At 31.3% G+C, this 121,896-nt stretch overlaps 1 protein-coding gene across 2 annotated transcripts; it reads right to left on the bottom strand.

Moving 5' to 3' along the window:
• Positions 1–8,476: 8,476 nt before the first annotated feature.
• On the bottom strand, positions 8,477–111,357 carry LOC142328439 (charged multivesicular body protein 3-like). 2 transcript variants are annotated; one of them, XM_075372199.1, is made up of 5 exons: positions 111,211–111,357; positions 110,504–110,612; positions 67,289–67,348; positions 15,744–15,928; positions 8,477–10,473 (listed from the first exon to the last, which is right to left on the bottom strand). In XM_075372199.1, exons 3-4 carry the CDS (start codon positions 67,343–67,345, stop codon positions 15,764–15,766), a joined length of 222 nt encoding a protein of 73 aa, XP_075228314.1. In that variant the 5' UTR covers positions 67,346–67,348; positions 110,504–110,612; positions 111,211–111,357; the 3' UTR covers positions 8,477–10,473; positions 15,744–15,763. The 2 variants fall into 2 exon arrangements, with proteins under 2 accessions (XP_075228314.1, XP_075228315.1); XM_075372200.1 differs by lacking the exons at positions 110,504–110,612; positions 111,211–111,357 and adding an exon at positions 89,271–89,457.
• Between the last annotated feature and the right edge of the window lie 10,539 nt (positions 111,358–121,896).

Consider the following 121,896-nt stretch of genomic DNA (forward strand, 5'->3'; position numbering starts at 1 on the left):
ATTGCAAGTGAATAGAGGATAGGGGACTTCTGCTCCTTGATGTAGATAAAGTGATGTTCTCTTGCTCCTTGAGTTTCTCAACATCCAAATCTTCCACACTGAGTAGGTGATTTTAAATGTTTATTCATTTTATGTAAAAATTGGTGTTTTGCATCCACTGGCATTTTAAAACATTTTATCAAACGAGTGGCTTTTCGAAGCATTCTTCTGGAGGTACATCTACCCATTGCACCTTAAAAGATAACAAAATAATTTAGCATAAATATTGTTGATTATATAATTAATTAGTGAATGACATGTAGTGTTTGATAAATTTGTAATTTTGTTGGCAATGCCATATAACAGATAAAAAAGTGTATATGTATCTTTAGTCTTAGTCAAATGGTATACATCAATAACTGAATATTAGCTACTATAATTTATTTACTATTTTAATGTTAGTGATTATTTAAACTTTATACAATACAATTCTAACAGTTGTTTTAACAAACATAACATTTAAACCACATTCTTTAGGAATTAACCTTTATAGTGGTACACCAACCTTTATAGTGGTATACCAACTTCAACTAATAATTTATAATATGTCTGTGCTTTGTCCACATTGTTGTAAAATTAACCATTAATAATGATGTATGAAGTTCTTACCTGCTAACATGCACCTCCTGTTTGTCTTTATTATTATTGTGAAGTGTTCCCATGGGGAGTAATTTTTTCTTCCCATTTTTAAACAGCTTCAAAAAAGTGTAGAACAAAGAATTGTTGAGTGCAGATTTAGACACAATCACTTAGACGAAAATTTATTATACACAAAGTTAAATCCAAGTTATCATGATACGAGGCAGTGCTAACCGATGAAGAAACTTGACACAATGTTTTTATGATGATTGCGGTTCCTTTTTGAGAGCAGCACAATTTTTGACGAAACTGTATGAAATAATTAATGAAAGACTGAACTGATGTGGATGTGTGGTCATCACATTGGTTAATAGAAATATTTAACTAGCACAATGATGCAAGGGGTTGGGGTTAAGATCTATTTACTTGTATATATAACAGGATGGTATCTGGATTAGTTACTATTGTTTTATAAATGACTTAAAACAATAACCCTAACCTATTTTCAGTGTATTTCATTTTCACTCTTTGTCAATTCTTTTTCATTCATTTGTGTAGATGGTCCGGGTCGTATTATTAATCACAAAACTTAGCAAGATGATTAAGATCTTCTTCTGAATGTTTTGCCCAAGGTGTAGCTTATAAGGGTGAAAATTATTGTTATTAAGAATTTTATTAACTGAAAAATAACTAATATCTTGTTGGCAAAATATCATGTTGACAGTTTTCCAAATCATTGAATGAGTATCACTAACAAACATATGCAAAATATCTAATGATTTTACTTTATAAGTGGTAATTTTTGGTCTCCCAAAAATTCCCATAACAAAATGTGCGAGGATTATTTCTTACAGCACCGGTTTCTTCAAATCTTTGTACTGTCTTGGATTTAATTATTGGTTCTCTATTGCGAAATAAATCGCATACCTCCTGTAAAAGCCATACTCACCATACTCATAACACCATATCATCATACCCATAAATCTTGCAACAGTTATTTTTTCGGTTACAGTTAAAAGATGAATTATTATTTAATAAAACTAAATCAATGAATGAAAATAATAATAATAACATTTCTATTAGAGAACAAATATTTGAACTACTACAAGTAAGAAGCTAAAATAAGAATTTAATAACTTGCATTGTTGTAATACAACAGTTCATTTACTACACTAATTTTTTTTTTCATAATGTATATACTGCAATCTATTCAACTAGTGAACAATAAGCAATGTCATCCCCCCGATTAGACCATTAAGATGGGATGATATGTGTGACATGTAACGAGGTGTAGTCTTGTACAGACGCAGGCCAACCATTCCTGAGACATGCGGTTAATTCAATCCCAGCCACCAAAGTACACCAGTATCCACTGTATATTTATTATTCAAATACAAATAAAAGCAATTAACTTTTACTAGAATTTGAACTCTTAAATTTATAATACATTTTTAAATTACAAAAATTTTTTCCATAATGTATTACGTAAAATAGTACTAAAAATATTTTAAAATTAAATACTGTAATAAAGTAAATATCAATTAACTTAGCCATTTAATTTGTAGTGGTGTTGCAAATTATTAGTTATTGCATACTACTGTTATTTATTATTGTGAAGGCTGTTATTATTAGTCTGAATCATTATACCAAAATAAACTGTTTAAATTGTATCATTGGATGTAATTTCTGAAGGTAATACAAAATAAAAACATGAACAGTGATTATGGGAGTTTTACTTTTTTTATTACTACTGCGATTTTTCCATTTTTGCAACTTTGCTTATAACTTGAAAATGAAAGGATTTTTTTCTCTCATTTTTCTACTAAAAGTTTACATCAAAATCATATACCATATGCCCACCTACCTGCTTTCAAAAATTTAAGTCATCAGATTCAATGTATTTCGAAATGGTTTTCTAAAAGGTTTCAAAATTATGAATAAAGATTTTAAACACACAATACAGTAGTAATTTTGTAACTATGTAGATCTGTGATACTACGTAATACCTGTGATCCACACTTGTTGATACCTTGTAGTTAATCTCATTTTTAAATATGAAGCAATTTCCATACTTTAATATCACTGTGCATTTATAGTCTGAAATATATACGAGGTGCTACCCAAAAGTTCGGGGAATTTTACAATAAAAATAAAATACCTTACCATAACTTATAATTTCCACTGTCTCCTTCCAAATAATCCCCTTGGGCATTGATACAGTAATCCCAGCGTTTTTCCCATGATTCCATGCATCCGAAGTCTGCAGATGTAAGTGTTCGAAGCATGTTCTGCATTTCTTACTGAATCTCCTCAATTGTGTTAAAACTACGGCCTTTCAATTGAAATTTTATTTTCGGAAAGAGAAAAAAGTCGCACAGGGCAAGGTCAGGTGAATAGGGTGGGTGGGGAATCACTACCGTCTTTTTGGAAGCCAAGAAATTCCGAATAGCTAGCAATGTATGCGCGGGCGCGTTGTCACAGTGCAGAATCCAGATGTTGTTAACCCGTAGATCTAAACGTTTGCGCCTAATGCTTTTACGTAATCGCTTCAAAACTTCACAATAGGAAGTTGCTTGTTTCACCAACAGGAACAAATGCCTTATGGATAATGCCTTTGATGTCGAAAAAACAATGGACTTCATGTTGCTGCGAACTTGGCATGCATTTTTTGGCCGCAGTGAACTTGGCAACTTCCACTGCGACTACTGCTGCTTAGTTTCATTGTCATACACGTACACCCACGTCTCATCACTGGTTATGATGTTGGAGATGAAGTTAGGGTCATCTCTTGCTGAATTTTTCAATTCACTACAGACAGCTACGCGATTTTGTTTCCGGTCACTGTTCAAGTTTCGGTATGAATTTTGCAGCAATGCGTCTCATGTTCAAATTGTCCGACAATATGCGTTGTGCTCATCATCATCGACTGTCGTTCGTCCATCTTTGAATCATTTGTACCACAAAAAAGTTTTACTTTTACTCATAGCATTGTCACCAAATGCTTCCACAAGCATGCGATGGTACTTTGCACCTGTTTTTTAAGCATGAAGCAAAATTTGATGCAGGTTCTTTGCTCTTTAAAATCTGCTATTTAGAACTTCGCCGAAGCAGTAAAACATAACGTTACACAACCCCACGAAAGTCAAAAATGCAGCCTCTCAACGTCACAGCTGTTGGAACACTGATTCACAAAGAGTACAGCAATGGTTCGTGTGCGAAATTCAAATTCCTCGAACTTTTGGGTAGCACCTTGTGTATATATATATATATATATATATCTCACATTTCTATATATATATATATATGCACATAAAAACTTGGCTTATTTTTTACATGAATGACGCTTCATGTGTTCATATCGAGGCAATTTATGAATGAAGAGCTATTCTCTGACTGCAAATTCCCTAATCCTATATTTTTTGATTGCAATACATTGTAAATCAGGCTGGCTCATTTGGGTATACCAATGCAACATGGTTTTCTATTATTATTCTCTCTGGTCATTATTGTAACAAGATACATAAATGTAGTAGGTATCTAGTTTACAAGTATAATACTGTACAATGGTATAGATACCATTGTACAAAACAAAATTAATCAATAAAGTAAGTTTATACAATACCAATTCTAACAGTTGTTTTAGCAAACATAGCATTTAAACCACATTCTTTAGGAATTAACCTTTATAGTGGTCAACCAACTTCAACTAAAAATAATTCAACTAAATAACATAAATAGTTGTATGTGTAATGAAACTTTGTTTATGTACTAACTACCTTTGTAAAGTAACCACACACGTAATTCAGCTCTCCGATCTTCTAGCTAATTTTTGATTAATTTCTTTTTTTTCATTATGTGCATTCCAATTTCAAGGTTCTAGGTGGATTGGAAGTGGTCAGTAGTTTTTGATGATATGTCAGGAGTGATATTTAGGTAGTGTAACGAGGTAAATATTAGAAAAATCCCAAATTTAATGCATCTAGCTTCAATAATTTTGCAGATATGTTGACTTCATTAGTACAACAGAACTTTGCTCATTTTTTAAGAGTATATTTTTTGATGGTACATATTCATATGTCCCACCGATTGAGAAACATGGATAACAATTAAGAAACTATTACAATACAGACATAATCACTTAGTCTAAACTGTAACTTTTGACGAATAATAAAATGACGATAAATTGTTTTATTTACATAATTCAATTATGGTAGTTCATAATTTTAATCGTAATTATATTCCTCTTGAAGATGGTAGAATAGCCGAAAGTGTTCAAGAAAATTAAACTGGGATCTGGTAAGCTGTTTTTTTAAATTATAAATAATATTAATTTGTGCATGTATACAGGTGATTCAAAGCTATATGGTAATATCTCAGAAGGTAATTCTATAGCTAAAAATTGGAAAAAAGTTGATATAAACATAGGCCTGAAAACACTTCATTAGCGTGTTACGACTAGGAAAAGATTTCACCCAGATTTCAGTTTCCATGGGGAAATCAAAACCACCTGAAATTCTGGGAAGGTAAATTACGGGGCGAATTTAGTTGTTTCTTATGGTTTTTGACCTGAAAATATTTTTAAAATGGGTCCCAGAACTGTACGAAAAATACCTGACATAAACACAAAAATTGGGGGTAAAAGTAACACGTTTTGGGTTTAACATCAGAAAACTTTGTTAAATCGTTAATTAAGTTGTATTTTTTTTCAATTAGTAATGTAGAAAATTTAATTCTGAAAAAATTCATGTAAATTACTGAAGAAAAACTAAAATTTAACTTAATATCACACGACTTCCTTGTACGCCTATTAAATTAATATACACATTTTTTTTAAATGAAAAGTAAATTTTTTTTACAATCACAGGTTAATAATTATTAACAAATCAATATATTAAAATTTAAAAAAAACCAGATAAATTTAGTTACATTCAAACCGATGTGCCTTCCTCTTGTAAGATCCAAATATTTCTTTAATTAAAATTTTATTTGGCTTTAACTCTGGAACCAATGAAAATAAGTACCATTTACGATATATCACTGAAAAGTTCTCAATGAGGGCTTATTACTGCAGTTAAGAAAAGGGCTTATTATTGCAGTTAGTGGAAGCAAGCCTGACCCAGCTATGTTATCTATGCTGAGGGAGGATATCAGCAACCTCCTTCTTTTTCTGTTTAGCCTCCGGAATCACCATAGGGTATTAGTTCAGAGAATCAATAAGGGCGGTATGAATGTAAATGAAGTGTAGTCTTGTAGTCCAGGTCGACCATTCCTGAGATGCATGGTTAATTGGAACCTTGGAACCCAACCACTAAACAACACCAAGATGCTACCACTTCTGCCACGGAGGTCGACAAAACATCGAAGAACACAATCCATGATCTGGTATTCAAATCTGTATAAAAGTAACTGCCTTTACTAGGATTTAACCTTACAACTCTCGACTTTGATTTCACCACTAGACCACCCCAGTGGGTCAGGATGCCAGCACCTGAAGAGCCAGTGCATTTTTCAAGCTGACTGAAGGACTGTTCTTTGTTCAATGGCTGCAGAACAAGCTTGATGATGTATTAATAAATTTTGTTTCTGTTTGATAATTTTATTAGATTTGAATAGTTTCTGTTCATTTAATATTTCTATAAATTTGAAAACTTTATAATAACGTTCAGGTATGTTAGATGTAATAATTTTGCAAAAGTGTAAAATATCTAGTTTCTTGTAAATGTGGAAGTATTTCTATTTTATTCCAACGAAAAAGTAGACAGCTTTCTTACTAAGGGATATTTTCAAATGTAAATTTTATCTGATTGAAGCTCCATTCTTTTTGTTCAATATAGAACTTTATGGTGCCAGAACAAATAATAACTCCTGACTGTATAAAAATAAATATTTTATTCATATCAGAACTTATACAATGCATAAACCAAAGATTTTAAGTTTAGAGTAATTCCAAACCAGTTGAAATTTTGTGGTGCAGGTTGTTCTTATTCACAATAAAATTTGTTTCTTCAAGGAAACAAAAATGGTCACTGTTTTTCCTTTATTTTTTTGGTTTTTTATTTTTTCTTATAAAATCTCTAAAAAGATAGCAGTTTTGTAAATAGCTCCAGCCATCTATGCACACCTTTTTATATTAATATGTTGTACGGAATAACTATGAGGAAATAGATAATAGTGATATACTTGAAAAATAAAAAGATTGTGTTAATTGTGAAATATACATATTAAGTACAGAGAAAATTCAATTTTTTTCTAATTATTATTCAATAATTTGATTACCAGTATATTGCTTTCATAAAAGATTATCCTTTAGTTTAATTAAATAAATTGATCAAAAGATATATTTGCATCATTACTTAATTTATTAAAATTGAAGCTGAACTGTAAAATGGCCCTTTTCTTAAGCTAAGCTATATTATCTTCTATAATAAGAAAATAGTTTTGCTCTGATTTAGTATTTTGGTTTGATCCTTTACAACAGTACCATCTGCGAAGAAGGTAATAATATTTTTTGCTACAAAGAGGGAGTTCATTACTCTTTTAATTCTTTGATATTTTAAGAAAGGTTTAATTTGTAAATAATAACAGCTTAGGACTGAACATTTTTTTCTGGAGCACTTGTATTTTACATTTGACTGAGAATGTATTTTTTTATGGTTTTATTAAAATAAATTTGGTTTTAATCATTTGCTAATGGTCAGTATGTTATGACAAACAGCTGTAAGCCACCACTCAATAATTATAAACTTTTTCATCAATATAAATGTGGAACTAACAAAATTATTTGTTAACTGAGGTCATAAAAGACAGAAACTTAAAATAATTTCAAAAATTTGGAAGTACTGAAAAAAAATTTCTAGAATTATGCTGACTGTAATAAATAAATAGATATATTTTTCAAAAAAAATTTAAGTCTACTTTTTAATTAAAAAATCATAATTTATAAATATAAATAGATGGAAATATAGTAATTATTTAAAAGATGGGGGAATACTAGTGGAAGTGTTAAGGCAATTGAGAAATACTTTATTAAAAAATAAACTTGTTAAAGAGGAATGAATCAAACAAAAATACTGAATTTCCAAAACTATTGTCAAGTTTGAAATGGGTGCAAATTATTATGTATTAGAAATAACAGAAGATACATTGTGTCTTTAGTGAGGTTGTTTTATTAGTTTTGTTACAAATACAATTTTATTTGTACTGATTCACCTTTTAAATTCACAAACTTTATATTTAAGTTGATACTGTGTAGAAGTACACAGTGAATTTAATGAATCTTGTATTGGTACTACTTTTTTCAGCTGTTAAAAATGTAAGTAACGTTACAGGATAAAAGAGCATAGCGTTCATGATTCTTTATATTACTGTTAAATGATTATATGTATTATCTTTATGTACGTGATGAATTCTTTTATTTAACATGGTAGCAGAGAGTGGTAATTAGCAATTGATACTTTTTCAATTTTTCTAACAAGATTTTATGTTACCAATGTTTGATGGTGTGCATTATAATAAATGGAAATTCTGATTAAATTTATTCTTAGAAATGAAAAAGTGCAATGAAATTACTGTAAATGAAGAATGCCCAAAAAATATTAGGGAAGCTATTATTGGGATAAAAAAGAAAATTAATATATCATTAATAGCATCACGAATACTCAACTTGGATTATTTCAGAAACAATTGCTAAAAAAGTGCTTAATTTTTGCATTTAAAAAATCAAATAAATGTAAAAAGAAATTTTAAAGAAGGGTAAAGATGTCACTTATAATTAACAAAAAAAATTAATTATGATTGATTATTGGACACTAAAGAGTAAATTAGATAAGAAATAAAATAAAAAAATAGACTGTTATAATTATTATTATTAATTTACTATTATAATTTATTACTTACATATTTATTTAAAAATAAATAATTATTGTAAATATATTAGTATCTTTATAAATACAGATTTAGTTATATCATAAACATAATATTGTTTTTAAATATGAAATATACACTGTTGTAAGTACAAAAATAAATAAAGAAATAGAAATAGTGAAGTAAAAACACTGATGCTTTAAAAACAAAGTGAAGTAAAAACACTGATTTTATGACTATGAAATAAATTTCAAGCTGATCATAAATGTTGACAAGTAATATAATAGTAATAAAAAATAAGTAAACAAAAACAATAAATATTTAATCAGATTAACTGAGAGCAATCATTTTTGTGTGTAAGGATTTCTATGAATGATATAATTAATTTATGAACAAGATGAATTTCTATTAAAGCGTAACAATATGATGTTACATGTTATGTAATTTTCTTAATTAACATCCAATTACTTCATATAACAGCTATTTTGTGACATCAATGATAGAATTTATACATACTTAAAACATTCAGCAAATAAAACTTCTTTTAATTTCCTTTCTCTAAAATACAAAAATTCTGGTTTTAGAAAATTAAAGAGGGGAAAAGTGGATAAAATAATTGCTATATTGACAGAAAGAAATATTCTGCACGATATAACTACAATTTAAGACGAAAAACTACAAATTTTATAATGAGAGCTTAAATTTCAAATCAAGAAAGTTATATCATTCTCAAGAAAGTTATAAAACTACTGATTCTATTCTAAAATGAAATCATAACAAATGGTATTATTTGTCAAGTCTAAAAAGCATAAAAACAAAGATATACAACTAGTTCTGTTTGGAGAGTCTTAAGTAAAACTGAAACTGCTAATAGCACAACAGAAGGGATAGTGTACCACAACATGATAAATACATAGCAAGAAGCCAATCTCCAGTTGATACACAGTATGTGCAACCAACTGAGTTTTCTAAACTTGACAAGACTGGTTAATATAAAAATAGATTATTTCACGAATGAATAGTAAATATGAAGGATATATTCAATACTGTCAAAATAGGAAAATATTTTGTTAAAAGAGGTTATGTATGTTGATCTAACAAGTAAATAATTGGTAAAATTTCTGCTTTTCATTTTGAAGGTTCTTGGGTCAGATACCAGTCAAGCAAAATAGGAAAGGAAAAAAGTAATTGGACATCAGCCTACATTTACTTAAGTGAATAAATACTAAAATAATAAAATACTAACCAAAATGGGCACACAGAAAAAATAAAATTAAGAGTAATATAAAAATAACTCACAACATTACATTAGCATTAAGCTATTTTGTCAACAAAGTCATGACTGATTAAAAGTATTAGTCAGATGTTGACTAATAGTCATCTGACAAATAGTTTTAATCAGTCATGACTTGGGTGACGATGTAATTTAATGCTAATGATAATTGTGGTATTTTAATAACTGATGTTGTATCTGTAGGATTTGAAAAGCCTTATTAAATTGAAGGTAAGAGCATTCTTGCTTTAAATGTGTGTATCTGGTGGTTTATAAATACTAATTATAAGTCAACACACAGGACAACATGTTTAAAAATTTAATATATATATAAATATGAAACAGAATGAAATTATATACAGACATAGAAATCATTAAATACCATTAAAGAGTAATTAAATAAATACAATTGAATAAGTGAAATGAAGAACAGAAACACAATTAACTATTCACCATGTTAATAAATAAATATAATGCATAAAACAAAACTTATGAGTTTGTGTTAATTAATATATAGGTAACAAATCTGAATTAACAATTAATACTTAACAAAAATTATAAATAAATATTCTCACAACTCTAAAATATTAAGCGATAGACATTATTTCTACAAATAAAGATGGAATAAAATATGCTGAAACGGAATAAAATGTACTCTAATGTAGATCACAAGTTTGGCCATTAGCTGGTAAACTAAGGCACAGCAGGATGACAAAAATCTGAAAACAAAATATTAAATTGAAAACTATTCCTTAAACATTTATCATTACAGTTAGTAATGAACTGTACAATTTAATGCATGTTTAATGCTGTGCTATTTAATGCATGTTGTGTTTGACTTCATTACAGGCAAACACAATTCATAATCAATTATCATAATATAAAGATAAATGTATATTAAACATACCTACATTGTATATTTAAAAAGAGAGCCAAAAGTAACAAGCCATTTAAGAATTCTCTAACAATCTTCCGCATAATGAAATAGGTAGATTGTTATTGTTCTGGTTTTTCAAAACGTTTCCAAGGAAGTCTGGCAATGTAAAGAACAAACTTCTTTTTTTTTTGGGAAATCAGCTGCTAAAACTATTACTTTTAATGGGCGTGGCAGTGAATCAGCATTTGTAAAGAACAGATGCAGTCTACCATTGATGAAAGGAGAAAATGGAAGTATGTCTATCTTGCAATCCTTATTTTACCACATTCATGATAAAAGTGTGGAGCACTACACATTGTGCTTCTGCTTCAAAGTATATAATAAAATAATGAAAGTTAGGTGACCATGCAAGAAATGTTTAGGAATCATTGTAATAATCCTCATAACAATCCATAGCCTTCTGCCCACACAATAAAAACATGGATTAAAAGCTTAGAGGAAATAAGTTCTACATTGAAAAGAACTGGAAGCATTAAAAGCATGTGTATGGCAGGAAATTCTCTGAATGGAGCTGTCTATAACAAAGTTCACCTTGTGTGCATGATGGCATGCAGTATCACTAGGTGTTTCTGACCACAGTGTAAGGAGAATTTTACATCAAGATCTACAGTATCATTCGAATAAAATTAGGATTGTGTATGCACTGATGATGTCAATCATAACTTACAACCCTCAACTATTAAATTTAACAATTCGCAGAAGTGCATTCCCTGCATCTTCCTCTAACACCAAAGGTTTCAAACAAAAACCTTTCCTATATCTAACTTCACTTAGGATTATGCACCCCAATAATTACCTGACTGAGTCTTTGAACACCAAAAATACTATCCTTATACCAAAACAAGTGTTGATCATAATGACAATTTTGTCCTATAATTAAATTTACTTTAAGTCGAAAAATCAAGAAAGATTCTCAAATTTAATAAGCCTCTAATGAAAACATACCCTATCTCTCTCTCTCCTCTGGTCCGCCTCCAGGAACAAGGCCTATACCCTCCCACATCGCAGCTTCATCACAGAGTACTCCACACATCCATCTCATCCTAACAGCCAACAATTAAGCTAACTGAAGCTCAATGCTAAAACACTTATCTTGGTAAAGTAAGCACCACAAGGTTGGGCCCCTAGCCACCTGGGTAGCTATTCTATAACAGCATCAGTACCCCCTCAGCCATCTTCCACAAGGCTAAGAATCTAAGGAAGCCAGCAACTATGCTCTAATTCCTTTCATTTTTCCAATTAACTAGCACATCAAAACCACAACTGATCCTTGCAAGCTCTCTGGCAACTTTGGTACATTCAACTTTGTATCTGGGGTAAACATACAAGACATGGCGCACATCATCAGTGGCTCTACACTCTGGATGCAAGCATGAATTAATCAAACCAAATCTGGCCATCCTCTAAAAAAGCACCAAGTTCAGAAAGAAACTTTAATATGCCAACTGGGATGGAAGAAATCACCTAACTACCTGTATACTTCTCACATCAGGAAAAATTCTATGCATGTAACGGCCATTGGGCGATTCAGTTCACCTGACCTGCCATAAATGGAAACCCTGGTAATCATTTCTTTTGTGCACCCAGAGGTAAGTTGGCCCACCTTCTTAGCATCATAATGCAATTAACGCTCAGTCACAAGAATATCAAAGGGCTTAAGAGCAGAAATAACAAAGACCACCTCTTGAGAGACAGGACTGTCTCTCAAGGCTTATAAAAAACACGCATAGTTCTGAAATTATGCCCCCAAATGTGGTTAACTGCTTTCCCCAAACACAGAAGAAAGCAGAACAAGTCTTTTTGGCAGCAAACTGAAAGTACTCCTTGAATCAAAGAATCTCGTGAAGGATAACACCTAGATACTTCTGTAGCAGGACATACCTAATTTGATGACCCTGCCATTGATACATGAATGAGGTCATTGTCTAACAGCTAGTCTGCCTTTGAGCAACATCATCATTATTTTCTCTGGGCTAAACACCATCTTATGTTGCAAACTCCACAATTGGGATATCTTACAAGCCTGGGTTGCCCTGAATTCGATCTCATTCCTTGAATCTCTTTTAACCAGTAAAGGCCTGACATAAGCATACACGATGACACAGCATCTACTGGGTAATCTTGACCACATCAAAAAATCAAATTCAACAACCTAGAGCAGGTGTTTAAAACATTACCCTTGGACAACTTTTAGATAGTGTTTTCCTACTTCTCAAACACTATCTCGAAGAACAACGTTTTGATTGTTAAAATAACAATATAACACATTTAGCTCATTCCACGTCCAATACAATACCTTCTCAAAAACCTTTCTAATAACTGGTAGGAGCGTTAGAGGCCTATAAGAGGAACTCACGATGGGGGTCCTTGTCATTCCTTAAACAACAATTTTACAACTTTTTTCCAGCAAAGAGCATCGTATTAAAAATTCTAGTCGAAGTACCACAACAAATTCTGACAGAACGGACAAGGGGCTCCACCGTAAAACAGATAAAACACCAGAGCAAAAAACAGAGGATCTGCTTCCTCTTGGATTCACAGATGATATGAGGTTTCATTATTCACAACATCATCCAGCAATAAATCATTCAATAGAATATTTAAAAACTTAGCTTTATTAGACACAACATCCTATTGGGTTGAAAGAGCTGACAAAATAATATTTTTCTTACGTTTATGCCCTGGGACTCTATACACAACACCCCAAGGATCCTTATTTCCTTACTTGCTAACAAAAGTACGCAAAGAATAAACACCCATTTTCCAAACACCAAAAACATATGACAACCAGTATCTTAAAGAATGGGCAGATCCAAGAAGAGATGTCTGCAATTCATGTGCCATTGTGAAATATGTGATGGTAACCTATGCACAAAACTACTGGAATATGAAGCAAAATGGTGACCATCCTTGAGATGTTATTTTTAAATAATTGTAATCAATGTATTTTCATTTCATATAAAATAGAGTGGTGAAGTAATATTTTTTTTACCTACTTATGGTATCTATTTATTGGCCCACTTCACTGCTGCTCCTTGTGCTTCATGAATTGTCAAGCAAAAGAAAGTGTATACGTGATGCTCATATTATGAGCATGGTAAAATAGAGTATAAGTGAGCATGGTAAAATGTCACTTGTAAACCAATGTCCGGCCAACATTCAACAAAAATGACAACAATAATGAACAAGACTACCACTTTTGAGATTTATGAGATGTCTAGTTTGTTTTGGAATTCATGTCTGTTATTATTAACAGAAGGTTTGAAAATGAAATGTGTTCCTACAAAATCTGCTACTTATTTGTCGACAAAGGATTAAATTATTTGTAAACAAGCAATTATTTGTGCATTTATCACAATCAGAAGGAACAAGCTCAAATTAGCATTTCCAACAAAATTTGTTATCACATGAGAATTTGTGCTATCATTACAACCCCAAAAAAAGACATTAACATAACAGAAAATGTTGAATTTATCAAAATCCAAGAAGGCCCAACAAATCCAATGTTTGACTGGTTTTTTCATGATAGAATCATGCACCATCTAATGTTCTTCTAGGACAAATTGTGAATCAACAATTTTACCTAGAGAAGATGAAAGTTCTTATGAAGCGTTGAAAGAAATTACCAAACATGTGACAAAAAAGTGGAGTAGAGATGATTGAATCCTTCACCACCATAATATAATAATAGTAGCCTCAAGTTGACGCTTTTGTACACATTATAAAATCAATTTGATTTGATAACATGTAGGGCTGTTACCTATTAATGTCAACAAGTTTTGTAGGTTCTTCAAAGTTTTCATTTCAAATGCTTGTTGTTCTATCACATTAATCTGTTTTTAAATTTCTACCTGCATTAACAATATGGAGTACTTTACTTACCACTTGTATCTAATGCCAGACTTATGAAATATCTGGTCTGTGTTGCAAACATTCTGTTTTAGCTCACTAGCAATCCTACGTGCTTAATCAATTATCACCTAAAATTTAAAATAACATTCACCTTGTAAGAAAAAGAAGACATATAATTTAGTTAATTTGACTTTTATGATACATCCATTTGAGCAAACAGAGTAAATTTTGCTAGTTATAGAAGGATTTTACTTTGCTTGAAAGGCCGATGGTGATTTAATATTGTAGGTCCTATCTTACAACATCTGGTAATGCACTATGTTTTGTCAGAATTCGTCCCAACTGATCCCGTAATTATATATATATATATATATATATATATATTCTTATTAAAAATTACAGAAAAGGGTATAAATTTTATTAGTTTATAAATAATAATTTAATTTCTTACTTTGTTAAATTAGTTTGTTAATTTGTGAATTTTTTGGTTAATTTGTTGCTTTAAGATATTTATCTCAATATTTGGCTGAGCCTTTAATATATCAAGCACCTGAGGCACTACTCACAGTTGCTTTCTCTAGGATTATTGTTGTTTATACAGGCAGTTTCTGAGGATAATAGATTAACAATATTACTTGTTGGGCTGAATATAACTCGCACTTCAATGGGCTCTGCATGCTGATATGAAAGAGTATATCTGACTTAATAATGAAAGCAACAAACAACCACTTCAATCTTAATTTTCTCTTAAAGTCTTGCTGTTTGTAATTCTTAAAATTGACTGTCATTCTTTAGGACATTTCCCAAACATCAATTTAAAAAACTGATTTCAACCACAAAAATAATGGCTTCAGTCAACCATTAGAAAGTTCTGATGTTTTTATGTTTTAACAAACACTATAAAATAATTTATTGCTGTCAAAACAAATAAGTAATTTATTATCTACAAATGAATACCGTTTCCTTAATCCTGTTTGTTCAATGATGCCAAGTCTAATTCTAATATGTTTTACACAGTAGGAGATTTTTTCACAAAAAATCAAATCACCAATAAATTTATCAATCATTAATACCATGAAAACAGAATATAAGAGAGAAAATTTCATTCATGACATTCTCTAAACTAAAGATTAATTTCAAATCAGAAAAAATAAAAATAAAAATGGGAAAAAAGGTTCACTTAAATTTCAAATAACATACCTGAATATATTACAGCATTACTAGCTACGCAATGCTTGCAGACGACTTTGCATCTCTTCTAATTCTTTTTCATCTTCTATTTCTTCAACAGGGGCAGCCTCCTCTCTAGAAGCTCCAGGTGGAAGATTATCTGTAACTGCAGCTGGAGCTCGGCCAAGGGCACCTGATGTTAACTCCCATAATACCTATTAGAAAATAATCAAATACTCTGATAAGGACAATGTACAAAACAAATGGATTATTGCAACTAATGCAAAGGTGCATTAATCCCATTGCAGTTTTATGTATTGTATGGTTGATATCAGCCAATTATGGTGGATGACTTCTTTTTTTATAAACTGACTGGCTACTTTTTGATTATTACTTTTACTGTTTAATTACTTTAGGTATGTTACTTCTTAATTTCAATTTACTATATGTATATATATATTTTTTTTTAATTACAACATTCTGTTTAACTTTATCTTGTTTAAATTTTATTTCTGTTTAACTTTATAATTAATTAATTACTCTTGATTTTTTTTTTATAAAGAAAATCAAATTTTAATTGTATGTTTAATTGCTGTTAAACATTGGTGATTTATAAGTTTATAGATTTCATAACCCAATTTATGTTCCTGATTTGAGCCTGTTCTTTAAAATTTTCTTCAATATAATACAACAAATTTACTGGTCGCAGAAAAGGCCTAGTTTATTATAGGCATACTTATTATATCCTGTTTTCCAAAATTTAACTGAATTTAATCATCTAAAGAAAACGTTAAATTTCAAATTAGTTTGATATTTCAACAGGTAAAATGTAAGTGGAAATTTCAACTTACTATTTAACTATTTCACTCTATGCTGCATCTTACCAGGATAAGGTATAACACAAGTTGCATACAGTTAAGACATAATCCTATTCAACATCAAACAATTGCATGTCCTTGCTTACTTGCATCACAATGTAACAATATCTTTAGGAAGGGAAACGCTTATTCATTCTTTGTAACTAATATACACATATAATACTTATAATAGGTACTTCAAAATTTACACAACCCCTTTATTTGACAATGTGAATTTTGTTACAAAGATATTAATGTTAATAAAATACTTAAACAAAAATATTCAAATTACCTTTAATAACTACAATAAATGTTCAAAATGATTTTCTGTGATCCCAATGCAGGTTTGTACATGTCTCATAACATTTGCAGTCACTTTTCATAATGTTTGCTCGTTAATGCCGGAAATCTCACTTTCAATGTCAGCCTTCAATTTAAGTGTATGATGATTGTTTTTAAAAACTACACTTTTTAAATAACACCAGAAGAAAAAGTCTTGGTTTAAGATCTGGATCTTGGAGGCCACAACCCTTCTGATATCTAACAATGGCTAATAAATTCCCGTAACATATCCAGTGTTTCATTAGTAGTATGACACGTTGCGTTCTCCTGCTGGAACCAACATTCTCGTTTGTGTAAATCTAGCATGGCAATATACTGTTAGATTAAGTTACAATAAACCACAGATCTACAAAAAATAAAGGCCCATTACATGACGCCGGGAGATCGTATAACAAACACCAATTTTAGGTGCATGTAATGATCGTTCATGAAACGTGTGAGAATTTTTAATGATCCATATTCAGCAGTTTTGGCTGTTGCCATCCAAGTGAAACCATGCCTCATCGCTGAAATAAACACAATCCAAAATTTCAATACTGTTGTCATCAACAAGAGAACAAAACCAATGACAATACGTTTACATTATTGTCTACTTCTTTCAGTTCTTGAATGACATTGATGCAATAAGCATGCAATTGTAAATTTTTAGTAGCTCTGAAATCCATAGATAGTGAAAGTCCAGCCTGTGAAGATAACTTTCTGAGCGACTTTCTGGGTAAGCGGGTCAAACGTTCTTTCACATCCCCCAGAACTTCTACTGTTAACAGTAATGGTCAATCTGTGCTTTTCCGATCACGTACACTCAAAGTCTCATGAAATTTATTAATCAAATGCGATGTTGTTGACGTATTAGGAACTGAAGAATTCAGGAAATTTTATCCGAAACTTGTTTTTCACTCATTCGTAAGATTTATACGCGCAGTAAATCTCAATATTAACACATATTCATCTTGGAAAATGACGTAGTTAACACAATGCAGACAAATTTATACTGATATAGCATAGGTGCATAAGAAGGACATTTCAATTGTTACAAGCTGCTAATCTTGAGTACAGGGTTGCCAACTGACACGTAGGGAGAAATAGAATTTATGTAAGCATGACTTCTACCTTCTTAATCTTAGGATTGCATCCTTTTTGAAACACCCATTATTTAAATTCTATTAAATAAACCACCGTCTACAAAATACTGTATTATATGTATATATATATATGTGCTGCTTAAACAGATCCACATGATAAGCAGCCATTGCTTTAGGTTCAAATAATGGGGCAGGTAAGTTGCTAGGTTCTTGTTTATTTTTCTAGGTTCTTATTTGACTACAGTTACGGTACAATGATAAATTTTTAATTTCTGCAGTTAATTAAATTAATTTAAAATACTTTCATCTTGTAAAAAATCCATCCTTTCTCTATTTTTTTATTATCCTATCCAATTTCTATAATTATTTCTGGAGTGATTTATATATTCTAGATTCATTACAGTGATTACTAACCATCTGTCAATAATTTAAAAAATTTATTTCCCAAAACCAATAATTATTATCATTTGGTTTTACTATTTTATATACAATCAAAAATAAAGTTTAATATGAATTTTTTGTACAAAGCTTTATTTTTTGTTTAACGTTGACAATCTTGAGATTTATAGCTAAAAAATGTATTATTATTATTTGTTTATAATATCAACATTTATTTAAATTCTATTGCAATCATTCCTATATAATTAAACATTCTTTGATGAGTAATATTTGTATACCTCTTGCCAAAAGAATTCTCTTTAGAAGCCTATATAATGCAGCTAGTCAATTATTGTTAATGCTTGATATTGATTTGGGAAATTTTGTTTCTATTAACTCCTTAAAAAGATATTTGAAGCATTTTTCTGTAAATGATGACTGTGATTTTAACCAAGTATATTAATTAATTTAATTTACGTATTTTTGTTTTTATTCATTGATGAGAGATATTTTATTATTATCATTTATTATACGGTATATGTATTGTATATGATACATTATATTGTGTGTGCATTTTATTTATTATATTTTGTTTCCTATAAATTATTTCCTTTTTAGTTTGAATGTTATTTAAAGGAATATTGTTTTAGATGTAAATTATGATTTTGAAAAGATTTTTTGTTTGTTCACTCTAAGTTTATTATTACTCTTGTTCTCAGCTCAAGTATTTACTTGAGAGCAGGGTTGATGTATTATTATTAGAAATTATTAATTGTGTCTCTTAAAGTGAGTTTTAAAAAATAAAAATTTATGAGATGATGTATATATGTAAAACTGACCAATATTTCTTTAATATACCCCACAAACATATCATATTATGATTTTTCAATAAGAAATTTTAATAAGTAATGATTTTTAAACACAAATATAGCCTCAAATGAAAATGAATTTATTTTAACTACAAATTCTAGAAACATTAATTTTTATATCAATTTACATTACATCATACTGAAAAATGTATTAAATTAAATAATTTTTAATATTTTCAAAAGTATATTATTCAGATATATCATTTTCCACCAAAAATAATTTGCACTGCTAATATATTATTTAACAATTAATTAATTTCAGTTCTTATAGATGTATTAAAACAAAAACAAGTTTTTCATGAAATGCTAATTTAGAAAAAAAACAATGAAAATACAGACAAAAATTACTAATACATGGAAAAATTACACAGAATAATTCATAAAACAATTTATATTGTTAATGAACATTATGGTATAGAATTTCAAACCTAAAAATCAACATTTATTAGTACACAGAAGACTCAATTACTTATCCCCTTTTCACTTATCTGTGAACAAAACTTCTATAAGAAAAAAAAAACACGAACAAATCATATCTTGTTTGATTTATATCAAGTAAGGTTTATTGTAGTAAGAATGCCATAAATTAGCAGTTTGTATTTTGAAATACCTTTCTGAAACAAAATGATAAAGATAATCCTGCTTAATAATAGTATTTGAGGGTTTTAAAAATTAATCTTCAGTTATTACAATATTACTGATGGTGCACAGTTTTACATATATAAAACCTTCTTCTGTCAAGCATATATGAATTTTATGTGATACAATAATGATGACAGGTATTTCACACTCAACAACATCAGTCATACTAACTTGCTAGTTTGAAATCCCTCACATGTATTTTGGTAATTCTATATTATTTTCTAAATTTGATGTTTTTTATGTTAATTTCAAAGTAAACGTTCTATATGTTTAATACTTGTTTTGTATATGTGGTGTCAAATGGTATCAATTTAAGATTACGTTTGCTTAAGTGTAACATTGTGTGCTTAACATCTGTGCTGTTCATTTTATTCTCTATCATTTTAATTGATTTATATTTCTGAATACTGAGTGACGAATATGCTGGTCCTTTCCGGCTGATACATGCTTGTTTAAAGATCTCAGTGTGAGTATGGAGTACTCTCATTCAAATGAATTAGACAGCATTCTATATGACTGATGAGAAGGATAAGCTACCAAAAAATAGCAAATAATGAGTGAAGGGTTTTATTTTAAATCAGATTCAAATAATGAAGTATGAAATAAAATTATTTTGGCTGATTTGTTAACATTTTTGTAAGTGATACTGTAGTGAAGTAAGTGGTGCAATTACGTAAGAGAATAGTATGAATTAAAATCACCTGAATGATAATAGATATTGATGAAGATGAAAGTGTTCCAGTTATTTAGTTACATGATTGCGAAAGTCAAAAAGCCTAGATTTCAAAAAAGGGCCCTATTATTTTAGAAACTTTTTTTATGATGGTTTTCATGAAAATATCTGTGAAATGATGGAAAAATATGCTCACCACGTTCTCGTTACTATTAAAAAACAAAGACATTCTGAAATAAATAAGTGGAAAGATCTTTCAATAAGTGAATTAAAGAGTAGTTTAGGCTTCATTTTGTATAAGGAGATTATAGTGTTGTCTCAGCTCCAAGATTACTGGAAAACAGATCCACTATTCAGGACAGAGTTTACAGACTATATGAGTAAAGACTGTTTTCTTTAAAGAAAACAAAACTTAACCAAATGGATGATTTTATAAAATACAGTAGACAATCTATTGTTGTTGGGATCAGAGCTAGGTCAGATAACAAAAAAGGTAGGATAATATGAGGAACAAAAAACTTTATTAAAACACAAAAAAAATTGTTTACACAATAACTAATATAAACTTTGAAAAATGTATTACATACAAAAACGTTTTTAAGAAAAGTAAAAAACTTTTTGTGCAAATAGATAAAAATTAAAAAGAAATACAGAACAACACTTGTCAATTGAATTATAAAAACATCTGTGATATTTCTTTGTTTCCATTTTGATGTGCTTTGGCCACTATGTCTCCATTTTTCTGTCTACAAAACATTCATTGGTGCTCATTCACGTTCATTCTGCTCCATTACAGATGCGATAATTTGATTGTCATTAAAGTATTAATTGATTCTGCATCATAGTCACCTCCAGCCAGCTTTTCTTCTGCATCTTTGATCTCTGTATCATATTCCAGTTTGTTTGGATTGTCTAAAATTGTAGCCAAGTCATTATTAGTGTCAGATGGGTTTTCGATAGATTCAGACAATGAATTGTTGTCTTCATTTGTATTTTCAGTCTTCATGCTTGGCCAAACTCTTTTCCATGATTTTTCAAGAGTTTCTCCTTTCATTACTTCCCATACTTAAGGAATTGTATAAATTGTATCTTTAATACTCAAAAGTTTTCATAGCCTGGAAATTATTGCTACTTTTTTCTGTTTTTCTAAAATTGCTCCAACATATTTACCTCATATATTATTTTCCTTAATCACTCAATGACACCTTGATCCATAGGTTGTATGAGTGATGTTATATGAGGAGGCAAAAACAGTGCTTTAATTTTCCTTTTTTCAGTTCCTTTTCTCCTGGATGGATACATGATTGTCTACAAGACGAGATGTATAGGAAGATTGTCTGATTTTAAAGTTTTTCAACTGCAGGGACGAAGCAGTCATGAAACTATGTCTAAAAAGATACTTTCCATCTATGCAAACTTCTGTTTATGGTAATAAACAAGTAAATAACAGGTAATAAAATGTTTAAATTTTTTAATGCTCTTGGCTTCTTATATTTGCCAGTTACAAATAGTGTTAATTTACGGGTTCCATTTACATAACTACAAGGTTCATCTTGTCTTTCGTCAACTTTTCTCTGGGTACATTAGCAGTCTTGAAAACTAGTCTTTTGCAGAAGCATTTTGAAATTTAAACCAGTCTCATCAATGTTATAGAATTCATCTGGTGTCAATTTATGTTCCTTTAACAAGTTCTCAAATTTCATACGAAACTGTTCATCAGCTTCCTCTACTAATTTTTTAAACATAACAATTGCTTTTTCTTTAACTATTGGGCCAGATAAAGGAGTCATTTTTTGCCTTAGTAAACAGACCTATACCCACAGAGCACTGTCTTAACAGTTCGGATTTTGGTTTAAATAGCATTTTTCGGTCTTTTAAAACCTTTCCCCTTCCACTGTCATTGTACTACAATTAATATTCTTCCTATTTCTGCTCCAGTCTTTAACTGTCGTAAAACCTACTCCTAATTCTGAAGATAATTTTTAAACAGACTCACTTTTATCAAATCTTTGGAGCATTACCGTTTTTGATATAATAAGCACAGAACATGTTTTTGCTTCCCTTTTGAGAATACGCTTTATTTTTAAAAAAACAAAAATAAACATATTAATTTAATATAATAATATTCTACATGTTTTTTAGAGAACTGAGTGGCCCACGACTGGTACGTTGCTATGGAACTCTGTATTCACAAGCACGAGTTGATGCATTAGATTCTCTGGATACATTGCCTCAACTTCACGATGCTGTAGAACTAAAATCTAAGATACTTTTTTCAGTGGTTGTTGTCAGTATACTTTTTATTTCATAAACTATCAGTTCTAATATTAAATTGTATTTCCAAAATAATCTATTTATTATTTTAAGATAAATTAATTGCTGAATCAGTTGGGTTTAATATGTAATACTTGTATAAACAAATCTCTGAACTTTTACAGTGAGATTGAACTCTTTTTTGAAATTTTTGTAACTTTAAAAGTCAAATGCAGCAAGCGCTGATTCAAAACAGAAGATCATACCACATAACAAGCAATAATTACAAATTTCTTTTTAAGAATAATTGATAATTTTTATTCAGTTCATACATTAATTTAAGAAGAGAAAGAACCTGACAGAGATGAGCAAAATGAGGTTACATTATCACAAATAAACATACTTTTTTCTTAAATGTATCTTTAAATGCACTTCTCTCATAAAAAAGCATTGTTGAACATCTTTACTGATTAGTAAAAATTTGGAAGTCAATCTGCACAGTTCACAGAATGTATTCTAAAAAATATAACCAAAAATGTATTTGAATTCTAATCTTTTTATTGACATGAGTATTTATTCATTTAAAAGAAAACAAGCTCACATCCCAATTACATCTAATGAAAAACAAATTTTTTGCATTTGAAAAATTCCACGACTAATTAGCATATCATTAAAAAATCTATCAAAATAAAAAAAAAGATACCACTCCACCACACAGGTTAGCTAATATTAAAACAAATATTTTCATAACAATAATCAAGGTTATATGAAAGATATACCTACATGAAATCAAATATTTACGTTATGGAAAATTAGGATTGTAATTATGAAATTTTACTCTCCTTTTTATTGATGTTTTTGCAGTATTGATGGTTAAATAGGATAGCATCAATTTTTTTAATTGATTTTTTGATAAATTTTTAATCATTTTTTAAAAATAAGTTTGCTCTCAAATTTTATTAGACAACATGGAAGCACAATTTTTTCTGTACAAGTAATATATATTCAGATAACTTATAAAAAGAAGTGTGATAGTATTAATACAAACCTGACTATTCCTCATTTTTTAAATATACAGAACTTTCTTACATATTTATCTATACATTATGTACATGTACTAGATGAATGTAACAATATACTTTTCTACGGAAGATATGTTATCTTTACTTAACAACTAGAGCAAGGATAAGCATACATTACCGTAACCAATAACTAGAATTAAAGTTTAAGGTGAAAATGTTCTGATCCTCTGCAAAAAGATTCTAATTCTCAGGGGATAAAAAGATGCCCCTGTTAGATCTTCCATAAACCAGTGATAGATTAATTTTGAAGCTAAAAAAAGAATAATATTGTATCGCCATGCTAAAAGAAATTGGTCTAGATATGAGGCTTTACTAAAAAAATAAATCATATTTAGTGTATTTTATTCATTAAATTTTACAAACGTCAATTTTTATTTTTGCCAATAGTTTTAAATTACATCATAATGTAGAGTTTTATTTTTTCTGCACATCAATGAAAAGTTACTTAACATATTTATTTTGATTTAGCTGGCTTTCCGATCAGCACAGGCTTTATTAAATAATAAAAGAGAGCAGGTATGTCGTTTACTGCTGTCAGCTACACCTCCTGGTCCAGCGCATGCTGAGTTAGTCAGCAATTGCAACATTTTTACACAGGACGTTGATACATTTGATCTTAGTCATACCATTGAGGTAACATATACATATTTTTATGTATGATTCTTGACATTTAATTAGCATTAAACTGAATATAATAATTAGTCAATAATTAGAAGAAAAGTGACAAGTTACCATGTAAAGAAGAATTAACACTCCTCTGGTAACAATTTATTTTGTAACTTACATTGTGTGAAAACTTAATTCATAAAAATAACTTGAAAATTAAACAAAGAGGAAGTGACTAGGTACAAAAATTAAAATAACAGGAACAAGTTATTTTTAACTTCTATAAGAAAAATAGCATCTACTCAATTCCAAAATGGTTATCTTATTAAACAACAGTCCAAAGAGAAAAGGGTGTAGGTGTTGCATATTATATTAAATAACTTAAAGAAGAAAAGTCAACAGTACTTGAAAACATTTGTTAAAAACACGATAAAGTATAAAGCCAATTATTTAAATAATAAAATACTAAATATGCAAACTAAGAAGCTCCTATTCAGTATTATATAATAAATTAAACATTTCATAACTCTACCTTTCTGGAAAGAATATTGCTCTATTTATAGTAAGAGATATGTTACTATGAAATAAGAATAAACTACTGAGTTTCTTCCATTGGCTAGAACTCAGTTTTTCAATCTAACACGATTATGTCTTGATCCAGACAAAGAGTACAAAAATGGTAGCTTCAATTATTTTATTACTGAAATATTCTCCATAATTTTATTGTGTATTATCTTTTACTAATTATTATTAATCCATGTTTGTTTTAGTTACTTATTTTACATACTGTATTTTTTTGTTTAATCTTTAGGCTTATCGATCGCTTACCACCATCATTTTGTCTAATCATTATGCTTGGTTAATTATGTGGATAAATATCTTGGTAATGGATAATTTTACTTACAGGCCTGTAACAATTTTTAGGATAGATCTTTTCTTATGAAGAACACAAAAGTGCTCTATTCCCATCAAACAACTTGAAACTACACAATTGATAAATGCTTATACAATTATAAATAAATGTTTTATAAAGAAACAATGAAATATTTTTTATTCTCTTTGCTATTAATGATAAAATATACATTAAAATAATGGATAGTTATTATGAATGTAACATTTCTTTTTATCTTCATTGTAAAAGATAAAGATCTTTTCAAAACTATACTATGCTTCCTTCCTTTGTTATTCAGATTTATTACCCATTTCTGAAATGGATAGCATTTATGTACGTATTTTTAATGTTTTGCAAATTGTATCTAAAATAAAATTTATTATTATTACATCCAACAAAAGATTGGTATATACATTTGACAACAAAAATACAATTTAATTTGTAGTTAAAGATTTTAATTTATTTGTAGCAGAAATTTTACAACTCCATAAAACTAGCATATTATTAATTGTGGATAAAATGTTACAGGAAGTAACATCTCAGTTGTGGGCAACATTATATGATTACCCTTGTTTAAAAACATGCAATGGTTTGATGCAATACATCAGAGACTCAGTGTGATTAGCTTGGGCACTTGTTAACCAGGTAAAGTATTAATGCTTTTTTTTTTAACAGTAAAAAGGGAATTATGTTTAATAGAGTCAATGGTAAGTAAGCACAGTGTTGTAACACTGAATTGTAATAAGAATCTATTATTCATGTCTGCAGATTAACATTACTTTCATGCTTATTCATTCATTTAATTAAAACTCCAGAAAGAGCATTTCACCAATCTTTATAATGACATTTAATATATAATGATTAAGTCAGTCTTAAGTCCCATCTCTGTAGATGATTGTCCCATCTCATGACAGGTGATTGTCAATTCGTAACACCAAGTTAATTCATAGTTCTAGATAAAAATAATAGTAATTTCTTTCAAGACAATTTATGCAGTGATCACTGTTCATCACTTACATTAGATGTTAGTGACAGATATTTACAAAATGAGATGAAAACAAGATGTTAGAGTGCAGTACTAAAAATATTTCTATTAAGGTAGATTTAAACATACAGTACTGTGTGCTTACTGTACTGCTATTGTAGCTAAAGTGCCTATGATAATTTCAATTTAAATATCAATATAATCACTAATCACTGTTATAATCACTAATATAATCACTGTTATAGACAGATTTGATTTTCTAATAGGGCACTAGGATCAAATAGCTTTCATTTGCAATTATGGATCAAGCAGAGACCTAATCATTACTTGCAGTTTATGTATACTTACAAAAGAAAAAGAAATTTGTTGGATCCTTAACTTATGCCGAGCTAATAAAGAAAGCCCAATGGGCTGGTCTAGTGGTAAACTCATCGTAAATCAGCTGATTTTGAAGTCGAGAGTTCTAAGGTTCAAATCCTAGTAAAGGCAGTTACTTTTATGTGGATTTGAATACTAGATCATGGATATCCCATGATCTAATATTATTTGATAGTTGGGTTTCAAGTAACCATACAGCTCAGGAATAGTCGACCTGATACGATACAAGACTACACTTCATTTACATTCATATACATATCATCTCACTCATCCTCTGAAGTAATACCTTACAGTGGTTCTGCAGGCTAAACAGAAAAAGAAAGAAAAGGCTAATAAAAAAGAAGGAGGATTTTGAACTATTTTTAATAAATTTAATGATTTTCCATCATACTTTAGCAAACTTAAATAGTAAAGAAGGAAAACTGAGTAATAGATATTTATTGGTATTCTTGAATAAAGAGTGAATCTGGAAACTAATTGCCATCAGCAGTTAACTTTCATTCTGAACCACCAGAATCTGAGCTAATCATAAGACTAACAAATGGTCTAGATTAGTTTTAAGGTATAGCGGTCTGTAGCAGTTAGATTACACCACTACTATGTGTGTACCATTCTAGTATATTCATTATGTCAACAAATATTAAAGGGGTAGACAAAGATGGCAGTCTGCATAGTCAAAGCACTACAGATTAAACAGAAAAGTGTATGCAATTCAAGTGAGGTAGACCATGTTGCTATCAAAATAATCATGACATGGTAGCAGTACAGTAGATGCACTAGTACCGTTAATGTAAATGCATTTTTATTAATTTGCTGAAAAAATAAGTAAAAATATATATAACTTCATTAAGCAAATAATACTTGATGTTTTGAATAATGATGATGAATGTTAGTAACCCTTATTTAGTTTAAATTATTAAATAGTAAAAACAAAAGAATGATACTTGAAAACAGTGTCACACTTGTGACTTAAGAATATCTGATCGCCTGGCCTTGAGAAGCACAAAACAGATGATGATCTTTAGTAAACTGGCTTATGATGATATTTTTGTGAATATGTTGATCGTACTACAAAGAATATTTTGAGGGGATGGGGAACCATTACAGGCTGATCTGTCATTATTTCATGAATACATAAAGCTTTTTTGTGGAGGTGTATTATACACACAGATTTTTTTCAAGAGTGTAATAAATCTTTCAAGAAATTTTGTGACAATAATTTAGGTGCATGTCATGCACCTTGTGCATGACATCATCAAATAGTTTCATAAAGCTGAACTGGAAAAGTTTTCAATAGGAAAATAAATCAATGACCAGATCAGTGTAACCAGTATTTCTGAAAGATATTACTGAACATCTACTAAGATTACTGCAAAATATAGCATTAAAATGAAATCACTTTAATGATTTATTAAAGTGATTTAATAAATCATTGTGTATAATATATTTTTAAGGAATGACCAAAATTTTGCATTTTTAATTTACAAAACAAGAGTTATACAAGAATTAAATTCATTACAAACTGCAAAAAATAAATATGCTATTGCAATTGGTTTATATGATTTATTCTGAATGTTTCCACTTTCATGATCTGTCTTTTATTAAAATTCATAATTTCCTTCCACATAATCTCTTAATAAATGCACCATGGTCTCAAGAAAACCCAGCTGAGCTGCCCCAACTTAAGGGAAAAATAGAAATGTAGTGTTTGATTTTATTATCAAAAACATCAGCCCTCTTTTCTTTGGCATTACTGTAACTTCTGCTAGTTATCATAATAGTTGTCATAATACATTACAACACTAGTTCACTTTTGAATGAATTAAAAAAATGAGGGTGTACTACCTCTCATGAAACAATGACATTGAGAATTTTTTGATCTCACAACACCTCAAAGAATTTTTCCTCACTTCTCACTTTCTGATATGGCTTCCACTAATTTTTATTTATCGAATTTCCTGAAAGAAAGACTCTTAAAAGCAATCCTTGTATTACTGATTATCTAAAGTATAGCATTGACAAAGCAATGAAGAAAATCATTCATAAAATACTTTCTTAGGCATCTTGAAACGTGAATCAATGATGGAATTAAGATATTCGTGTAAAATGTTGATACCTGCAGTAACTTGATAAGAAAAATTGTTTCAGAGATAAACTAAGTTAGAACTTGAAAAAATTTTGATTTCCTAGATGATTAATTTGATATGTAGATTTAACTTCATTTTGAATTTTGATAGTATATAACATTAATCAAATAAATGATTAATCCATAAATAATAGCACTTTACGTTTTTCCTACTATCTTAAAATTTTAAAAATAAATGGCCATGTTGCTCAAGAAAAGTAAATAAAAATATTATATTCCTACAATAAAAAAAACCTTGCGAGTTGCTTACTCATTAGATAATTACTAACATAGCTCTATTATCATAAAAATCATCAGCCTGATTTGATTTCCCTTAATTGAAAATTGTAGGACATAATTTTCAGTCACTGAACAAATAGATCAATATGTGATACAGCACAACTATTTTTATAGCTGCAATGGTTGTTAAAAACATTTATCATGAGTCACAAGTCATTCCTGAAAAAGAGTACAGCCATATTCAAAAACAACAAGCACCTTATGGCAGGCGTGCTAAATTAATTGTGGGTAGTGATTCCCGTTCTCCAGAAAAATATGCCATTTAACTTTACTGAACAGGTAAAATATCCATCAAACTTGCCATGCAGTTGTAATTTAATGAATTATTTACATACTTTTCATATTCCACCTAGTTTTCAAACTTATAAGTCAAAAGTATGATTAAACTTTGTTCTCTTTATCCTGATGGTTTGACAACATCTGGAACATTTCTGAGAATAATATCCTGGAAGTTGAAGAATGCGAATTAAGGATAAAATATGAATTACCAAAGCGACATTATATATGGTTAAATATTTATTAATAAGAGATGATGGTTGTAAAATAATTCACTTAACATTTGTTGAAAACAAAGGTAATATTTTATTTACCTCTTCATAACTTAACTTTCTATTACTTGGTCACTGGTCTCTTAATTGTTTAGATTACTTTCTTTTTAATGGCCATGTTCACTTTACTGTCTGTAGCAAAATAATGATGTAAAACAACACTGTAACTAAATCTATACTGCTAATATTAATTGCTGTGAACAGAGGCATTCTGCAAAACATTTTAATTTAGCTAGCTCTACATATGAACCATATATAACCATATAATCCAGCTCAATGTGTGCATCCAACCCATATATACTAAGCAGTGGTCAGAGAAATATTCAAATATAAATATTATAAACTATTTTCTATAATCTCTAATGTTAAACAACATTGAGTAAATATTTCCTATGTACTATTAGCAGATAATAAAGGCTAATGGTCATAGCAGTTGATCAACTAAAATGTAAAAAAGGTAAATCTAGACTTTTGAAATGTGTTGCTACTACACTGAAAATTTGAGATGATGAATGCTGGCTTGTTAACTAACAATTAAATTTTATAATTTGTGGATAATGTATAGTTCACATAATATTTAGTTGTTTTCCATAACTGTGGATTAAATAAAAAAACTGAGTCTTTGATTTTAGCGATACAATTCTTAAAAACTTTCTCTTGCTCTTTTTATTTCATGTAGCCAGAATGTACCATGAAGTTTCCCCAGGACTTTCATAACCTATTCTATTCATGAAAATAATGGAAAAAGTTTGTACAAACATATGTCCTAAAATGCTTCGTTTACAAGTTACAGCTAATGAAAAATTTCACTTGCCCTCATGAAATGAGGTCATGCTGCAATTTTTAGAACATTAATTAAGAGGCAGGATTAATGATTTCTTTTTTTTTTTGACTTTACGAACCGAATAAAATAAATCCCAGAACCGTACCTGTAGTAGTTTTTGAGAAATCTGGGGTCAAACTAATAAACTGGTCTAAAAAAACCCTGTTTTTTATGTTTGACATACAATAACTTGTTAAATTGGTAATAAACACATAAAACTTTTTAAAAAACCTTATTGAGAATTTAATTCTCAACAAAAGGGTTTAAGATAAGTTGAACAAAACAAAGAAAAGTAAGAAAAATTTGAATTTTATTTAGAAACTGTATATTAGACCAAAGTGCAATATATGTACCAGACTTTATAATAAATGTGTAATAAATGTGTAAAAGTGAGCCCGCCATTTTCAACATATTTCTTGGCACGCTTCTGTACTGCTTTTTTTTTTCTTCAGGACTATACTTCAGTTGCTCAGCCACATTCATAATGCGAACAAGAATGTATTTTTGTTTTATATACAATATTTATCATCCATCTTCAGACTTACAAACCTAAAGGTGTTAGATCAGGCGATCTTGGTGGACAGGAATGTGGTTTCCACGACCAATCCATTTCTCAGGGAAATGATGATTTAAGTGAGTGTAAACGGCACAAGAGAAGTGGGGAGGCGCACCATCATGCTAGAAGTATACTTTATGTTTCAGTGCTAGAGTTATATCTTCAAACACCTGTAGCAATTCTTCTTGAAGAAAGTACAAATAGACTTCAGCATTTAAGTGGCCAGATAATATGAACTGATTTCGTTACTAATTGTCAGCTAATTTTGAAGTCGACAGTTCTAAGGTTAAAATCTTAGTTAAGACTTACTAAAGCCTTTTAAGACTTTTACTAGGCTTTAGTAAAGCTTAGTAAAAACTTTTATATGCATTTGAATACTAGATAGTGAATACCGGTGTTCTTTGGTGGTTGGGTTTCAATTAACCACACATCTCATCTCAGGAATGGTCGACCTGGGACTGTACTAGACTACACTTCATTTACATTCATACATATCATCCTCTGAAGTAATACCTTACGTTGGTTCCGTATGCTAAACAGAAAAAAGAGAGATATTATGAACGGCCCAAACAGCTTATTGTGAATAAAGTCGCAACATATTGACGCAAAATCAGTGTTGAAAACTGACTTCCACTGTTTCATGAAGATTTACTTCTGCCCACGTATGCTCATTGCGTTAAGTTGTTGAGCCATCTCAAGTGAAATTTGCCTTGTTTTAAACAAAACATATTTGTAGAGTTGTCGATTGTATTTCACCATTCGTAGAACTCCAATCAAAGTGGACCGTCTTCGGGGTGTAGATGTTGGAACTGGTTGTTTACGGTAAGGATAAAACTTGTTTTGTTTAAGTATCCTTCAAACCATCAAATGTAAAACTCTGATCCGCTTAGAAAAACGGGTACTGCACTGAATAGCATCAATAATAATTTCATCATTAACAGTATCGTGTTGATCACATCTTTCAAAGCTGGTACGAATACTAGGTAGTGAACCTGATTCCCGAAGATTTTGAAAAGTCACACGAATTGTTTTGGGATCTGGAATCCTGCGAATCGGAAAATGTACTTCATATTCTACTGCAGTAGCTGTAGCAAAACCATTGCACACATCCGAAATGAATACCATATCAGCGTACTTATTTACCTTTGTTGTAAATAAGTACAGGGCATAACTTCAATAGCAAACCGATCACGTTCTAACTAAAATTCACTGATAAATTTCGCTAATAACAGCACAGTTATACACGATATATTTAATGATTTAAACACTAATACATACAGTGTTACATCAGCTGTTGTTATTTTATTACAAACTTTGAAATAATAATTTCTCAGATAATTTATTGTATTTTGTCATTAATAAAAAAAATGATTACCTAAATAATTTATTTTAATTTTATAATGGTGTAATTTCCAGTTTTTATTTCTATTTTTTAACAATAAATTTTGTTTTTACAATTTTTTTTCATATCACCAAAAAAGAACTTTGTTTTTGTTTACGTTATATAAATACTTTTCTGATAAATGTTGTAATGTGCTGTTTCTAAATAAAATTTGAATTTTTCTTATTTTTCCTTGTTTTATTCAACTTATACATTAGTTTATTCAGAATCAAATTCTCAACAAGTTTTTTAAAATTTTTATGTTTATTACCTATTTAACAAAGTTATTGTACGTCAAACATAAAAAACAGGGATTTTTACAATTTATCGGTTTCACTCTAAATTTCTCAAAAATTACTGCAGTTATGTTCTGGGACCTATTTTATTCGGTTCTTCGAGTAAAAAAAATAATAAATCGCCAATTCTGTCCCGTAATTAATGTACTAAAATTTTCAGCATGACCTCATTTCATCAGGGCAGCTGAAATCTGAGCGAAATTTTTCATTAGCCGTAACTTGCAAACGAAGCTTTTTAGGACATATGTTTATATGAAATTTTTCCATTATTTTCACGAGTAGAATAGTTTATGAAAATCTCAGGAGAACTTTGTGATTCACTTTGTAGAATAAAAACATATCTCACAATTTTATCTGCTATACAAAATATAGAACTTAAAATTAAATTTAAGAGAATCCTCTAACAATTTTACGTGTAATGTAGATCCTTGTATAAGCATTTTAAATGGAATTTTGACATAGCCACAATTTACGATTTACAATTTTGCATGTATAACCTTGAATATATTACTGATTTGTCTTCAACAAGCTAAACTATATAGCACTAATCTTTGCTCCAACAGCAAATCAAAATTCATAATACTTAGATACTGAGCCAACTCTTTTGAAATATTTCTGCAATTTTCCCAATCTTATTTAAATAATTTTCAGAATAATTTCCTTAGCACATTTCAAATACTTTCAGTTATTTAGAATGAAAACACCAGTAATCTATACTTGTTCTTAAAAGCATTAAAGAAATTTAACTAAACAAATACATTTATATAGGACAGTCCCAGAACAATACAAAAATTGAAAAATTCTGTGTACAATAAGAAGCACATGAAGCTTCTTTTATAACATTTTCATGAAAACTTATTTGAAATCCCATTCATGCAATAATAATTATTTACTGCATTTTTTTAAAAGTATACTTCTTGTTTAATCTATTACTAGATGGAATCAATAGAAATTACTCAAATGTATATGTAAAATAAACTTTTGCTGATTCAAGATATTTCAGTGTGGTAAATTTGGGTAGTACAAAACATGATACTCACCAGATTGGTCTAGTGGTGAATGCGTCTTCCCAAATCAGCTGATTTGGAAGTCGAGAGTTCCAGTGTTCAAGTACTAGTTAAGACAGTTACTTTCATACGAATTTGAATACTAGATCATGGATGCAAGTGTTCTTTGGTGGTTGAATTTCAATTAACCACACGTCTCATGAATGGTCGAACTGAGACTGTACAAGACTACACTCATACATATCATCCTCATTCATCCTCTGAAGTAATAGCTGAATGGTAATTCTCAGAGGCTAAACAGGAAAAAGAAAGTACAAAACATGATAATGATATTATATAAAGACCCTTGTTATATTGTACATTTTGTATTATGATGTTCTGCAGCTATCCTCAGGAAATAGTTTCAGAGAAGAAAGGTTAAGTAAATATTCAAGCAATAAGGTGAGATCAAGTGGGTAGGGATTATAAAATTATAAAGATTAACAGTGACTTCTATTTTTTGTTTCTAATTAATATTATAAAAGCTTAATTAATAAAAACACTTATTTTTGTATCACTACCTTTGTTGTTATGAACTGGTGCATTCTCAATGTTCCAGAACATTGTTCAACAACAGAGAAAAACATTCTCCATTCATCAAGAAAAAGGTAGTGTTATAACAATCAGTGTTTTTGTCCCTCTAAGATTTTTAATGTATAGTTCAAGAATGAATATAAATGCTACAGAATAAAGTAATTCACAAACATTTTCAAAGTTTTGATTAAAATTTTTAATTCGTAATTCAGAATAAAAAGAAGTAATTTATTATGGAAGTGAGCAGTTAGCTATATTCAGTGCAGGATTGTAACATCATTAACTGAATAACAACTAATACTTGTATCTGATAAAATGCTGTATTCTAGCATCTCAGATCTATATCTCTACTCTTAAAAAGTGTGCATCAGATACAAAAGATATAAATCTGAATATTCAGCAATTGTTTTTCCTACTTTATGCTCCTAAAATACAAGCAGAAAAGAAACAGATTTATTGGCTAATTTGCAAAGCATTTCATCCATGAGGCTATCTGAGGGCCCCTAAAGAAACTAACTTACTTGCCTAGCTTTGTACCTCTAGTGAGTGCCAGCATTTTCCACCAAAGCTAGAAACATCTACATGTCTGGAAATATTAACTTTGGAGAAATGAAAACATTTCCTCTCTAGGACCTTCCATTCAAAGAGGATTTAATAGCAATATAAATTATTATATTATCTTTGTTGACTTATATATATATATTTTAGATTCCTTCAGAGTAGTTTGTTTTCAGTAATAAGGAATTAGATTTTCCTCAAGCTACTCCTACTTTAAAATGAGAATTATTAAAATGAGTTTATTACAAATGTAAATTAGCTCATTCCAATTCTTTGAGTTGTTTACATCAATTATTAATACGCTCGTTATAGGCTCAATTGAGGAGTCTGGTAGTTGAATTTGAATTAATACCGCAAATAAGTTTGAGGCTTACAATTAAGCCAGTGAAGAATTAATTAATATGAGCTTGAGCATTCCAAATGATACTTGATTATCAGCAATCATTAGTGAATATCTGGTCTTTTTGAATTATTTTATCCAGGTGGGTTACAGGGGAATTTCCTATCCAAGTTAATCCCAAGATATGTAACTTTATTAAATGCTCTGGAGGTTTTCTCCAATCTGAAATTTGTTAGCTTCTTAACAGAAAAATATTTTTTCTGAGACAGTACAGACAAATTTTTACCAAAGTACAACAAGGATGTTTCCATAATTATGAGTGTTGAGCACTTTTGTTCAGATTATCTAGCAATCTGTACATAGAGAATCACAAAAGAGGAGAAAGAATACCTTTTTGCTGAAGAATTCCCTTGTTTGCAGATATCTGCTCTAGTTCTTCAAACAGTTCTGCTCTCACCCTCCTGCTGTAGAGTAAGGACTTGATCTAATGACATAAGTAAGCTCTACAACCCTCTTAATGAATCCCTTCTGTGATTGTTGCATAAGAGAAGTTATCAAAGGTTCATCAATATCCAGAATTATATTGTGCAATTCCTTATCATTCAGACAGTCATCGATCATCTCGTCATGCAAGTAGAGTACTGTATCACAGGATTTGCCCATCAGAGACTACAAAGAATTAACTGAGTGAATCTTATTTTAATAAATTACAGTCTCTTTAATTGCAATTCCATAATAAACTATTAGAGGCTGATTGATCTAAAAACCCTTATGGTCTGAATAACCAATTTTATTCTGTTTAGTAATAATAAGCAAAAACGTTTACAATAAGCAATAAAGTTATAAGGTGCCGTTATGGTCAGGTAGTTTAAATGGATCAGATTTTTCAAACTTCCATTAAACTGTAGAAATATGCAGGTTGCATACCAACTTCCAGCTCACTAGGAAGCATTTGGCCAGGAACCTGCCACCAACCCCATCAATAAGAAATACTGAATCAGGCATGTGAGTTCCAGAAAACCCTTCAGATTATTTCTCAGTAGAAAGTTTTTTTCGTGCAACCTGTCAGGTTACATATAACAATCTTCTTCCAGTTGTGATTTGAAAGACTTGATGCTAACCTCTCAGTCACCTTAATTATTTTTATTAAATAATTTTCTCACACTTGCTGCTATCCTTATGTTCTCTACTATATCATATGGAGGCAGAATGTTTTTAATTCTCAGTAGATGGCAGAATAGTAAGCATCAATTATGGTTTCCTGTGAAGAAATTAAAGCACCATCAGTGTCAGCAAGTTGCCAAATTCCTCTATCTACATAATCCAACACAATGATACGTCATTGTGGTGATCTATTACCACAGAACTTTGTCAGTTTTCCTTGGATTCCATTATGTAAGTTTCCCTAGGTCTTTTTCATTGTATAAGTGTGTGTATTTATGGTCAGATTCAGATTGTTCTTTTAAGACTTGCCATCCTGAAATATATCTACTGACCAGAATTGAGGAGAAAGTGATGTCTAGTTATGACCCTCTTCTCATAAGTTGGAAAGTAAATTTTATATGTGAATGTTATTAATGGCCAGGAAGTAGAATCAATTCACCTGTATAGTTAATGTCACTTGACACCCCCCCACAGTTTTTGATGGGCCTACGTCATAATAATAGAGCTAATATCTGTGAAGCAAAATTGTTGCAAAAATAAACATTTTAATTAAAATACAAGTCCGATAATAATGTGGTAGCTTATTTAATAAGCAAAGTTAATAGCATTTGATTCCTAATACAGAGCAAGTTCATGTCCACCTTGAATAAAGTAAGATAGAGCAATCGAAGTCATCCTTCTGGGAGATAAATTCATTTTAAGGGTTTTTAGCCTCTTCATCATGATCCAAAACTATTATTCTAGACCTTCCCAGGCTCAGATATCTTCAAATCATGAAGCATATAGCTAGAGACTTAATACAATCCTGCAGTTACCAACCCCTGAGTCTCGAATTTTTTCCTAATTTTCTCCATAAATTAAAAACCGTAAAGTGAACAGATTCCTCCAGATCAAAGGAAAGTAACTCCTTACCTGCAAGTTCATCTGTACAATAGTCGTCAGCAAAGAACAAGAAAACTAAGCTTTCTACAGTGCAAGCTGATTCCCAATCAAAATAGACCTCAGACAAAGATTGAGAGTTCTGGTTAACCATTATTTGCAGATGATGTCTTTCTGTAATAAGGTATAGTCATGCCCAACTACAATGACATACATCTAACTCTGGCCAGGAAATCTACCCACAAGAAACTTATCATAACCATTGTAAAAACCATGGCATAAAGTGGATGGCTAGGTAATAAACAGAATAAGGCTTCAGCAAAGCAGATTTGCAGCAACCTCATCCTCAGCCAACCTTCTAATCAAGAAGCAACTCAGAACTCCCACTGCAAATCTTGTTCTCCACCACAAGGATGAGGTAAAGGAAAAACAAAAGATTTAAGAAAAGGCATTGTGTAGAAATATTTTTTAGGATACCAGGTGACTAAGACAGTATGAGAGCAGGAAGGAACGAAACAGACAAAAATTAAGAATAAAGTAAAACAGAAAGAAGCCTACCAGTTCAGCTTTTACTAGGGATCACCAAAGAAGGAAAAGTGGAGTCAGTGAATCCCCAGGTGAACACACAAAATGCCAAAGGATAAGAAAGTGATATTGTGCAATGAGGACATACTGGTTCAGCACATGGGTAAATGCATAGAACTTGTACGTTCCACCTTCTATAACTTGAATTATGGTGTAGTTATTTGACAATTTATTCTATATATTGCTTTAAATTTTTTAATGCATTGGTATTTAGTTAGCTGTTTATGGTGTAGGTGGTCATTCATAAAAACATTATTGACATGTCTGGTCAATGATTTTAACCACTTTTAGTAGTTTTGAAATTATTAAAAGTTTCTCTTTGACCATTGATGGTTTATTTGCCTAACTTTTTCACTAAAGTTCCACAAATTTATTAGTTGTACTTTTTTTACTTGAATTTTTTTAGTGTTAAAAATATGTATGTATTTTAATTATTTGTTGATTTGCAACTGTTTTATGTAAGCATTTCTTACCTGCAATTTAAAGTATTAATAATATTTTCATTTTATGAACAGAAGATAAATAAAACCAATCCAGCAGTGCAATATAGTATTATAAAATCTGGATCAATATGTATGATAAAAAATTAATCACAAAAATATTCACTTTTGAATCAGTTTACATTTTCTTTTATATTGAAAAGATGCACATTTTAACATTAGTACTATATTAAAACTTAAATAAGGTATGTATTACAATGGATTATGATAACCATTCAAGATAAATGTTATTACTAAAGCACATTCATTTTCTCTTCAGTGTAAATACAAACAATTAAAAATGATAAATAAGTTCAGATGTTTACTTAGCAAGATCCCAAACACCACATTTAATGCTAGATAACAGTGCATGCAGTGCTAGATAGCAGTGCTATGCTAGATAACAGTGCAAGAACTAAAGAATTGAATGCAGTTTTTGTTGTTATTATACTACATAAGTAATTTATATTATCTGCAATAGATGAATAATCCTTATGGTCATAATATATAATCTTCTAAAAATAAGACAAGAATCAGTTCACTGATTAAGATATATTTCATTTAACAGCTATGATTATACTTTAAATGCAATAAAATAAATTTACTTATATATCCCAACGACCAATTTTTTTCTTTTTTAACAGTTTTCCCTCTGTAAATTTTCTTTTAATATTTTGAACAAATAATTTCATTCTTTTAATACTTAATCCTATAAACATTTTTTTAAACATCCTATTGCTTAACAGAATATTTAAGTTTATTAATCATTATGTACTGTTAACTTCTAAAGAAATGTTAATAAAAAGAGGAAAAACACTGGTAGACTTAGAAAAAGATATTTGTAAGGAAATACAGAAGTTTAGAAGATGGAGATCAGTGATCCATATTCTGAATAAAATTAACTCAAAAAGTAAATTGAAGAGTAAGAGTAAATATTGAATTATTTTTCTTATATTTTTTTATGTGTAATTTAAGAATTATTTTAAGAGTAGCTATGAACATGTTCAAAAGTAATGACAAACTCATTTTTTTTACTTTAAATCACAGAAATCTTTAAATTTGTAATGTCCTTTCAGCCCTCTGCGGTTGATATAACTGCTGGTACTCGGTCTTCTTCCTGCAGTCATGAGTTACCATGAACTAACAGGAGACAGTCATCTGCGAAAGCGTGGGCCATGACCCCTTTGGGAAATGTCGTCCCAAAAACCCGTCAAATACTAGGTTCCACAGCAAGGGACCGAGAACGGAGCCCTGATGGCTTCCCATGGTGACGGACTTTTCCACAAGTAGGTGAGAATCCTTCCACGTAGCCATGCGATCAGACAGGTAGTCACATACTATGGCCTGCAGCGCTAGGGGAATATTATGGCTTTCCAACTCATAGAGGACAGAACAACACAAAGAAGGAAATGCTGCCTCTATGTCAATAAAAATTCCCAAATCATATTTACAGTCAGCACTTTCCACCTCGGCAAGAGCATTTAAGATAATTCTTGGTGCCAACCCTTTAATGAAGTCATACTGGCCTTGATTTAAAAGTGAGTTCATATAGATGTTTTCCCAGAGTCTTTCCACAACCAGCCTTTCAAGCAACTTGCAGACGGCAAGAGGCTGATGGTTCGATAACTGCTGATCTCACTCATCCTTTCCTGATTTTAAGAGCACCCTCACAAAAGCCACCTTCTAACAAGTCAGAAAGCAACCCAGCTTAGGCATCCCAAGAACAGCCTGTCAAGCGACTCTCTTATGACAGGCAGTAGATGAAAATTGTTTGAATTTTTTTTATTAAGGAATATATATTTTTTTAAAGCATTTACTGAAATTGGAATTTTTACTTTTGTTAAGAAGTTACCATTACTGACTTGTATATGTTTTGCCTAGTATTTACAATTTTTTTTTTTTTCAGTATATAATATTACTAGAAGAAGTTAGTCAGATGTCAGTTATGGATGATATGGTCGTCATGAAAGTACTCTACGGTATACGATTCATCTGTGTTACGTGAAGTAAGGTGTATTGTGTAGCTCCAATATTATTGAATGTACTAAGAAGTAAGTAAGAATGTACATTGATGTAGGCAATTCATTTTTTTAATTCTGCTTTATTTGTCTTTTTTTAAAGTACTCTTTTGGGAACTGGAAGAATTTATTTTCAGAACTCATAGACTATAGTTTAAATCCTTTTTTTAATCATATTTTACATAATTTGTATGATTTTTATCTAAAAAATTTAGTTCTTCCAGCCAATGTGGAAAAAGAAGGACCATAGCTTACAGGTATGCAATGTACAATAATGGTTTAAAATATAAATTTTGTATTAAAAATGTATCAAAAAATTAAAAAGATATGGAGTTATTATGTTTTTCATCTCTGTCACTGTTGTAAAGTGAACTGTTATGAAGTAATAAATCTTCTATACATTTTAATTTTTCAAATATATTTTTTTATCTTTACATCATAGTTTTTTTATCTTAACATTTCTGTGCTGAATTGAACTCTATAAATCTAGTCTTTTGTCACAACAGTAATGTTAATCGTGGCCATACTGCTTTCCGTACCTAAAAATGAGCATCATTGGGTAATCTGTTTGTTATGGCCTGAAGAAGTATCAGGACTAAATTCTATTAAAGACTTGTAACACAGTATGGGGACAGTGTTCTACCATATTGGAGTGTCTAGATTGGATTAATTAAATTAAAAAATTTTCATGCAAATGAAGAAGGAATGGGAACAGTTGCATCTTTGGTTTCAACTGATGACAACACTGAGCATTTGTGTCATTATTTTGAAGGTCAGACATGTGATTATTGATGAAATGGTAAACAGTCTACAAGTTAGTTATGATTCTGCCTACAAAACCATACCCGATACTTAATTTTCAAGTATAAGCTGGGTCTCAAAACAGCTGATAATGGTGGGTAAACAAATGCACTTATGTTCTTGGACATCTGCAAATAAAGTTTAACTCTGTTAATGAAGATGATGCGTTTTAACAAAATTATCAGTGGTGATGAAACTTGGATTACCATTTCAAGGCTTAAAGTAAGCGGTAGTGTATGGAATGGAGATATCCACAATCGGGTATCTGAAAAAATTTGAAAGTTAACTATCAGAAGGAAAATTAATGTTAACAGTTTTTTGGGACTTAAAAGGTCCCAGTATTGGAATATTATCAGGAAATTGGTAAAAATAACCGTTACAGTGAAATGGTTTCTGAGAAGCTGAAGCCTGCAATTCAAAGAAAACACTGAGAAAAACTTTTGTTAAGCATTGTTTTGTTGCATTATAACACACCTGCCTGCATAATGCTGCCCACATGTTTGAAACTTCTCATAAAATCAAGTTTGAGATATTGGCTCATTCTGTGTATAGTCCTGATTTCACTTATTGAGACTGTCAATCATTATTCTACTCAAAGGGATATTAAGAAACTATCAATTCACCTTCAACCAAGAAGAAAACATTTTTTTCTGAGAATTTAAAAATGTGAATTCAGAGAAAATTCTCAGAATTCACAATTCTGAGAATTTCTCAGAAAGTGAATTGTGAATTCTCTCAATTCACAATTGAAATGCAAGGTGACTGTGAAAAACGATGTTTTATTGTTCATTTTTTATTTTCATTGGATTAAAGTTTATAGCTTTGTTCTGGATAATTATTGACTTATCCTCATGTGTTTATATAAATATTATGAATATTTAACCCTGGTGTTCTGTTCGAATTTACTATATTAAAATACTGGGTCAATATGACCTGTGTAATTGTGTATAAAAATAAATTTCTGATTAAAATTATTAGAGTTCAATAAATAATAATACTTATGTATTTATGTTTCAATAACATCAATAAATTGGATAATGAAATTAATAACAGTATAAATACATTTACTTGAATAGCCTACTATTCTAATTTTTACATATTTTGAAGCATAATGTTTATTAGAATTTGTAATGGATGAAAACATTCATTAAATGAAAATAGGCTGTAACTTCCCTGTCAGAAGTTCCTGGGAGAGGCAAAAGCTTATCTTGTCCTTATGTTACTTTCACAATATTTAGCAAATTCAGTGTTCAAGACATGTATTTGCTTGATTTCATCTATTTGGTGTCATAAGTGATTTCCCCAATTCTTGTAAATGAAATCTTTTAATTAGTGAATTTTTATTCCCGTTAGGATTGTCTGATGTCCAAAGAAATATGAATTTTGTAAAAAATATTATGAAAAAAATTATGACAAGCATATAAAAAATTATCATTGGCAACCATTTAGTTTTGTGTTAGCAAGTTAACAAGCTTATCTCTGCTCCAGTATGTAAAATACTTATAAGTTCACTTAGTGCTTTTTTGGAACATAGTTCACTATACTGTTGTGTTATTAGGAAAGAAGAAAGATGAGCTGTGATTGTTCTTATTTGTTACTTGCACCGGCAATACTTTCCCATTTTTTCTTATGGTCCAAGCATAGTTATTTTTCGTCTTATAGAAAGCTGCCCTAAGTTATAAAATGTAAAAAGGTTATAGTTTGTAACATTGTGATCTCTGAGTCACTAATCAAATTCCACAAAACTCTTGATTTGTGATTCGTCTCTGGCTGTCACCTGATTCTTTTCCAGTATAAACCTGCCATTTCATCAAATAAGTACTACTAATTTTCATCAACTGTTACAATCATCATGGTAATATAATTTTGATAGAACTTCTACCCGCTTTTCTCAGAGTTCACGTACAAGAGCTAATTTATCTGTATACCTTCGTTCGTGACATGTTGATCTATTATCAAACGTAAAACTCAAGATATCGAACAAAATCTTTCAAGAGACATAACTGCTCAGAATATGGAACATCCAGTGTCTGGATCCCATAAGCTTTTATTGATTCCCTCTGAGATTGTTTATAAACCCCTGCCAGTATCAAAAATCTACAGTATGCCTGAAATGAGATGTCTAAATTCCTCCATTGTTCTCTATAAACTAAGGAACCCACTAATGTAGCCACTTTTATTACATTTTCGATAAATTTGAAAATAAGATGAAATGAACTCACCAAACATGTTAACCAGGAAGATGCATATATCATGACACCAAATGCATTTTTGATAATGATTTGGGCAGCTTGCTGACGTGTTGTGGAGGCTTCACCTTCTACTGAATCTCTCCATTCGTAGAAAGTATACTTGTGTTTGTTGCAGAATTTCTTTGCCTTGCTCCTCTATCCTCATCAGAATCATCACTGTCGCTATCACTCTTGGCTCTTGTATGATTTTCATTCTCTGGCACTTCTTCACTGTCGGAAACTGCTGTTTCCTAGAACTTTGTTTTGTTCTATTATTTGCCATACTCATATTGCACCACACAGAACAATGAAATCAGACTAAATAACTGAAGTGACATTTCCAACTGTGACAAAAATTCATGTTTAGACTTGCAAAATTTCAAATCATGTAAAATTTGTAAATATTTCAGTTACATAATGTTTGTTTTCTTTTCTCATTAATCATTTGTTTCACTTGATTAGTGTTTCATAACTGATGATGCTGATGTAATACGTGCAAGTTCAGACATAAAACTTTCAATCAAACAAGGACACCATATTGTAGATAACAATCACATATCCCAACCCCCAGCCCATCCACAGCGGGTAGAACTACATGTATAATATAAAATTAGCATTGGATCATATTGACCCGAACAGTACATTAATACAAAATAAAAAATAATATTAAAAATTATCATAGGCTAAATTATTCAACAAAAAAAAAGTAATGTCCTAAAAACCATTTTTAATGCCCTAAACCATAGAAATTCAACTGAGTCAAATCGTTTTAATGAAAATTTCACTTTAGGAAACAGATAGAAGTTGGCAGGGGCTAAATCAGGGGAATAGGAGGGTTGAAGAAGCACAGGAATTTGGCCAAAAATTCTGCTATTGGAAAGTACAGTGAGCTAGTGCATTGTGGTGGTTGAAGATCTAATGCTTGTTTTGCCAGAGTGCAGGCATTTACTTTTCGCACAAATGCTGAACGACACTTTTATAGTATTTCTGGTAAACTGTCTGCTTCTTAGAAACAAATTTGTGATAAACATTGACTGCAGAATCGAAGAAGACCCCTAACATTATCTTCACATTTGAACAACTTTTTTATGCATTTTTTGGTCATAGCAAACTTGGATCCTTCGACTGCAGTGATTGTACCTTTGTTTCTGAGTTATATTGAGAAACTCATGACTTGTTGCCATGTAATTATCTTATTTAACAAATCTGGGTCAGTTTCGACCTGATTAATCAATTCTTAGGGCAGTTCAACTCTGTGTTGTTTCTGCTGGTCTGATAAAAATTCAAAATTAATTTTGTGGACAATTGATGCATGTTCAAATCTTCAGTTGAAATTGACTGAACTGCATAGACTTAAATTTAGTTTAAAAGCCATCTCCCTAATTCTAAGTCTATAGTCAGAGCACATTAAATTATGAACTTCCACAATGTTTTTGTTGGTTTTTGAAGTAAAAGGCCAACTGAACCGAGGGTCATCTTCAAATGGTTCATGGCCATCTCTGAATCTTTTGAACCAGATTAAAACATTTGGTCAGTTCAGAATTTATCCCCAAAAGCTGTTTTTAAGAGTTCATAAATCTCCAAAGCTGATTTCCCAATTTTCAAATAAAATTTGTTGCAAACTCATCGTTCTGTTTTTTTATTCAATTTGTGAAATCAATTCACTGAGAACTGGAAACATGTCTTCACTCAACTAGGATGCCAATCTCTATTGAACAGAGACATTGTGGTGATCTTTTCATGATGATTTAAAGACAAAACAATTTCGCTGATGATACCTGTCTTAAAACTTTCCATCACACCTCATACACTAGCACATGGAAAAAACAAGCTTTTCTGATAACAATGCATATCCATGAACTACTTGATCAATTTTCCATCATCACTTACAGATATGATATCACTTCCCCATACGATTTGTTCATTCTCTTATAATCAAATGACTTATTTTTAATGATTCCTTTAATCTGTTAGTTAATAATAACTGAATATTTTCCCACAAAAATGTAATCAAAATTTACATTTACATAATACTATGAACACAGAGGGATGATGGACAAAGGTAAAAAACTCTTTGACATATTAAGTCAATGTATATTATGACATATTAAGTGTGTATAAGATATGAAAATGTACAGGACAGACCAGAAGCAAGTATTGTGGAAACATGTGTAATTCAGTTTTACAGGCTTACATTTTAGGCTATATCCACAACTTTTCATTGTACTGCCAAAACAACATGCACCTTTTCTATAAACAATTTTACCTTGTGAAAATACAGTGTTACATAATTACCAGGAAAACAAATTATGACGTTAACTTTTGTAAAGGTGTTGGTGAACATTAATTTTTTATTCAATATAATTTTTTTTATAAAAGCAAAAAATGTTATCGACAATGTTGCAGATTTTACACAAATGAAATGTAAAGAAAGAACTAATAAATCAGTGAATTTATTTAAACCAATAACTAAGATATTTAATGAATATGAAAATAAAATTTGATTATACGTCTAAATTTTACTAATGACAAAAAAGCTTAACTCTTAAAGCTATATATATAGAACAACTGAATAAATGGAATTACTGTAACTGCATAGAAAAAAAATTAGTCACAGTTATGAAAAAAAATGAATATTAACCTCATACCTCATCATTTCAATCATAATGACAAATCAAGCTTTTGGAGTCAAAAATCAATTTAAAAAAGCTAGTTTATTACCTGATTGTAAACATTTGCATGCAAATTAATCCTAACATCAAAAACATAGGAAATGTTTTTGTTTCTCTATATATTGTAGCTACACCCACTGACCACACTATGTAGTCAGAGTAATGTGAAATTACAGTCCTTTGATTTAGTAATTAGTGAGTATTAAATAGTGTTTTGTCAAAATTTATTCAGGGCATTGTTATTAATCACAGTTTTAAATTTTCTATAGCTTGTGCATGTGCAAGGATGCAATTTTCAAAGTTTTGGGAAAAACGCAAAGTTTTGGTTTTCTTTAACAGTAAACCAGAATAATACATAAATAGTTTTTAATTGTGATTTTGGTACAGCAAATGCTATTTAAAAGCAATTTAATGAAGCTGATTCCTTTTTTCCTAAAAGAAAAGAGTGTGATCAAAGAAAAAAACTTCTTCATAGGTTATTAAAAAGAAAAAGTAAAATTGACTTTACTGTGAGGAAATAAATCAAGAATTAGTAGCCAATGGAGAAAAATGTACATGTGACAACTATTCACTGCAGACTGCATGAACAGATCACCAAGCACCTAGAACGTAGCTCTTATGCTGTAATGTACAAATAAGCTTATGTGATCCACACATCACTAATAACACGAAAGAAGGTACTGCAAAGATAATGTTTTCCAATGAGTGACTATCAACCCTTATCCAACAATCCAAGGAAATAAACATTTGAAGATATTTTACATTCTACAGGCCAATTCATTAGCACCAGAGGATGTTATATTGAAAAATGATGAATACATCATAATTCAGTGCACAAAGGTACAGAAACAAATCCAACAAGATTCAGCATTATGCCACTCACAAAAAATAAAAACATATTTTAAAAAACAAAAAATTTTATATGCAATTGCAATTTATTGACCTCACTAATTACATGATTAATCAAATATTTATTTTTAATAAAAGGATTCTGATCTAGCTCAGGTATTGTTTTGACGTTTTTTAATTTACCTTTAATGTTTTTTGATGACAAAGATGTAAACCGGATTCATTTCAATTTATTTATCACTTGAATATTTTACTTTACAAATAAAGCATACACTAATCACAACTATGCACTCACTCATAAAATTGTAAACAACTAACTTATTAAATTAAATATTATACTGACAAATTAATACAATTCAATTATAATTTTAATTAATTAATTTATAACTTTAATTAACTACCTATGATAAGTTAATTTTTCATACTATGAATTCATCACCATCTCATGTAGCAACTGTTAACTCTGGGCCTAAGCCTATAGTTGTGAGCATTGATATTATATTCATGATCACTCTAAATTAGCTGCCACTGTCGCAAAGAGTATAGTAAAAACAAAGAAAATATTATGCATAATAATATCATTACAAAGATTATACTTAAGCATACTATACTTAAGCATTTATTATACTTAAATTTAATATTGATTTAAATTAGACAATTTTCTTTACATATACAGTACAGTACAGTACAATACAATTATTAGCCTATAATTATTATTATTATTTATTATTATACATGCATTGTATTGTATTTGTCATGTAACTGTATGTTGTAAATATATATATGTAATTACCCGTTTTCATATTATTGGAAGAAACTTTTATTACATCTGAGCTTTATGTTGGGCACAGCACTGTAAATAAATCAAAATATCAAATTAATTTATATTCATGAAACATTTTTCATAAAAAAATTAATCTTTTATACACATAAAGCAATATTAAATTATACTTCCTAATTGTACATTACATTTTTAATTTTAAAAATGTAATTTAAATTTTAAAACGTGGATATCTTATTCAAATGTTAAGACAAAGCAGCAATCAATGCAATGGCGGCATTCATTATCCCTTGAAGTTCAATGAAAAAGCTTAAGGCTATGATTTTTGAGACGCCAAAGAGAAATTGCTGATTGAATTTCTTGAACGTGGAAGAAAAGTTAATACCGATATGTACTGTAAAACGCTTACAAAACTTACACATTCAATTCAAAACAAAAGGCATGGGGGAATATATATATATATATATATGTTATGTTCTACTTTGCCAATGGGTGCTGATACCTAGCGAGGGCTAGAGTCCCCACGGCAAGCTTGGTCAGGCGATCTGATCACGCCATATCCTATTTCATAATGCCGCAGGGAGTGGTCATTATGAGGTAGCGACTTATTTATTTCATTCAAGCTCAAATCTGATCCAAGGCATTCACGTCATACTCTTTAAGTCCGGATGAACTTCATTCTTTGTTCGGATGAACGTTAGCTTTAATGTCATTAGCTTTAATGGCTTTAATTAGCTTTAACGTTAGCTTTAATGGTCATTATGAGGTCATCGATGAAAAAAACTTACTTAAACGAAACTTACAACATAAATATCTGTTTCTTTCTAAACTTAATTTACGCCTAAGGAAAAAAAAAATTAAAAGAGACTTCCCTCTGAAAAGTTTGCCTCTAATATTCTTTTTAATTCGGTTTAAAAAATAAATGTTATTATACGTTAAAAAAAATATCTGGAGAAAAATTAAACCGCACAAAAAATTATTGCAAAAAATATTTACGTTAAACCGTTATTAAATAAACTTTAAAACAAGAAAATTAATAAAAACAGTTTACAAAAAGAAAAAAGCTGACGACACAGTTGTAGGATTTTTCCGTTACGCGATTTTTTCTGACGCACAGTTTAAGCACACATACACACACACAACTTAATTGAGACTATTTATAGTTTTATTTAAATACAGTATTATTTCTTTATTTAATTCAATTACTCCAATTAAAGCGCGCGCGCATACCGTATTTCATTCGCGCAGGTGTGACCGTACTAGCGGCCACTTTAAATAAATTTTTACTCCTTAAACGTTACTCGTTTATTTAATTCCACCACTCGCCTGTGAAGTCACAACACATTAACGACTACAGCAGTAGTCCGGCCGTAAGCGGGATGTAGTGTCTAAGGCTGGAAGTCGGCAGGGCAAGAACCGCACTTTGATGGGGAACAAATTTGTGGATCCGACGAGATTCAAACGGAAATAACTACGACGAAAAAGACCCGCTGCTTTGCCTTCTACAACGTTTCAAAATTATTAATATTTTTTGGAGTGAAGTGTGCAATTTGGAAAGATGTTTCTTTTATAATCGTTCACAAATTAACTTAAAAGAATGCAACGAAAATCACCCCTTATACTACCGTCTATAACTCTTCAAAATTAAAATCATTTTTACGGGTGGGGGTGAAATTTTGAAATTTTTTTACAAGAGTTATTTGTTTATTTATATTCACAAAATTATTGACAAAAACCTGCAACGAAAATCACCCCTGCACTGCTTTCAATAACTCTTCAAAATAAAAAAAAAAATCCGTTCTGGAGTTACGAGTATAAGGTGATTTATAGGCCGCACCGAAAACTATTTTTAGAGGTGGTGGTAATTTAGCAAAAACTTTTTTTACAAAATTGTTTATTGATATTCACAAAATTATAAAAAAAATATATATAACTTTAATTAAGCAAAATCGGAAGACGATTTCGTTTTTTCCCCTGTATCCCCCATCCGCTGACCTTCTTAATTGAAAATTTAATAGCACCGATGTCCCTTCTATAATAATATTATAGTCAAGTTTAGTGAAAATCGGTCAAGTATTTCTGGAGATATAAGGCGATTTACACACCAACATGCATACATATATGCGCACATTTTATCGCGGAAATTTCGGTTTTGCGGAAGTTTCGATGCCATCTTTCGGTTTTCTGGTATCCTTAGGGGTCAGTTCGTCAAGACTCGGTGAGAACCGGATATGCCCAGTGTTGACCGATTATTATACTTTCGCTTCTATATAGCTATAGCTGCTATACAGACGGGAAAGAAAAAATTAATTAAAATCTAAAACTACATTTTTTGGTTGCTTAACAGTAACCGTAAAAAAATTAAATAAGTACTATACAGTACTTATTTACCGATTTGACCCGGATATTTTTTACCATCTACTGCCTGTCATAAGAGAACCGCTTGGCAGACTGTTCACGGGATGCCTAAGCTGCTTGAAAGGTGGCCTTGGTAAGGGTACTCCTGAAACCTGGAAAGGATCCTGGTGAGGTCGGCAGTTATCAACCCATCAGCCTCTTGCCGGTTCTCGGCAAGTTGCTTGAAAGGCTGGTTGTGGAACGGCTCGAGGAAAGCATCGATATGAGCTGTTTTCTAAATCGAGGCCAATACGGTTTCATTAAAGGGGTTGGCACCGAGGATTGCATCTTAAATGCTCTTGCCGAGGTGGAAAGCGCCGACTGTAAATATGTTTTGGCTATTTTTATTGATATAGAGGCGGCATTTCCTTCCTTGTGTTGGCGTTCTGTCCTCTGTGCTTTGGAACGCCGCAATGTTCCCGAATCCCTGCAAGCCGTGGTAACAGACTATTTGTCTAACCGTACGGCTCTGTTTAAAGATGCGCACCTAGTTGTGGAAAAGTCCGTCACCAGGGGAAGCCCGAAGGGTTCCGTTCCGAGTCAATCTGGCGAGAGCCGCATTGTCGGACCGTGTGGGAGTTCCTCGATGAGGTTGCTATGTTCAACCGTCATCGTTAATTTTAAGGGTTGTGTAATGTAATAATGACTCCTAAGCTCTGTTGTAGGAATCCTTCCTTGAGATAATGGCTGGCCACCAGCCAAACAAGCTCCAAGCGCTGTTAAATGGTGGACAGGTACTAGCTGGCATACAGCGACCGAGGCGTGGCAGCCTAAATTGTTACCGTTTAGATATAAGAACTTCAATAGTTTTAATTGTAACAAGGGGTGCGCCTCCCCGATTTAGTTTTATTGTTGACAAGTGAGCGACAAGGTCACTTAAGCGGGTGCTGTACGGCACCCTTCTTAATTCGCTCACGCAAGTTAGGTAGCTCATTAGGAGCAGATAGGATCGAGGTCGCTATACCGTTTTTTAGAGGCACAGTAGTCGTTTTTTGGCACGAACATTTGGTCTATGCTCTAGGGCGACCGAATGGGGTGGTGGTGGGAGAAATGCCAGCTAACCAAAAGTACTATACAGGGTTATCATAAAAGAATGGTGCGGTTTTAGTAATTCATAGGAAGATTGTAGGGAAATTTCTAGATGTTATATTGATATCCCCGAAAGCCTCCAACCCAAAAGTTTGTTTATCAGCAATTGTAACCACAACATCAGTTCTTGTAGTGTTGTTCCGGTGAGTTTAGCGAGTTACTATGTTCTCGGATAAAGACAAAGCAAAGTGTGTTTTATTGAGGGCCGAATTAAAATCCGTAATTTTAGTTCAACATGCGTTTCGACGTGAATTCAGAAGAGATCCGCCACACAAAAATAACATAACACGTCTGTTCAAACGATTCGAAGAAACCGGATCGGTTAAGAAACAGAAATCAACCGGCAGACCAAGTGTACCAGACGAAACGGTTGAATTAGACAATCGGATATTAGAAGTCCTGGGAAGTCCATCCCCCTTCGAAGCGTCGAATTAGGTATTCCAAAATCAACAGTTCACATAAAAAACTGAAATTACACACTTATAAAATCCAGATACTACAGGAATTGAAACCCGATGATTGTGTAAAACGTTACGATTTCGCTGTTGAAATGTCGGACAGAATAAGTGAAAAAGAATCGTTTTTAGACGATATAATTTTTACACACGAAGCTACATTCCACGCGAATGGATGCGTTAACAGACACAATTCACGAATACGGGGCTCTGAAAACCCACACGCAATTATCGAGAAACAACGTGATTCGGCTAAAGTTAATGTTTAGTGTGGTGCGATGAAAAATCGTGTAATAGGGCCTTTCTTCTTCTTTGCTGAAAAAACAATTAATGGAGTCGCGTAGCCGGATGAACTCGAAAACATTCATAAACTTCATTTCCAACAAGATGGTGCTCCCCCGCACTTCAATGCATCGGTCACGGAGGCTTTGGACGAAAAATTTGGAGATCGATGGATAGGTCGGCAAGGACCCGTTACTTTGGCCTCCAAGGAGTCCAGACCTGACACCTTGCGATTTTTTTCTTGTGGACATCAAAAGCGATGTTTTACACAAAAAATTCGCGACTTAAACCGCTTAAAAAACAGGATTAATGAAGCGATGACAACCGTTAACGAAGAAATGTTAACTAATGTTTTGAGAGAAGTCGAGTATCATTTGGACATTTGTCGAGCGACTAAGGGCGCACATATTGAAATTTATTAATTATGTAAAAAAATGTTTGAGACGACAAATTTGAAAAATAAAAAACATAAATTGTAAGTAATTCTGTTTTAATTTAAACCAGGTTCAAAACCGCGCCGTTCTTTATGATAACCCTGTATAAAAAAATAAATCAATTTATGAAAAACGATAAAAGAAATAATAATAATAATAAATAGTTTTTAGTAAACAAGTAATACTTTCGAAACACTATAAAACGTGTTTATACGGTATAAAATGTTTAAAACAGCCAACAAAGAAATATGATTTTATGTAATTTCAATCGAAGGCGTAAATTTTGATCAAAAGCAGATCAGTCTAGTGGTGAACGCGTCTTCCCAAGTCAGCTGATTTGGAAGTCGAGAGTTCCAGCGTTCAAGTTCTAGTAAAGTCAGTTATTTTTACACGGATTTGAATACTAGATCGTGTATACCGGTGTTCTTTGGCGGTTGGGATTCAATTTACCACACATCTCAGGAACGGTCGAACTGAGAATGTACAAGACTACACTTCATTTAAACACGTACATATCATCCTCATTCATCCTCTGAAGTATTATCTAAACGGTAGTTACCGGTGGTTAAACAGGAAAAAGAAAGAAAAAGGTTAGTTCCATTATCGCTACCCTGCTCTTAACCATAGCTTTCTGTTTCTACCAAAGAAGAGCGACGTTCAGCGATCCGGTTTTTTGTGGTCGGAAGGCGTATCAGGAGCCGAAATTCATCGAAGACTTTCGGTACAGTACGGGAACAGTGTGTTGCCGCAACGCAGTGTCTACGAACGGATTGAAAAATTCAAAAACGGTCGCACAAGTGGTACGCACGACAAAGGAGCGGACGACCGTTTACCGCCACAAATAAGGAAAACATTGAGCGTGCACGCGACACGGTTTTCTTAGACGGACGAGTAACTATCGATGAAGTGACACGTCGTCTGCAAATCAGTCAAGGTTCTGCCTACGAAATCGTCCACAGCAGACTTGGGTTTCATGAAGTCTGTGCAAGACGGGCCCCAAAATAACTCGCACAGTCGCATAAACAAACGCGCTTGTACATCTGCCAAAAACATTTCGATCGGTAACGAACGGGATATCTTCTTAGACAGAATCGTCACCGGTGACGAAACGCGGAAACATCGTTACGAGGCGGAGAGTAAACGGCAGAGTATGGAATGGAAACATCCAAATTCGCCCCGCAAAAAAAAAGTTCAAGACCCAACCGCCCGCAGTAAAACTGATGCTTACGGTTTTTTGAGACTCACAAGACCCCAGTACTGGAACATTATGAGGAAAGGGGCACGACAATAAACAGTGCGCGTTACAGTGAGATGCTTACTGTCAAGCTGAAGCCTGCGATTCGAAGCAAACGCCGAGGACTGCTGTCGAAAGTTTTTGTGTTGTTACACGACAATGCCCGTCCACATACTGCTGCCCGCACTGATGAAACGCTCCAGAAACTCAACTTTGAAGTACCGGCTCATCTTACGTACAGTCCTGATCTTGCCCCTTCTGATTACCACTTGTTTCGTCCTCTCAAAGAGGCATTAATTTTTTTTTGTTTTTTGAGGGCAAAAAACGTCTGTGTTATCATTTTTTTATGAAAAAAATAAAATAAATTAAAAACTAATCTAACGGAGGTAGTAAAACTTAAAACTAATATCACGGGTAAACACAAAAGTAAATATAATTTAACAAGGTCCGAGATGGGTGCAAAACGCCCATTCTCGGATAACAAAAAGACAAAAATAAAAAAATATAAAACCGCTAACATAAAACTTAGAACTAGGTTAAAAACTAAAATAGTAAAATTAAATAAAACTTAAAACTAATATAAAATTATATAATAAAAAATTAAAACTGAGTTAAAAGCAAAAATTAAAACGGTGAAATAAAACTTAAAACTATTATATTTACAGAATTACTGACAACTAATATCACTAAAATCTTACAACTTAAAAAAAAAAACAAATAAAATTTGAGAAATTCCGATAGGGAGTGTAAAAGACTCCCTACTCGGATAACAAAATCAGAACACAGAACCAACACATATAAGTTCTTTCATTGACAACAAATGCACAATCAACTGTATCGTTTTGTTTCCATCCATCAATGTATACCACCGCGTCTGGGTTCATCTTGGAGAGAACACACTGAAATATTTGCTGGAAGACAATAAATAGTGTTGATTGTTTATTGTATGTCGTAAGGTCAAAAGTAAAATTTATAAGGTTTATTCCCCGCGGTGGATATGAGCAAGGATACGTTGGAAAGAATGACGGTGTGTCAACATTTATATGCTGCAGTAGACGTCGGGTACGAACACCTACTGATGCAGTACAATGTGGATGGTCCTCGTACTTTCTTAAATTAGGATTTCTAAAGAACGAGTCAAAAGCCGGGTGATTTGGCTGTCCTTTGAGACGAGCAAAATAAAATAATAAAAGCTGGTTTCGTCTATCCCGAAGTGATGGTTCACCACAGTCTACAAGATTTTGGGATTTCTGTGCCAAAAACTTCGTTTTGGGCACAGAAATCCCAAAATTCTACACACCCATCCAGCCCTAACCGGTCGTCAAAGCAGCCCGCTCCCTTTCCGCAAGCCGCGGCCACAAACCACCACGAACCAACAGGAGACAGTCATCGGCGAAAGCACGAGCCGCGAACCTTTTCGGGAATGTCAGCCAAAGAAATCAGTCAATACCAAACTACGGAGCAGAGAACCGAGAACGAAACCCTGCGGGATTCCCCCGATGAGGACCTTCCACAGAGAGCAGCGCATCTCCAAACAGAGCCGCACGGTTAAACAAATAGTCTCAAACTACGGCCTGCAGGGCACAGTACCATTGCGGTCCTCCTACCGATAGAGGATACAACTCCAATACAAAGAAGGAAATGACGCCTCAATGTCAAAAAAAATTTCCAAACACATCCACAGTCGGCGCCTTCCACTTCGGCATGTGTATTCAAGATGCAATCCTCGGTGAATCCACCTTCATGAAGTCATACTGGCTTCGACTAAAAAGACATCTCACATCGATGCATCCCCAGAGCCGCCCCACAACCAGCCCCCCGAAGCGACCCGCCGAAAACCATCAAGAAGCCGAACAGCGCCGACCGAACCAGAACCCCTTCCCGGCTCCAAAAGCACCCTCACCAAAGCCACTTCCCGACAAGCGGAAAGAAGCCCAAACCAAGGCACCCAGAGAACCGCCCGCCAAGAGCTCCCCATGACAAGCAAAAGGCGACAGAAGACATCCGGGTCAAGCCAGCCAACACCCGGCCACCCCCAGCGCCATTCGCGAAAACAGACGGTCCACAATCACGGGACCCACAACCCGCACGCCAGGGACGGCGTCCCACCCTCCCCGACGCCGACCACCACACCATCTTTCCGAGCATCCGGAAACAGAGCATCCAGGAACGCCCGGTAAGTTGCCTCAGACGTCAACGTATCGTCCCGACCACCAAACTCGAGCGAAAACCGGATTGCACGTGCAATGGCTTGGGCCCATAACATGATTTCGCGAGCTGCCAGGGGTTGCGCTGCAATTCGCGCATGGAATCTCTCCGAAACACGAGAGTGGTTTCCTTGATGGCTCGTAGGTCTTCACTGCGGACGCGCCGGTAGATACGTAGGACCTCAGCGCGCACGTCATCAACGATAATCCCCGTTAGGGGGCTACGCTTGGGCCTACCTACGATCTACCCTTGCACCCAGCACGCTACGTCTTCACTGCGGACGCGCCGATAGATACGTAGGACCTCAGCGCGCACGTCATCAACGATAATCCCCGTTAGGGGGCTACGCTTGGGCCTACCTACGATCTACCCTTGCGCCCAGCACGCTTAGATCAGAGGACCACCATCTTTTTCCGGGCCGCCGTCTGCGATCAACAGCCGGCCTCCCAAAAGCGAAGGTCATGACGGCTACAGACACTCTAATCAGCGGACTGACTACGATGATGGGACCGTCCATTAGCCTTGGCCGCCGTAGGACCCTATCGCAGCCAGTCTCGATGGCCCAGCTGAATTTTTCAGCCATCAATTCCACCTGCTCACTGTGTTCCATGCGACATTACAACCCCTGTAAGGCAGCCGCCAAGCCCATGCAATTGCGCGCACCGTCCAGCCCTCGGCGCGAGCCAGGCGGTCGTGACCACACGCCAACATCCGTGGCGACTCACCAGGAGAACCCGGACAATCTGCCTCCAGGCGCTCCGGAAGATGAAGCAGTAGTCGGGGCCAGGGCGGGCGAGACCCCATCACGAGCGAGCAAGCCGCAGATCTTGTGACCACAGACCGAATGCCCTCCCGAATGGCACCGAGAAAGGACCGGGCACTGACCAACGAGCCCCGGACACCCTCCACCACCCGCCGCCCGTCACAAGAGAGCCGCCCGGCAGGCAGCTCTCAAGGCGCCCCAGTCGGAGCGGCTATCCGACTTGCAGGAAGATGGCTTTGGTGACGGTGCTCCCAAAACCAGGAAACGACTCTAGTTAGGTCGACAGTCATCAGTCTCGAGATGGCCATCGGCAAGCCCCCCGAGAGGCTATCCGTGGAACGGCTCCGGGAATGCATCGATGTTAGATGTCTTTTTAGTTGAGGCCAGTATGGCTTCATGAAGGGGGATTCACTGAGGATTGCATCTTGAATGCACTTTCCGAAGTGGAAGGCGCCGACTGTGGATGTGTTTGGCAATTTTTTTTTTGGCATGTTGGGGTCATTTCTTTCTTTGTATTGGAGTTCTATCCTCTGTTGATTGGAGGACCGCAACGGTCCTGTGCCCTGCAGGCCGTAGTGCGAGACTATTTGTCTAACCGTGCGGCTCTGTTTGGAGATGCGCTGCTGTCTGTGAAAGGGTCCGGGTCGTACTGGCTTATCCGTACTATACGTAAAGTAATTTAGAATAGTCAGTTGTTTGTTCGCGTACAGTAACGACCCGGACAACAGTATCACGTCTATTAGTAGACACTCGGCCTGGCGGCAACGTTCTGCCGTCTTGCCTACTACTGAATTGGCGTTCGACTGTAGCAGTCTGAGAGTTTGCCTAACCATACCTAGATAGCATGTCACACTCTATGATGGAATGAATACCACGTCCTTCAGAGAATTTGCTTGGCACAGGCGGGGAATATTGCTAGAATTTCCAGTAGGACATCCTTAATTGTCACTTGTGACAAGAAATCCGTACCGGAACTCTCCTTCGGGAGTGCGGTTATATTTATTTTGCCGCTGGAGGGGCCGGGAGTCATTAACGCATTTTGGTGGGGCGTGGGGCTTCTCGGACCTCTTATTTGCTATAGTTTTTGTGTAACTTTACTAAATAGCTGAATAAGTGGGAAGCCACAATATACGCCTTTTGTTGTGGGTATGAAAAGATCGTTAAGGACCACTCGCACACTGTTTACTCTTGCATAATGCAAAGGCATTACAAGTAAATTTAAGAAATCTGTTTCATATTATACTCTTCCTTCAGTTATGAGAGCCTATTCCAAATGAAGAGGCGTTAACTTTTCCAATTCTACCAGAAACATGCAGTTTGGAAGAAAATGTTGGTGATGAAGACATAGTGACTTAGAAATTAACGAAAAAGAACAGGATCCAAATTCCCAAGATGAGAGCACTGAATCTCACAAATTACTGAACCAGAACCTTAATGATTTGTTTCGTCATGTTAATTTGTTTTAAATGTAATCTCAGAGTTCCTGACTTCAAAATTAGAAAGCTTTAACCTTTAATACAGTGGCACTCAAATATGTTTTCCTTTACTAAGCAGCAAGAATTTCGGCACCTGTTCTCCTTACACGATAAGTGTTCTCCAATGATTTAAATTCCTCACTGGATTTACTATAGCAGCGTCACAATCCTTCAGAATTCAGACTGCATATAGATCCCTCTGAAAATGTTTGAAAACCATCCTCCTTCACATTGGAAATAAGAAAACATCAATTCTCCTTTCCTCTTTAGCACAAATGAAGAAGACATATGACAGTATGAAATTTTTACTTGTGTTGATACAGATGAAAGTTATTCATGGGCGTATATGTAGAGACCTAAGGGTGATAGCAATTTTTTCTTAAGGCTGCATCTATCAGTTATACAAAGTACTTTGGTTTATTACACAAGCAGGACAATAGAAACAGAAAAACTATTACATTAAAACTAAAAAACCGGCCCAAGAGCTGGGCAGAAAAATATTATTTGTGAATTTTGTAAATCTAAAGAATGTCTACCTTCCACCATTACATATAAAACTTGCTTTGATGAAAAATTTTATAAAATAATAAAAAAATAAAGGTTTTACCACAATATATGGAAGGACACTTCCATTGTAGTTCTTCTTTTTTTTAATAATTAAATGAACGTTGTGTTACCTGCAACAAAAGAAAAAAACAGTACTATATGTGATGATGATAATAAATCCTTTTTTCAACTTACTATGTTTTGGTTATGCTAGCAATTAATACATTCGTAACGTAAATATTGTACTCATATTTTTATTATGAAATACGAGGTCTGATAGTACTCATTACCATTCTTCAGCTGTAGGTTAGCTTTTTATGCAGACACTTGGGAGAAAATCACTCAAATTCAAGGACATAATATTTCTAAACATTACCATAATCTTAAGCTGGACCTAGCAGGCATTCAGCCAAAACCTAGAGATCACTAGCAGGAAGAAAAGAATGAAGAATATAGGAAAAGAGTAGAAGTTAGAAAAGAATGATCTAAAGAGGACTGCAAACGATTCCACTCGAAAGAATGTATCTACATCTTTTCTACACAGTGCGTATCAATTTTACTAGTAATCCATTAGATTAGGGCTTCTTCATGTAGGATATAAGTAGATAATTACTGATACGAAATACCTGTAGAATTACTGCGCAGTGCAGGTGAAGAAGCGATTGATAGATTGTACAAACTGGTGTGTAATATTTATAAAAAAGGAAAGTTCCGTAAGACTTCAAAAAGACTTTGGTATCAAAGTTATGATACCAAAGAAAGCAGAGGCAGATAAATGTGAAGAATACAGAACAATTAGTTTAACTAGTCACGCATCAAAAATCTTAACTAGAATTCTATACAGAAGAATTGAGAGAAGAGTGGAGGAAGTGTTAGGAGAAAACCAATTTGGTTTCAGAAAAAGTATATGGACAAGAGAAGCAATTTTAGGCCTCAGATTAATAGTGGAAGGAAGATTAAAGTAAAACAAACCGACATACTTGGCGTTTATAGATCTAGAAAAGGCATTCGATAACGTAGACTGGAATAAAATGTTCGGCATTTTAAAAAAATTAGGGTTCAAATACAGAGATAGAAGAACAATTGCTAACATTTACAGGAACCAAACAACAACAGTAATAATTGAAGAACATAAGAAGCTGTAATAAGAAAGGGAGTCCGACAAGGATGTTTCTAATCCCCGTTACTTTTTAATCTTTACATGGAACTAGCAGTTAATGATGTAAAAGAACAATTTAGATTTGGAGTAACAGTACAAGGTGAAAAGATAAAGAAGCTACAATTTGCTGATGATATAGTAATTCTAGCCGAGAGTAAAAAGGATTTAGAAGAAACAATGAACGGCATAGATGAAGTCCTACGCAAGAACTATCACATGAAAATAAACAAGAACAAAACGAAAGTAATTAAATGTAGTAGAAATAACAAAGATGGACCCCTGAATGTGAAAATAGGAGGAGAAAGGATTATGAAGGTAGAAGAATTTTGTTATTTGGGAAGTAGAATTACTAAAGATGGATGAAGCAGGAGCGATATAAAATGCCGAATAGCACAAGCTAAACGAGCCTTCAGTAAGAAATATAATTTGTTTACATCAAGAATTAATTTAAATGTGAGGAAAAATTTTTGAAAGTCTATGTTTGGAGTGTCGCTTTATATGGAAGTGAAACTTGGACAATCGGAGTATCTGAGAAGAAAAGATTAGAAGCTTTTGAAATGCGGTGCTATAGGAGAATGTTAAAAATCAGATGGTTGGATAAAGTGACAAATGAAGACGTATTGCGGCAAATAGATGAAGAAACAAGCATTTGGAAAAATATAGCTAAAAGAAGAGACAGACTTTTATGGGCCACATACTAAGGCATCCTGGAATAGTCGCTTTAATATTGGAAGGACAGGTAGAAGGGGAAAATTGTGTAGGCAGGCCACGTTTGGAATATGTAAAACAAATTGTTAGGGATGCAAGATGTAGGGGGTATACTGAAATGAAACGACTAGCACTAGATAGGGAATCTTGGAGAGCTGCATCAAACCAGTCAAATGACTGAAGAAAAAAAAAATAAACAAAGCGAATCGGGCACGATTTTATACTTCCAAACAGATTACAAAAAGATAAGACTCGGAGCAAGCAAAGCAAGCAGAGGTATATGTAAGACTGTAATTTACATTAAAATAAAAAACATATTAGCATCAACATTAAATTACTAAAATTAAAAATTTTGTGTTAAAAGGAAAGATCCCGACTTATTATCTATTCCATTCATATTTTGTTGAGTTCAAGTGGCAAAATTTTGCAAAGGACCTGGATATAGCTATTCTTTGTACTTATCAATAAATTAATTACAACCAAATTTTTACCCCTGTTTCTTGGAATAACTGAGGTTTTTATATATATTTCATCTAGAAAAATATATATATATATATATATATAAATATGTATATTTATAAAACTTAAATGTAACTTATTTGCCTCTTGATTGGGTAGAATTAAATATAATATCAATACATATTTTACTTAATAATATTATCTTTATTAATCTCACGGGTTAACCAATCAACTATACATACCTATCAATTAAATTCACTATTTTTTACTTGTAATTATTTAATCTTCCTCTGGTGACAAATACACATTCATACAAAATTCTCTTACATAATAAAAAATTAAATTGTCTACCAATCCTAGATAACAATATTTTATCCCCACCTTTGTTGTAATAGATCCCCCTACATATATATATGATTCATCTTATCTTTAGATAATTATATCTATTTCTTTATATAACCTGATTGCTATTTCTTTATATAAAGGAAATACAAACTACTATATATATATATATATATATGGAGCTTTGCTGGTTGAAGCACAAACTTTCATGAATTGAATTAATGAACTGTGAGTCTTTATTACTGTGTGGGTTGATTTTGAACTAAATGATTTTATTCAGTCGAATGAATAATATTACAAAAATAATAAAATTAAATTTACATCATATAAAATAATATTAAATAAATTTAAGAAATTTTGTTTAACAATAATGGGCTTCCCGTAGAGATCGCCTGTGAGGTTGGAGTTGTAAGGTACCTCGTTGGAGGCTAGACTGATCATCACCATCAACTAATAATAAATGGGGTGCTCCTGTGGCGCTGTTTTGGGAGCACCTTCAATGTGCTCTCCACTGTCACGACATATTTAATTTCTAACTTGTTCAGTACAAACAAATAACATACCCTGTACTACATCAGAGCATATCATATTCCCTAAGCGCTCAGTAAAAATCTGAATAACACATCATTAACTATGTCATAGCATATTTTGTTTTCTAATTTTGCAGCAAAAATAAATAATACATCCTGAATATATTACTACTTAATCTATTTCTTGCCCAAATCCTACTTGCTCGACAAAAAATTAAATACAGCATGCAATACGATAGCTTACAAGATATGCTGCTAAATCAACAAGAAGCTTGATAATGCATCCGTAACTGTGTCAAAGTATATCGCATTTGCTGCCTCATCAATAAAAGTAGTTAGTACACCCTGTACTATGTGAGAGCAATATAACATTTTCTCTCGTTCAGTTAAATCATAAATAATATATAAATTATTTATATAACAGTTACCACTTACCGACAATCTTTAATAGTAATGTTCCAGCGCTTTCATATTATTAATCCATCCTCAGGAACAATGATGTGTTATACTTTATTTACGTCACATATCATTAATTATACTGAATTGAATTTTATAAAACTTTGAATATTTGTTTGATTAATATTATTCAAACATATATTAAACAATAATTTTAATTCTCAGGTCGGTAATACTGCTTCATACTAATAAACATAACAATTGAGACCTTCATACTGACATGATGCATAATGTTGACTTTATTTTACCTTTTAACGATCGATTGTTATAATTACATTTTTATAAAATTTAATTTAGTATAATTAATGACATGTAAAGTAAATAATTATAAAGCATAACACATCATTGTTCATGAGGATAGATTAATAATCTGAAAGCGCTGGAACATTACTATTAAAGATTGTCGGTAAGTGGTAACTGTTATATAAATAATTTATATATTAATACCAACGGGTCTTGCTTAATAAAATTCATATAAATAATATACTCTGTACTAAACCTAAGTGAGCTTATTACATTTCTAACTTTTTTTGTAAAAATATAAATAATATACTCTGCAATATGTCAGAGAATAAATAGGATGTACTAGCTGCTTGAACTGCAAGATTTGAAAGAATAAATCCTGTAATTTGCCAGAGCATACCGTACTTCCTACTTCTTCAAAAAAGTTAAAAGAAAAATTAAATACTATTTAATTTTTCTTTTCACTGTGTCAAAATATAAACCAAAAAATGGTTACCAAAAAATGTTAGTAATAAACTTCGTACGATATCTAACCGCAAGACATTTGTAACTCGTTTAATAAAACCCTACATAATAACCCTGCACTGTGAAAAACTAACTGATTTTCCAACGACAAAGAAAACAGAACTCAAACTCAAAGTAAGTAACTTTCAGAACCACTCAGGCTAAAATCAGAATTCAATTACTAAGCGAATTTGCAAGCAAATTGGTCTTCAAATTTCTTATGAAAAAAAAAACTAATTGATTTTCCAAAGAAAAAGAAAAAAGAACTAAATTCCTTAAAATTTCTGACATCAACAAAGTAAGTAGAGTACAAAATGTAAATATTTCGGAGAAATCATAACATCAAATATAATTGAAAAATGTGTGGGATGAGGAATACAGTACAAAAAAATAGAAACTGCCTATCATCTCATAAAGAAAGTTAATCATAAAAATTCCCTGTTATATAACTCCAAATTGAGGCACTAAAAAACTGCAGTTCTACCACAAGCACTGTATGGGGCAGAATGTATGCATTTTTTTTTAGAACAAAAAATAGCAAAAGTAGAAATAAAAATCTTAAGAAAACTCAGGGACAAAAATACGTAAATGAAATTTATAAATTGAAAAGTAATATAGAAATTTACAAATGTACAGTAAAATTTAAGGTTCTTAATCTGAGAAAGAAGATTTTAGTTTTATGGTCATTTATACAGAATGAAAACCAAAGATTAGACAAAAATGTATGTAAAAGTATGAAGTAATAAAATCATTTATAACTGAAATTATGGCAACTTTACCTGGCAACTTTCCATTGGTCTTTTTTTTTCATTTAAGTACCATTCTTCTTACGATAAAGAAATTAATTGTAAATTTTCAGAATAATTCTGATAAAATACTATGCGATGTAAATTTTAAACTAAATTCATATAAAAGTTATGAATGCAATCGTTTCCTAAAGTATATTTTATTTCAGCAGCCATAAAAATAAACAGATTCAAATGTTCAAGTATTTGTAATTTTCAAGTATAATCAAATTGAAGTATTTTTCAATATATTTTTGTGCCAGAAAATATTTTTGTATAATTATTAATATTTTCATTTACATTTATATGAAAATTCAATTTTAGTTCCTATAAAATAGTATAGTAGAGAAAAACAACTGCATTCTGTGCTTCATTAGAACAGCTTTTAAAAAGTAGGCTAAACATGCCTAGACAAATTTTTTCTTGTCAATTTAAAATACTCAAATTTGCTATTCAGTACCCCCTATATATGTATTGTTACAAAACTTAAAATCAAAACAATTCTCATAGGGTCATTTAAAAGAATAAAGTATTTTGTTTTTTAGTTCTCAAAGCTCATTGCAGTTCCTACATAAAATTTAATTTTATAAAAATAACGCCGCCATATTGGTTAATCAAGCTAATGTAAAATGCATTATTTTTTACTAAATAAAATGTATGTCTGAAAATTATTATTAAATAAAATTAAATGTTAGAATAGACCTTAATAAAATATAAAAATCATCCTACATATCAATAACTCTTACAAAATATAACAGTTTAAGAATCCTGATAATAAGCTTTCTAAAATTATCCGATTACATTTTCAACTCGTTTAACTAAAATTTAATAACTCCTCTTTAATTAAGTATTATTAGCTTAAAAAAAAAATTACCAAATCTATGTTTCATATATATATATATACTTACTTTATTACTTACTTTAAATAACGTCCTAAATTGTGTTCACAGTTATTTTTCTAGAATATTCTATAAAAAAAAGTTCATCATTATAAACCCACGTACATACACCAAAACGTTAACGACGAAAGTGAAATTGAGATCGGTAGATGGCATCATAAATACTTTAAAAGAAATTATTCATAATTTTACATATAAGAAATTAAATAATAATAAAAAAAATTATATAGCTTGAAACACACACTTTTTGCCACTGTTTGTTCAAAAAATATTTATGATAATTAATAAATAAACAGAATAAAATTGTTTCTAAATCTTATTAAGAGATTGAAAAATGTATATATATTTTTAATTATGATGCGTTTACAACAAATTATTCCTCGAATTAAGATTATTTTAAGTCAGCTAAAAATGTTTAATATCAAACAAAAACAAGATCGATAAGTAATAATGTATTAGTTGTCAGCTAATTAAAAATATCGTAGAATTCAGCTTGGGAATAATTATAACAATTATTTACTAGCACAGTAAAAGTAAGAACGTGTAAAAATTTTGATTTATTAATCATGAGGTTTAATAAATTTTTGAATTTCACTCGATTAAATTGCCGTTCAATAAGTCTTAATAAAAACAACTTGGTTTTGTTTTTCTAGGTTAAAAAATTTAATCACTATCTTCCGTACAACTTAATCTTGAATTCTTAATAATATTTAAAAATGCATTCACAAAATATACAAATTTTTATAGTTAATTTTTCTTAAAGAGAGAGAGAGAGAGAGAGAGAGAGAGAGAGAGAGAGAGAGAGAGTATGTGTGTGTATGTGTGTGTGTGTTAAACTTTTAAAACTGTGTAATAAAAAGTCCTATTCTATACCGTAGCAGAATTGAAACTGTAAAACAATTAAAAGTTAAACCTTCAACACGCAGCAAATCGTCTTGCCTTCCCTCTCCATGTCTAACCGCAGCATGCACGTATATCTTATATAACGTACTTTTTGCCCTTGAAAATTAACTAGAGCGCATTTTTTTGTTTCAGTCTGTTATGACTTACTTAATTCAACTACTTTTTAAAATGTGAAAACCGAAATTTTTTGCGATCACAATACTTTCTTTACTTCGTATAAGAAAGTAAAAATTCTCAGTATAAATATGACTAAAACAACAATACAAAATATTAGATACCGATATAATCAGTTTTGAAACTGTACAATTTTTTTTTATATTTCAAATTAGTTAGATAACCTTACTTGTCAATTTATCTTATCCACGAAACTGTACGACTCTGTGCATTTGTCATTCTTTAATATCAGACCAACTTTTAAAGCACAACTTGAAGTACAAGATTACAGTTCATCGTTAGCTTAAACGAATACCTTTATAAAATTAACAAAAAATTGTGAATATTTCTCTCAACTCAATGACAGAAATTTTTATCACAAATTCATTATGAAAATTTACCGATCAATTTTTTTTTTGCAATGCGTTCCAGTACATCGATCGGTCTAAAAATCTATTTTCTCCAATTACTAATAGGAAAGTAGTTAAAAAGAAAATGTTAACAAAAAAAAGGATTTTTATAATTACATGTTTAATGAATATGTTCAAAAGATCTTTCCCCCTTATGCAATCACGATGGCATTTACTACAAAATTACACATTTTTTCCCTAAAACATTTGTCCGATTTATGAAATCAAATAAATGAGTTTTCAATCGACTGTGAGTGGTAATTCAGGATGTTTGGATCTGAAGAAAATTCAAATTCGTCTCTGAAGATTACCTGACCAAAAATCATACGAATGCGGTTACCGTTCCAAGTTGTTTCTCGACATCCTAAACATTCAAAAAATTTTTGATCGATGTCGTCTGTAATTTTTAAGATCGTAGCGAGTAATATTTGAAAGACACACGACTATTTCTCATGAATTGTCATCGAAATGAATTGTCAAAAATATAAACCGAAATAAAAAATATGAAATTTGCGTGTACTTTTAAAAGAAAAAAAAATTATGGATAAAATACGAAACGTTTGAATAATTTAAATAAATTCTTGCACAACTGAAAGGACCTGTCACGTTACCCCAAGTGCCAGAAAATAATTAATTATAATGTATATTCATTATTTAACTATAATATTTTGATTTTTACGTGTCAATTTTAGGATGTACCGTTCTTATTTTACGAGTTTATTTCCTTCTATTTAAATTTTACACGTAAATAATGTTATTTATTTGTGTAAGCATCGTGACAATTCAGTTGTACACTAACGTCTACATTTACGACAAAGAAAGTCACTGGCAGATCTCTGTTCTTCCTTCTATCAGAAAAAACTAATCGTACAACATTCGTAAGGGTTTAAGCGAGTGCACGACAGGTTTCAGCGTTTGTCAACCGATGCTTTTTCGGCACCCTACAGAAGAACATGATGGCAGACGGGATTACAGACATTGCTGGCCGTTACCGTTTACTCTTTGTCGAATTAATCTGAAAAACATTTTCAACAGTTAGAAGGCAATTTTTAAACAGTCTAGTCTAGTGTGTTGTATTTTGTTAGTATTATCATAATAAACATAAAATCAATGCAAAATATAAATTAAAAACTTACTTGCAACGCGATCGAGTGAGGTACGTGCTGTGCTATTTCATTCTCTGCTCTGAGCATACTCTACGACAGAAAAAGAAAATTATAACAGATCTAATAGTAACATGTTTTTTTTTTTTATTTGTTCGTACAAGAGTTATGTATATAAGATATATGTACTGTAGAGTAAAACTCTTTTTATAATTACACTGCCGCTTGTGCTAAACAAAAAAGAAATTTAAGTTAAAAGTGACAGTAGTCAAAACAAAAAACAGACGCTATTATATGTAATGATTTCAACAGTGGCCACTTGTACGTGACCACTGTTCATACTTGTTTGATACTAGCAGACCCGGCAATGCTTATGTGTGTATATATATATATATATATATATATATATATATATATATATATATATATATATATATATAGAGAGAGAGAGAGAGAGAGAGAGAGAGAGAGAGAGATATTGGTAGAGAGAGAGTTTAAATGAACGCAATTGAAAATTTGATAAAAAAATTTAAAAAATGAACTTTATTTGTTAATAATTATTAGTCTCTGATTGTAAAAACATATTACGATAAATAATAACAATAAAAAAAATATGGGAAAAAATCAGAAGTTATTTGGGAAATAAAATTTTACGTATTAATTTAAAATGTGTATAAGTAATTTAATAGGCGTACAAGAAAGTCATGTGTTCACATTAGATTTTTTATGAGGGTTTCTCGTAATCTATTTATTTACCTACAATTTTTTTTTTTTTAATTTTTAGTTTCGTTTTGATCCCACCGAAGCTTATCTGTTTTTGTTGACCTATACCGGCTTAGGTCGGAATAAATAAATATATTCGATTTTTCAACGATATATTGGTACGTGTTGACATTTCCCGGAGAACGTCCACAATTTGCCAGATATCGGTCTTTAAAATAACTGGATTTACTAGGATTTGAACGCTGTAACTCTCGACTTCCAAATCAGCTGATTTGGGAAGACGCGTTAACCACTAGACCGATCCGGTGGGTTTAATTATCATCCTAAATAACGATACTATTTTTACACCAAACAATATAACTATACGGACATTTAAAAATTAAACTAGGAAATGCGAAATAATGTACCTACATTTTGAAGTAAATTATAAAGTTTCAAACTAATCTACAAAGATATAACATTGCTATTGTAATTATGTAATGTTAATGACGTAAAATAATTAAATATAAAATGAAATCTATTAATTTTCATTACGCGTTTTAATTTGACGATGAAAAAATATAATTGACAACATTTTGTCGTCGATGTCTATCTTTTTACTTGTTGGAGGGTTTTAAATAACATGTAAATCAATACCGGATAAAAAAACACAAATAAAAATGATTTGTTATTAAAATTTTAAATAATTTTTTTTCAATAGACTTTTCTGTTCCACACATATGTTAAAATTGTACAATTTGAACATTCCTCAAATAGCACATTTTAATAGTTTAATATTAAACCGGTGGGTAATATTTAGGAAAAAGGGTAAGTTATGTCAGACTTCAAAAAGAGTGTTGTAGTCACGATATCAGAGAAAGGAGGAGCAGATAAATGTGAAGAACACAGAACAATTAGCTTAACTAGCCGCGCGTCAAAAATCTTAACTAGAATTCTGTACAGAAGAATTCAGAAGAAAATGGAAGAAGTGTTAGGAGAAGATCAATTTGGTTTCAGGAAAAGTATAGGGACAAGGGAAGCGATTTTAGGCCTCAGATTAATAGTAGAAGGAAGATTAAAGAAAAAGAAACCGACATACTTGGAAAATATAGTTAAAAGAAGAGATAGACTTATAGGCCACATTAAGGCTTGCTGGAATAGTCGTTTTAAAATTGGAGGGAAAGGTAGATGGGAAAAATTATGCAGGCAGGCGACGTTTGGAATATGTAAAAGAAATCGTTACGACTGGCAATAAATAGAGAATCTTGGAGAGCTGCATCGAACCAGTCAAATGACTAAAGACAAAAAAAATATATTAAAAGTATTAAAATCGGTTTCATATATTAAATTGATGGATATTAGAGGGAATACAGAAGTGCGGATCCATATAAAATTTAAATTATACCACTTCTCCGGTCACATGTCGGAGTAATAGTGCGTCTCAGCCATTTATTCGGAGGTCCCGGGTTTGAATAGTTAGCCAGATAGTCTACAAAATTTCCGTTTTATATTCCCACGCAGAAGTTTCTTATATGGTGAATTAATCATAAAAAATCTGATGCGGACACTACATGACTTCCTTGTTCGCCTATTAAATTACATATACACAGTTTTTTAAATGAAAAGTACGTAAAATTTTATTTCATTTATAACTTTTGAAAGGTTTTCATTTTTTATTTTATTTTATTGTTATTACTGAATTATTATTTATCGTAATTTTTTTTTACAATCAGATGTTAATAATTATTAACAAATCAATTTTAAAAAAATGATAAAAAAAAGGAGACGAAGTCGGATTCGTACCGAATTTAATTATTTCATTAATTAAAATTTAATTTTTCTATAACTCTGGAACCGATGAAAATAAGTACCACTTATCATATATCATTGAAAAGCTATCGATGAGGGCTTTTTACTGCAGTTATGAAAAAGTCCAAAATCAAAATTTTATTGATCTTGCGTTTTTTTGAACGCTTTTGGACCAGTCGGTTGCAATCAAAAGAGGAGGTCGACAACTAGACGTTACAACAGTCTTAAATCCAAAACTTCAACATCCTACAGCTAATCGTTTTTGAGTTATTCGAGATTCATACGTACGTACAGACGTCACGCCGAAACTAGTCAAAATGAATATTTCCGTTGAAATATGAAAACCGAATTTTTTTCTGATCGTTATACTTCCTTTACTTCGTACAAGGAGTAAAAATTAAAAGGACACCTATGTGTCACGATAAAAAATGATTCTGATCAAACTTCTTTAATTTTGCAACCGACAGGTCTAAAAAGGCGAATAAATAAAAAATTAAAGCTTGAATAATCTACTTCTTGGCCGTATACTTCAGATTTCAAAAATCATCAAATTAAAAAAAAGATCGGCGAGAAAAAACATTTAAAAAAATTTTTAAGTATTTCTCCGTGTTTGATCGAGCCCATAGGGGAAATAAAGTTTTTCAGCGACTGCAATAACCCACCGGGTTGGTCTAGAGGTGAACGCGTCTTCCCAAATCAGCTGATTTGGAAATCGAGAGTTCTAGCGTTCAAATCCTACTAAAGTAAGTTATTTTTACACGGATTTGGATACCGGATCGTAGATACCGGTGTTCTTTGGTGGTCGGGTTTCAATTAACACATCTCAGGAACGGTCGAACTGAGAGACTGTAAAGACTAAATACACTTCATGTACACACTCATACATATCATCCTCATTCATCCTCTGAAGTATTATCTGAAAAGTAGTTACCGGAGGCTAAACAGGAAAAAGAAAGAAGTGAACTGCAATAAAATAGTTTAAATCTTAAAATTTTACATTTAATTTTTTTTTCCGATTTTGCTAAACGGAAATGTTCCATTTTAAAGGTAAAAGGCCACTTTTGTTTTAAACTCTAGTAACACGGGAACGCCCAGCAAAGCGGTTCCTGACCGTCTTGTTATATTTTTTTATGTGCGATAACACTTGCACCATAATTTTTCATCCTAGTAATATATTTATATAGCTTCGTTTCCTTCCCGTAAAGATTTTATTACAATCTATTTTTTTTTATTTTAATGGATTTATTTTTAATAATTATTTTTTTTATACCGGGTAAGAAAAATTGTTTTAGCATGTTAAGATATATGAAAACCTGAAAGCGATTCGAACTTAGAATCTTCTAGATTAAAAGTAGTGTTTGTACTCTACAAACAAAGGTAAATTTTTTAATATTTAAAAAAATGATTAAGTATTCCATTCTCTTCTCGACATTTTTTATTCAATTTTTCCAGTTAAATATCAAAGGAACAATCAAATATCTCCATTTAAATTACAAAGTTTTCAATATAGATTTTATTTTATCCTCAGAAAAAAAAATCAGGCTGAAATAATTCATAAATTATTACTCAAAAACGCAGTACTTCAAGATTCATATTTATGTATTTTTTTTATTTTAAATTTTAGAACACATTCCGTTTTTTTTTTGTTTTTTTGTAAAACTCTTTGTATATAACAAATAACCAAATTTATTCTACAGAAATCATAATTAAAAAAAAAAATTAAATCTAAACTACTGGAGAGTAATAAAATGTAAAAACATATGATAGTTTTTAATGTAGATTACTAATAAAGTAGATAACCAGAAAATAACGTAAATAATATTGTCAATCGTTTTTATAGATTTATTAAAAGTGAATTTTAATGTAGCCCTGTGATCAGCTTTGAACAAAGTGTATTATTAAGAATGGAGAAGAATTTACAGGATATGTTGTTCTACACGCGTTAATAAAGAAAAAAATTCATATCTCGTACAAATACTTATTTTTGCAATTATAGTTTCCGAAATCTTTTCCGCCTCAAAATTCATACTATTTTCGAAATTAACTAAATCAAATCGTAGTTTTATTTAGTTTTGATCTGAAAAAGAATCGATGTGTTCACGACATGACTTCCTTGTACGCCAATTAAATCTATATACATAAAAATGAATGTTTGTCTGTCTGTATGTCTCTTATGCCTTCCTATCCCGTTCATCGGATAGCGATGAAACTTTGGAGAAAGATTGGACGCACGCTCGCTAAGGTTTCTGAATTTGTTTGGACCTCCTAGGTGGTGCTGGTGTCGAGATATTTTGAAAAATTGTATTTACGGTCCGATTTGCCTCGTATTCAGAATACGTGTTACTTGCACGGAAAGAATTATCTCTGCAAAAAACGGAACCGTTAGCTGGCGCTGGGGTTGAGATATTAGAAAAATTATATTTACGGACCGATTTGGTTCGTATTCAGAATATGAATATTAGTTACGTGAAAAGAAATATTTTTGTAAAAATTATACCCGCTAGCTGGGGCTGGTGTCGAGATATTTACGAAACAAACAAAGAAATATACAAATAGACTTTTTTATTCTATATATATATATATATATATAATATAAAAGACAGTTCGTATGTGTGTCCGCTAAAGACCAAAAAACTAATGGACCGATTTACGCGCGGACAAAAGGGAAAAGGGGGAAAGAGAAAAGGGGAAAACAGGAAAGGGAAAAAAGGAAAATGGGAGAGGGGAAGGGTGAAAGGGAGAAGTTGGAAAGGGAAAAGGGGAAGGAGAATAAGTGAAAGGTAAAATTTGTCAAGTTTAGTTTTTTAATTTTTTTATCTATTTACAATTGTGTTCATTTAAACTCACTCTCTCTCTCTCTCTCTCTCTCTCTCTATATATATATATATATATATATATATATATATATACTCAAATCTAACATAGCGAAGCTTTTCCGGGTCTGCTAGTATATAAATAAAATTTAATATCATTTAGCAGAAATGAATGCAGACATTCTAAAATTATATTAAGTTTTCAAAAAAAAAAGTTCTACTACTACTTCTATTGAATTTTATATTAATTTAAATAATTTTTCTAAAGAACAAACTAAATACATAAATTTATATTTTTATTGCATACAAACTATAAATATATCGATATAATTTTTCTCGTAAATTAAATAAATCATAAATTACCCTTTTAAAATCTAAATGCTTTTCGATTTGCAGTTTCCAACTTTTACTTTATAACCACCTACGACGATATTATAAAATTAATATTTACAGAGGTCGAGAAAAGTTTTAAATAAATCGGTAATAAAAATTTAAACATTTATATTTCTCTAAAGTAAACCGTTTTAAACGGTTCATACAAAATAGAAAACAATCATTTTACCAGTTCATGGACATTTACTTTGTAAATCGCTGAATATTTTCAAATAAATTTACTTTTGTTAGTTATTTTAATTAAAGGATCCTTTATACTAGTATTATTGCAATAAAATTTTGTTCAAACAAAATAAAATGAATTATTTATTTTTTTTACATTACATTTATATTACATTTTATAGATTTTTTTATATTACAGCGTAGACAACAGATGCGTAGCTTATTAGCCCGTACGGGTCACCGCTCGATACAGTCGCATCATTCATTTATCCGTCTGGTTACAGGAGCGTTTCATTAAAGCCCTGTAAGTAAGTCTATTAGTTATTATTACCAGAATTGTAGGTAGTACTGGTAGACAGAAAGTTCTGGGTTCGAATTCCGGTCAGAATTGGCTTTTATATACGCTTTATTAAAATTAAAAATAAACGTAAGTGACGAACCGGATGTCGGTCTATTGCCGATACAAATAAATAAATATAAAAATGTATTAGGTACTAATATGTGTAAGGAATAGCATTAATAAAGATAATGTGGAGCGACTTATCAACCGTTGGTAGTCGTGATGCTGTCGAGGTAACACCGCCCTTCCTCTCCGACAAACTAAACGCTAAACGTTAAACGCTTCACTAAATACATGCTGCAACATAACTCATATTTTGATAAATAATTAAATCTATAACATACATTATATTAAATTAAGTTAAAAATTACAACGGCGACTGAGTTCGAACCCGGGACCTTCCGGAAGATTCCATTTAGGAAATCAGTCGGCAAACGGTTTAGTTGATGTTTGTTGAAGAATTAAATAACATTATATTTTCTGTTCTTATAAACATAAAAGGATTACATAAAGTAGGTCGCTTATAGCGTCTAACGCAACATTGTATTTATGTGGACGTCTCTTACTTTTATTATTAGAACCTTAAATATAATCGAGTTAATTACAAGTTTTACATATTCATTTTTTTACCCTTTAATGCTGTATTTCATTTTATAAATAAGTTTATAACGTTTTATCATATTAAAAATTGATCGATCAGTCGATATAGTTGTTAGCATGTTAGCTGCTAAATCTACCGGTCTCGTGTTTGATTCCTGGCAAAAATTTCACTTTTTTTTAATAACTCATTAATTTTATCGACCATATTCTTCGTTCGTTAAAATACACGTGTAGGGTATTACGAGGTCAAATTGTAAATAAATCTGGACAAATTTTATCTGTTATGTAATATTAGAATCTTTTTTTTTTTTTTTAAATTACTTTACAAAACAGATAAACTTTATCGTAATATTTAAAAAAAAAAAATTATAAATATTAAGGGAGATTAATTATTATTTTAAATAAAATGTAATAAATATAAAATAATCGACAAATCTTGATTTAATTTAATTATATCGAACGTCTATATAAGAAATGTCTTTATAAGAAAACGTCTATATTAACGTGTTACTCGCACAGCAATACTCATACGTACGCACACACACATGTACACATGTTTACGGTTGTATTTGAATTGTACAACGCCTGTTCAGTACTGTCTGACGGTAGCCAATCAGAGCGAAGAAAGCCACCTGCGTTTGTTAAACCCCCGTCCCTCCCACCCACCGTCGTCGTATTAGTTAGACTGACAGAAGTTTTTACTTATGCCTCATGCCAAAAAAATTAAATAAAAAAAGATTTACCTCTAAAATTCCTCTTAGCTAAAGTCCTCTGTCACCGTGTATATATATATATATATATATATATATATATATATATATATATATAGAGAGAGAGAGAGAGAGAGAGAGAGAGAGAGAGAGATTTACAAATATAAAACATATATTACAAAAATATAGTATATATCCCCAACAACAAATGTTTTCCAGCGATTCATCTCAACGCTACCACTAAAAATTTTAATAAATAATAATTACCTCTAATTTTTTTTTCTCTATTTTCTTTTTATATGATAGATTTTAATCATTATGTAATTATTTCAACGAATATTACGCTACTGGCCTTTTTCATCTATAATACTAACCGGTCACTACACCGAATACTTCCCGTCTAGCCCTACTGCGTTCATTATCCTTCTTGTGACAAATAACAATCAAAGTATCTTCAATTTTTAAAAACGTCACTGTATTGTCTCTGCAGAGCAACAGTTTGGTCAGTACAGGATTCGAAACTTTTAATAATTTGAAGTATAGGGGTTTCAAAAAAGTCGGTTTCCGTCTTAAAAATAGTAGTTATAGTCGGTTACCTGTCCTCCGTACGGGTAAAAAAATATTTCCTAATATTTGAGATATTTCCATGCGAGAAACTTGCAAACTTATGGACGGAAGGGCAAGAAACGAAAAGGACCTAATCCGGTTGTTACCGTAAGTTAGTTAATCCGCCACAATTTTGAAACGGTGAAACAATTCGTGATGGCATTAATCATATGGTCCTTCCAGGTTACGTAACATTTCAGAAAAGTCGGTTCAGAAGTTTTTTGCGTGAAAAACAGATTCTCAGAAACTACTACATTTTTATATACGGTATAATAGATTTTAAGTTAACTTTGTTTTGTTCTTTTAGAACGATCACTTTACACTTTTTTAAATTTTTAAACTTTTTAGAACTGCATTAATTTACAAAGAGAGCGATTCAATAAGGGGGGTGGGGGTGGAAGACGGGTTGGGAACCGATTCTAGATCTTGAAATAAAGAAAGTACTTCATATACCAACATATGTCCGAAAACGCTTGTTTGTCGAGTTACGGTTAGCGTGGGTTTCGTTCGGATTTCAGTTCCCCGGTGAGATGAGGTCATGTTGAAATTTTTAGGGGGTCATAGGAGGAGTAAACTTTATGGGTTCTTATGATTTTGACCTGAAAAATCTAATAAATAGGTCTCAAATTTGTATCTTCCATAGGTTTTATGAAAACCACAGTAAAACGGAAAAATTTCGTGACAAAAAAACTCGTTTTTTTAGGTTTGAAGTACAATAACTTAGTTAAATGACTGATAAATGCGTAAATTTTATTGATGTACCGTGTAGAGAACTTAATTTTGAGAAAATTGATGAAACGAAGTCTATGAAAAACAAAAAACAAAAATATCAACTTTTATTATTAAAAACAAAACAGAACAAAGTGAATGAATTTATGAAAATTAAAAACAACTTTTTAGTGTAATAAATTTAGACCGCAAACATCAAATTGATTTGTAGAATTTAATAATCTTCGTGAGAGTAGTACACTTCGCAGCACTCATGTTTCATCTGACGGACCGTTACAAGTTGATGAAAAAAAAAATTCTTCAAGTAGTACGGTTTAGTTCTAAAACGAGCACGCGAATAATTTTTACGCCACACGACATTCTACAAAGTACAGTACGGAGGACATTACACGCTCAAGACTGAATCCTTGTCGCGTCCAGAAAATACAACACCTCCAGCTTGGGTGACCGTGCCGGACGAGTCTTTTCAGCGGGTTAACATAATTACGTTTAAATCTCGTTTGTACTATTTTCGGACGAAGATACGTGTATCCGTAACGGCGTAAACAACACGTGAAATTCACGTCGGTGGTGTGAAGAAACCCACATGCTGTAGTCAGATCTAATTTTCGGTGATCGTTTGATGCGGCACGATCGACCAAAAATAATTAGGCCCTTTCTTACTAGAACGTGTCACGGGAAGAGATTATCTGAAATTGTTAAACGATGTATTTTTTTGCTTAAAAATTTGTCATCGGCGAAACAAATCTAAATGTACTATCGACTTGATGGAGTACCAACCAACCCGTTTCTCGAATAAAGTAAGACGGTTTTTAGATGAAAAATTTACCGGTAAATGGACTGGACGTAGAGGGTTGGTAAATTGTCCGACTAGATCGGTGAACCTTAAACCCCTTAGATTATTGTTTACGGGAACGGATGAAATGAGCGGTGTACGAGAAAAACGTAGACGAACGTGATGAACTGATCGCTTGCATTCTCAGTGCTGCTGCCCTCATCAAGGAACGTCAAGGAAACGAGTTGAAAAGTGCATCGATGTCAACGGTGGAATTTTCCAACATTTATTTTAAATTTAAAAAATATAAACCACAGCGAGTATTTTTTTTAAAAAGTAAATTAAAATTATTATTTTAATTTTTCAAAGGTTAAACGTATTTTACTAAAAAAAAAGAAAACGGTTGTTTTTATTTTTACTAATCCTTAAAGTTGTTTTCCATAAAGTATATTACAATGATTTTCTCAGAATTAAACACTACAAGTTTGTTTAACAGAGTTATTCTACATCAAACCTAAAAAAACGTGTTTTTCGTCACTGAACTTTTCTGTTCTACTCTGGATATCGTGAAAATAAGGGATGATAGTACTGTTTTTCTTTTATTCTATTTTTCAGGTCAAAAAACATAAGAAACGATCAATTTTACCCCTTATATAACGCCTTAAAAATTTCAGTATGACTTATTTCACAGGGGAACTGAAATCCGAGCGAAATCTACGCTAGCCGTAACTTTACAAAGAAGCGTTTTCGGACATATGTTTGTATGTGAACTTTTTCCTTTATTTCAAGATCTAGAATCGGTTCCCAAATTATTTCCCTTTCCCCCAAAATCACCCTGTATTTACGATAAATAAAATAGAACTGATAGTTACCGTTTATTTAATGTTCCATTTCGGACAAACCTCAAATCAGGTGACTTTTTATTAATACAAAAGTGCACATTAAAAGAATCGCACGCGCGCGCATAGAAATTTGATATCGCATATCACTAAATATTTAAAATTAAATAAGTAAAACGAATGAAAATTGCAACAACGGGAAAAGAACTGCTCCTCTGTTACTCTGAAAGTCGTGGGTTGAATTCCCGCCTAGTTATGGTAAACTTATAACAAAACAATCAAAACGTAATTAATAGCTGAACCGACTTAAAAGTGAAAAATAAAATTAATGACTCGATTTCCGTAGCTGAGCGGTACCGTCTCGGCCTTTCATTCAGAGTACCGGGTTCTAATCCCGGCCAGATACGGTATTTTTCATACGCTACAAATTTCCATTTTCACGTTCCCGCAATAGAGGTTTCTTTGTAAGATTATGCGGTGAATTATTTCATCGATCGAAAAAAATAAATAAATAAATGAACTATAAACATTGTATAGATAGATGGTAACAGTGGCGGATTGAGTCATCACGCACGGCTATCAGGAAATTGTTTGGCATAGTCTAATGTTTGACATAGCTGAACTGCGGTTCAAATTCAGTAAGTCTTTTAGTAAACAATAGTGAACCGTCTCTTTGTAATAGCGAAACCAAACGATCTGCTACTACGTACCTCATATTAAAGCGCAAACAAATCATCCAAATTTTGAACCGGCATGCTGATTCAAAACGTTTTTCTTTTTCTTTTTGTTTGAAAAGGAACTAACAATGGAATAATATGATTTTTTTCACACGTTCATAAGTACGAAATTTACTTCCCCCCCCCTCAAAACACTTTATCTTTTCTTTTTTGCGATTCCTCAGACATAAAACTTCGAGAAATTAAAAAAAAACAATACCCCATTTTTGACTGATTACCATACTTTTCCTTCTTGCCAGGAAAAACCTTTAGATTTATGCCAGGAAAATAGAATGAAAAATATTTTTGATCGGTTTATATGTATATTCTGTGTATTTTTACATTAAAAAAATTATAATAAAAAGTCATTTAATACAAATTTCCAAAAAAACTTATAAGATGATCATTAGAGAGAAATTATCTTAAAAAATCAAAAAAATCGTAAAAAGTGATCCATTTTATTAATAAATAAATAATTCAAAATGCATAAAAAAATAGTTTCTTAATACACGTTTTAATTTTAGTTAATTTTTACTTCCTTGTACGAAGTAAGAAAGTATTGTGATCGCGAAAAATTTCGATATTCAGATTTCAACTGAAATATCCATTTTGACCATCCCTGAATCCAATTTGACTACTTTGGGCGTGACGTCTGTACGTACGTATGTACTTAAGTATTTGGCATAAGTCAAAAAAGATTAGCCGTAGGACGTTAAAATTTTGTGTTTAGGACTGTTATAACATCTCGTTGTGCACCTCCCCTTTTGATTGCAATCCACTGAACCAAAAGTGTCCAAAAAAGACCAAAATCTTGTTTCTAACTACAGTAATAAGCCCACATTGAAAGGATTTCAACGATATATCGTAAATGGTATTTATTTTCATTTGTTCCAGTTATAGCCAAATAAAATTTTAATTAATGAAATATTTGAAAGGGGAAAGCACATCGGTTCAAATCCCCTTTTTCATCTACATTTTTTTAACTTTTTTTTTATTTAAATATATTGATTTATTAATAATTATTAACCTTTCATTATAAAAAAAAAATACGATGAATAATAATTCAATAACAAACAAAAAAAAAGAAAAAATATCTACAATTATTAATGAGATAAAATTTTACGTATTTACATTTTTAAAAAAAAGTGAGTGTAATTTAATAGACGTACAAAAAATCATGTGTTGTCAACATCAGATTCTATGTAGTTAAAAATTAGTAATATTTTTACATTAATCATAAATTAATTTTTTTTTTTTAATCATTTAATGGTATTAATTTGTAAATTTATTACAATTTTTATACTCATTCATTAAAACAAGATTAATTTTATCTTGTGGTTATGTTCAGCCCAAATAAAAAAATTGGTTATTTAATGTTTAAAGAGCATTATTGTTTAAAATTTCCTTTTAATTTCATGGAACAAGGATTATTTATTTGCACTGTGAGTATGAGTGTGTGTTTGTGTGTATGTAATATATATATATATGAAATAAGAGAAATACATTTATCTGACAAATATTCGCTCCAGTGAATTTTATACGTGTTTATTCTCTCAAAGAATCGGACTTATAAAACATAACAGTATCAACGCATCAGGAACAAATGGTAACATAACACACACACAAACATATATATATATATAAAAAACATTCCAATCGCATCTTCGTTCGCGTTGTTTGGTTTACTTGTGTTTCCCGTCACGATCTTCCAGTAGTTTTTAATGGGCGTTCATTATGAATGACTTACGTCATGTTTTTATATATGTGTATATATATATATATATAACAAGTATTATTGAAATCTGATACCGACTGACTGAAATGTGCTGGAGGTCCATCGTGGTGAAACCACATATTTCCTCTTAATTGGAGAGTTTCCAAAAAAATATGATAATTTTCTCCATTTAAACAATTTGGTAGAATGAAAGAAAGTTAGATCCAAAGTATATGCACATTGGAATATTTTACACGTGATTAAAAATCTGTTAAGAGAATTTGTAAACAAATTATTTTGAATACTGTGTACTTACAAGTATATAATTTGTGTAAACTTCTTTTTTAAATTACTGTATAAAAACTCATATTGGATAGCCCACAGAGCTGATTAACTCACCACAAATCAGTTGTTTACTAGCTGATTCTCAAAGTCAAAGGTTATGAGATTCAAAGCCTAGTAAAAGTTAGCTACTTTTATATGAAATTGAGTACTAGACAGTAAATGCCAGAATACTTGACGGTTGAAATTCAATTAACCACAGGTCTCGGGAATTGTCAGCCTAAGTCACCTCATTTACATGTCATTCATATCATTGGGTCATGGAGGGTTGCTTATTATTTACTCGTTGAACATATTGTAATGTACACTTTAGGAGAAAAGAGCAAATTATACATTAGAATATATTTAAGAATTACATTATAATAGGAAATGTACGTTACATAGACTATATTTATACTTAAGGTGTAAGTTAAGAAAATATTAAAAGCTTAGTAGAAGATTTTTTTAAAATGAGCAGTTACACTAAAATATTTTACAAATATTACAAATATAACTAAGATAAAATGTGGATGATAGTATAGAAAAAGTTATTTTATGTACCAATATTTAGTTGTATGAAACATTTCATCTAGTATTACTAATTGTAATCAACATGTGGATAAATAAAGGTTATTTATATATAAAACACACACACACAGAGACAGACACACAAATATATAAACTAGGTAATTTGCTGCATTGAACTTTTATCAAAACCCGATTAATTTTGTACTTACCTTACATACAAGTTTAGTTTTAATTACAAATTAATAGTAATACCACTGTTAAACATATTCCTGAATAATATTTCACATTATAATAAATATAATAAAACCAATTTATGATGTTTCAAACCAACGCAAGATTTAATAAAAATGTACAAGTTTTAACGCACCAACAAGCGTCTAGAAAGGTTGTTCTTACATCTGAAGTTCGTTAATTTCCGCGTACATTCGTTCAAGCCCGAAGCTGGCTACATACGACATCTGTTGTTACATCAGGATTCATAAACTGCGTCGGAGAGATATTTTTACAGACTACCTTTTTATAAAGTAACATATTATAAAACAGATTTTTTTTTAATTTATGCATTACTATTAAGTTAAATTTATCTTTATTTTTTTTAATTACTTATTTTTTTATTTCATGAATTAATTTACTACGACGTTTTATAGAGAAGCTTATGTATGGGAATATGGAAATGGAATTTAGTAGCGTATAAAAAATGCCATGCCTGACGGGATTTCGAACTCGGGACCTCCGGATAAAAAACCGAGACGCTACCACTCCACCACGGAAATCGACGGGTAAATATATATATTTTTAAATTATATAAATAATTAAAATATTATTATTATAAGTATTATTATTACTTCGTTTAATTTTATGTATTTGTTTGAAACATTATGACGCGTAAATTTTATTTACTTTTTAGGGTTACTATTAGGTAACATAGAACCCCATTAATTGTGTAATTTCATCTGAGTGTCTGGGGTAATGTTTATAAAAAATAATAAGTTTTATTTACTTTTTTAATATTAATACGTTTTATGAAACGAACCATCTAAAGCGATTAAATACGATGTCTGATACGTAAATACGGCCTCCGTGGCCACGGAGGCCGGCAATGATATGTGGCTGGTTAACATGTAGATTTGTAAAATTACCTCTAAACTGAGAAACGAACCTTCCAGCGTATTCAATTGGTTATTTTTCAAAATTTCTATTATGAACTTCTTTACAGATGTTTCTTACGTAAGTAAACTAGAAACATAATACGATTTTAAATTATAATTTTCAATTAATATTAAATAATCAGATGTTTCACGAACATCAATTACATATACACACGTATGTAATACCTATTAAATTAAATTTACACATTTTTAAAAGTATGTAAAATTTTATTTCGCTAATTATTTTTTCATTTTTTTTTTTATTATCATTGAATTATTATGTATCGTAATTTTTTTTTAGTATCACGGGTTAATAATTATTAAATCAGTATATTTAAATTAAAATAAATAGTTGAAAAAAAATAATAAAAGGAGATGAAGTCTGATTCAAACCGATGAGTCTTCCCTTTAAAGATCAAAATATTTTATATTTTTACATCACGCCGAAACTAGTCAAAATGGATTCAGGGATGGTCAAAATGTATATTTCTATCTAAATCTGGAAACCGAAACGTATCGCAATCACAATTAAAATAAGTAAAAATAATTTAATATTAGACAACGTATAATGTAAAAAAAAAAATTGATTGTGAATGAAACAGTCTGTAAACTAAATTTTAGATGGAATAATTTTTCATTATATTTTTTTTTTGTTTAAAAGTAGGGTAGTTGGAAGATGTTATCGGTGAAGATCGTTGCCGTACTGAGATGAAGCAGAGAAAAGTGAATATAGAGAAAAAATTGATGAAATCCGACAACACTGTTGTCGGGAAGTCATGGTATATTACGCAATGCTTCCAGGGAAGTGTTCCTAAACCTAATCCATTCGTAACCATCCAATTTACATATTTTTATCGAGATATTTATTATAACTGATTAAGGTGAGTTTATTTATATTTTTAATATAATAACAATTTTTGAAACGATAATTTGTATCCTTTGTTTGTATTATTCAAATAAAATATGACTAAATTAAACAATCTTTTTAACAGAAATTCTTTCGTAAAAAGGTTAGAATTATTGAAGACACGATAAAAAAACTACATGTCATTGTAATTACTAAATTAGTGTCTACTCAAATATTCCATTTTTTAAATTTTTATTAGATTAAAAATGTTAGAAATCAGTTTACACTCGTTTATTTTTACAAAATAAATTATCGACTCCCAAATAGCTTACCGTTTATTACACGAAGATTAATTTTTACTTGAAAATATTCGGAACGAGCGTTAAAATATTTTAAATTCTATTCGTAACATTTAAAAAATATTTACCGATAATCTTTTAATTGAATTTTCCTTTTAAAGTGTATTATAAGGCATAAAAAAAATCGGTTTAGTAGGTCGACTGGATCAAACAACCTGCTAACATGTCGAAGGTTCTGGTTTGATTCCAGGCACGAATTTAGCGATTCTTATCAGCCGTGATTCATCTAGTTAATTATGTGTTTAAGAAGGAATAAAAATCTGAGGTTAAAAAAAAATCTTGAGATTATCCAGGATAAACTAATTGTGTCTTCAAATAACTTACATAATGGTGTAAATTAAATGTAAATCCAACAATTAATATGTAGACTGAAATTTTTCGTTACGATTTTTTAAATGAATCTAAGAGAAAAAAAAATCACATTAGTAGTCGGGTTCTATAACAATCGTCTGATGTTCCTGTGTTCGATTCTGAACTTGGGTTCGGTATTTTTATGCGATTACCATTTCATTTCATTCATTACATACAATAATAAACGACGCGAAATAAAAAAATTACAAAAAACTATGTTTCTTTGGCTGATCAAAGGGGCACTGAAATTAAAAAAAAAAAATGTAATTAACAATTTAACGATGTACTTGTATTTTCGAAATAAAATTCTATACGCGTAATTTTTTATTACTAAAAACGACGTAGCGCTTTTCTTTTTAGTTCATCCGCTTTTCTAGAACTACCCTGGCAAAAGAGCTTGAAAACCTTTTGAAGATTCTTGGAACGCCGTCTAGCTGCCTACCCGTGTGATTGGAATGCGATAAGCAAGTGTTGCATTTCTGGCTTAAGAAAAATCCCCAATAATCGGTTATTTTTATTAATCCTTAAGCTTAATGTCAGTAGCCATCCCCCAGTTTATGAAAAAGATACGAAAATCTTTGTACGGAATTGTGCGCTTCACAGTTCCAGCGGCGTTGTGTTTAGCTGTTGTGCGGATGCGCACATAGGAAACTGCCAGGAAGAGAAAGCACTGTCGCTCCCGCAGAGCCTACCCTGGCGTGCCGGCGGAAGATAGTTTTTTTTACGCCACGTGTTTACGGAAACTTCCTTTTTCGTTCGCTTCTCTAATTCGATCATCTGCGGAAGGAATACGAAAGTGTTTATTTGTCTTTTCAGTAGCGATCAGAAGACTGCTGAAAGCAAGGACTCTTTGATCGCCAAATCAGAAGGGCTAAAGAGAAGGTAATTAGTAAAAACTAATAACGTATTTGTTTCTGCGTACATAGAAATTGAAATTAACCGCCGTTGGAGTTTAGTGTTTTTAAGCGGACATTTTATCGCCTAATATTACTAAAAAATATTATCTGTTGACATTTTATTATTTATTCGATTAAACCGAATAGGCCTTTTAAGCGTAATGTGCTTAGAAACGGTGTGCCGTATTCTTGAATGTAATAAAGTGTAGAATTAGATTATTATCCTGCTTTCTGCTATCGATTCATTCTTGTTTTCGGTTCTTTTATTTTACAGAAAACCGCGGCCTTGAAAAGGCTAAGAAAATCAACCTAGTTAATTTTAGCTACGAACCGCTACTGTTCGTGTCTGTTTCTAACCAGACGACATGATTTCAGCGATGAAGAATTCCAGAAACCGGGTATCTCTCAATCGGATGGACCGATTTGGATGAAATCGGCACGAAGATTTTTTGTACGTGACGGCGATTAATTTGTCACGATAGGTGTAGTAGGCAAGGAGATATGGACCTTAAGGGTCCTGTATCTCAAAATTTTATTCAAAGGGCAGAAATGTTTCCCAGCGAACATATTTTCCGGTATTATTCAATCCCCTATAAAGGAATAAAAATATCCTTTTTTCGGTTTCTCGCGCGGTTGGCGAAAGGACCTGTTGGTCTGCCTAAATTATATTTGAACTATATTTCGACGAAATAGACTTTTCCGTTATCGGTCTAGAAATGTTAATCGCTGAAATTACTTAATTTTTCATATTTACTTATAATTCTAACGTTACATATTTGTTAAACTGTTTACGCCGTATCAAAACAGTACATACTGAGAATATTATTAAGCGACGTCAGGAACTGGGTGGAGCGAAAGCACGGGAACACAGGCTACGAATTTACCCGGCTCCTGTCTGGACATAGATGTTTACGGGAGTCGTCGCTCCTCGATCACCCCCTGGGGACGCCTTCCGGTCATACGGATTCGGATAGTAGAGTGCCTGTGTGATCATGCAGGGACTGTACATATCATATGGCTTAGATCCGGGCCCTGCAGGATAGGGGGGCAGGTTTTTTTAGCGGGGGAGAACCCCGCACTGCCGTCAGTGCTGGCCTGACGGCGGCTGGCAGAGATTTTTCCTCCCCCTGCGGAAAGAGAAAAAAATGAATATTATTAAAAATACTATTATCAACATTTTATTTTTATTAAATTTCAACTCTACCCGTATTCTATTTTCCCATTTTTGACAGCTGTTTTTAAACGCTGTACAGAGAAGTGAATACAGTATAAAAAATTAATGAAACTTATAGTAAAATTCAATATAAGTTACGTAAATTAGCAAGCTATTTAATAAATAAAGCTCGAAAATGAGAAAACTATTTCACAAGAACAAAATATTTTTTTTACATTTTCTAAATATAAAAAGCATACAAATGCTGCATAATGAATATGTACAACTTCATCCCGGTTTCAAAATCGCCACAATAAACACTTAAATTACTTATATACGCTATTACTATCACGTATCAGACATATATATATATATATATAGGTTATCCACGTTAAAAATGTACATTTATTTCTACTGTGGAATTTTTAATCCCCATAATAATACTAGAAAGGCAATACGACATTTTTAAGAAATTATACGCTTAATAACTTTTAAGATACGAGTAATAAATAATTTCTTATTTTTTACCGTATTTTACGATAATTTATTCGGTTAACGTAGTTTCTCAAAATTTTTGGAACTCTGCTTCAGATCGTGCTTTAAACACAATTAACGTTTCGTTAATTATTCCGTTATATTTAATAAACGGATGTAGAAAGTTTAAACATTTTAAAAGATTTATTACGTTTTTTAACGGGATTTAAAAAACATTCAGTAGAATAAATCCATAATACATCAGTAGATCGATTAACTCATCGTATTCAGGAAAAGGAAAGGTGGATATCGTTTTGATAATAACCGTAAATTAAAAGAAGTAGTCCATCTTTGAGTTAATGGAGTTTTTATTTCTGTAAACTACAGGTACGTAAAACTAATAGGCAACGGTCGTAAACGTATCAAACAAATATCACACCTTTATAAAACAATGCAAGCAAAACCGACATCAAAATCCGTTCAGCACGCAACACCCGGTCGGTTTGCCGAAAACGAATTGGATGGATTTCAATTAAACAACAGATTTTTCTTTGAAATTACGAACGGTAACGTATTCCTTATAAAATTATAATCATTTCCGTCTTCATTTTCTCAATTTATCCACCATCGTGTTATATTAGTAACGTTTTCATCGGTTTCTTAACGTCTGCGAGTAAACTGTAATTTTATTTGCAATTATTTCTAAATTCGGAAAATAAAATTAGGTTAGAATTACGAACAAAATTAATATGATAGCTGCCGTAATTACAATGAAGTTAAAGTTAAAATAGAAAGCAATTGTAATGTTTACAAGCCGTAAATTTTAACGATAAATATTGTTCGAACTGGTTGTAAGTAATAGTTTAGATGAAGAATTAGATATTTGTAAATTACCCGTCAAGATTGCGATTATTATTTTAAGATAGGTAAATCGGATTCATATTTTAAGTTTTTTTGTTATTTATTTTTTTATTTTTGCGTAATAAAATAAATTTTATATCCGTTGAAATGTCATTTTTAAAACTAACCTTCTGTTTTTTTTTGTTTTTTTTTTTTTTAGAACGCTGGATGGGAAACACTGTTGAGTTAAGTAAAAATCTTGGAGGTAGCAGTACATCGTATCTCGTTAAATTTATTATTTTTATTTATGTTTTTTTAGTAAATTAACCGGAGGCAGGTGCAATTTTTTTTTTTTTACCTTTCTTCACCCCTTTTGAAAAATCTAAGTCGGTTGTTATTTATTCGCGTGAAAATTACACACATCAGAGATCAAATAGATTTACTGCTGAAAGAAAAATCTGAAAAATTATAAATACGGATTCTATTATTTATTTTAAAAAATGTTACGCGCTTTTTAAGTATGTTAATATTTTCCGTTCAAAAATAATTTTTTTTAAATAATAATAAACGTCCTTCTGGTAGCGAGTGATCTTTATTTTAATATTCTACGTTACATTACACAATTAACGATTACCAAAATTAAATGCGTTAACAAAATTCTAATAGATATTTCACAAGTAATAATTTTTTTTTCTTTCTAACAGGTGACTAATTAATTTTATCTAAATCTAATGTTTTTAAATTCATATAAAATTCTGTGCGTCGAGTCTTATCAAAACTTAGTTCATTATCGTTTTGGATGCCCGCGACTTTCATCGCATACTGTGGGTTATTTGTTTATATAATTTTACCGTTATTAAGATGGATAAGATATATTCCTTAAAGTGTTTTAGTTATTTTTTACTTATAATTTACAACTTTTATTTTTACGTAAAAGGAAGTATTGTAATCGCGAATAATTTCGGTATTCAGATTTCAACGGAAATATCCATTTTGATTTGTTTCTGGTGACGTCTGTACATATGGATGTGCTGCGTACGTAATTACCTCGCGTAGCTCAAAAACGATTATGTTGGAATTTTGGATTTAAAACTGTTGTAACAGATCTAGTTGTGCACCTCCCCTTTTGATTAGAATCGGATGAACCAAAAGCGTCCAAAAAAAGCCAATATTTAAAAAAATTGGATTTTGGACTGTTTCTTAAATGCAGTAAGTAATAAGCTCTGATCGAGAGGTTTTCTACGATATATCGTAAGCGGTACTTGTTTTCATCGGTTCCAGAGTTATAGCCCCCAATAAAATTTTAATTAATGAAAGAATATACTCTATGTCCTATTAGGACATAGAGTATATTTTTGTGAACATTTTCAAGTGATTTGATCAATTTTAGGACGATTCTGTGCTTTATTGTAGAATTTTACGGTTTTTAATTTTAATATTAATTTTTAATAGCCATTTGAATGATGACGCTATCTTTCTCGTTGAGAGTGGGTGTGTGCTGCCAGGCCAGCTGCGCTTCCCTACTCTGTTGCTATTGGTGCAGATGGGACACGTAATGCGCCATGCTGCTCTGCGCATCTCAGTCATTGCTATGTAGTTAGTGCAAGAATTATATAAAAATAAAAAACCTAGACTTTAACGTAATATCTGTTAGAATTACTACTATTCCAGGAATACGCTTGCATATGCTAAATACTAACTCCTCCTTCCCCCAAAAATACCCGGGAGCTGCTGATTACAATACAATACATAAATACGAGCCTTATAAAAATTTAATTCGCTAACGTCTAAAAATCTGGATTCCTGCAACTCTTTCTTGCGTAAAGTTGTGGGTTATTTCTATATAAAATTTTACTATTATTGGGGTCGATGAGATACGTTCCTATTCCTTAAAGTCTTTTCGTTATAGTTTCCTAATGTTCTGAGAGGATCTGATGGTCTGATCGGGTAGCGGTTACGAAAGATAAAAGAAAAACATAATAAATCGCATAAACGCTATTTAAAGTTTGTTAAATTTATAATTATATACCAGGATCGCAAGAGGAGTTTACGCGTCAACTATAATAAAGGAAAACAATACGGTAAATAACATTTACGCTACAAGAACAGAAGACTAAACAGAAAATATTACACTCTGCATCGAATACATATTACATTCGCAAATACAAAAATAATAAAATCTAATTTTACCTTTTTTTTATTATATTCCGGCAATCCAGAAACAGCCGCGAACCGTAAGTAAGAATTAAATAAAATATTTATATAACTTAAATCTTGTAAAGAGCTTAACGCGATGATTTATCGATAACAAAAGATTTACTCTGCACAACCGAAAAGCTTACGTACTCGCCTCACGAACAGAAATGCTCGATAGATTGGTAACATCGTCCTCCCCACCCATTATTATTATTATTAATAGTCTTGCGTGTGTAATTCGTTGGTAAGTTGTTTATTACAACGTTCACATTTGTTGACAAATTCTAGCCGGTATTGCGAAATCGACAAAACTGCTGGCGACGTGTGTCCTTGACCACAAAATCTAATAATTTTTATTTTTTCCTTTTGCGGCACACTTGACAAAAAATACTGCATCTCTGTTATATCCGTTTAATTAAATTTTAATTAACATCTAAAGAAACATATTTACTATTCTTACTTGTGTATCGCTAGATTAAATAATAAAATCTTCACAATTTATTTCTCGATCGATATTATTTCAAATGAGCATAAATATTTCCATTACTTTTTGTTAGCACTATATAGGGAATCTTGGAGAGCTGCATCAAACCAGTCAAATGACTGGAAGACAAAAAACACTCGATTTTCCTAATTCTAATTTTTGTTGATACTATTCCAGTCGCATAAAATATCAGTTACATATTATTCATACAGTCGATTATTCTACTCTCTTTTTCTAAATAAGATACATCCCATATATCGTTTATTTTTTGAATTTTTAGTACTCAAAATCGTATTTAAAAATTTTTTAAATTAACTGAGATTACTAATTTTCCCTACTCCAATCCTAATAGCCCAGTCAAAGTTACACACCCGAGCTCAACACTATATCGAACAAAAAGGAAAAGGAAAATATAAGCGGATTTTTCCAACACTTTTAACCAAGCAGCGGCTTGGTTTGACAGTGGCAGAAACACGTTTGACATTCGTGTATCCTGACGCGGTGAAGTACAGGATCTTAAACCGATTTTATTCTCGAGTAGTTTTAATTCCTATGGAGTTTTTCTGTCCAGTCGTATCGATTCTTTTTTCTACAATCGATGAACGATTTACCACACAAGCTTACAAAGAAGTTATTACGAACGAATGTGAAAGTGGAAATTTTTAGCGTAAGCAAAATGTTACACCTGACCGGTATTCGAATCCGGGACCTCCGGATGAAATGCCGAGACGCTACCACAAAGCCATTAATCTATTTTCTTTTTTAAATAAACCATTATTTAGCTACTTAATTTTTTATAATAAATCAAAGTATTTATATATAAAATTAATTTTAAATTACGTTTAACGCTTTATATTAGCAAGTAGTTTTAAATAGACATTGAGTGTATCTGTGAGGGCGCGCGCACGTGTGTATTTGATAACAAAACCGTTAACTATAAGTTAATCTATATTATATAAATTAGCGTCCTGTAATCATACACCGAAGATCTCAGATTGTACGCGGAGATTGACGATCATGTATAATTAACTCGGTCGACCATCTGTCCGCTTACTGTTACGGGCAATAAGGTGTACGTATACGTTTCGTTAATGTGTGTTATTTATTTATACAAAAGAATCGTCTTTATTTTAACATTTTGGTATGTTTTTTTTACATATAAGGATATTAATTAAAAAAATTCAATACGCATATATTTCATTTTTAAGTAGTCATACATGTTTCGCTTTTTAATGATATGGTTAATACAGAATATAATGTATTACGTTATAAAAAATAGTATTGAATAACTTGTTTCAAACCTGGGGTTTTGTGTGTGTGTGTGTGTGTGTGTGTGTGTGTGTGTCCTAATCCTTTATAATAATCAAATTATAGTTGATTTTTGTGTGAGTTTGCGTGCGCGCGCACATCTGTGTATGTGTATGTATTTAATTTATTCTTAAAACTGATTGTTAAACGAATGGATTTCGACTTTTTTTTTCATAAATCAAGCATACCTTAAAACACTAATTATGATATATTTTTCAGTCAACCGGTTGTAAATTATTTTTTTTTTTTGTCTTCAGTCATTTGACTGGTTTGATGCAGCTCTCCAAGATTCCCTATCTAGTGCTAGTCGTTTCATTTCAGTATACCCTCTACATCCTACATCCCTAACAATTTGTTTTACATATTCCAAACGTGGCCTGCCTACACAATTTTCCCCTTCTACCTGTCCTTCCAAATTTAAAGCGATTATTCCAGGATGCCTTAATATGTGGCCTAGAAGTCCGTCTCTTCTTTTAACTATATTTTTCCAAATGTAGAAACAGATATAGATGTTTTTATAGCGAAATAGTATTATCCCCTATAAAGACTGTAAAACGGATTAAAAAACCGAAATAAAAAACGATGAATAAAATACGTTGATTCTGATATACTCTTTTTCATTATGTTTCACTATAATTGTGTAGGCGTTAATTTTTTAACGGGTAACAGAAAATTTAATATTTTACGTATTTAATTGATTGTTCAGATAACAGATATTAATTTTAGCCCGACAGGAATCGGGTATTTAAGATTTATTATTTAATTGTGTTGTTATTATTGCTATTATGTTTATTTTTCATTTCTCATGAGACATGTTAATGATGTTAACTTAACTATTTATGCTATTACGCCTTAAAATAATGAATTAGATGATTTGATAGCGAATGACTGCTACGATACAGTAGAAGTAAATGATTTTTTAAATTTTAATCCTTGATTGTATTTTAACCCTAAACGTAATTCATATGAACATAAAAATTACAAGAAAAATTTTTGATGGATTTGTTTTTTACTTAAGTAATAGTAACGTTAAGTTTCAAATTATTATATCGACCGAACTTGGATCGGTGATGACATCGAGTTTAATTTCAGATTAGGTTATAACGTACTGATTCAGAATAATAAATTCACCAACAGTGACGGTATGTTTGACTGGTTTGATGCAGCTCTCCAAGATTCCCTATCTGGTGCTAGTCGTTTCATTTCAGTATACCCTCTACATCCTATATCCCTAACAATTTGTTTTATATATTCCAAACGTTGCCTGCCTGCACAGTTTTTTCCTTCTACCTGTCCCTCCAAATTTAAAGCGATTATTCCAGGATGCCTTAATATGTGGCCTAGAAGTCCGTCTCTTCTTTTAACTATATTTTTCCAAATGTTTCTTTCTTCATCTATTTGCCGCAACACCTCTTCATTTATCGCTTTATCCACCCGTCTGATTTTTAACTTTCTACTGTAGCATCGCATTTCGAAAAAGCTTCTAATCATTTCTTTTCAGGTACTCCGATCGTTCAAGTTTCACTTCCATAGAAAGCTACGCTCCAACCGTATACTTTCAAAAATCTTTTCTGACGTTTAAATTAATTTTGTGATGTAAGTAAATTATATTTCTGACTGAAAGCTCGTTTCGCCTGCGCTATTCGGCATTTTATATCGCTCCTGCTTCGTCCATCTTTAGTAATTCTACTTCCCAAATAACAAAATTCTTCTACCTCGATAATATTTTCTCTTCGTATTTTCACATTCAGAGATCTATCTTCATTATTTCTACTACATTTCATTACTTTCGTTTTGTTTTGTTTATTTTCATGCCGTAGTACTTGCGTAGGACTTCATCTGTGCCGTGATAATATTTGTAGATAAGAATGTTTATTATTATATTATAATTTATTTTTATAAATTTTATTTATATTACATTTTTTTATTTTATATTTATATAAAAAAATATTAACACGAGATAATGAAAGAGTTACACAAAGTGCGAATTCAGTTGATATTAATTTTAGAATCGATAACAAGAACAACCTTAAACCGATTCCCGTTAATCGATCGCCTTCCAGAACATACATTTTTTCCCTGATCGGCTTAGATTCTTATTTACAAAATATAAAGACGGATGATTACGTATTTTTAATACGAATTTGAATATTCACGATGATAATAATAACTTGATAATTGAATTTCTTGCTATTATGCGACTATATGAATTTAAATTATACGTAAACAAATCTACACGTTTACAAAACAGTCCCGATGACGTAATTCCGTCTACCGGCTGCACCGACCATATTTTCAAGAAGAATTTAAAGTACCTACTTTGAGAGAAATAAATATATGTCAAGAAAGTAATACTACACGTAAACAAATATAAAAATGAATTTAATTTTAAAAATACACCGTACAATACTCGTTCGGCAGGAAAAAATACTTATACCGCATTCTTTTCAAACAACAGTTTGCAAACATTAATTTTCGTATTACACCATTATATTTTCTAAAGAAGGCCCCGACCATTTTAACGTCCAAATAATAAAGAGTAATCCAGTAAAATAAATAGATGAACGGGTGAAGCACAATTGAATATATATATTAAATTACCACATCGAAAGAGAAAAATAATCCGCACTAATAACAATAAATTTAACATATTATAATGAATATCATACGACAAAATAAATTAATACTACTTAACATTAAAAAATCCACATAGGCAGTATAAATTCATAATTGTATTCCGTTGTCTTTTAAATATTTATTGTTGTGTTATCATAGTTATCTTGTTTTGTTTTATTTTTGGTTTTATACAATTTCAATGTAGATTTAAATAATTTTACATTCTGATGCTATGCATTTTTTTTTTTACTTAATTTTTCAATTAAAATTTTTACGTATCATGTATATTTATTTAGGTAATTATTGTATTTTTCATTAATTCCTTTTTTAATCTTCCTGTTATAATAATATGAACTCGCGGATAGCGCACAAGGTTTCTTTTGCTATCTGCGTCAAAGATAAATATGTTGAATAAAATTGTATATAAAAGATGTAGATGCGGTTTTAATTTTCTTTTAGTTTTTTCGCTAGTAGTGAAAACCTTATATATTACACCGTATTGTAATACAAACTTGTAAATTTTCGTCTTCCAAGTAAACGTTTACCTTCTGTATACTTTTACAATAACGTTTAGCGAAAGTACATTTTCTGGTAACACGTCTACTATCCCGGAAACAATTCGTGGATTTCGTTCCTTCAACTACATTATTGCAAATTATTCTTGGAAATATACCGATCTCATTTCTTTTGGGTGTATTATCCTTCCCCTTCAAAAACTAAACGCATCAAGATTTTCTTATATTTAACAAACTGTAATTATACGCGCTATACTTTTTAAATTTCAGTTTTATCACGTTCTCGATTGTTACACGACTGCACAAAAAATAATGTAATGTATCTAGGGTGTATGTTTGTGCGTATGTATGTTCCATCTTTGCAGCTCAACGGCCGAACCGATTTAGATGTACGGCTCCACGTTGGAATCCTTTCGTTACCGGGAGCGTCATAGGCCAATGATTCCCATACTGTGCGCCGCGGCCTCTTCACAGCGACGCCGCGAAATATTTTAAAAGTTTCATAATTAATTGAACGAAGACATTTATAATTGTTAATGAAAAAACAAAAAATTAAATAATGAAGATACACGAGTTTTTTTTATTTTTCTCTTACATACGAGTAGTCATACTTAGGGTTAAGCGCCGTGGAAAAACGTTTAATTCATAAAGGACGCCGCGGCTCGGAAAATTTTGGGAACCACTGTCATAGGCTCTCTCACTCTCTCTCTCTCTCTCTCTCTCTCTCACTCTATTTATATATATTTTTTTTTGTGTGTGTGCGCGCGCGCGCGTGTGTGTGTGTGTGTGCGCGCGCGTGCGTGTGTGTGTGTGTGTGTGTGTGTGTGTGAGTGAGTGTATATATATTTTTTTATATAATGAAGGATTTTCCTCTAATATTCTCCGTTTAGTAGGTGACACGTTAGATTACTCTCGTCTATTATTGTCAGTTGTAGGCCCGTTCGTGCTTTGTGCCGTATAGTTTCGTTACTTGCAGTCGGATTTTTCTAAAATGCCTATTCGATCGAGGAAAAGCTCGTTAAAGGGGAAGCTTATGTGCGTTCTGGATCCTTTCGAGAAACGCGTCAAATATTCGCGAAAAATTTCCGATCGCCAGTATCCCGGCAGAATAGCGTACACGGTTCGGTTAAAAAATAATGTATAAGGGAATCGGTTACAAACGCAAAACGAAACGAACGAGCGATTACATCTTCCGTTTAACCGATTTATAGATATATTTAACGTACGTGAGAAGTCGGTTGAAAATAAAAACAAGCGAATGACGGGTTTATTTTTTATATAAGCAAAATAAGAACCTTTTACATAACGGCCGTAAATTGTTTAGAATTTCTCTTCGAAAACCTTTGAGAGCCTCTAATGTCAAAATATTATTTATTATGGAATAAAAGAAGACGGTTAGTATGGATTAATTTTTATATCGTGTAATTTATAAACATTACAGATCGATTTATGTCGGTTTTGTTTTGCTTTTATTATTAAGTCTTGCTGACAAGTAAAAAATTATATTCCCACACATTTTCTTATTTCTTCATTTAATGTTTCTATTTAATGATGTGTATCTCTCACACTCTCTCACTCTCTCTCTCTCTCTCTGCGCGCGCGCGTGTGTGTGTGTGTGCAAAATAGTTTAACCTTTGGTTTTTTTTGTTGTTAGATTACGGGCATCGACTACTATCCTCATTTAGCCCCGACCGAAATTTGTAGCGTATGAAAAATGCCATACCTGACCGGAATTCAAACCCGGGACCTCCTCAACATTGATCTGTACATTACAGACAACATTTAAAATTACAATCGGGCTTGAAATTGGAAAGTAATAAAAGTACGGTATATCTATATTGAGATTCTTTGTTTAGCGTAAGTACTGAAAAAATAATTATGTAAATTCATTTTTAGAAATTTTTCTTTAACTTACCTAACCTTAAAAATTTTAATTCGATAAATTTTTGTAACTAAATTTTAATTTATCGACCGAATATTTATACGAACAGAAATGAATTTGTTGTTTAAATAGTCCAAATTAATGATGCTATCAAAACTACGTTTTATAGAATTTTATGATGCCGTTCATCGGAATAAAATGGTGTTATAATATTTTATCGTAAAACCAAAAATATAATTAAAAAAAAAATTGTTTGTTACATAACATTCTAGTTAATAATATAATTAAATCGATTCAATTATTTAATAAAATTAAGGTTCTGCTCGCGATTTAAATTTAGCTTTTTATTTCGATCGGATTAAAATATGTGTTTGTGTCGATATATTATTTCTACGTATGAGTAGCTGTGACTAGAGTTATCGACAAAAATTATGAATATTTATGCATATATATATGGTAATCTATTACCGGAAAGGTGAAATGACATCTCCTCGACGAACATCAGAACGTCTCCGCATCTTGAATTGAAGAACAAAAAGAGACGAAGAGAATCTCGGTCGGACAAAAGCCGGTGCCAACGAACGTGGAGCGATTAGGAAGAGGGAATCCGTATCTTAAACCGTCGTCAGGATGTCGGTTAAGAACACAGAATTAATGTTAACGTCCCGTTCTGAATTCATCGATAGAAAATCTTATCTGGTCGGTTATCGTATTTCAGTTAACGGAATTCGGGATCTTAGGAAAAACTTGGCTGCGATACGATAGAAAGACACTTTCGGGAAACTAAATTTAAATAGTTTTTTCGATGAAGCCGCCTTTACATTTAACATATTACTTGATTTGTACGCTAAAAATAAACATATTTTATAACTTTACAATTGTACTAACTTAATCGCTCGGCTTTCCTTATCGTTAGTGTGAAAAGACCACCACTCCGATCCATATTTAAAAAATAAGTCGTTTCAAATTTTCATATCGTATTTACTTTTTTTTTTATTCGACTAAAGAGAGAAGGAAGTCTCGTTTGAAATAAAAAATGAAACTAGTTTCTTTAAGTTTTTAAACGACATTCTGAGCAGGTAAACCGTAAAATAAAATCACTTTTGAATGGAGTCAAATGTCGAAATTGTTGATCAGAAATATCGTAAACCGTTCGTTACCGTATCTGTAATTATATTCTGTGTACGTTTTGATCCTAGATATCTTTTAGTAAAATCCACCGTGCGCTTGTAATAAAAATTGACGAGCGATTTTTGATTTTTGTTACAGAAAAAGCTATACGATGCCGAAAATTTAAAGGTAATTCAACTTAGAACAGCTAAGACCGTCATCCGTACGAGGAAACCTGGAAGGTGTTAAAATTGCACTTGAAGAAGATGTTTCATATAAAACATTTATAATTATAAATAATAACCGTAATAATACAAAAGATAATTTAGCGAATTTCAAAATAAGATCAAGAACGATCGATTCTATTTCTTTTACGATTAGAAGTCTAAAAGCGACGAATATTACGTTAATAATAACGGAAATAGTCAACAAATTTCTGTGATTTACATTTTAAAATTTAATTAGGAATTTTTGTTATGTCTTGGAAAATAATGCTGCACAGCTACTCAAAATTACTTAAAAAAAAGTGAAAATATTTTCTAAAAGAAAATAACATTTTTTTGTTTCGGTTACTGTGTTTATTATAAAAGATTCGTTCGCTTTCAACACAAATAGAATAATAAATATATTATACGCCCGGTTTACGATAGAATATATTCTAAGTTTGAAAGTAATAAATAAAAGAATTTTAGGCGGTTCAGAATACTACTGTTTTTTTTATTTTTTAAACCGGATATTTTTTTTTAACGACGATTAAAATTATAGTAAAGTCTTAAGCTACAATATTTTCATGTAGCCCACTCTCACGATAAACAATTTTTCGGGATTTTTGATACGGTTAAGCAGGATAAAAGATAAATATACCGTAAAATTTGTTAAGTTTTAGTAAAAAAATTTTAGAATTTTCAAGAGGGCTCCACCGCTGGAAAAGATCGCTCGAGACAGTTTTTTGTAATATATGACATCAAAACCTTTTTTTGGGAAAGAATCCTTAACGGTGAAATTAAGATAGATTTTTAACGACTTTACTGGAAAAAAATTGTCAAAATTTCAAATCGAGCTTTCTTTCCCGCATTGGCGAAACCTTTTTGAGGTTTATTCGCTCGGGGTGCACTTACAAAATAATTTCAACGGAAAATTCAAGCCAACATAACCGGAGACTACATTCGAAGGAATTATTTTTTCGTAATTTTAAGCCGGATTCTACTTTTAGTCGCCGATACAAGAGCGTTGTATTGTTTTAGCTGTCAGATTCTAACCGAAAGTGTGTTGTAGAATTTTGGATCGCATACTATGAGACGATTATATTTTTCGTACTTGCAGTAGAACCGACTGCAACCCGTACATAAAATTTTATGAAAATGATTAAACATTGAAACTTTAAATACTACTAAATTTCATTACTTTTAAGCAGTGCGTATACGAACCTAATACAAAATACAAACGTGTAAAAATATTTTATAAATAATTTTTGAATAAAAATCGAGCGAAAATGGATCATCTTTTTATTTATTTTTACAGTATTAAAAATAACGAGTAAAAATACGTTTAATCTGGGATTTTAATAATATAATCATTAGCGGTATTGAGCTTACTTTTACACGAAATTATCTCTATTTATTATGTATATATTTGCTTTAAACTGAGATTAAACGGCCCTTATTCAGTAACTAAATAATAATAACATGAACGATTAAAATATCATAATCCCGATTTATTACTATAAACTACGACTCGATGTTGAGAACATACCGATTCCAGTCGAATGAAAAAAAATCTTAAAAAGGTAAACGAAGCGGTAATCTATTTCTGTTTTCTTCGAGTGATTATTTATTTACGAGCTGAGATACCGTTATTAGAAAGACAAGAAACTAATAAAAATTCCGAAGAACTGTCCTACGATATCGGCATGAAATTTGATCGATACAAATTGTTGATTTTTTTCTAAAATCCATTCTGAGCGTGTAATTTTGTATATGTAATCGACGCATAAAAATTTTTAACCGGAATGTTACAATGAAAGCACGGCCGGCCGCATGCCCAGAAACCACACTTTTTTTTTGCATTTGAGATGCAGTGTTTATAAAAGCGTATTTGGCTAGATTAAATTTCTCATTTAACAATTCAATTTTTTTGCACACTTTTCCCCAGGATAGTGCATTATTCATTACCCAGTAGTGTTCACTTTGGTAGAAAAAATTAGGCCAAGCAAAGCCAGTCCAACTAACAGTTTTACGGCCCAGTACAACAAATCAGTGCCGCCTAGGCTTTTCTTTTAAGCTATGAAACGTTCAAATTATCTGTCAAATTTAACCGGTTATTAATAGCGATAAATTTTATGCTATTTTACAATTTTAGATTGTGCCACTAGTCTATCGCAAATTTCATAGTAATCGCTTCAATTTATGCAAGCTACAAGTTATTCGTCAAAATTTTATGAAAAATAAAAGAAAAAATATACAATATCTAGTTATGTCGAATAAGCTCGATGAATTAGTATACTGAGCATGTATACGTTAAATGACGCGTTACAAAAATTTAATTAAAACAAAGATGTCGCCGTGAATCACGGCTTCATCCAAAAATACATTTTTTTGTAAAACGTCGAAAATAGAATTAAATCCCAAGAAAATTACATCGTTATAAAAAATAACAAAGCCTAATTACATTAAGGAATTCATTTTTAAATAAGTTTCACAATCAGTGCGGTATTTTTAATTTCGCATAATCATTGCAAACTACGGACAACCACGTGCTGGTGCCTTTTAAATTAATTGAAAATACTTTTAAAAACTATGTATTAATATTTTTTCTCGCATAAACAAACGTCGCGTTCAAATAAGCTTATCCTAATTTTATCTTAATTCCTAGTAATTTTTAAGTAATATCTACAACGACGATGTCATCCCTTCGAAAGTTTTATGATCGCGTTACCTATTTGAATAGCTTTCAATTTCGGGACGTTCCGCACGCGAAACGACTATAAATGCCGAAGCCTATTGCGAATTTCTATGTAAATAACGGCGCCCCACTTAAAATCGCCGACGGGGTCGCCCTGTTGCACGATAATGCACGACCACATGTTGCGGGCCCGACACGTGATTTACCGAGAACATTTGGAAGGGAAATTTACGATCACCACCATATAGTCCGGAGTTAGCTCCTGATTATCATTTGTGTGGGAAATTGAAAGAATTTGTAAGCGGTAATCGATTCGTGGGTGACGATGAACTTAAAAATGGCTGTTAATCAGTGGCTAAATGGACTGGCGGTACTGGAATACGCCGGGGGTATATTGAAGCTGGTGTATCCCTACGATAAATGTCTTTTTTCATGTGGCGATTGCATAGAAAAGTAGTTTAAGAGAAATAAAAAATATTTATAAAGTTTTCAGAATAAAGGTTTTTACAACGAAACGGTGTTACTTCAGAGGTAATCCCTTGTAAATGTCTACTTCATTAGTTACTTATTTTCTTTAAAACATTTTTAATTAAGATCGGGGGCCCTCCACTCCATGTCACTTAATCCCACCCTTCCATTATCGATATGGTTCTACCATTTCTGTTTTTAGTTTTCTTTTAATATGTTAGTCTTTTAATAATCTTTTCCTTGTATTATAGTCGGGTCAGCTGTTTTAAGTTTTTTTGTACTTCTTTAAATTTTTTAAACTGCTGGCTTTCTTTTATTTACGAGATACTTTAAGGTTGTTTCTTAGCTATTTTTTTATCAAGTCTCTTTCGGTTCTATAAACTTCTAAGTCCGGTTTCTTGTTTCCCTTAGTTTTAAAACTTTGTTATAAACGGTTAAGAAATGTTTTTTTTGTCTCAAGTGTTGTTAATTATCGATTAAACCTATCGCGATTAGTTTTGTCGCTTGTTTTCTGTAAACTAGAGTTTGATATCTAAATCGTCTACGTAGATCTTTTCCTTATATGTGGCTTTTGTTTTTTTTATTTAACTGCAAAAGCACTTTTCGTCTTTTTATAAACCTGAAAACGTGTAGCTTTGTTAGCCTGGACTTGTATAAGTTTATAGTTCTTAAGCGAAGTCGGATATATATACTCCTATCAGATATTCAAATAGAAGTGAATTTAAAAATAATAACGTTACTGTGTTACGTTAAACATCGTTAAACAAAATTTCTAATTTTATTGCTTTGTTCGTTTTTTTATTTAGTTCTAATGTAATAAAAAAAAGCTAACGCGATTGTTTCTGATGCCCGGCTTACACGCAAATTAGTTTAAAATATTTATCGCTTTATTTAAATACAATATTTTACCTTTATTTAATTCAGTGATTCTAACTATTGCGCGCGCGCGCATACCGTATTTAATTCGCGTGGGTGTGTCGGTACTATCGGCGACGGTCGACACTAACTAAAATAAAATAATATCACAACTTATATAGAACAAATTTTGCTTGTACGGTCGGCAGACCGGTGCAGCCGCGAGGCCTAACGCACAAGGTACCGAGTCGACCGAGCGATCGAGTTCGGGACGAGTACTATTTACACTTTAAGTACTATTCATTTATTTAATTCTACCGTTCATCTGTGACATCACAACATCAGAACACTACAACAAAATTTTTCGGGGTGGGCGTGGGTTTTTGAAAGAAAATTATTTTTTGCAAATATTGTTATTTTTTAATCGTTATACTGAGGGTGACCTAACTCTACAGCCTCGACTCCCTGACTTTTTAAGTTAAAGATTGAATGTCATCAATATCCCGTACTTAGAAGTAATCTGACCAAGTTTGGTCGAAATCGGTCTAATAGTTCTGGAGAAATAAGGCGATTAAGAGACCAACAATAAACACACACACACACGTACGTACGTACGTTCGTACGAACGTCCGGAACCTGAAGATCGGGTGAAAACCACATATGCCCGATTCGGACCGATTACAATACAGTCCCTTGTAGAGCTACAGCTCTGCTATAGCCCTACGTAGACGTGATAGTGAAAACGCTAATATTATGCGATATATGAGCGCATAAATATTTCCTACTGAGTTAAACCGGTATATATAATCGATCGTTTCAAAATAGAAACGGACACATTTACATGTAGCGTTGCACTATTTGTCCCGATCTCTTTTTACGACTGTAATGTACGTAAAAATAACAACGCGCAAGAGACACCGGTTACAGTAGCCTTCTCGGAGAGCAGTGATGTTTACTAAAAGCCGGTCCGTGTATCGAGCGTAGTGAAAAGTTTATGTCATCTGAATATTATTTGATTTTTCTGTGGACCGGCACGCTGATATGTTTGACTCGATAAAGAAGGAGATAGGAAACATTTCAGTTTCGCATTTCTTATTAAATCTGGCACGGGATGCTTGTTATTCTTGAGGACGGCTCTACCGGTTTTAGAAGTAACTGTGATTCGTGTCAGGTCATCTACAACTTTATATCCTTATGCGATTTCATCATACGTACGAATTAACAACCTTATTTGTGTACAATATTACACCAAATATTAAATACATTTTATTTGTTTTACACGATATAATAATACACGAATGTAACTGGTAAAGAAATATAATAACGCTACGATAACAAAATGGCATTTAAAATCGGTATTAGCAATATTCATTAAATTTTTCAGAAAAAACTGAAAACGCATTTTTGAAAATTCACTCGGTTAAATCTAAAGATTTTTTTTTAACGCGGCTTTTGGTCATTCGATAAAATTTTAGTCAAATTTTGTATATATACTCAGCATGAGGAATGCTGAATATAATATTAGATGCAGTGTAACATTTTTTATATGATATTATAGGCAGGAAATGCATGCAACATAGAAACCTGGCTGAAATGTGTTATTAAGCTTGTAAATAATACATCTTGTTAGTACGAAACGATTCTGAGGCGGGTATCTTGGACCAGGTGGAGAAAAATTCTGTTTCGCTATTTACTAATTAGAAAATAGTTAATTAAAAAAGGTTTTATTATGTCCAATTCACATCGGAAGAAGTGTTAAAATTGTTGTCCTTCTGTTGTTATGAGTTCATACAACATTTATCTGATCAAGAACATAACTTTTATTTTTAATAAAGTACCATTATGATTTATAAAATCAGGACAAATATTTAAAAGCTTAAAATTGTTCAGGTCATTTGTATTTAAAGAAAATACCGTGTTTTATTTTGTCTAAAAAAAAAAAATTGAAAATTTGCAAAGCGTCAAATTACACGAATACGGTAGCCATTCAGGTTTTCCTTTGGTAGGTTAAACACTCATAAAAAGTTTGATCGAGTTATTATCTAATTTAACCCCTATCTAGCTCAAAACACAGGGATGGGTCTCGAAACAAAGGGATGTTTAAAAATAGGGTTTTAATAGGTTAAAAATAAAAATAAGAGTACCTTGTACCATTTCATAATCTTCATTAAAGAAAAATTACAAGATGGTACAGGATTAGAGTAAGTTAGGAAAACTCGCGCCAGCCTGCGTGGTGAAACCCACCGGGTCGGTCTAGCGGTGAACGTGTCTTCCCAAATCGGCTGATTTGGAAGTCGAGAGTTACAGCGTTCTAGTAAAGCCAGTTATTTTTACACGGATTTGAGTACTAGATCGTGGATAGCGGTGTTCTTTGGCGGTCGGGTTTCAATTAACCACATATGTCAGGAACGGTCGAACTGAGAACGTACAAGACTACACTTCACTTACGCTCATACATAACATCCTCTGAAGTATTATCTGAACGGTAATTACCGGAGGATAAACAGGAAAAAGAAAGCCTCCGTGGTGAGAGCGGTAGCGTCTCGGCCTTTTATCCGGCGGTCCCGGGTTCGAATCCCGGTCAGGTATGGCATTTTCACACACGCTACAAATCATTCATCTCATCCTCTGAAGAAAAAAGAAAAAAAAAGTTAGGTTAATGATAGCTTAACCGACCGGATCGGTCTAGTGATGAACGCGTCTTCCCGAATCAGCGATTTGGAAGTCGAGAGTTCCAGCGTTCAAGTCCTAGTAAAGGCAGTTAATTTGTAAAATTTATATAATATTACTATTTTGTAAAAAAATAAAAATATTTAGTTCATTTGATTTTTTAAATTCCCGTTTATTCAGTTAATAAATTAACGTTCTATTCCGCCATCATATTATTTAACGCCGTACTATTTTTCTTAGCGCAAAATATTACTTAAATTACTTACAGAGTCGGGTACAAAAATCATTTTCTATATTGCTTTTTATTTATATAAAATACTCGTATGACGAAAGATAAATTATAACTAGAAATAACTGCCTAAGCAAATACTATATCCTTCGAAACAGTTTTAAATAGGCGACAGCTAGGCGGTAAATAATGCCCACCCAGCAATTACTCAACATAGACTGTTATTCTCTTCCTTTTTGGTTTCATCACCGTAATCGCACTACACAAAGCTAGCCCGCACTTTTTTACTATCTTTGTTTTAAAAACATTTTATTTTATTTTGTTTTAATTTTTTTTTTTTTACTTGTAGCTCTATATTAACGTTGAATTATCTGGTTTAAGTCTTCAAGTAAATATTTCATTATGTTGTACTTTTAAAGTATTTTCAATAGTAATATATTTAAAATGGTATTACTTATTTAATAAATAAGTTTTACAGGCTGGTCTAGTGGTTAACTTGTAATTCAGTTGTTTAAAGCTGATGTTCAAAGTCAAAGGTATTCAGGTTCAAACCTACTAAATGTTAGTCGCTTTTATACGGATTTAAAAACTAAACCCGTGCATACTGATGTGCTTTGTACCATATGTCTCGGGAATGGTAGGCCTGAGTACCATTACTTGGGGTGATTACTTGGGGCTGAGTAGGCCATTACTTGGGGTGATAGTGCGATAATCATTGATATCTGAACGTTACAGTTTTTAAGTAATACTAACATGGTAGCCGATTACTGTTGGACATTAATTCGGGATGTGCCTGAGGCTATTTACAAAAAGAAAAGCATCAGCAAAATCATTCTAACACGTATGGCCATGCAAAATTATAAATTTTACAGATTTTAATTATATTTTCCTTTAATTTTTTTTAACCGTAATTTATTTAAAACTAAGGGTGATAGAAAAATTGTATTTACAGATTTGTAATGTACGCAAAAATGCAATTTAAGAAATGGTATCAGTGTAATCTAAGAACATAAATTTAACTATAACCTAAGACAAACAAATTTCTAGTCAAATTTAATGATTTCAAGAGGTTGTTATGATTAAATGCAATGAATATTTGGTTTCAACATAAATGCTTGTATTTCTGAAAGACAGAAACTGATAATAGCTATGGATAAATGTGACTAATAATTTTTAAATAATTTATCAAGAGGAAGAAATAATTTAAATGAATTATTTTTGTCATGATTATCACCAAATTATATTATCTCTCTCATTCTGTGTTTTCCCTTAAATTAATAAAATGGGTTGACAAATTCACCTAGCCAAAAGAATAATCCAAGAAATAAGGGATTAAGGGTAAGTAAAAATAGAAGGTGGTAATGATCTACTCAGGAGAAATGTGATAAAATAAACCCACTAAAAAGAATGCTTCAAAGTACCTTCTTGTAGAGATAGTATTCTATACCCCACTCACAATTGGACTGGACTTCCACCAGTCACAACATTCAGTACATTCAAACAGATGGAAAGGCAGATACTGCTATTTTAGAAAAGTTGGTAAAGGTACAATGATCACCAAGCACTTAAATCCTATTTTATGGAATATCAAACTTTTTGGATATCAAATAATACAAAGAAGAGGATTTTCAACTTTTTGTTGCAAGTTGTTTCACAAATGGATCCAAAGTCTTCCTTATAATTTAAAAGTAGAATTAGCTCTATGGAGGAGTTTTCAAAGAAATTGTCTAATATCTTAGATCGAGAAAGAAATGATGATATCCTAAGAAAATGGACGGAAAATCTTTTTCAGTGGATAAGAATTACACAATAGAAAATTTGGTTCTTGATTCTTGCTAGAAGGAGAAAGAAGGGTCAGCTAATGATTGTTCTAACTTTGTGGGGAAACAAGTACCGAAGGATGAAAACACTATAATACAGACCTATGGTATTTTGAGTTGTGGTAAACAGCATTCTATACAAGCTAGTGTATACGAAGCTATAATACTGTATGCTGTACCTGTCTGTGCTGATCAAGTGAGCTACACATGTTACAGGAATAGTTTGTTAAGAGCCCAAGATCTCCTATTTTTGTCTGTGATTGGTGCCTAGAGGACTGTCTCTCGAGAAACGGTCCTTGTTATTTCTGGTATTAAGTCCATTAATATTCTTGCAACCCAGTGCCAATTACATAATTATACCAAGAAGATAGACCAACTTACTTCTGGGCACATAAAAGAAATAGATGATCATGGTTTCCATTTATGGCAGGTCAGCTGGACTTAATCATTTGATGGCTGTTAAACACATGATATTTTTCGTTATGTGAGAACTAAGCAGGTAGGTAGGTGGATTTCCCCCAGTTGGTATATTATAGTTTCTTTATGGACATGGTGCTTTTTAAGATATGTTGGCCAGATTTGGTTTGATTGATTCAAGCTTGTTCCTGAGTGTAAGCCCACTGATGATGTGCGCCATGTCTTATATTTCTGCGCCAGGTAAGATGCTGAATGTACCAAAGTAGCTAGAGAGCTTGTGAGGATCAGTTCTGATTTTGATCTACAAGTCAATTAGAAAACCGAAAGGGAATAAAACATAGTTGCTGGCTTCCTTAGAATCTTAGCCCTGTGGAGGATGGTTGAGGGGATCTGAAGCTGTTGTAGATGTATAGGTAGAATAGCAACCCGGGTGACTAGAGGTCCACCGGGTGCTTACTTAGCTTACTAAACACTCGCCAGTTGCTTACTTCCCCTACAGAGGTCAGGATGTTGATAATAATTAAATGAGATTTTTTTATTATACAGGTGATCTTTCTGATTACAAACTTGACTCACATTTAATAACACTCAGATATATAAAAGCAGCATCAACGGAAAGAAAACTCATTTTCAGTGGATGGTGCAGCTGTCATATAGTTATTGATTTCGTCACTAGGGCGATGGGAGAAAAAATAGCTGCCAGGGAAGACTTTTTATGTTCTGAATTTTCACGTCTGTCAGTCTTTTATCACTGTGCATTGTAATTTTGTAAGGAACTTTGGTAAAGAAGCACTCAATGGGCCCAGGTGTCAGTAAGTGGTATTCCGACTTTAAAACAAGGGGATGCATCTGTAAGCAAAAGTCAGCCAGCTGTCCACCAATAAGCAAGGCAAATATGGAATGTGTGAGAGAGTTTCATATGAAGTCCACAGAAATCACCACCACAACCAGTAGAGATTAGACATCCCCTAACCAACTGTGGAAGATTATGAACTTTAAAGGAAACCACCAAAATGATGGATTAGGTTTGTTGAATAGTGCAACTACCAAAGAGATAAATTGGGCATGCTGCCCATGACAATAGTGAATGTTTGCATTAACCTCCATATTCCCCAGACTTTCCACCCTGAATTTTTCTCTGTGGTTTTATCAAACAACACATGTATCAGCTACCAACCAGGATCTTTACAGTTCGCATCAGAAAGGCCATTGTATTAGCGGATCGATCAATGTTACAACCTGTATTATAGGAATTGGACTGCAGATTCAATGCGTATCGCATGATAGAGGGAGCTCACATTGAGCACATGTGTTGTGATATTGTGAACCAAATGTAATACAAAGCTTTTTGCGTAATAATCCTGAATTATGTTAAAATTTTATTTTATGAAAAAAAATTCAATCGATGTATTTTTTATCTTAAATATATGTAGATTTATTGTTTTAAATTTGACCGACTTTTATTAAAACAGATTCTACTGTAATTGGTTTTCAGGATTAGATTTAATTTAAAACTTTCCGATTAATTTCATTAGGATTCTTATTCCTCTTCTGTTTTGTTGTAATAAAAAGGTAAAATTAATACTGTAGTACTGAAATAGTATAATTAAATATACAGTAATAATCAAAGAACATAAGAAAGAAGCCGTAATAAGAAAGGGAGTCTGACAAGGATGTTCCCTATCCCCGTTACTTTTTAATCTTTACATGGAAATAGCAGTTAATGATGTTAAAGAACAATTTAGATTTGGAGTAACAGTACAAGGTGAAAAGATAAAGATGCTACAATTTGCTGATGATATAGTAATTCTAGCCGAAGTAAAAAAGATTTAGAAGAAACAATAAACAGCATGGATGAAGTCCTACGCAAGAAAATAAACAAGAACAAAACAAAAGTAATGAAATGCAGTAGAAATAACAAAGATGGACCGCCGAATGTGAAAATAGGAGGAGAAAAAATTATGGAGGTAGAAGAATTTTGTTATTTGGGAAGTAGAATTACTGAAGATGGACGAAGCAGGAGCGATATAAAATGCCGAATAGCACATGCGAAATGAGCCTTCAGTAAGAAATATAATTTGTTTACAAGAAAATTATCTTAAACGTCAGGAATACATTTTTGAAAGTATATGTTTGGAGCGTCGCTTTATATGGAAGTTAAACTTGGACGATCGGAGTACCTGAGAAGAAAAGAAACAGGGTTTAAAAACCTGAAGAAATGATGTCAAATGGATGGGTGGAATTTAGAAAAGCTTGAGGAAGACGAGATAAGAAGATTTTTGAGGAGGACATCGCAAGAAGTCTGAGTAAAAAATATAAGGTAGTAAATGTAGAAGAAGAATGGGAGAATGTTAATCGGGAAATTCTTAAATCAACAGAAGCAAACTTAGGCGGAACAAAGAGAACTGGTAGAAAACCTTGGGTTTCAGACGATATATTGCAGCTGATGGATGAACGTAGAAAATATAAGAATGCTAGCGATGAAGAAAGTAAAAGGAACTATCGACAATTAACAAATACTATAAACAGGATGTGCCTACTAGCAAAAGAAGAGTGGATTAAAGAAAAGTGCTCAGAAGTGGAAAGAGAAATGAACATTGGTAAAATAGACGGAGCATACAGGAAAATTAAAATGTAATATGTGTTAAACAAAGATTGTATACCGATATATAATACGAAAGGAAAATTCGATAGGTGGGTGGAATATATTGAAGAGTTATACGGAGGAAATGAATTAGAAAATGGTGTTATAGAGTAAGAAGAGGAAGTTGAGGAGGATGAAATGGGAGAAACAATACTGAGATCTGAATTTAAGAGAGCATTAAAAGATTTGAATGTCAGAAAGCTCCTGAAATAGATGGAATACCTGTAGAATTACTGTGCAGTGCAGATGAAGAAGCAATAAATAGATTATACAAACTGTTGTGTAATATTTACGAAAAAGGGGAAGTTTCATCAGCCTTCAAAAAGAGTGTTATAGTCATGATACCAAAGATAGCAGGAGCAAAAACATGTGCAGAACAAACAAAACAATTAGCTTAACTAGTCATGCATCAAAAATCTTAACCAGAATTCTGTACAGAATTCAGAAGAGAGTAGAAGGTACAGAAGAATTCAGAAGACAGTGGAAGAAGTGTTAGAAGACCGATTTGGTTTCAGGAAAAGTATAGGGACAAGGGAAGCAATTTCAGCGCTCAGATTAATAGTAGAAGGGAGATTAAAGAAAAAACAAACTAACATACTTGGTACTTACAGATCTAGAAATGGCATTCGGTAACGTAGACTGGAATAAAATGTTCAACATTTTAAAAATGTTATAAGAAATAGAAGAACAATTGCTAACATTTACAGGAACAGTAATAATTGAAGAACGTAAGAAAGAAGCCGTAATAAGAAAGGGAGTCCGACAAGGATGTTCCCTATCCCCGTTTATCAGTTAATGATGTTAAAGAACAATTTAGATTCGGAGTAACAGTTCAAGGTGAAAAGATAAAGATGCTACGATTTGCTCATGATATAGTAATTCTAGCCAAGAGTAAAAAGGATTTAGAAGAAACAATGAATGGCATGGATGATGTTCTATGCAATAAAATAAACAAGAACGAAACGAAAGTAATGAAATGTAGTAGAAATAACAAAGATGGACCACTGAATCTGATAATAGGAGAAGAAAAGATTATGGAGGTAGAAGAATTTTGTTATTTGGGAAGTAGAATTACTAAAGACGGATGAAGCAGAATGGGATGAATCAAATATTTTTCTTCCTGAGAAAAACAAAATTATTTTTTGTTTCCCAGTGTTATTGAACAAGTCAAGTGTAAGTAACTCTAACTTTCATTATTTCACTACAGTTTTCTATTTTTACTAAAGTAATTATTTTAATTTAATGACATGCAGTAGAATATAATTTAAACAATAAAACAATACACATTGTTTTATTTAAATTGCTTACTTCATCGGCTACTTTAACTGCATCAGATGTGCCAGCTTCTTCGGCATCACTTTTTTCTTCTTGTGTTTTTTGTGTTTACTGGGCTTCTTATGTTTCTTTGAATCATTCTCTAAAAAGTACAAAGAAAAAAAACTTTTACTCATAAAATATAAAACAGGATGAGATAAAATTTATTTCATCTACCTTTATCCAATAAATTCAATAACTAATGGACTGATTTACCTAACATTTTTATTACATCTTTGTTTGAATATTCTGATAGCCAGAATCCTTTAGCAATAAAATAAATTTTATTTATTTTGCCGAAGTAATACAAGAGTCAAAATACAACATAAACCTTTATTTAGATCTGTAACTGGAGAAAATCAGGAACAGGAAAGACAATAACCAGGTCATTATCACCACAATGGAAAAGATATAGGAAAAGGATACGTTTTAAGGACTGACAGTCATACTAACGGTAGCTAAGTGTAAAGGCAATAAGCATTTATCAGACTAGCCTACGTATCATAACCTAAACTAAAAGTACTAAGATAAAATAATTAACACACTGGAAATTCATTAAAAACGATTTAAAAATTCATTTACATCCACTGACTTATTTGATAAAAATCATCTATTAATAGTGTTTACTTCATAAAAATTCGAATTTTTTTATAAAAAAAGTATAAAAATGTTTATTTTAAACATAACTCTCCATTCTTTACCTTCAATCGTATCTCTCCCCACTCTCTTAACCATGTCCCTTTATTTCACTTAATTCATTAACAATCAATTCTTATCAAAAATTTCAGTCCACTAAACAAAAAATTATAACAAAAAAAATTGTTCTCAAAGTACGCCATTGAACGCGACTAAATAAATATTATTTCATAGTCGATATTAAATAATCGTAATTCGTTGAAGATCGATTAGATTTTATGAGTCGACTAAAATTCGGACTAAGTAACATATTTTAGATACGTAGCAAAGAGAAGTATATTTTTGAGAAATATAAATAACATATTTTTTTTTTTTGTCTTCAGTCGACTGGTTTGATGCAGCTCTCCAAGATTCCCTATCTAGTGCTAGTCGTTTCATTTCGGTATACCACCTAACAATTTGTTTTACACATTCCAATCCTGGCCTGGCTGCAAAATCTTTTGCTTCAGCATGTCCTTCCAATATTAAGCGACTATTCCAGGATGCCTAATATGTGGTCTCTCTTCTTAACTATATTTTTCCAAATGCTTCTTTCTTCATCTATTTGCCGCAACACCAATACATTTGTCACTTTATCCACCCATTATTTATATCAGATCTAATAACATATAACATCAGGAATTTGTGTTTGAGAAAATGGTTTAGAAATTTAAGTCGCGTATAAAAATGAAGATTTGGCAGAAATGCATTTACTGTACTTAAGCAATGAATGGAAAATTGTAATCATTGTAACAAATAGTTAAATTTTCCACATTTAAAAGAAGGACAAGTAAAAGGAAAAAATTGTGTAGGCAGACCACGTTTGGAATATATAAAACAAATTGTTAGGGATGTAGGATGTAGGGGATATACCGAAATCAAACGACTAGCACTAGATAGGGAATCTTGGAGAACTGCATCAAACCAGTCAAATGACTGAAGACAAAAAAAACACAATCTCTTGAGATTTTCTTTCAGCTACAAAAACAGGTTATGAAAAGCCAAACAAAAGACAGAATAGTAACAAAAAAGTGATTGTTTTTTTCCATTTAAAGGAAATAATATGAAAATAAATATATTTTAATAAAGAATTCTTATAAACACATTTTTTTATTACCTATTTTTGTTACATTTTCAGGTATAAATATTCATTTGTAACTGAAAATGTAACCCGCTGTGCATTATTTGTACCTAATAATGCACAAGGGGGATTATGGGTAGCATCATGTTTGACTACCTTCAATTTTTACAATAGTGCAGCTTAGCTGGTAGGTAGGTTAAACATTGCAACCCAGCGAATTGGTCTAGTGGTCTTCCCAAATCAGCTGATTTGGAAAACGAAGGTTCCAGCGTTCAACTCCTAGTAAAACCAATTATTTTTACACGAATTTGAATACTAGATCGTGGGTACAGGTGTTCTTTGGTGGTTGGGTCTCAACTAACCACACATCTCAGGAATGGTCAAACTTAGAATATACAAGACTACACTTCATTTACACTCATACATATCATCCTCTGAAGTATTATCTAAACGATAGTTATCGAACACTAAAAAGAAAAAGGTTAAAGATTATAACAAATTTTTTGAACCTGATGCTATAAGATTATTGGTTAAAGTAATCATCATACAGATTATGGTGATTGTAATTTCATGTATTGAACTCATTCTGAAGAAACAAACAGTTCAAGTTAAAAAAAGAATTGTAATTTGACGAACAGCATAACTAAATATTTTAAAATTATAATTATGAATGACTCATATCTAAATTCAATATACATCACTAAGAAAAATGATTTTTTTTTGTCTTCAGTCATTTGACTGGTTTGATGCAGCTCTCCAAGATTCCCTTTCTAGTGCTAGTCGTTTCATTTCGGTATACCCCCTACATCCTACATCCCTAACAATTTGTTTTACATATTCCAAACGTGGCTTGCCTACACAATTTTTTCCTTCTATCTGTCCTTCCAATATTAAAGCGACTATTCCAGGATGCCTTAATATGAAGCCTATAAGTCTGTCTCTTCGTTTAACTACATTTTTCCAAATGCTTCTTTCTTCATGGATTTGCCGCAACACCTCTTCATTTGTCACTTTATCCACCCGTCTGATTTTTAACATTATCCTATAGCACTGCATTTCAAAAGCTTCTAATCTTTTCTTCTCAGATACTTTGATCGTCCAAGTTTAACTTCCATATAAAGCGATGCTCCAAACATATTCAGAAAATTCAGAAAATGTTAATGATGTGACGGTACATCATATTTATGACATTTTTTGGTATTGTAGCAGTGTACGGATTAATGCTTGACTTGTATCATTCATTATCTGAAGCTGGTTTAATACAACGTAATGAATTAATTATCTTAAATATTATTTTCTTATTATTTTTATCAATTACTCCATTTAATAACCTTTTGTTAATGTCTACATTATATAACTGAAGTTCAAATGTATTAATACCATTAGTAATTGTAGAAGTAACTATATTTACTTCAACTAGTCATATTTTGAGTATATTCTTAATTAACGATGACATGTTTTATGTGTAATAGATGTAGATGTTATTGTTCATAGTGTAATTCCTCATCTGAAGAATAACTGAATACAATAATACATATTAAACATAGCTAAAGGGCAGGTCAGTGAATCCATTGATCAATGCAAAAGTAAAAATCAGTTATATGATCCTTTGGTTCACGTCAAGCCATAGGTGCACCAAATGGCAAAGCCTTCCGTTTAACTTTCAACCATCCTGTTAAATATACAGAACAATTAGTGCATACTATAATATAAGGAGTCCATGTTGTATCCTGATCAATTTTACACTGAAAATACAAATGATATGCTTTTTTAATTAAAGGTGTAATGTTTTTTCAATTTAATTTTACAGTGAACTTACCACACGTACATAAAATAAGGCATCCACATCATTTACACAATTTTGAGTCATTATGATACTGCACTGTTAACAAACTTAAGACAGCAATAAGACTACAAAATTAATTCATTCCTAAATCCAATGCTTAATACAAACAACACAACAGTGCTTTCAGCTATATATTTTGACGTGTTTAATCTTGTCCATGACGGCTCACTTTTCAGTATTAGATATGATGTCATAATATGTGATTATTATATGATTTCATTCTTTGTCTAGTATTGTTCATTTATGGCTTAAAAATTATGTTAACAAAGTTAAACAATAAAAAATGAGCTAACAAAATACAATATAGAAGCTTAAAATGCTAACTATAGGTTGAAAAATGAAAAAAAAATCTTTTAATTAAAATTTAAAATTTTTTCAAAAATTGTAGGTGATATAAAGATTCTGAGTTCATATCCGTTTTCAATATCAAAAAACAAATTAAAATCATGTATCACGTATTAGGAAACAAAAGTTATGTTTATCAGTGTAATTGGATGGTAGTTATTGGTTTTTTTTTCAGTAGAAATGATTGTTGTTCTATGTTCTTCTCATATTTTGTATTCTAACAGGAATAGGTGAATCAAAAACAGAAATACAATATGTTGCTATATATTTCATTTCTTAATTAAATAATGATTAATATAAAATTTATAAGAAAATAAATTTTCTTTGCTAACATTACAAATAATTAAAATATCTGCCTATTGTATTTATCATTGTAAAAAGTGCTGTCCAATATATCCAAAAAAATAATAAAAATTTCAATAATAAAAATCTATAACATTATCAGAAATTGTCCGTAACCAGCATGGTATTGCACGGTATGATTTTAAAAACTTGTTGAAATAAAAATTTGAATATTTGAAATAATGAACTGAATACAGATAACTGCACCGAATTGTACATATTACTTTTTGTGTATTGCCAGTAATTAATAAATAACTTTCTTGTATGTGTATAAATGAGTATGTGTATATATGATTAGTATTTATTCATGCTCTTATTACAGAAATTACTCATTACTCTTTGTATTATTTTTCATTCTGTTTGATGCTTCATACATCTAGAAAGGTGCTCATACAATTAATTACAATTTTTATTTAATTACATTTTCTTACCTAAAACAAAATACACACAGAATATAAAAATTTAAACAAAATATCTTTAACGGTTTGATTAATTTATTTATAAATAAATATTATTATTCAAAATAAATGACATAAATCTTTTCTAGTACACTATTACCATCTCATTAAATTAAGAAAGCCCGACCAGAAATCTAATTTACCTGCTGTTATTATATACACTATACAAAGAAAAACACTACTTACTTCACTGTAGTTATTTCTTTTCATAACAAGTACCAAGCATCACGCTGCCTGTTTGCAGCATGGTCATTACGTTCATTGTATTGAAGTGCCGACAAATATCCTGCAATAATATTTCATAATATTATGTGATCTTAATTCATGTTAATTGCAATTATTCAGAATTTCTCATAAATGTCATCAGTTTATTCATAGAAGTGGATTTAAATGACATTTAGTTTTAACAAGGCAATTACATTACAACATTTGGGATTGTATGGTGTCTTTGGTGATTGAATCATCTTAATGTGCAGTTAATTTCCAGTCATTACTTCCGTAAACAAAAGTCTTGTATTATACTTTCTCGCAATAAAGCAACAAAACAATGCACAGAATGTCTCAAATAACTGAAAACTCTGGTATATATGTGTGTATTAAAAAAAATAACATTACAATTAAAATTCTTTAAACAGGGAAAATAATAAGAACAAAAAAATTCATTTCTATTTACTTTTATTTGACATACAAATAATTTTATAACAAAAAAAAATACATACAGAATACAGTATAATAGTTACATTTATTATTAACATACAATATATACATGGTACATAAAAATATAATTAAAAAAATCTCTTTTGGCACGCCGGAAGGCGGAGGTAGATTTCACTGGTGCTAAGTAGGGTTAAAAAACATTTCCACCTTAAAGTTGAGAAAAACTTAAAATTTACTCAATACGGCAATGGTTGCATGTAAAATAAAGTTTCAAGTCCCACCCCCATCTGAAAGATGAAGATGAAGATGGGCTTGCCATATTATTATGACAAGCAACATCTTTTTACAATTCCAGCAACATTTTAGTCATCCCTTGTCATAAGGGTTGGTCATATCAAAAATTGTTTGAGACAAAAGTTTTAGGTAATATTTAGAGGGCTAATGACCACTTTACACCGATTCGATACTGTGCCTATTAAGGGAGGTATGATTTTTTTTCTTTGAAGCCCCAATTTTTCCACCTCCCTAGGCCACTGGTTGGTGATATCAAAAAACTTTACTTAAATTTTAGCCCTTATACAAGCAATAATAGGAACTTTAAACTAATTCAATATTTTACTTAATAAGAAAGCTGTAGCAATCTTTTGTTTTTTTGAAAAAGCCCACCCATTTCCACCCCCATGGTTCGATTTTGCCCATTAATGAAATCGATCAAGATTTTAGGTCGTTATATTTTATGTATCAATTTGAAAGTAACTGGCCCAAAATTATGGCAATTATCATATCCACAAGAAAGTGAAATATATATATAAATGTTTGAACTAACAGTGGTTTTGGGGTCTGGGGGATGTGAAAAGCAAAGATATGTCAAAAATTTCGGAAGTCGAATCATGGTACCCATTACAATAAGTAGGTTTCCTATGAAATCTACCTAATATGCAATAGAAAAATAATAATGACAATGATATAATGAAGAAAATAAATAAATATTTACACAATAAAACATAATTCATCTATCTTACAATCATCAATATGAAGAAAATATTATTATTATAATTATAGTTAATTATACATTATCTACAATCACATGAAAACACATCATTGAGGTAATGTAACAGGCTTAAATAACAGATAAATATAGACACAGTACATAATAACCATTAATTACCATATATCCAATACAAATAATGATTTAAATATTTAGTAAAAGTATATAGATTAAAAATGAAATACTTATGGGGGTTACTTTACTTTTAATTCTTCCCTAGAATATCCAAGACAAATCTTTTTATATTACAAAAAACAGAAGAAGCTGTTATTGATGTATTATATATGCCATTTTTAATAACATGCTTCAGCAGTTTTTTTTGTGTCTATATAAAGATATAGTAGTAAGAGTATGGACCGGCAGTAATATTTATGGTAACTACATTTTCTGCTATGATACTCTATTTTCTGTTAGTACTCTAAAGCTATTAAAGCTGTTAATTTAAAGCTATTCTTCAGATTTTTCTTCATCCGTACAGCAGATGGCATCTCTATAATCGGTAATTAAAAATGGATAGTAATTAAAAAATTTATCGATTTAAATTAAGTTTGCCAGTTTAATATGCTGTTTTATGGAAAAATTAACAGTCATACATTCTAATTGGCATTTCTAATTCTTCAAAATGATCATCAACTGCTGTAATTCTACATATGGTGATATCATCTAGAAATAAAGTAAATTATAGCTACTAATTTTTTGGAACTTATTACTATAATTTTTTCTTTGCAACTACAAGTATTAAAAGTTTTTGACATAAAAAATCCTCCCAAAAAAAAGACAATATAAGTTATAGAAGAGAATCGAAAATCTATTAACTAATTAATATGATTCAGTAATAACTAACAAAGAACAACGAATTAGTTATACAAATTGATGTTATAGTTAAATAAGATTAACAATAAATCTCTGTTTAAGAAATTTTTTATTTATTTTCTCAGATTTCTAGTAGAGTTCTTCATGAACCAAACAAAACAAAAAATAAAATGACTGAAACAAAACCAACTTTTTATACCAAGAAAAATAATGAAAATTGTATTAGACAGATAAAATGATTTGATTATTGATTTCCTGAAATGCAATGCTAAAATCAATTTTGAAGTGTATTATAAGAAACTAAAGAAAATTAAGAAGGAACTCTGTAAATAACAGTTTAGCATGATTTGCTCCGGTATTGTATTCTTGAATGACCATACCTGCTGGTATGAGTATATACTCCCAGATGTATTTCAATTTCACTACAATTTAAGTGGAAAAGGTTTAATCATCTTCCTAACAGTTTTGATTTGGCACTTTATGGTTATTTCATAATAAACAAAAAAAAAAAATGTTTTGCATCCCAGTATTTATATGACAGAATGCTTTTACAATGATAGAATTAAAAGTCTATATAACCTTATAACTGTCTCAATTTGGTTGCAATGTAGAAAAAAGTATTTAAAAATTGTAGTTTTATGCTGTGAATAAAAAAAATGTTATAAGTATTTTCTATTAAAAAAAAAAACAAGTAATTTTCTGGATAGCCCTCATGTCTGGATTATATAAAAAAATTATAATACAGTGAACATTTTATATTTTATATAACTGAAACATCAATAACTAAAGAATATCAATTCTTATTTAGCTCTGAAACATAATAAAAACAAATTACAAATTAACAGTGGTTTTTGATACGTTAAAATAACCAAGAAAAAGATTATTTCTTGATAATCTTAAAAAAGTCCCTCTGAAATTTGAATCATATTTCATTACAAATACTTATGAGAAAACGATTGCTCAGTAAAACTAAATATAAAATATATGAGATGGATGAAGAATATATGCATAAATAGTTTGTAACAGACTTCAACTTAATAAAGACAGAGAATGGTAACTTAAGTTAAACATAAAAAAGTATGAAAGAACGTACAGTAACAAGGGACCATAATATTCAAATTTAAAATGATATTTTCTTAAGTAATAATAATAATAAACACTGAAAGGATAGTAATTTATAAGGACGGCCATTTAAAAAAAAAAAGAATGTCAGTATAAATAACAAATAAAAGATAGTTGAAAAACACTGAAACCTATCCAAGGTAATTTTCTACAAAATGAAAAATTATGTAAAATCCAAGTCAATCTACAATGTAAGATATTATTTACTAACTGGTCCACTGCTAACCTAGTAAATAAAAAAAGTAGTTAATGATCTATATATATATATATATATATATATATCACATTAGTAATAAGTGAAATTATAGAATTATAAGAAAAATTTATAGCTTTTAATATGGTAATTTCTTAGATATTCTAGAAGTAAAAATTGCATACATCATTATAAATAATTATAAACCATAGTTTTATGAAATTTATACACTAAATGAAACAAGTTATGTTAAGTACTTTTAAAAACAATATATGTACTAAACATTATCTAATTATATTATAATTGAATAATTAGGATAAACTATAAAACTTTAAACTATATTTCATATTTTAATACTCCATTGGATAATATATATTTATTTTAATGAAACTACTATTTTTAACACTTTTTTACACTTTCTTTTTTTTGCACTTTTTAACAAACAGTGATAGACTGCCACTAAAATGGAGAATTGTGACCTTTGATGAGATATATTACTAGATGTTAAACTTGACCTCAGAACAAGCACAGTTATTATCGTTGAACATAATAATAGCTATAACATATCTAGTAGTAATAGTTGTAGCAGCAATTATTAATATATACAGTGAAAGTGTATTTACTAATTGCATAATGATAGACACTGTCTGCTGTATATGGTCTCTTCACTGACTACAAGGGGCCTTATATCTCATCATCAGCAGTTTCCATCCAGTGCAGCTTTCATATAAATGTTATATTGTAACAGAAATTAAAAACACTCAGTCATATAGAGTTTTTAATAAGTTCAGGTTTATTTTATAATTTGAATTATTTTAGTCTACTGTTATTAAAGACTAAATTCATTCGTTCTATATACCAAGAAGGGAAAAGTAAACATCCTAAAACGTAAAAGTTATATTTTTAGATAGTTTACTTATTACTATTGACATGCATTTGGCCTCGCATGGGTATTTTTTTGGTCCCCTTGTTGTTGAAGTTTCATCAAAGTAGCTCTTTATCAAATCTGGAATTGATATGCTGGCTTTAGATAATCTTGTTTCATACTTCATGGAAAAATATGTACATTTTTATGAATATTATTACAAACCCTCTCCACACAAGTGAAAGATCTAAAGAAGCTCTTGAGGAGAGAGCCTATACTAAATGTATTGTTTTATATGTGTTACATAACACGGCTCTCTTTTGTTTTACACCTTCCATTTTCCACATAAAAATTACGCATTTTCCACATAAAAATTACTTAATATAGATGTTTTATAATAATTGATGAATAAATCATTAGAGAAAACACACTATATGCTATTTTATACCTATCTAGAAATTATGTGAGAAACCTATCATATGTTTAAAATGTGTTTATTAAAATATGTTTAATAAAATATGTTTATTTTACATATTAACATAGTAGTCAAGGTTAGCAAGCAAAGTGAGTGTAGGTTAATAACGAATTCCATCATTAACCTACAATTTCATCATTTATTGTTAAGTGAAGCAATAACAGATTGGAAAATGTACCTGAGAAAGGTACATGTGTGTGCTGATCATTTATAAAAAATAATTTATTAAAATGGTATTGGTCCAGGAATGATGGAAGAAATAAATGAGTCCTCATTTTCAAAAAGAAAGTACAATAAGGCAGAATTCTTCCAAATTAGTGGGTATGGAGATATTTGCAGAGAAATTGTAAATATAATCTAACCAAACAAAACCTACACTCGCTTCGCTCACTAACCTTGACTAATTAACAGTAATGTCTTGATTACTTAAATAATAAATTCAATAATTATTGCAGTTATTTAATAATTACATAATCAAAACATTACTGTTAATTAATCAAGGATAGCGAGCGAACCAAGCGTAGGTTATGTTTGATTAGATTATATTTATAATTATAAGCAATAATGCTTATATTTTTAATATGTAAAATATGTTAATATGGAGAATGTTTAGAATGACCAGCATGAAAGAGCATTTAAGTGTGTATCATCTAATGTATTATTGGATTATTTTTTTTCAGTTATAGGATTACTACGGTATTTCTCTGTTTTATTCATCGCTTAATGTAAAGCATGATGCATTAAGCAATTTTTATGTGAAAAAAATGCAAAAAAGTGGAAGTGTAAAATGAAAAAGTACCCATAAGATATCTGCTCTGAAGTGTAGACTTGTATACAAGTTAACTAGTTTTTTTTTTCATTTAAATGTATTATAGGAGGCGTTTTTTCTGAACTATGAAAGAATATTAATTCCAATTTTATAATGATGATTATTAAACACAAATTTTTAATAGTTTTTAAATGCTAAAATTTCATTTTGATCTTTGGATCAAAAATATTGTATATTTATTATAGCGTAAATGTAGAATATTTGTGTTAAATCTTTTATATTTGACATAAATTTAAGTAATTAAATTTATAAGTTTGCTATTTACATGTTCATTCACAAGTTTAATGAAGTGTTTTGTAAGATTTGGGTTTATATTCAAAAACATTTTTTTATCATAATCCCACCAAACAATAGCTGTTAATATATTTTTTTTACATGTTAGTAAACGTAAACGAATCAAAGTTTCAAAAATCTGTTTTTTAATTTAAAATAATATAAAATCTAAGATAAACGAATGAAAATTCTTGTATATGTGAAGATGTATAAAGTTGAAAAACAACCAAATTTTATTTTTCTGTGAGATAAAATTGAGTGGCGACAATATTTTTAAAATTTCAATATTTTAATACAAGTATGAAAATCTTAATCATAAAACAAATATCATTCATAAATTAATCTGCCCTAATTATAGGTTGTAA

Source organism: Lycorma delicatula, chromosome 7 (genome assembly GCF_047948215.1).
Source record: "Lycorma delicatula isolate Av1 chromosome 7, ASM4794821v1, whole genome shotgun sequence".
Lineage (NCBI taxonomy): Eukaryota > Metazoa > Arthropoda > Insecta > Hemiptera > Fulgoridae > Lycorma > Lycorma delicatula.

Coding starts and splice junctions, on each gene's coding strand:
- LOC142328439 (XM_075372199.1), bottom strand. CDS start 67,345: ATGCTCAGAGCAGAGAATGAAATAGCACAGCACGTACCTCACTCGATC. Junction 15,929..67,288: donor CTCACTCGATCGCGTTGCAA/GTAAGTTTTTAA, acceptor ATTTTCTAATAG/GTATTATGGGAGTTAACATC.